The sequence below is a fragment of the Drosophila biarmipes genome, chromosome 3L (genome assembly GCF_025231255.1).
Source record: "Drosophila biarmipes strain raj3 chromosome 3L, RU_DBia_V1.1, whole genome shotgun sequence".
Lineage (NCBI taxonomy): Eukaryota > Metazoa > Arthropoda > Insecta > Diptera > Drosophilidae > Drosophila > Drosophila biarmipes.
The window spans coordinates 6,467,870-6,583,119 of NC_066613.1; the positions used below are offsets into that span (position 1 = coordinate 6,467,870).

Sequence of the window (115,250 nt, forward strand, 5' to 3'; positions counted from 1 at the left end):
CCTACACACAAAAAAATTGAACTAGTTTTTCATTGGCGTACTGAATTTATTGAAGTTCAGGGAAGATATTTCGAGTATTTTCTTTGTTGGAAAACTAATTAAATGATTTTTTCGGTGTACTTTCAGACCCAGCTGCCACTTGGCTCAATTCGAATATCTATTGACGGCAAATGTCAAATGAATAACCAAACAGCTTTACAAATAAATTCCAGGAACTGCAAATAGGGAAACAAATAAACAAACAAACTGAAGGCGAAAGGAAAACACGTAAAATAGGAAAATGCCTTGGACAACGAAAACGCTGAGCTGCAAGCTGAAAGGCAAATAAAAACAGAACGCTGAAATCAGAAAGTGAAAAGTTGTAAACAAAATGCGTTGTATTAACGGCAGTCCCGCCCCATCCCAAAAATCGAAAGGACGAAATTCGAGGAGCACACACTCCCCAGAATTTATGTGCAATCAGTCCGACACGTATGTGCTACGTGTGTGTGTGTCGAGGGGCGGGGCACACACCACCACCCACCGCCCACCGCCCACCACCCACCATGTCCTGTTCGACATTGACACCCGCAAGGAACGGCCGACAGCGAATGCCACTAAAACCAAAAACCCAAAAATGCCAAGAGCAAAAACAACAAGCCTGACCTTTGCACTAAGATGGTGGGCGTGGAGGGGCGTGTGTCGGTGTGACCTGGGCGAGTGTGTGTGCGGAGTGGAATTGTTAGGCATACAACGAGCCATTCCATTTGTCATGTGTTTGTGTTTATTTTGGCAAACGCACATTACACTGGCCAGCAGGGCACTCGCAATTTGACAGCTCTGAATTTCAAATTTTCGAAAGATTAGATTTTAAACCTATCCTAAACCAACTAAAGTCCATCCACCATTGCACTTGCAAGGCTTTTTGGCTTTGATCATAATACGACTTAAAAGATTAGTTCTGTCTGAATAAAAGCCACAATTCTGTTGTATTTACCATTACCCTATCTCAAATACCTTAGTAATTAAATAAAAAAAATAATTCCCTTGCTAGGGGATTCCCTGTAAATAATTCCAATGTGCTGTAGCCCAGTGCCCAAGACGATTCAGTTGGCGCCCCTTTTCTACGGCCATTAATACGATTTTTATGCGCTGTTGTTGCGGGTACTTTGCCCAAAGTTGTTTGCTAATGTGCTCGGAATTTTGTGGATATGACAGTCCCCCAAAAAACGCGTCCTTTCCCCGCCCGCCGCCCATTTCGTTTATTACTTTCTCCATTTCGCCGTGCAATTAGCGATGTTTAAGGCCTCGAAAGCATTACCCATACGCACCGTGGCCGGCCGACAGGCCGAATGCCAATTACACAACCGCGAGCAGGCGCACACCCACACTTCGGCCTCCATTTACAGTCAATTATGCAAAATAAGCAACCAATACACACCCGCACACACGGCGCTCACCTGAACCACTGGGCCGAACCCGTTCCCCCGCCGATAACCCGAGTCCGTGAAATTGGATGGTCCGTAATGCAATTGAAAAGCCAACTTTATAGGGCCTCGGGGGGCGGCAATCGGGCCTGATCTTTGAATTAACGCCCATAATTAACGCGGCTGCTGGGGCCAGATATGAAAATCGATTAGAGCTTTCAAAGTCCGCGGTCTTAGCGACTTAAGATTAAATACTCAACGACAGCACTTTAAGGGGGTACAAAGCCTAAGGTTGTAATAGTAAACGATGCAAGAGATTTATTTTAAGGTTCATAGCCTTTAACAACAATAAAAAGTCTAATTTGTTAGTATACTAGTTAGTATAATCCATGGGGTATTTTCAAAGCATTGTAAAGCACTTATCACACAAGAATAATATTTCTATTCATATAGTTCTTGCATCAGCCTTGTCCTTCACTTTACCTGATATTTGGTTCTGCATTTTATTTAATTAAAATATTCCCTGCACTGTTTCTTGGGCACAATGCCTCTTTCAACGCCTCCTCTCCAAGGACTAGCCGCCTGTCTCCTGAGCGCTCATTTATTCATTTATGGATAGAGAGCCCCATCACTTCACCCCCATCCCGGTGTTTCATGGTCCTGCATTTCAGTTGGGGTTCTGCAGAGCACCAGGGGAATGCAAGTTATGTCCGGCAAACAATGCGAACAATGGGACCCACCTTTGCATAAATAAAAGGCGAATGCTGAGTACCATCTGCCATTATGGAAGGGAATCTCGCTAAGGGGCGGGAGGCGTCGGCATTCAGGACATTTTCCACCATGCGTGTACGTGGGTAAACATTTCACTATTTGAAAATTAAATGGATTTCTATTTGGACTCACTGTCAGGACGAGGCAACTACTTGATGTCTGCCTCTCTGGGCAAACACTCAACCACTTCCCAGGCACTTCCAGCACATCCACTGGCAAGTGTATGGAAGTGCGCTGTGCCACTGTGGCTATCCCCTATTTTTTGGAGTGTCTCCCACCCAGAAATCCCCCAGCAATCCCCACACCAGTGTCAAAAACAGAGCTGTGCCTGGAACGTCCTGGGGGCGGGTTCTTAAGTGTTCGTAATGATTGTGGCGAGCTAAACTAAACTAAACCCGACTCGACTAGAAGCCAGTTGTCAGTGTCATCGTCGGCTGAACTCCGGGCCCCGCCGCCCCAGCTTAACCCACCGAAACCCCCGTCGGCGTCGTCATTTTGAAGCACCGCCTAGGGAAAATAGTGTTAATGATGCTGATCTCGGAGCACACGCGCCGCATCCTCGAGTGCTTTAATGGCATCACCAGCGCCTCTCCACTCCACTCCGTGCTCATTTTCCGTGGACTCTTTGTGTCGTTTTAAATTTTTATGGCCATGTTACGCACTTCAACTGGCAATTGTGTCCTCGCAGTCGCCGCCAAGCGAAAGTTTTGTGGTCACATGAAACTCAATGGTCTTCATCAGACTGCGGCTAGCGGGAATGGCTTTCGTGCGAAAGGGTTGGCCAATTGGCCAGTTGAATTCTAAATCTCTGGCGTGAAGTTACCCGTATAAATCTTGGTTGCATACTTATTTAGAATGACTGAAAAGTACGTACGTAAAATAATTGTTATCGATATCAACACATTTTACATTCTTACAGCTCAAAAATAATGATCAAAGTAAAACCAATAAAGTAAAAACTCTTGTTAAGTAAAATCATAATATTTTATTTTTTAAAAATCAAATCAGGGCAAGCAAAATATTCCAATTTAATTTTCTTTATATTATTGTAGGGTATTAATCAGTGAACCATTAATCTTGCTGTACTGCGATTAAATGTGTACACCGTACAGGGTTTATTCGAACCGTATGTTTGCTTGGCCAACAACCTTTTCCATCGATTACACGGCCCTGTTCGCTCACCAAGGTATTGTAATAAATTGCTTTTGTGGAACTTAATTGATTAGCCTTGATCAGCTGCGCCCCAGGACACCGGACCGGGGGAGGATAGCAGGAGAACTTGGCAAACACCTCGAAAGAGGCACTGGCCTCGGGTTGGTCAGCCGCCAGCGCCTCGAACCCATTTATTCATCCCGTGTTTATTTCTTCGCCGTTCCGGGCCGTTGACTGATGGTTTATTACTCCCAATATACTATACACAGCACGACGTGTGGGCCTTGCGAGCCAAGGTGAGAAAACTAAAAGGATCGGCTCACTTCACTAATAGTAAAAGTAATCACATAAGCGGAACTAGTCGGCAAGGAGGAGGCTCTCAGGGGGTGTGATTAAGGAAATTGGTTGGGAATATATGTTATGTTTGCCTAAACACAATTTATTTCGCAATCTCTGTTTGCTGATTTTAGCTTCTAACCGATTTCACTTTCAGTCAGTTTTAATTAAACCAATAACCCTTCATTTAATAAAATAAGAGAAACATTCTTTTTAAATTTGACTAATATCTTATTTATTTTTATCTACGACTGTATTCTTTTATTGATCAAAAGAGTCCAACACAGATTAAATTCATTTCGCTTACCACCCTTTGAATCACATATCGGATCGTTTTTACTGTCACCTCACCACGTCCACTCAGTTTACTCAATGAAATCCAAAAACTTATTAAGTTCAGCGAAAATAGGTTTCCGTTGCTTTAATTGCAAACTACTTAATCATTTATCCAATCGCAGTCCTCGGTCCCAACAATTGTTGCTATGGAAGCGGAAGATCCCAGTGGCGACCTCATTCAATTAAAGTAGTTTCTACTGATGCTGCGACTTTCCCCAACGCCTTAATGCAATTGAGCTACGTCAGAGCGGAGTCTGTATATTTGTGCACAAAAGAAAATCATAAGCCTCGTCTCTTACGCTCAGATATTATTATAGCAATTGTAAACACTTTAATTTACTGGATTAAGAAGTTAAAGAACAACGGAAAGTCATATGACTCTTAAGCAGTTTTCAGTTTTAAGCTTAGTTTTCATTTTTTTGACCAAAACTTAAAATAAAAAAAAATGTTGATCATAATATGTAAATTCAAATAAAATTTAACTTTAACGTGTACGTAATTTTTTCTCAGCGTACTTGTATCTCTGACCAAGTCCATCGGCCTCGGCAAGGGAATAAACTGCAGTGATCTAAGAAAAACAACCCTCAGATACATAAATATATATTTTAAAATAAAATATTCTAAACACTTTTTGTTGACATTTAGTACTTGTAAGGCGGCCATTATAACATGCTACCTTTAATGGCCACTCGAATAAAACATATAAAACCTGATGTGCTTGTAAGTTTCCGACATACTTTTTTCCAGTGCACCCGTATCTCTGGCCATGTCCATCGACCTCGGCAGGGGAGCATTTGACAAGCGTGTCGTGTTACCAGCGCCTTATGCCTGTCTCTGTGTGCTGCATTAGCCTGGCTTTATCCGAGCCACTCACACTGAGGCACATGTGCCGATGGGGCGGTGGGAGTGGGGGAGAAAGTCGGGAAAGTCGGGGGCCTCTGCCAGCCTTGTCACTTATGCAAAATCCCCTAATGGAGGCATGCCGAGGTGTAAGAAAAACAACAAAAAACGGACAACTCGAGCATGGCAATGCAGCCTGGATGCTGTGCTCTCCCGCTTTCCTTTCGCCCGCTTTCTTGCCATTACATACAAATGCTCTTTAAGCGGATTTCGTAGCGTTTTACTTGTTTGCCATTGTTAAACTGAGTGCTCAGCATAAGGCTGCGCCTCCCAGACGACCGCCGGACCAGCAGGACCCTCGTTTAAGCTGAGCCGGTCCTCCTGGGTTTTCCGATGGTTTCGGCTCCTTGGGGATGTGTGCTCGAAGGTAGGCGTCGAAACATTGTATTTTTAGGGACTGCAGAATAGGTTGCAGGATATGTCAGAATTTTATGCTGTTATTTTTGTAAATACGAGGGATTTGTTTCATCATCAAGGTACTTGTTATGTAAGATAATTTAACGCATTTTTTACTCAAGCTTTCATTTCCTTTTATCATCTAGATTTCATAGACTTATAATGTCCTTTTTTAAATAACAACATTTAGGCGTACAACCCATGGTTTTGTTATTTTTAGACATTTCATTGGTTTACAGGTAATGTCCTTGGTCGACCACGATGTAAACTTTATTGCTAATTTGATACAAAAAATCAAAACTCGACCGAAAGTGCTTAGGCATATTTTTCTTAACGTTTTCTTTGGGGTTTGTGGACCGAAAAAAAAACAGCGGGAACAGTTGGCAAACCCTTTTAATTATGCCAGAACAGGCGCAAATATTTTCCTTATGGCCGCTTCACTCTTCGCTGCTTAACATTAATTAATTCTCGGCTTACGGAACACTCAAGTGTGTGTGGATGCTTGGCCGCTGACTTGGGACCGGAAAAGTCAACGTCGGCTGCCCGATTTTTAATTAAATTATACAAAAGTATATTTGCCTAACTTGATAAGAAATCCCTTTGGCAAAAAATTGTGGGAATGTATTCAGGGCTTAAAAGGCGTAGAGCACTGAATGATCCATAAATTCCTGAAGTCAAATGTTATTATTCTGGTTGCTCGCGAACTCTAGTGGTACTACATATGCTAGGAGCTGGGGACTTTCGCAGCAAAGCCCATGAATTATTCCCCAATTGATCCCTGTGCTCGACCACCAGTAAGTGGCGCAAATCAGGCGTCAGCTCCAGCATTGAAATCAATCAAGTATAAGGCGCAGACGTTTGCGATTTACGAGGCGAAGGGCATCAAAAACAACGGCAAACAGTAAGAAAGAAATGTCATAAAACTTATTTACTTAGCACCAGCGAAATGGCCCGCACAGAAGGCAGGTCTGCTTAAACAAAGGCCAAAGAAAGCCGAATAAAAAGAAGCAAGAGCTCCGAAGAAGGCGGAAAGCAAAGCCAAGTCAAAGAAAATGGGCTGTCAATAATCATAAAATTCCTGGGGGCAAAAGTGGGGGAAATTCCGTGCCGGGGAAAAGGAGGCGAATGAGAAATGAGATCCCGGGCGATGAGCTCCTACTTGAATTTGTTAAATTGCCTGTGAATGACAAATATTGTGTTATAATTTCTATTACGAAAATTAAGCAGCGGCACATTGCGTATGCGCATTATTTAATTTGTCTAAGTGTTGTCGCCGTAAGCAGTCGTGAAGCGCACTCCGTTTTGGGATTTAAAAGATACTGCGAAAGTGGGCTCGGAGGGCGTCTAATGGACAGTGACACAAGACACGGCCTGACAGCGGGCCCAGACAGCTTTCAGGCAATCCCTCTAACGTGTTTGGACGTGGCCAAGAAGCGTAGACAATGGCCGACCAAGCGGCTTCAAGTGGGTGGCAACATAGGAGCGGTTTCTTTAATTTTGTAGCCCAAGACTTTCCCCTCCGCAAGAGCTTTATGAATTTTCTATGCACCCGAAGAGTGTGCTACATGAAACTCAAGTTGTTTTTAAGGGCGAAATCAAAATGGCAAAGTTCGGTTTCAAGCGAATTTTGTTGCCGACCCTCAGGCTTGAGCTTCGAAAGATATCGATGCGGCATCCGATAAATACCTAAGTGATGATAGATGCTGAATGCTGAGTTCATTTAATTTGAAATCCTCTGGGTTAAGAAGACAAGGATAAGTCTGTTAAAGCGCTTTAATCGCTTTGTCGTTTTCAGTTCATCAGCTAACAATGGCTTGCAATTTAGTCTTCAATGGTTTCACTCTATGTTTTGCTATTAAAAGATAAAATATTATTGAGAAAAACATCTAGAATCATTTTTCTGGAGCACTTCAATTAAAACTTTCCACTCACCACATGCGGAAAAAAGGATTAATATGAAATCAAGAGTCGCACGAAGAGTGGTTCATTCGCTGAGGTTCGTTTGCTGGTCGTCTGTACAACTCATCAAAATGAGCAGCGGATACTTAATCTGATTTACTTGCCTCAGCCAAGTCAGAGCCAACAGGATAGCAGCCGAGCTCTGGCAAACCGAGCAAACAAGCGTCTTCATAAAAAGCGACATCTCGACCGGGCCAAGAGTGGCTTTCCGGGGGCTGAATGGCAGGGTGGCGGCGGAGGGTGAAATGGCGGCCCAGGACTTGGCTGCCATGGCGGCTCATGGCTGGCGTTCTGCGGCGTTGTGTACATCATAAAAGAGCGATAAGATAAACCAACCCAGCGACGACGACCGTGGCACTTCACTGCTCCAAGCCCCGCTGCCCGACATCCTCTTGCCGTTCTGCGACAGCCTTTTGATACCCTCTCTGTACTAGCTTTGGCTTACAGGATTACTTTTACGGGATTTACATTTCTTTAAGGTTAAACATAGGAATATTACTTATAAGCAGCTGTTCTTTTATGTTAGGTATTAAAACTTACATTAAAATTAAAAATGTTACGATGGTCTATAAATGTGCTGAAATGGTAGAATACTTTAGGAAAATAAAATACAAAAATGAAAAAATAGATATTGAAGATATTTAATACAGATCATATCCGGACTCTAAAAAACTTGAAAATATAAAAACAACCAGAAATTTGGTTGAACATTTACAACAACAAATCCAAAATGGTTTCCTACAGTAGGGTTTCAAATCCCGTCTTTCAAGGGGTATCCGCGGCTTAGTGAACATTTCTCTCCCAGTGCTATATTTGATTTTCATTGCCCGGTGGCCTTGGTCCATCTCCCAAACAACCACCTCCCGCCCCTTTTCCTCCTCCCACTTCGCTTTGAGCTGGCAGCATCTTTAGTGTGATTTATTTGGGCAGAGCACGATGTACTTTCGTTTCAAATAAATCATAAATTTCAACGCACTGCCTTGCAGTACACAATGGTTGTTGATGCTGCCCCAGCTCCTGACTCTACCACTCCCAGTAATAATTTTTGCCCATCCTCTGGGTTTTCCCCACGTCTTTTCCAGTATTTCCAAGCCCGAGTTGCCACGTCTCCTGGCCTATGGCCGCGTTGCGACAGCAATTGAGTTATCCAAAAGGCTATCTAAACAGAACGGAGATATATTATATTTATTGTATTTTTATGGCACTTGGGCATTTGGCCCAAGTCGGCCGGCGTTTGTTTGTCCTCTTGAAAAATGTAAAACGGATCTCGACCCTCTCCAAGGGTCCGCAGGGAGAATTATGAGCTAAACGCGACACGCATGGCTAAAGGGGGTTGGGTTCCTCCAGAGGGGTGGTTCCCTAGGGTGCGGTTTCCCCATGAAGGTGGTTCCTCCAGTCGAGAACAAGTTGGCAGGGAAAAACATGATTTGTGAAGCACTTTGTTAAGCCAACTAGTCGAGTAAGATTTGGTTTGCCCGTATGCTTGTTCTACAGGCAGTACTTCATTTCGTTATTTCCATATAAATTTAACTACATTTTCTTTATTAAATTTATCACAATATGTTTCTACTTTCTACTAAAGCTCCATCATCCTCAAAATTTTCAAATGCGAGTTATTTCCCTTTCCTTATTGACCTCGTCGACTTGAACCTGAATGGGCGTTCGATACGCGCTCTGCACCATCATGGACACCAGAACCATTTCCACCAGGATAAGGATGTTAATGATGGCTGAAATGGGTCAAGAAATAGTAAGAGGAAATTCGTCAAGTGGATTTTAAAATAAATACAACCTTTTAAAAATCATTCCATATTAATAGTATTTAAGATCTGCTAATACTCCCAATAAAACCACAATGTGAATACTCACTTTGCTTGTAGATGGTGTGATTGATGGGATACTCCCCGCCCATTTTGATGCCGTCCAGCTGATCGTAAAGAATCAGGTACTGCAGCTTGCACAACATGACCACCAATTGGAGGCAGAACATCTTCTTCCGCAGCTGATAGTCGCCCCGCAGCTTGGTGATCGCCCGCACCGTGATTTGCAGGGACCAAACGCTGTTTTTGAACACGAACTCAATTTAGAACGCTTTTAAATAAAACAAATCAAATTAATTACCCCAGGACAATGGAGCAGACGATGAAGGGGATGAAGAAGTACATGACCTGGCGGTACAGCTGAATGTCCTTGTAGTACAGGATGTTCATCACCAGCATGATGGACCCCTGCCAGAAGGGCATTTGCCAGACCTAAAACATTGTGTTAGGTAAAGTAACGTTTACTTATAATCCTAATTTCGTCATACCATGTATCTGGAGATGCAGAGCTTCGCCTTGGTGGGAATTACCAGCGGCAGGCAGAGGCACCAGCAGCAGCACGGAGGAGTATTAAGTTGCACCGCCTCGCCGCCAGTCTCCTTCACGTAGTTCTGCTCCGAGCTTACGTAACGGAAGAGCAGGGTGCGGAACACCGGCCCGCCGACCATGAACATCACGTGCATCACCGTGTGGCAGATGAACCAGGAGTAGGGCACCAGAATGGTAACCAGGGCAGCCACCGAGATAATCGGATACAGGCCGACCATCATAATCGAGGGCCTCAGGAGCGGCTTGTTCAGGTGACGCCGCAGCCGTGAGACCGTCGTGGAGAAGATGCAGATGTTCAGGATGGTCAGCAGACTGGCTATGAAGATTGCGAGGCTGAGAAAGGCAGTCATGTCTGAAAGTGAGTTGGCGAAAATCCAATTAGTCGGGAGCAGAGAATGGGTTCTTAGGATGGAACACAAACTATTTCTATTAGTCTACAAGTAAGTAAAGGTTGTAAAGGTAATGCTATTGTTTCAATATACTTCTTTGGCTTAAATCGAAGCACTGAAGTTCTTTGAAAATGTATTATTAAACTATGATCAACATTTAAAATATCTTTAATCCTATATAAAAAGTAACCCTTTAAAATATGATTTTTTTGCAAATCTCAGAAATGCCTGTTTGGCTAACAGATGCAATGTTTGTTAGGTAAATAAGTATTTGTTTACCTAGTTAATCAAATTGACAAGCCAGGAACTATTTCAGTAAGGCAGGGAAAGTTAGAGTAGAAAACACTGCTGTTTCCATTAGTGCTTACAATTATATTTATTTACATTTATTTACACATCTTGTACTCACTTCCATAATACTCTTCCACAGTAGGGTGTGTTCGTTGGCTGTGTGTGTCATTTTGCTGCAGATCTAAGGTCTGCGATATCTGTTCCGTGGGGTCCATCAATATGTAGTCCTTGGTGGCATTCATCGTGCGGCTTTTGTAATTTAAGTGATAAATTCAAACAGGGGCAAGCTGGTGCAATACTTCCTGGTTTCCTTCGCTTACGCTACGACACTTCACATCTCTATCATTATTCACACTGTGCCAGTTAGCAGACCTTACACTTTATTAGCACTCATAAATGTATCTCAAAGTTTGCGTTTGCTTTTGTAGGTGGGTGCTGTCCAGAAAAACACAAAGAGGGGGTTATTAACCGAGTCAGGAGAAAGTGCGAGAAGTGTGCATTTTATTCGGTTAGTAACTAATTAGTTCGGAAAGGAGGCAACGCACTTGACTATATTCCATTTGACACGTCTTGTTTGCAGAAATGAATATTATATTATATTTAATACACGCTAAACAAAAGTCTAGACGAAGTGTTAATACCCTCAAGCACGATCCTCTGAGGAAAATCAACTAATTAGTGGTGAAATGAAGCACTGATGACACATCTTCCTAAGGGCTGCCTTCTCATCTGCAGTTCCCTGAATCCTTACCCAAGACCATTCCAAACCTTGGGATGTTCAAAGACAACTGAGAAGGGTAACGCGTTTCGCCTCAATTTTATATGAGTATCCAAACCCTCACGTGACAGCGAACCCAATCAAACCAATAAAAACTCACAATGATCTGTACATAATTCGTAGTTTGCAGACGGTATTCAAATTATATATACAGATTTGTGGGATATAAATAATTCATTGGCAACAAGCGAAGACCGGAGATAAGAAACCCATTTTGCTTATTACATTATCAAATGCTCTTTTGAAATAAACAAGCCCTTACCTCTTAGATATAACCAAAAATATAAAATTGTTTGGTTAAAATATTAATATCACCCATTTTATACATATTAGTGCCAAACTTTGGCTCAGCAATATTTTACAAATCACAATGTTCCATATAAATTTGAACAACTTGCACTGCTGGCACTCATTACCTCGAAAGGCACAGTTCCGTGCAACGATAACAAGCCTAATTAAAAATTTCAAAATATGTGGGGCTTGAGTTAACACGTTGAAAGAGCATCTAAGCATCGTAAAGTCGTTAGTCAAAATTAAAGCCCCAAACAGCCCAGATGTTTATAACGAGTCCGAGGAGACGAGCACGTGACTGAAGCCTTAGGCGGCTGAAAAGAGTCCATCCAGTTTTTGGAATAAAAGAGACCACGATGGGCCTCCATTTAGTAAACTGGTTTTCGAAAGCATAGGCAGGTAGCAGACCGGCCATACTAAAACAAATTTTACGAGTAGCTTGCGCCATTGCACAGCGCGTTATGTAAGCTCTTTGTTATTGTCCATTCCCAAACTGGTTTTGTATTTTTGCACAGTAATAGCGCATACAACACCGTGTTGAAAGTACCTGTAAACGCACTAAAACATGATTCAACATCTCGCAGCCCCAACGACGACCTTCAGCTCTGCTCCGAAAACGTGTCAAAGTCCCCGCGATCTGACCTCTATTAAGTCTCAGACTTCAGCGTAGTCCGGAGATGGGAAGTGAAGCAGAATGTCTTATCGCCGGCAGCCAGAGATCACAACCCATCTGAAGATCCAATTTCGTCAGTTGGCGAAAAAGAGCACATCCATAATTAATTTACAAAGCGCCATAAATCTTTTTTCCAGTAATTAGCACCAAATTCGCGGATTCGTTTTTTGTTTAGCACATTCTAAGGTGCGTAAAACAAACCGCGAAAATAAGCGTCATAAATATTATACACAGCTATCAGCATAAAGTATATGCATTGGATGGATTGTTACCAGTTCGCGAATGGATTCGGCACGCCATAATCAGCAAATAAAAATCCAAGTTTTAGAAAATATTTTTAGCTCTATGGTCAAATGGCAGAACCCTCTTTAAAAGGTGATACACTAAAAAATGCGGTCACTAATGTTATTAAAGACATTGGCACCTGAGTAAACACAATTCTTGTTTTTGAATACGAGCAGAAAACGTTCACTAACGGTGAGCATACCTCAATCTTCAAGGGCTACCCGAAAGATAGTTTTAAAAACATAACTGGATTTTTTCGGATAAATAATTTTTTTAAAGACAAGAAATTTTTGTGTGCCTAAAACCGTTTCGCAAAAATAATAATAAAGTGGCTTAAATCTCCCGAAAATTGCCCAGAGAAGTGCCGAAATGAAATGTAAACATTCCCCAGAAATGAATAACGTTTTGCATTGTAAATGTTGGCACATTTTTTGTGGTTTATGAGGGATTTCTCTTCATTTTTCTTTCATATTTTTTAGCCCACTGTCATCTTTTGGCCGTCCCTGACTCTTAGCCAAGACATTTCCGAGCTTTTGCGGCTAACATAATTCAAATATCTTGGCGAGACAAACGCTGCAATCCGAATGGCAAAACGCGACCTTACGCAATGCAAACAAATTGAGCCAAGCGGAAGATGCCTGCAAAACCAAAATAAAACAGAACCTTAACCGAAAATCAAAGGCAAATGCAGATGCAATGCCTGGGCAGAATCAAAATCAGAACTCAGACCGCAAAATGTAATTTGTTTTCTGGTCGACAGAGCAAGTCATTTCCCTGCTGAAATTCGCAGAGGAATTTTCGCAAAGGGAGTTGTGAGTGCGAGCATCTTCCCGTCTGCAGTCACTAAAGATAGCGATTCATTAGACAGCGTGTCAAGACATTTGGGAACGCCAGCTATCTAGATAAAAGTTTAATTATTTTGCTGGTACGACAATGTGCTTCAGCTCCCAATTATTACCCGCTTTGGGGTGGGAAGCCAAAACAATATTGTAAATTCCCAGAATCGCTGGTGTAAAGTACAGACCCGTGAAAAATCCACTTCGGCTGGGCTAATGTCTTTGTTTCTGTTAATAAGCTTGTCGGATGGCTGCAGATAAGTTCAATATTTTCATTCACTTTGTCAGCCGTCAACAAAGTTGCTTGACAAATTGCTATAGAATTGGTTTTAGAACCAATGATATACGGTCTAGGTTCCTCGATTGTAGCCTTGACCGCCGCAGCACTTCACCCAGCAGCCTCGGCACTGCTCTTCATTGAATAGTTTTCAGCATTTCAATTAAAGTCATATGCACTTCGGCTTTTCTTTCATTCATTTTGATTGCCTCGGCATCAACAAACGCAGAGTAACTATTCATTGCACGTTCTCACGGCTGTGCAGTTGATCATGCTCCGGGGGTTGTGTAATGTTAAGGGTCGATCACGAGTTAAACACATTAGGGGGAATCAATAAACAATGAAAATACATTGCACTGCAATTGGTTGATTTATTTTTGTTTAACTTGTGCACTTTTCTGTTTTATTCGTCGCTTACACTTCTCTCCGCTATTTGTGCACTTTTAGCCGCGAGTGTCTTGTTCGCTCGCGCTCTGTTCAGCAACTGAAAATGAAACTCAAATATAGCAGGGCCCATGCCGATCACGAACGTGAATGCGCCCATCTCGGACCGCGGCACTACGGCTATATGGCTACATGGCTGTATGAATGGGCTGGTGTTGGTCTCGGCCAAAACAGAAAACCGCGGTAGCAATAACCACAATACATGCGCGCCTGCTGACGCGATGTGCTAATCGTCAGTTGTCGATTTCAAACGCCGCTGGGAAAAGTTTTCTTAACACTCGCCCGTTGCGGAAGTTGGTTATTTGCCGATCAAAAAGCGTTTGCTATGGCCAGCTGGAGTGGCACCATAAGAGGCTTGTCCTGCTAACACGTTCGCAAAAGAGTTGGTAAATAAAAATATAAGCTCTCCAATTGAAAGCGAATATGTGGCCACCAATGGACCATTTCTGGAAATCACACAAAACTACGTTGCCACTTAGCTTTTTTAAGATGTATCTTCGGGGGAAAACAGTTTCGATTTTGAACTAATGAGTTACCTCTATAATTATTTAGTTTTAAATATAATACCATTTATTCAACTATTTTAACTTGTTATCATATTCTATATAACAAGACAATATTAAGACCTTAATCGGACTATACTTATATACATATTTTATCACGCTGTTGCCCATAAAATTGATTTATTAAATTTATTTCATTTGTGCAATCGAGGGCAGTTTTAGGGCTCCGTGAACCACTGTGCAATTGAGAAAATTGCAACCCTGTCTTCCGGTCTGACCAACCCGATTTTCATCGCCATCGCCGAGCACTTAGGCTAAAAGCTAATTTGTATTGAGAACTGCCATCAGCTTATTGGTGCGTCCAGAACTTATGAGTTCCATTCCGAGAGAAACCAATTAAGATGTCCAAACAGGGGATAATAATTTCTCCCAGTGTTCGATAGCGTCCCCGGGGACCATAAGTCACTGGATACCGAGGCATACAATGAAGTTTCTAATGGCGCATCAATCAACTCATAATTTGCACGCCCCCGAGTGAAAAACTTTGTGCGATTATATTAATCGAAGCTGCCGCTAAACACGAAAATTCCCCATTCAATTTGATATTTAAATTAAGGTCATTAGAAGTGCCATTAAGCCGAGTGGACTTCGAGTCCAAAACCCAGCCCGAGGGAGGGTGTATCAAAAACCAAATCTAAGGCACATCCGCTCACTAATTTAATGAGCGGTCCAACGAACCTTTTGCTATCTCTTCGCTCGCACTTTTTGTACCCAATCTAAAATTAAATGCTAATTATTCAACCCAAAAATTATGCAATAAATTGTGTCTCGAGTGCGAACGCCAAGTGGCCACGTTTTTATGGCAGAAGCTGCGGCGGAGGCTCATAAAAAGAAATTATGAGGGCAGCCGCCTGCAATTTCACTTATAAATTGCAAATAAATCTAATTGCGTAAAGAGGGTCAGGAGTGATAAGGCCAATTAGAGGAGCAGCAAAAAAGGCAGCGAGAACAGAAGCAAAGTTTTCAAACTGATTTAATGGAACAGTTTGAAAGTTATGGCTGTAAACAAAGATAAGCATTTTTTGTAAGCAAGGAATTAGGGCTTCACTAAGTTTGTTTGGTACACCAAAAGAAAATATTTGTAGTTTCGAAGGATTCAGTGGCAAGTATTTTCTTGGAAAAGCCTATTCGGTTCCTCTTATACCTCAAAACACTGACTGCCTGAAACGTAATTCCAAGAATTTCACAGAAAGAGCCTATAAAAAGAGTCTGTTTGTAGGAAAACATAAAAATATCCTAGAGAACCTCATTTATACACCAGATTCCTGGGAAGCCTGCGTTTCAATAAATATAAATCTATACATTTGTCTGTCTGCTTTTGTGGAAAAGTATTGTATATGCAAGACAAGTCCCGCCGCAGTCTCATCAGATTCTTGGAAAACACTATGGAAACCCGCTCAGAGTTCCTTATTTGCTGTCAGCGATGATTGCTCGCCACCATTTCTACCTGGAACCCACTGCAACCTCCGCATAGCAGCTCCTTTGAATCCAATCTGCCTTGAATCTAAGCGCCTTTTGAGAAGGGGGCCAGCGGGCAAGCCAAGTCCCCCACTTTTTAAAGAAAAGATATAATTTTCGGGGCCCCGGGCGACGCCTTTGAAGGCGACGTCGCGGATTCAGCGCCTCGCCAGCTTTTCCTTGTCGGTTTTCATTTTCCCGCCATTGTTTATTTGCCGCCTTCGGGTTTTCATGTTTTCTTATTCCGCTCATTTTTTCGCGCTTGCTTTTTCGCAAATAAGCAACAATGCAGCCGCCATTTGAATAACACAAAACCGTCGACGGCGAGATGGGATGACGAGGACCCTGGCCAGGGGCTGACTTAGCGCTCATTTCTCGGGTCTTTATGCCCGCCTGATTCATTCAACTGTCGCCGTTGTTTCAATTTCAGTCCGCACTGTCAGCCCCGAATTTCGCCTCCGCCCGTGTTGTTTGCTGTTTAACGAAGCAAATCAACAAATTGTAATGATGCCGAAGTCCTTTTCTGCGTTGCTTGCACTTTTGCCGCCACCCCTGTTTTGTTTTATTCTTTGTCCCAAATGGCAGACCCGAAACCCATTCAGATCGAGAAATTACTCCCACTACTACCGAGTCGAATTAGGGATACTCATTAGGTTAGATTAATATTTGAAATTTGGATGTTATGAACAGCGAGCACTGGTCTTCTAGGTCAAACTATACCCACAAACCAAATATTAGGGACTTTAAAAAATCAATTATAAATAGCTTATTGCAAGAAAAAATAAAAATATCATATTAGCAAAGGGTCCAAAGCAGAATGTGTCGCTTCTCTCTGAACTTTAAACGTTTTCATAAATAGAATAACATTTTGTTAGCTGAAAATGTTTTCCATGTATGCGGTATTTACATTGTTTATCCTAAAACTGAACTGCGAATCCTTTCATCTGTAATCCAAAATGGTGCTGATTTAACATAATTCAACTCTTCCCTTCTTAGCATCTGGTTCTGATATTGAGAACATTATTGTTTGTACTGGCACGGTTTTCAAGAACGAATGTTCTCCACTCAAAAACAACGTGCCGGTGTCTTTAAACTAAAGCCACATCAAAAATATTAAAGGCTTGGCTATGTATGCACTGTGATCTACTTATAAATCGCGTTAAAATATTTATCTTTAATGATTCCGACTGATAGTACCTCCTTCCGCATTGCTCAATTATTTTAAACAAACATTTTAGTGTTTTCTTCATCGCCACCTGATCGATACCCCCAAGCCTGTTGTGGTACAGGGTATCCAACCCAGGGCCCGAGACCCGCATCGGCAGCCCTTTTTTGCATGGTGCGCTCCACTTGAGGCGCAGTGTGGCGTAAAATGAATTGAGACATTCGGGCTCGCATAGAAAAAGCCGGGCCTCGGCCCAAAACCGCAGAGGTCGGTCCTTCAACAGAGCAACAACTTCTGGTGAATCCAGAAGTGGCAAAAGTTTGCACCACTTGCCCCTCTTCGGTGTGCATTCAGGTGCGAAGTTTTTGGTCGGCGAACAAAAGTATGCTACAAATAATTAAATCATGCAAGGGCCGTGGCGAGGTGTGTCTGTGTGGGCGGAAGGAGAGCGAAAGAGAGGGAGCTGGCCGGAAACAGGCGCCTTTCTCCCTCTCGGCTAGACAAGTTCAATGCCGCCTTAAGGTCCTTGTCAGCCTGTCAGCTAGTTTGATGTTAACTAATCGATATTTATATTCCCCATTCCCCGGCTGCCTCTCCTGACCCCTCCGTTTTTCTCGGCTCTTCTGCTTTGCATGAATTGGAATTTGCATATGACACAGGGCACAGGACACGGCGGGCCCACAAAAACAAGAAGGAAGCCAGTAAGAACATTGGACCGAGGTCGAAACGAAATCGCCAAAGGCAAAACACTGGCCTCTTCCATCATGCTGCTTTACTTTTTGCCCTGCGATGGCCGGCATTTCCGTTTCCGCTCGAAACGCACACTGAAACTCGGTGGCAGAGCCACGGAAAGCGAGTAACTTTAATAATTTGTTTTTTAAGTGAGCTGTACGCTTTCCGGTGTTTTATGAATGTAAATCAATTGGATCGTTCCTTTGGCAGCAATTTGTATAGCTGGAACTCTATGGAAACGTAAACAAACAATGGCCAGAGCATTAACAATTGTTCATATAAATGAAAGGCCAATAATAGGTATTATGGGAAACGCTGGTAATGCATCATTATTGTTATTTGATTTATTTTAGAGAGACAAATAATAATAATAATAATCCTTCCTCAATTTGAAATGCTAAGCATAGGTCTTATGAGAATCATTATCATCATTACTTTTATTTAAATAACCTAAAAATAATTAAAATGACAAATACGACGAAAATATTTGTATGATCCTACAAAATTAAGCAAAGAAACAGGGAGGTTTAGCATTAGATTTTGAATCGCTGGTCAAACGTTGGACCGAAAGTAACGATTCGGAACCGGAAAAACCAAAACTCCCGTCGAGATAAATCGAAGTTTATTTGCTCGACTGCTCGTGGCCACTGCACTTTTTCCAGCTCTTCTCCTCCGCTTTTTGGCAGACACTGTTTGCTCTTCGCACCTGCATAATTTATAAGCTAGAAATGATTTGCATGCACTTTTTCCTGCACTTTGTTTGCTCCACTTCTCCCCAGGAAGCATGGAACACAAACTGCCAAGAATGTGAAATGTTTGTGTTTGACTTTGCTCCGATATGTTGCACTTAGAACAATTGACGGCAAACAGAGGGCGAAGAATCCCGTGATTTGGTCAAAACCCCGCAAATTGGTCAAAACGGTTCTCTTTCGCTCGCACTCCCGTGCTCTCGCGAAGAAAAGCTCCTCGGAAAAGCTCCGCTCGGGGTTTCCTTATAAACGGAGCGCACTGATAAAAACGCGAACAGTTACCGTTTCGAACGCGTACCGAAAGCAGCAGAGTCCTACGGCTGAAACCGTGGCTAAAACCCAACGGAAAACAACAATCCGAACTCAAAAACATCCCGGAAAATAGACGAAATTCTCACCGCCAATTGCCGGTAGAAAGTGCGAATAAACAAATAGGATAAACAATTATTTGTGAGCGGGGAAGCCTGGAAAAACTGTGAGCAAACAGAAAGTGCTCCCTAGTGCAAAGTGTGGAACTCAAACTTTTTAATTGGTGAATTATTAAATTGGAGCTCGACCAAGGAGGTAAGTCTAGGAGGAGTTAAGCACTCTAATTTAAGCCGACTGTTGCGCATAAAGGAAACATCTGAAAAGGCAGAAGAAAAGGTCTAATTACGAAAGGCTTCAATTAACGAGGCAGAAAAAGTTTGAATGCACATTGAGATAAAATTTAACAGTTGGTATACAGAGTAGAGGTATCAAAAAGGAAGCCAATTGCTAAGAGATTTTTTATCAAGAAATTAACAATCCACTTTAGTAATTCCCGTAAGCCAATAGATACAATGAAGTACGGCTTAAATAGGTTGTAAAGTCAGCGCCAGCAACTGTTATCGATGCCAAAATCACTCTCATTTTTTTCTTTATTACATCAAAATCCTTTCCATTAAAAATCCCATACTGCCTTCATGGAATCCAACCCTTGGTTCTCCTTCAAAATTCTGCGAAGCGCACCGGAATCACATACAGAAATCACTCAAAAAATGCTGTATTTCGTCGGCCAGCGATTCACAAAAAGCCTGAAATTCCCAGGGGAAGTGGCAATTTACCGGCAGTTTGTACCCAGACAACCTTTAAAGCCCCGTTCAGACCGCCGTTTACCCACTCCGAGATCGGTCTTCCGAATTTTCCAGCCACTGGCTGGGTGGAACGTCTGGGCTTAGGTTAAGCACACAGGAGCAGCGCCGGGTTAAAAAATAAATTCGGCGGAGGAAAGTAAAGCGGTGCTCAAGTGGCACGGCGCTTACACAAATTAGACGCACTTAATTACAGCGCAAACAGTCACAAGGAGCGGTCGTAAAATATGCACAAAAAATATAATAAGAACCACAACCGCGCCAACCTCAGGCAAAAAATATTTTAGCAGTTCGCCAGGGAGAACGGCTAAGAGCGGCTGTGGCTGGGAGGGGCTTTCAATTTCGGGCATTCAGAAGTTGCGGCTTAAAAGTCAATTAAACGAATTGGCAAAAATTTAATTACAATTTCAGCTTCGCTTTCGTTTTAAAGGAGATCGCCAGGGCCCCAAGGACTGTAACAGGGCGGAGAAAGGCCGGATGAGTAGAAGGGGGGCAGGCATGGGAGTGGGCAAGTTGTTTGGCCAGCTGTTGGCAGAGATAGTAAAAACTAATAGTAATTTAAACTGAAAACAATTAACTGCATTCACGACGGGCACACCAAATGCAAAAGTAAACCGCAAATTAAAAATTCATGGGATAGAGAACTATTTGAAATGTGGTGCGGAGGGCACTCTCTTAGTGAAATGAGTTTTCCGAAATATGAAAAGATAAATATGCCTGGGGAAATTGTTAGGAATATTGTAAAAAATGGTTGGTTTATTGAATAAACATCTTAAGTTTATTGCATAAATAATAAGTGTATAGAAAACGAACTTTAAGGAAACCAAAAACCCGTTTTGGATCATTAGATAAAATAAATTAATTTAGAGGTTGATAAGACATCATCAATATGAAAAGAACAAGATTATAAAAAGTAGTACACGTAGAGAGTAGAGTCTTTAAGAGGTAAATGAGTGAATAAAAATTCAAAATGCATATTACAAGACCTGAAGCTTATTAGAACAAATAACACCACAGTTTGTGTTTCCTAACTTCATACACCCAATTCAAACGCACCAACTTCTTAACCATCCCGCGCAATTGGCCACCCAAAGTTTTCCAGCCCCAGGCTCAACCCTTCTGCTAATGCCAACAACTTCGGCACCAACAACAGCTACTTCCTGTTCCTCTGGGACCGAGATAGCCACGTTTTATCTGCCAAACAATAGGCTCATTAGTGGAACAGCCCACGCCAACACCCAGCGAACCAAGAGAATGCCATGGAGCGCCACGCCTCTTGGGCAAACTTTTCTTAATATCAACGACGGCTTCCGAAAAAATACATAAAATAATATTTTCGTTCCCTGCAAGTTCTAGCGGCAATTAATTCGGCTGGGGAAAACTTTAATGGCCGGGAAAATCCCCAGAAAAGCTGCGCCGCTTGCCATAATTGGAAATGAAAATATTTATTGAATTATTCAGGGCGAAATGTAATGCCAGATATTACCAGTTCCGCAATGAACTCTTACTAAGAAATTAATTGAAGCAAATCTAAAGCCTGGAAACTATTACGGAAGACTTCAGGGATGGGGCCCTTGGACCGAAAAGTTTTCCTTCAGCCCGAGAGTGGGCCGTCAATCGCAATTTTCAAGTGGCGACAAAGTAGCGCAGAATGAATATGCAAAATACTCTTTGGAATAGACTCGACAGCCAACTCTTGGAAGTCCTTGCCCCGCCTTTCAGCTGCCCTGAAACAAGTAATTCCACTTTATTTAAGTTTTTTCTTAGCAATAAACCGCTTTCGACCAGAAACGGATGCCAATGCGTTTAAGTTGAGTTCACTTCGGCTGGGAAAAAATAAGTGCGGCAAAACTGCACAAAAATGGAAATCAAGAAAAATGCTCTGCGCACTTTCAACTTTACTTTCCCTCTTTGGGGCTCCAATAAAAATGGCTTTCGAAAGTTTCGACTTCTGCACTTCTTTGCACTAAAGTGCAAATCTCTTTCGGAGGGCTTACGGAGTCCTTAGACAATGAAAGGGGTCGAATATCCTTGGCAGGAAATCGGAAATGAATCATTGTGCTCAAACAGTAAATGCATTTAATTGCAATACATGCAACGTACCCAATTAAAATGTAATGTTATAAACTAAGAACATATATTGCATGAAAAACAGTTTTCATAAGAATAATGCGACTTTCCACATCTCAGTACTCAAGCTCTCACTTCACATTCGCAACACTTGAGGACTTAAAAAAACTATAAAGAAGGCGGCAACAAAATAACGAGCGAAAGTGTCGGGTCTTAACTTTTGACAGCACTTCGCACACTTTACTTTCCCGAACTCACGCGGTGCGAAGAACGTTGAGCATACGCCGCGTATGGCCAGCTCGGAGCGGACTTTGGCTGGCAAAAACAGCAATAAATAATGAAATAAAAAGCTAGCCAACAAGGCAAAGGAATGAGGCGGGGAAACCCCGAAACGAGTCCTCCAAAATTAAGGAAATTAAATATTTACGTATGAAAGCAGTCGAGGAAATTACGCATAGTAAATTATAAGGAGAAAAGAAATGCTGCCCAAAGGGGAAGTGTGTCGGTCCTGGCTTATTACAACGCCCCCTAAGGCGAGCCATTACTTTGTCCTTGCCCCACACACTCACTCACAGTCACACACACGCCACGGCCATTAATTTATTTTTATGCCAGGCATAATCTTTTCTGCTTGCGGTATTTTGTTTGTATTCATTTGCATCTTCCACCCGACTCCAGGCCGGAAAAACTGCGTATCATACCACCGCCCCATCGATAGTGTGCCAAATTTCTTGCGTGGCGACAAACCGGAGAAACAGAGGCCAAATAAAGAGAAAAGGCCAAAGGGTACACTAAAAGAAATATTGTTGCCGATTTAAGTTTCACTTTGAAATTAACATTGGAGAAGGCAGTTATTTTGAATTGGCAATCCAACAGTTTTTAAGTTAATAAAACAAAATGATCCCCATATTCATATTTCTAATAGCTACCTTATGGGAAGTTAGAGAATACCAGCCACTCTTCGGGATACAATAACATAGTATGTTTCTTATCAATCTTTTTGGTATCAGTCTGACGTTAGATAAGTAACCATGATAGGGATCTCAACTGGCCCGAATAAATCTCATAACTGATAAAACGATAAACGAAACACCGCAATAAAAAGATTACCATGTTATTAAGGGGCTAGTACGCACATAATACTTGTTAATTAAGTATTAAGAATATAGAATGAGGTGTGTTATTTTTACAAGTGTACTACAGAGCGAACGGTGATGAGAGGAGGAATCGGCGTCCTTAATGATTGCCTTTACCCACAAAGAAGCTGGGGCGAGGGCGTGGGAATACGGGAGTCCGGAGGTGCGGATCTGGAAAAAACCAAAAATCTCCCTCTTGGGCATCCAGCCGAAGCAACCCCTCCACCCCACCCAGCCTATCCCATACCATCCGCATCCCCTTCGACTTTCAATATCTCTGTGTACATTTCGGCTTGTGAGCCATTTGAATACGTATGCATACTTAATTTGCCACGGCTTTGGCTCTGGTCCGTGCTCAAAGGGCAGGGCGGCGGGAGCGCGGCGAAAGCCGTATACGGCGGATGGCATACTACATTATTGATTGGATATTTGTGCGGGAATTTAATAAAATATGCAAATTCTCCTTTTTTGGTACTCCGCACTCAATCGGAAGGCGAGACGAGGCTCAGTCAACGATTGAGTGGCTCTTCAACTGGACAGCATTCAGAGGGTCTTAAATGTGGAAGGATGTGCCAGTTTCAGAGTTTTGGGATTAATTAAGAATCACTGCGGATTGATGGAGAGGTCAAAAGTTGGAGGGGCAGTTTATGTGGCAACCCGATAATCGCATTTATACCAAATCAACATTTTATCTTTTATTTACCCATACTTATATAATATGTCTTCTATGTAACTCAGAACTATGTAGTAAAACTTAAGATATACATTTGTTTTTATCAAGAAAAGGTTTTTATTCCAAACCCTTATCAAACTGAAATTGAAACACAACTAACCCAGGCCAAGCAACTTAATCCTCGGTACTGAGCAACTATCTTCGCAAGTTTGTGATGGATCGATTATATGGGTTTTCGCTGAAACTCCTAAAAGTAAAGCTCATTACGTATGCGGAAATAATTCAATTTTGTTGCCGAAATTTCAGGAGCCGATGGAAAGCATTTCCATTCCAAATCTAGGCAGACTCTTACCCCGTCCGATTTTCTGCGTGCCCGCTTATAAAACAAACCCATTTCTCCATAAGGTCATCAAAGCAGACGGCGGTCCCGAAACAAACAAGTAAAAATACGCCACAATTGTTTCACGGCAACATCAAAAGAAGACGTCAAATACACCGAAACGTCTTTAGCAGCCGAAACAGCAGTCTGGCCGAAAGCAAATAAAAATAAGGCTTACTTTCTTGTCCGAAGGGTCTAATGCCCTTTTGCGTCTAATGAAATATATTTAAGTGTTAAAATTAGGAAAACCTTTTAGACCCCATACGTTGAATATATTATATTTTGTAAAATACAGTAGTGGTTTTTTGAGGGGCTACACAAATTGTCGTTAAAATGTTATATGTAGGTGTCTAAAAAATAATTCACTGCATACTTTTAAACACCTTAAAAGAAATTTCACTATTTTCATTTTGATTTCATTAACATTTGCTTAGTTCCATATTCCAAAAAATAGGACAAACTCAAGCATTCATAAATCAAAAATGTTGAAAAACATTGAGATAAGTCTTTCACTCTGCGAAGCATTGTTTTTCGTTTCAAAAGATAATTGCTTATCCTCTAATTAGAAACCATTCTCTCGCAGTTTCCTCACGAAACCGATTTCAGAACCAAAGTTGCACAAAATAAGCTCAAAGTCGTTTTTAGTTCTGTGCCAAAAAACAGCAGGGTATTGGGGGTATCAAAACATCAAGAAAAGTAACAATAAAAGCAACGACGCTCAAACAGCCAAGTGAACAACACGTGGCCTACATAAAACCAACAGAACTTTTGGAAGAAAACTGAGCAAAGTTTCGGGTAGACGACGATTGCCTGCAGCTGCAGTGTCGGGAATACATATATCTAAAAGTAAGTTGGATCGTAAAGCTGGGAAATCAAATACTCACCCACTTGACTCGGCTGCGTCGCACTTAATCAGTCAAATTTTGCGCCGCGGAGGGAGCAGCTGGCGACAGGCAACTTTAATTGCCTTCAGCTCTCAGTTGTTCAGGACGCATAAATTAGGGCATAATCCGAATTTATGCAGCTTCGCCGGCGGAGATGGGGTCCTCCCATTTTTTGGTTTCATGCTTTTGCAATTAGTCTAAGTGGACTTTAATATGTCAGTTGTGTGCGGGCCTGGGAAAAAGTGCTCCAAGTCATTTTGCGGTTACCGAAAAGTTCCACAGAACCCAACTGAACTGACTGAGCTCAACTTTGCATTTGGCCCCAAAAGTTGAATGAAGCAGGGGATGGGCTGCAGGGGATGGGCTGCAGGGGATGGGGCCTCAGTTGACAGTTTCATGAGGCGGTGGCCTTGTCATTCTCTAGTTTTGTGGCAAATTATTTGGGCTCTGCTTAGGCTCGGGCCCAGGACTCTCTGGTAAACTTTTCATGTTGTCTTAAAGTTTTTAGTTTTTCTTTTCCTTATCCTGCTTGGCTCAAGTACATAAATTTGTGGCTGGGTTGAGGCTAAATTTGATTCGAAGGGGGGCAGGTGATTTTTTTGCTTGCCCAAAACAAGCAGAAGAAATTTAATTAGATTGCAAAGGGTTTTTGCTGAAGGGTTTCTGGGTTTCTCCGGGGCTTAAGAGGGTACTTTTAAAGGGATTCATTTGAATAAAATGTAATATGTTTACTGCTAAGTTATCCTCAAGGAACAAGGGCCGAATTAAAGAAAGAGCAGCCCATTCCCTGGCCATCAAATTATTATCCCTACCTGTTGCTCCTGCCAATTTCACTCCGGAGTGTGCCCACTCCCGTTCGGCTCAATTTGTCAGCAATACCCTCTTACCTTTTCTCGAGCCCTCCAAACACACGGAACACAAAAAATCCGACGCAACTGCGGCTTATGTGCCGTATGCGCAATTTACCAACTCAGACAGGCTGGCTGGTCCAAATGATAGCAATGTGCTCGGCTCGCCGGCAAATTATGCAAATGCTGCAGGAACGCCGTGGCATATGAGCAAGGCATATTACGCATACGCCGAGTGTGCCATTAAACGCCCACGTGGGCGGGTGAGAGGCCGGGCCCAGAAGGCGGGCCTAATCGCAGGAGCTCTAAGAAAGTCAACACAAGACACGTTTACCCACACACAATTTGTGTGATTGGGGAAATTGATCCTCCGAGCAATCAACTTGGTTTTAATTAAATTCTGTTAAATAAGAATAAGTTTATGACAGCTGTAGGCCGTTAATTTAAAAAATGTGAATTTAACGAAAATGTGGGACTTACAAAAAATGATTCCAAAGGTTAATACATACAAGCAATGTACAATGTTTTCGCTTGCCACTTCACAAACTGGTTGTATAAAACGTGGAATTGCTATTTAAATTAAATAATTATGTGTATTTGAAATGTACCTAAGGTGAATTAGTAGTATAATAAGTATAAAGGGAAAGCCGTTTAAACGATAGCTTTGTAAAACAACCTTCGGTTACCCAAATGTAGCTTTAATTGCAAGTCACTTTAATTAGGTGGTAAATAAATTGGGATCAAGAGCGGAAATTAAAATGGTTTTATCAATTTAGGTAGGCCTTTTGGCTCAACTTTTCACTTAACACAGCATACATTATATTTACTTATTTTTTAGCAACAAAACGTTCCTTCATCCTGCGTCTGAGATTTCTTTTAGGGATAGGATACAAGTTCCCTGCTGTTTGTTTGGCTGTTTGCGAAAAATTCAAAAATTGCCGGATTTCCTGTTACCACCTACACCGCTCGGCCCGAACCCCCGCCACACCTCCTAATCGAGTGTGCGTGCGACGGCGAATCGCAAAATGGCAAATGGCAGCGGCAACCGGCAATGGAGAGCCGCGTCAGCAATGGCGCCTGTCGACATTGCCAAGTGGTTTCGTTGCGCGTTGTTGGCTTCATTTTGTTAACTTTCACTCGTTCGCCGTGTTTACAAATTTAAAAATTTGTTTGTGTTTACTTGCCCTTGCAGGCCCTTTTTCCAGGGGGAGGGCTGGCTCCTGTGGGGTCTGTGGCCTCTGTCTGGGAGCTTTCGCCATCATAACTCAGGACTCGGGCGTTCGGGGGACTTTTAAAGAAATTGTTTTTACCGCCCCTCGTATGGCAACATTAACCTCTTGCACGACTGGTCCTAGAGAGGTGTCATGACATTGTCTTTACCTCGCCTAATAAATGGTTTCATTTAATCAAAGGACCTTTATGGAGCACGCATTCTGGGATTTATGCCTGTTTATCTAAGATGGCGGCAGGCAAACTGGCTGCCAACCGCAGGGCAACTTCCATGACTGTTGATGATCCGAGGTTTTCGCTGGATAAACTTTTGGCCCTTTTTCGGGATTTCGGCCGTGTGTCTGCGGTTGACATAAATCAGCATTAAAGCTGGTGAAAAGTATTTTTGATTCATGTGTATAATAGGTTAAAGCTAAGACTTTACTTTTAATGGGTCTTAAGCTTTCATGATAATTTTTTTTTCAATTATGTGCGTATGACACACAAAGAAGTTTCGCTTTTATTTAAATTAAATTGAATTTTTCTAATAGAATATCATTTTAGACGTCTTAAAGTATACAGTAAACAAGAAATTGGACTCACAAAACAATAAATTTCAACTTTTAGTTTAAAATAAATTCAAAAAAATGTTGCATACTTTCAGGCAACTAAAAATAACATTTAAACATATAAAAACCTATAACTTATGTATAAATATTGTTTTACATGTTGTATTACAGTGTGTTTCATTTTCTTTATGTATTCCCAACATCTATATAAAACGCCTAATTAAATCAGGACTTATATTCGTAAAGAGCTTCGTTGCATTACCATAAAATCTCGAAATCTCCCCGATCTCATTTAATTTGTACTCAAATTTTAAGAAAACTTTGTCGTATGTTCGTATCAAAATGAAGCTAATAACATCAGAAGGAAATAATCAAGGCCATCAGCAACTTTCCCTGGCATTTGGCCAATGTTTGTCCAACTATCTGCGGCTATTTCGGATTTGGCTTTGGGGTATGGGCTTTGGGCCGTCGGACTAGATGTTGACTATTTGGGTTTGGTGTTGTGTATTTGAGATTTTTGTTTCCCATTTTAAGGCTGAGCTCTAAATGAGATTTTTCTCACATTTGCTTCTCCCATCATTGCCATTCTTTCTTGTTGCCATCCGCCGCTGGCATTTTAATAGTAATTTTTATCTAGGACGGAGGAGAATGAGGGGGAAAAGAGGGTCTAAGCCAGTTTTTCAGTGCGTCCAGTGATTACAGTCCAGTGTCTGAGAGTCTATAAGTAATAATCAACTTTTGCGGAGGGCAGCGGAAAAGGTTTCTTATGACAGTTCCTTGTGGGGAGCTCTGGCGCAAGGAAAACAAACAGAAAACTTCAATTACAGGGCACGAAAATGGATGGAAAATTGAAAGCCGGATAGAAGGGGAAAGTGAAGCCATCTCTTTGAATGAGAACTTTCATTTCAGGCCGACGAAGGAATGATCTTGTACACAGACAGAAATATACGTGTCTCAAATTACAACATAAATTTGTTAGGCGAGAATGCTTAAATATAATTTCCTATAAACGGACAAGGGCTTTAAAATGGCTTTTTAGTGGTTCCTAAAGTATGCTAAAACAACAAGCTCCAACTAAGATGAGTGTCTGTTTTTACTTCATACTTTTTGACACTTAAATTGAGCTTTAAGGAAGTTTTCAAAGTGGCACCCCACATCGTTTGTTTATTTGTGACAAATTTCTAAAACTCTTATTTTTACTCTTTTTCTGAGTGTATCGCAGTAATTGGTCGTTAGTTGAATAAATATTGCTCCCAAGGTTCTTACACAAGAGGGCTTAAAATGACTTCAATTCCATTCCTCCATACAAATCCTTTGCAATGGGATTACTAACCCAAAGGATTTCCAATCTGTTTCTGTAGCCCTCCCCCTCATTCCTTAGCCCGCCAGAAAACCTTTGACATGGCCAGCATGTCTAAATGCTGAAACATTAACTTAACTAAAGAACTTCATTATGGACCCTGGTGCTAATAAATCTTTTGAGTCGTTTTACCTTTCGACTCCTGCAGCAACAATGAATCATAATGAGTGCTCGTCGCTGGCCAAACGCCCGGGAACACAAAGAGGCCCTTGGAAATCAGCAATCAGGCAATCCCGCAGTTCAAGCCCAAGAAGCCAAGCCAACAAAGTTCGGGTCAAGAAAGCTAAGCTGCGGCCAAGTCGTTACATTATGGCGTGACGGCAAAGTAAGCAATAAGGCGTAGCATAAATTAGCCGAATAAACAGAAGTGAAACAAAGGGCGGAAACAACTTTAATGTTTGTTAAGCAAATATTATCCCCGGGCGGTGGGTGGAAGGGTCCTATTAGAAGTTGCCCCTCCGGCTATGTTGCACACGTATTGCCGCTGTTCCCGAACCCCAAACAACAATGAAACGTCTTTATGTGACGATTATCTGAACATAACCCGGGCCAAAGTGCAATTAACTGTGACATCCCACGTCGGCCTCTGCTCCCGAATATGACTGAAATATATGACCACAGATTTGGGCCAAGATCGCACATGGAACGCAGTCCTCCCTTCTGGGTTCATTTCGAACGGAGTTTGTCCATGTGGGAGGCGGTAAATAAAATTTGAGGAGGTTCTAGGATGAAACGGTCTGAAACAATTCCCCCAGGCTTTCTGTGACATGCAATACTTTACTTTATGTATATGTTATCGCCATGTTTATATTTTGTATTTAACAAATTGCATTTTTATTTATTTAGGCTTACAAAGTATGTTTACTTATTTCCACAAAAATACATAGACAAATACAAATGTATATGAAAAGCAAGCAAATACAAAACATTATGTACGATGCAATCTGCAATATGCACAAAAAACATATTAATCAGAGATATGTTTATGTTTCAAACGTGGCACCTAATCGATAAATGCGCTTGGAGACTTCCTGTCAAATATCACTCAGTCGTATTACGTTGACCAGTGAATCGAAAACACATCGAACACTGAAGGCAGCACACAATAAAATCGAAAAAGCAAACCAATTTAACGTCACACAATCCCTCAATTATTCCTAATTTATTGCCGTTTTATGAACAGCATACGCACGAATGCAATACATCTTTGCCAGCCCCAAACCCGGGTCCAAGCCCCCCATGGAACCCGTCCCACCGCCCCCACAGATGGAGATGGTAATGCGCTTAGAGAGCCAACAACCGGCAGAGTCATTTCCATGCACATAGGGCCCCCAGAGGCTTATGCCCAGCCCCTTCCTTCCGATCCCCAAAAATATCGGGCATTTCCCCTTTCAATGGGGCAAAAAGGTAAATATGATGTGAGGCGCTTATTGAATCGAATTTGCTGACTGGCGCTTTGTAGAGCGCTCGCCCCGCCGCAAAAGCCTTCAAATCTGTCACAGCTGCTGTCACCCACTGCAATTCGAAATTTTATTTTCCCCGGTGGTTACGTGTAGTTATGCAACATTTTTCGTGCCCAGAAGGCCGTTGCGTGTCCCGAAATCAATCATACGCCGATATCGACACAAACAATTGGGCAAACAGAAAACAAAAACCACGCCGAAACAAAGCCCAAAGTAATGCGATATTTTTTATTGATTTTCATTGTGCCGCTCTTGTGGGAAGGGAGCCGCAGGACTCGCCCGGGGCGCCGATATGAAAAGTACTTGATGTTGGCAATATGCGGGCCCACTTGACTCCGAGCCAGTGCCTTTCGAATGCAAATGAAAAGCTTTTATACTGCACGCCCTGCACCCGGATCCATAGCAAAAAGGCTCTAAAAGGATCATAACTGGGTGGCGGGATAATCTTAAGGGAGTGCATTTTAATGCACCCATGAAAAATATATTAGGATGATCAATCTGTTTAAATTCAATTTAATTTAAGACAAGTGATTGCCTGTATGAAACAAGTATTGGAAGTGTTTTTCATAAAAAAGTACTTTGTTTTTAATATTACAAAATTAATTTCAAAGAAATATAAAGTAATCAATCAAACCTAAAATAAGAACTTTAGTACTGAACCAATAATACTGGTAACGACATTTTTGAAACGTCGTACTATTATTTTAAAATTTTATTGTTTATTTTATAACAATTATTAGGACCTTTTAAGAAATATGTTTTTATTACGCCCATAGGCAGTTCGAATTTAATCTGTTTTTAACATACCAAAGTCACAATGTACAATGGGCGCGTTTTCCTGCATTGTTCTGGTATTGTTATTTGGCCAACAATTTTTCTGCTGGCCTATTTTCTTAGCCTTTGACTTTCATGGGTGCCCATGCCTGTGTGCCACTGGTTTCACATTTGTTACTGATATTTTACGACACTGTAAACATTTTACAATGCCAGTTCCGTTTCCAAGGGATGAGTCCTAGTTGGTGCTCTTCTGGCAGGGCGGTGTGTGTTATCCATTCAATATGCTCAGCAGAGCATTACATGTTCTATGGCGCTGTGTCCTTGCGAGTCCTTGCCCCAGCCGCCCCTCGGAATGTGTGAATATGAGTGTGTTTACACGCGGTGAAGTGCGGGCCAAAGCAAATGCTCTCGTATTTTTTGAGGTCAACTAAAATGGGTTGGATTTGCAGACTTTACGCCGCACTATCAATCATGTTTTCTGCCCTTGCGTCTGCTGCCCTGTAATTAGTTAAGCAGTTGCTAATTGAAAACATCCTAGAGATTTGTTGGCGGTGATTAAGTAAGTTTCGGACAGCCCATCAAGTGATATTTGTCAAAAACCGACACTTCCGAGGCGCGTATTCCTTTTCCCACCATTAATTACCCAACGCCCACCGAATCACTCGAGTTTCCCCTGTTCGGGCTGTCAGTTGATTGGACAAGTGAGGGCGAATAGCTCGCGAGTCTGGCGAACACGAAAACATTTGCTCGAAATGCTGAAAAACTTTTCCAGATAGAGCTGCCGAAACTTAAGTGCTGTTTTACTGGGATTGGGGGGAAAATGCATGAAAATCGATAGTCAGATGATGGAGAGATTGCTCAAAGTGGTCATATTATCTGGCCTGGAACCAGACGGAAGGCTGGGGCAAGCCCGCCAACAAACGGCTTAAAGATATTCGGTTTGTGGTGCTCTACAGTGAATTTTTATCAAACTGATGTCACTAATTGACCATATTATCTGCCATTTGTGTTTGCGCCTGTAATTTTTAGCTGACAAATTTATGCTTTTACGCTTCAGTATTCAACAAATTGCTTTTCAATTCATGCGTTTTTCAGTTCCATTTTGGCCATATCTTGCGAAAAACAACGCTTTTTGCATGCAGCATTTTTTGGCCAGAACCGAGCACAAAGTCCGTTGTGTGCAATCATGAGATATTTACACTGCCACACACATTCAAGTCGAACAAATTGTCGCAATAAAATGCAAAAATAAAATAAATGCTCAATATTGAATGGCGTATGGAAAATGTTTAACTATTGATTGGTTTGCGGAAAAGAGAGCAAATGGCTCCGCCGCATACCAAAACAGCACTCAAACACTCAATTTATGCGAATGACTTTTAAGGCCTTCCATTTATCTCGTATATTTTCAGGCGCACTATTTTTTAATGGAAGCCCCGGAACGAGGATAATAACCAACCCGAGGGAACCAGCCTCATCGGCGACATGATCCCCGCGATGTCCGCGTAATGAAAACGAAACCCAGAAAGTTGTCCTGCCGTCGCTGAGCGGAAAAGCAGCCCGGAAAAGCCAGAAATATTTCAAATAGGCTACTGAAAATGAAGTCCGTCATTTTGTATCCGTACGGACCGCTGACCGGAGGCACACGTTGCTGTCGCATGTTGCATGCCAAAAATTTGGCCATAACAAGTGCAATTTACACAATAGTAAGTGTTTGTGGGCCGGGCTGCCACAGGGGGCGTGTACGCAATGTGGACAAGTGTGTAATTTGGTTCTCGTTAGCCGCAAAAGCCAGGTTGAAAGGAAGAGTCCGCGAACGAATACAGGAGCACGAAATCAGTAGTTGCAGCTGGTACTATATTCGCCTGTTAATTGCGGCATAATTAATAGACAAGTGACGGCGACGAGAGTTTTTCAGCAGCCATTCTGAATGTGCCGTGGCATACCTCAACGTCATTATTGCGCTGAAGGGCTGGGGACAAGCCGCGAAAGTCCCATAGCCAGCGAGGGGTGCTTTGTGGGTTTGTGTTTCTAGGATAACTGATATGGAGCTCTAGAGCACGGCATTACGAACATAAATTAGGTTTCAATTAAGCAAATAAACCTTACAAAGATACTATACTTTTTATAACTTAACCAAATTAAATTAATTTTGATCAAAATACATTTTGAATATACTCTTTATAAATACATCCATTGACATAACATATCTAATTCTTAGCTTCGTTTGAATCGTAGGTACTATAATTTAAATAAGACTTACTGATAGTTTTCTCGCCTTCCGTCTTAGCCTGCCCTCTGGTTGGAATATTAAAAATATCCTTGCCCCCGAGAACTTTGCCAAATGGATAGACAAAACGGGGGCAACCAGCACTCCTTCCTCTCAGCTCTCGACTTGTGGCATGTATAAATTACAATTACATGATGCTCGTTATGGCTTTTAATTTATGTTAATGGGCAAATCGTGCTCGGGGCCCTCCACATTATTTTGTACACTTCTTGTAAGGACAATGCAGAGCTGGAGACAATTACAAGAAATACGAGTATAATGCAATGCAACTTGGCGGCAAACAATAGACATATTATACCCTGCAATGCCAGTTACCAACTCGTGGCGAGTAAATTAGTTTTTGTTTAAGGAGGCAACTTAAGTGTCTGGCTTCTGCAATTAGTGCTGCATTTTATGGCAGTTACGAGCACAACCTCGGACGTAACAAGAGAGATTTCCCCCAAGCCCCACTTCCTGGCCAAGTAAGCGTTACGTGTTTAGCATAAGTCGGGGTTAAGGGCTCGGAGAGGGCTTCCTGGGGGGAAAGTTACTGCGGGGGTGCAGTCACGACACATAATGGATGTATCCTAAAAGCACGCCATTTCGCATTTGTGTTTCATAGCAGTTGCTTATTTACTGAAGCTCCTACCTTGCCCCAGGGATTATCGGTTCTGGAAATTAAGTTTCCAATATTTAAGTACTTTTATACAATCGTTATGTAGAAGGAACTGTGAAAATAAAGTTAAATTTAATTTAAATTCTATAAACTTTTTATATTTCTCAATTGAAGTTCACATTTTTGGTAGTGTCCTTTGAAAAAAATCGTAAAGGCTTATTATATTTTCTAGCAAACTGGTTCTTATGCAGATATTAGTTACTATCACATGTTTAATAAAGCTTGTAAAATATTCTTTAAGAAATTTTATTAACTTTCTTATATCTTTACTGATTGAACACAGTTAACGTGTAGAGATTTATTATTCATTTGCAACAACCTTTAATATCTGCCCTTAAATTTAAAAGGTTGGTGTTGTAGAATGCCGTATTAAATGGGAATCAAATTTCAGGAACTTATTACCTTGTTCCCTTGCAGTCGAGAGACAACCGACACGGAAACATTTTCACGGATTAATTAGCAGAAAACCCGAGCCAACACCTCAGACCCTAAAATCAAATTGGGTTCAGACCCGTTTAAAAGTAAAAACGTGTTGGGCAAAAACAGCGAAAATAAGTTGGGGTAAGAAGGGGGAAAGCGGGAAAAGTCGGAAAAGTGGGGGAGGAGGAACACGGGGAGCCTTTGATGACCCATGAACCATTTTATATGCGGGTGCTCACTGCATATGCGTGCCCTGTTCGCCGAGATACTTCTCCGGTGACTCATTCCTTGTTTGTCTTTCAGAATATATCGCTCCTAATCGTACTGATATACTCGTGGCGCATTAACGTCAACATGCACAAGTCGGCCGATCTGCAGGATGTCTACTACGGTGAGTTCAGAGTTCAGGCAGGTCTGCCTGGTAATTAAGCGCACAGAGCCTGTTCGAGCTAAACCCCAAAGCGGCTATAAACCCGAAAACTGAAACGGCAAGCAGCCACACAATAAATAATGCCACTTTAATAAATAAATTAAATGTAGATGAGAACGCAGGCACGTCACCCACCGAGGAATACGATTTGGTGGTATATTGCAATTTGAGTGCAATTTATATTACCCGCATATGAAATATGAGTGCGACAGAGTTGAACACTTAATTTTTGATTAATGGATCAAACTTTAAATGGTGATATTTTATTCTTGTGCTCGCAAAGCGTTAAATTGTTAATGGCTACTTGATTAATTTCTCTCGATTTCATTAAATAATAGCGAATTTGTGAATTTATTTATAGGTTGCTAATAAATAAATTTACAAAATCATTTATTTTCCAACTTTAACTATTGAACTGCGTTTTAATGTTGGCCTATTTTTGCATTGCAGGTGTTCAAATAGCATACTTCGCCATAATCGGCACACAAATGTCCATGGTATTGCTGAGCATTGTGTTGATATTTGGAATATGTCGGGTGAGTTCTCCTGTTTGATTAAAAGCTTTGAGTATTTTACAGTGTTAAGCGCATTGTTGGCCCTCCACGCCCACGAATCGAACGACCCAAAGTCAAATATCCGCAAATTATGCGCATTGTGCCTGGCCTGTGCGCCGGGAAATGTTTACCAAACAGAGCAAACAAAGCACATTCAAATGTAAATTACGCAAAGCGCTCATGCCGCGTGGCTGCCTCCTCAGAATTCTAATATGATTTTTCGGAGTGCGAAATGTTGCACGTGGGGCGCCCAAAAGTACACTACAAATAATTGGAACGGAAGTAGGGTGATAACTTGATAAGGAGTTGGTTTTCGTCTATTGGGAAACAGCACCTAACAAACAAGTGGGCCCCTTTCCCAATTTGGTAATTGACTTCCAACTTAAGCGTAAATTCTAGTAAGATCTTAAAAAATTTAATGTAAATTTTTTTTTTTATTTTTAAAGAGTATGTGTTACATAAACATAGTATTTTTTTTTCAAACAGAACCAAATATTTAAACCCCTGTGCATCTGCCAACATATGGAAAACCCCGCCCTGCTATTGACAGCGGCATGAAAATGTGGACAATTTGTCACACAATTGGTGCAGGGCGGACTCAGTGGAACCGAGCTGCCAGGACCATGACGGAGCTTGCACAGCCCGAATTCGGCTCGCGTTTTGCTGCTGAGCCATTGCCAGCTACATCTGCGGAATTTTTTAATTTTCATTCGGACAGCCAAAAAAGAGCGCGATTCTGGCGCAAAGTGAATGCCATCGCATCTATCCCCCGGCGAATGTAAACGAAATGTTTCCAAGTCCGTTTAATGGTCAAATTAATTGCACTTCGCTAATAGGCGTCCATTCTTAGTCACACAAGCTGAGAGCCCGCAGCTGATGGCCATTCAATAATGCAGGGAGCATTGGCTCTTAATTAGGCTAAACGAGTATTTGGACAACAAATGCGAGGGGAAGCAGCAAAAGTTGCGGCCGAAATTGAGGTTGATGGCTTATATAATAGGTAAACATTTCATTGTTCTCCTTGCAAGCTCTTGTGGCGTGGGCTCAGTCACACACATTAAAGCCTGCACTCGAGCTCTCCAAATAATAGGCATTTAAATTGTGTAATGAAATGCGAATGGATGCCATTATTTGAAAGGAATTCGATAGTTCTATGAGTTGAAATGTAAAGTAACTGAGGATGATTTTGATAAACTTAGGTAAACTAGGCCAAATAAATTTTACCATTATTACTTTTAAATTATTATCCCATACTAAGACGAAGCAAAGAAGGCCAAACTTAAATCACTGTCTAAATATACTTTGAGTTGACGTTACAATCTTATAGTTCTGAGTGCAGCTGAACAATTATATCCATCTGAGTGAGCCCCATAAGCCAAACCAGATCACTGAATAACCTTGTCCATTGCATTTGCTGAATTTGTAGTAATTCGATATACTCATTTCCCCTGGATGCGTAAAATAAAATGTGCAAACTAAATGTTCATCATGGGATTACACATATTTTCATAAATTGGGCAAGCATCGCCGTGCACATTAAAATGTAATCCGCTGACAAAATACATTTTCTATGGCCCACAAAACTGCGATGCAAAACGTTGTGGCCAAAAACTGTCAGCTGCACATCAGAATTCCCCACGTGCTCGGCAAAAATTTGAAGCACACGAAAAAGCCCCAAAAAATCCAATCAGGGGTTTAGCACCGTGGCGAGATAAATTACACCGCACTCGCGCTCTTAACACCCACATCCGAGCCATATTTTATAGTACAGCCATGAAATCAATAGCTTCAGTTCTATGCAGGTACTGGTTTTTGTGGCCCCCACTTTATTTTCTAATGGCGGTGTACTGAAGGTGGTTCTTGTTTTTCCCGTTTCCCTAGGAAAACCCCGGACTAATCGTACCCTGGATAATTGGCTATATAACATTTATGGCCCTGGAAGCTGTCGCCATGGTATACTCCAACGTTCTGCGCGATCATGTAAATAAGGTGAGTGTTCCGTCGGATCCCCGTGGCGGGACGAGATGCTTCCAATGCACATTGAGGGTGATTTCCTTCCGACCCGCTGGGGGAACCATTTGTCTAATGAAAAACATCTCGCACAAAGGACTCGGCCCCACCGGGGGTCCTGGTCCTCGTTGCATAAGCAGACCATCAATTGCGCCGCCGCTCGGCGCCTGGCATAAATCAATGGGCATCAACGGCAAGGCAAACAAATAAATTACAAAAAGCCTTCGGCGACAACAAATCAAACCGAATCCGTTACATATGTAAAAAGTTGGTGGCTTCCTTTATGCTAAAATGCTGGAATAAAACAAAGGCGAAGACCTACTGGCTGTGGCTTATGGTCGGAAGTTGGCGACAGTTGAATGCATTGCCGGGGAGAGCGTTGAAGCTGGCAAGCTAGTGTAAACACACTCCCTTGTGCAACAGGCCCTGAATTGAAAAGGGGCGAGGGGAAACCGGAAACGGAAGAGGACACGGGCGGAGATGGACAGACAGCAAGCCACAGACGTTCGATTTGGGGCAATAGAAACAACAATTGTTGATTAAAAGTTGGATCACTCTGGGATTGCCTCATAGTCTGAGAATAATAAAAAATGTATTTTTAATAAAAACATGTATGTTCAAGCATAATTATATGGGTATAATGTTTCGAGCTCAGCTTTGATTTAATTTAGAATTAATATTTTTTATTTAACTTATTTATTTCTTAAGTTTACTAGACTTCACTAAAATTTGTCAGATTGTTCTCTTTTTAATATATTTTTAGTGTAATAGGTTTTTACCAGTATACTATCAAAACGTTTTGACTATTTTTACTTAACCTTTTTAAATCACAACCTTTAAAATTAATTTTAAAATAAATATTTTTTATTTCACCTCAACTCTTCTCACTTTCCCCATTGACTAACTCGTTTTTAACGCAGTCCTGCCGAAGTGCCTTTCTCAAACAAATGAAGCGCACACAACCCGTCTGAAAAATAGAAAAACAGGGGACAAACCCCCCACATAAAAATTCAGAGTCAAACAGACGAACAAGAGCCCACTACACACCAGCACTTAAAACAAGCGACAAAGTCAAAGCGCCACAAAGGGCGGTGGAAGGGGCCGGACGGGAAAACAGGGGGAGGGGTGGGAAAACTCAAAGAACAGCGGCCCCCACACAGATACAAACGTATCTAGGTCTATACAGCCACGAGGATCTATGCCATCTGCACATATGCAATGAGTTGGGCATTTTTCTGCACCATTTTCCTTTAGTATTTTACATTTGTCTGCGTCGCACGGCATTTGTTTTGCTGCTCGGCTTTTCTATTACGAACGTGTTCTGCTTTCCTACGGCCCTCGCTTCGTTTGTTTTTCGCCTAGCCGGGGGACACGGAAAGCTTTTTCTCCCGGAAAATTGTCACCTCATGCATAATTTATTGCAATCCAGAAGGTAAAAACTCATTTTTCTCTGTTTTGGCAAAACAAAGTTTTGCGTTATGGTTGGGGTTTTTACTAATTTGTTGTTTGAAGTTTTTTTGCGGAATTTCCAAATCATTTGCCACGCCTTTTATGTTTTTTGCTTGCGATTATGGCGTATGCGCTAGACACATAATTCACTAATTATTTTCAGCTTTCCCTATAACTCGGTTATTTTCAAACAATTAAAAGTACCTCGAAGTGGTTTACCACTTAAGGCTTCCTCTGAAATTTGAGATTTAATTTATGGCGCCAGCTAAACCGCTTGAATTAATTTAATTCGCTGCTGTTCTAAGTCAAACTTTCCTTTTCACGCTAGAAACTTTGCCCTCGCCCTTGCAAATTGCTTTCCAAAGCAGAAGGCTGCTCACGGTTTTCGCAACTATATTTTCAGTTGTTGTTTGGCTTTTGCGGGCCAACTATCGTGAAAAAATTCGCAACAATTCATAATTAATTTAAATAAACCCTTTACTTTCAGCAATTTGATGCCATGTGCAAGGCCGAGGTGGCGTTCTTTATTGCTCGAGCCCTTATAAACGTAAGTTAAATAAATATTACTAAATACCTAAGCTATCGGAGGGACTGCATAGTATAATTAAACGGGAACACTACTCAGGTTATCCCATTGGATTAAAATATTAAATATTTCAGTAGAGGGTCTATCAATCGCGAGCAGAGCATCAGCTTCTCCAGAGAATCCTGTTTAAGGGCTATAGTAAACGCCCTGCTGCACTGATAAACAAGCCATAGGGACAGCACATAGACGGTCAGATAGATTGTGGTCCGAATTCGGTTACCTTTCATGCTGCCCAAAAGGGATTTCATAAACGACGCCACCAGACGCCAAGCGAATATCACCGATTGGACCCACAGCCATGGCATCATGTGACGTGGTGAAACCTAGAAAATGTAAAAATTAGTTAGAACTTATTAACGATAACCACTTAAGTGTCTAAAAGTACATTAAGTGCTGCATACTTTTAGACAGTTATAAAGGGGTTTCTGGCCCCTCTTATCATCTTGCGGGTTTGAAAAACCTTAATATATGCACTTACAAACAGAACAGCATAAAACAAAGTCGCCCAGATGTTGGTTAGTATAAAGGCGGTTAAGACGCCGAATCTTCTGACCATTTTTGGAGGAAACACGTGGAATCGATTGTTGTGCCACAAGGCATTCCTAATCACCTCCTTGGTGAAGAGCAGCCTTGAGAATCTAAAGAGACTCTGCATCTAAGGGGAAAGTTCAATAGGTAAACTCAAATTGTAATTGCGATTTTCCATAACCCACCAGTCCATAAAAACTAAATATTAGGACGAACCAATAGTATATGTGGTAGGTGCTTATGTCGCACTCGAGGAAATTCGCCACGTTGCGCCTGAAACTTCGCCATGGCCTAGAGTCCACAAAGCTAAAGAACTTTGTTTTATCCCTGCAGGCGTCTGCTATGACATCGTAAGAACTGCCCAGGGCACACAGCTGATATTTAAATGGTACAAACTTGAACATCGAATAAAGCGAGTGAAAAACAGTTCGTTAAAATAGTACTACCAACCAAACTGCTCCTTACACTAAATTTAGGCAATATTTTAAGTTGACTCTAGTTGAATATAGAAACAAAGCGGGGGTGACATCAAAATTGGCACTCATATATTTTCTCGAATGGCGCGCGCATCTGTCGACAACAATAGAGGCTAATTGGTTGTGCGCACATCCCGCCCAAGGCTTAATCAATACGTGTAATAAATAATTTAATTACTAGCTAAGTCCATTAGTCCATTTACGCAGCACAAAAATGTTATCTCATGGATTTTCCGAAAAAAGGTCGAGTGGGCACGAATGTATCTGCTGGGTGGGATTTTATCTAATGGATATTTATGATACTCATTTTTTGCTTTCCTATCTGAACAGGTGCTGGCCATGTGGGGAGTGCTGCGCTTCTACAACTTGGTGCGCTCTGGAATTACTTGGCGGGGACCTGAGGTAGGTCAATAATCAACGCCTAGGGGTCCACGGGGTGCTATTAAGATTTATGATTTATTTAGTCTATGCTGGACGAGGAATTAAAATGTCTTTTATAACTCTGATTGAAATCTGAAAGACAAATAATTGTATTTAGTATTTTGGTGAAAATATAGCCCCTGATGAACAAAGTCTCATTCCATTTGATGTACAAAATATTAAGGTTTTTTAAAGATTTGATTTCAAAAATTCAGTGTGTATCAACTATGGCGCTAATTACAGCAGCTACAGCTCTTAACGCTTTCGTTTTATTCCCTGCCTTAAACCAGAAAAGTGCCTTAAATCAAGGTGTTTCATATGGTTGAGATTTTAATATTTATTGAGTTTAACAAGAAATGTATGCCATTTTTTGCCTTTTTTTTTGCACTCACTCAAATGTACAAGTTATTTCTGCGTGTGTGTCCTGCACTTAATTATTTCAGGGCTTAAGTGCCATAGGCCTATTCTCCGTCTCAAAGAATTCGATTGCCATTACTGACAATTAATGATACTTTTTCTGGTAATTAACTTATATTACTAATTATATTGGTATTAATCACATTAATCAAGCTTACTAAATCCCGGCCCTAACCATCTGATATCCTTTCACTTCCTTAGGCCAAGACCGCAATTTTCACACCGATGTACAAGAGTGTCAGTACGAACAAGCCGCACACATACACGTACAGCAAGCGGTCAAGGCGTCGCCACAGCATGGAGGCGACTTCCGGCGGATGCTGCGCCATCTTCGATTTCGACTTTGAGTACGACGACGACAACGACGACGACGATGACGAGGCCTATGGCGATGGCCTGGACACGGAGGATGAGGTGGGCTACGACTACGACGACTACTACGACTACTACGACGATGACGAGCTGGCGGAGCAGCAGCAGCTGGGACTGCAGCAGGAGGACGCGGACTGCAGTATGTTGGGGGCAGCCAAGGCAGGCAGATCGCGCTCCAAGCCTCGATCCGCTGTGGTAAAGGTCAAGGGTCAGAGGAGTGGAAGTCGCCGCACCAACAACAACATCCGCAGCGTGCTGATCAACAAGCGGCACAACAAGTACAAAATCGCGCGACCCCAAACGCAACTGGAGGTCATCAACGAGTCGGAGAAGAGTGCGGGGAGCGGCAGCGATGAGAACGACTCGCTTTTGGTGGCCTATGACAGCAGTTCGTCGATGGCGTCGGTTTGACATTGGCCGCCATGCAAATCGGGAACCGGAAATGGAAATGCAGCCACTGGAGCAGCGGGAGGCGATAGATCCAGTGGCACAAGTGACCGGGGAAAGTGCCATAATAACAGCGACTGCAACTGCGACTGCGACTGCGATAGCAACTGCGACTGCAGTGGGGACAACAGAGCCGGAAGCGGAAGCGAGGCCGACGACGACGGCGATCCTGACGAGGGCCAGCATCTGGAACCTGGGTGGCCGAAGGGCGTCCGCCTCGCTGGTCAGTGTTGCGGTCAGCGTCACCGCCGACGTCCACTGCGACGCGTCTACTGCGCTGTAAATCTGTCCATAATGGGCCTCCTGGTGGCCGTGGAGATATATGCCCAGATCGCCATATTCCTGTAGATCAGAACCGCCACGCCCATCTCGAAATGTTTCTTCCAACTCCAGATAAAAAATGGTTCCAAAGATAAATAGATAAATATGAAAAAGAACCCTTTAATTGCCAGCTTCCAGCTTTAAATGTAAATAAAATAGAAGAATATAATATTGAAATAAAACAACATTAGCTAATGCTTTAACAACGCCGAATTAAAATAGTTCATATCGCAACATAAATACTTTTATGAAATGATGGGTTGCAGTAAAATAAAACTAGTTTAGGATTGATTTGAATACCTTACATCTACATAACTGTTTACTTTTGTTCTAAACCTCCAAACATAATTTCATCAATATATTTTGTTGAAATATGTAAAGAACCCAAATGATAATCTCTTAAATACTATTTTTACCATAATTTCATAATAAGTTTTAAAGGTTAGAGCGATTGATTTAAATAATTTTGTTACAACTCCCTTTAAAAAAAACATTTTCATAGTCATAAATAGAAACCTTCATGTAAATACGTCAACAAAAAGGTCAAAGTTAGCAAAAAGTCAGTAATAATAAGAACAATAATAGCAGTAACTCTAAATGTGTAAAAATATTAAAAGCCGTTTCCATATCCAAAAGATAAGAAACCCATAGCATGTTGAAGAGCTCTCCAAGAGATAAAGAAACAATTTTCTGTTAATAAGGATCAAATACTCTCCAGTATTAAGTTAACAGATAAAAGCCACTCCTTGCAAAGCCCAGAGAAAAGCTTTAAAATACTTTACTTTAAACGAAGTAAGTCGCATGCCTATCAAACAAAACACAAATAAAAACGCGGAGCAAAAACAACAGAAACATTTAAAATAAGATTAGATGAAGATGTTAAACGATTAAAATGTTTATGAAGTGCTTAGGAAATTACTCTGTAAATACTTCCAGCTATCTCAAGTTGAAGTCGGTGACGTACAAAAAAAGGGCAAAAAACCATATCTATAAATGTTGTATATATACGAAGTGATATTAAGTACAGTTGCGCCAAAAACACTATAAGCCAGTTTGAAACTAACCAATAAATGTGAGTTGATGTATACCTTACGATAAACCAATAATAAACACTTGATATTTGTGAAAAACGACGAACATCCATTACTGGGCAATAACCAAACGTGCAGGGCACGTGAAAGGGGTTGAAGCTCCATCCGGATCACAAGTATTTAATTTGGCCCCCACTCTGGGGAATCAGTCTAATCACGGGGGCCAAAACTAATTAAATGATAATGTCAGCGGTGGGAATGAAGCAGCCGAATCTGGGGACACGTGAAGCAATCAAAGCATCGACAAGTGCCGATACCAACCCGCAACACGGCCGCAATCAGGGGAATCTAATCAATCATCGGCCGGCTAGTTGGCTTAAAAGCGCAGGCCTTCCCTGAGACCGCATCAGTTGCGAATCATGAAGGGTCTAGTGTTGATTGCCTTGAGTGGCCTCCTCTTAGCCAGTGGCCAGGCTAGGATCCTGCCGCAGGAGGATCTCCCGTGGGAGTTGCCTGCGGTTCCGGAAGTGGTGAACGAGATTGAGCCCAGGGAAGGTGAGCCAGAAAGGAACTGAGAACTGTTTCTACTTTTTGATTCAGCTGTTTAATCAATATTAAATTAACCAAGTTTAGGAGGTAGAACTTTTTTCATTTATAGACCTACAAAGTGGTATCAGCTTTGTTTCTTTTTAAAAATGTTCAATTTATGTGTTTTTTAATACTCTCTATAAATATTGATTAAAATATTTTGTAATGTTAAATTATTACTATTTTTTTAAATATTAAAAAAAATGTATTTTCTTTGGACTTGAGGTCATAGTGTGTTATATTTCCATGGCACTTTGATATATCATTTCAACATTTATGTAATATTAACATTTTTCCTATTCAATTTAAACTAAGTTCTATACCAACCTTATAATTTTTATTAAAAACCCCTGCCCATTTCAGCTGGTTGTTCCATTAAGATCCGAAGCTCCGAGCTGAAGGATCCCCAGCCTCTGCTGATCAAGTCGGGAACCTCCGAAATAGTTGGCTTCTCGGACAGTGGCTATGTGGATGTGGCTAAGGACAAGACCATTGAGTTCCACTGCACCAGCAGCCTGGCCTCTCCTCTGTCTGGAAAGTCGGTGACCGCAAAGTGCGTGGGTGGCACCACCTTCAAGATCAACGATAAGGAGCACGACCTGTCCGCCATCAAGTGCACATCCTGGCCAGCTTTTGTGGGCAAGAAGTCGGGTTCCAGCTGCAATGGGGGCACCACCCTGATCAAGGTGGGCTTTGAACTGTCCGGCTCCCGGTTCGCCACGCAGTACGAGGTGTGCTTCAACGAGGACGAGGAGGTGACCAGGTATGTCTACCATCGGTTGGAGCCTGGAAACAACTACTATGCCACCGGAGTGGATCGAATTAACTTCGGTGCTGGCGGCTACTTTGCGGGCAAGAACGTGGACAAGCTGTACTCGCAGGCGGTGCAAAAGGAGACCATCGACAAGGAGTTGGACATGGACTCGGCCCACTACTTCGATTCGGCGAAGAACATCTTCCTGGCCCGCGGACACATGGGTGCCAAGGCCGATTTCGTGTTTGCCCCGGAGCAAAGGGCCACCTTCCTGTTCATCAACGCGGCCCCCCAGTGGCAGACCTTCAATGCCGGCAACTGGGCCCGTGTGGAGGATGGAGTTCGTGCCTGGGTGGCCAAGGAAAAGAAGCACGTGGAGTGCTGGACGGGGGTCTGGGGAGTGACCACTTTGGCCAACAAAAAGGGAGAGCAGAGGCAGCTGTACCTGGCCCACGATAGCAATGGCAACGGCCTGATCCCAGTGCCCAAGCTCTACTTCCGAGTGGTTATCGAACCCTCGTCGAGGAAGGGCATCGTTCTGATCGGCGTGAACAACCCCCATTTGAGCCTGGAGGAGATCAAGCGAGACTACATCCTCTGCTCGGATGTCAGCGACAGGATCGACTGGATCAGCTGGAAGAAGAAGGACATCACTGCTGGGTACTCCTACGCCTGCGAGGTTTCCGAGTTCCGCAAGAAGGTGGATCACCTCCCCGAATTCTCAGTCAGTGGCTTGTTGGTCTAACATAACAAAGGTCTAACATATAATAAAAATAATGATATTATAATGGATAATTTTTAGTTTGAAATTGTATTGTATTTGGGGTAAAGTATGTAAAAGGTAGAAGGAAGCGCCTCTGACCCCATTTATTCTTGATCAGCATCACTAGCCGTAAAACGAACTGGCCTTTTGTATTGTATTAAACTGTTTTCTAAAAGTTTTCCTAACAGATGAAAATAACACCATGGATTGGCAACGAATGGACTATAAAGCCTGAAGGTTCTCCTTAATCAGTGTTTGCCAGTGCTAGCTGTCAACATATTCAAAATTTCTCTAATGGTACTAGTGAAATACAATACATCCAGAAAATTTTGCAGTTTCCTACTGTTCCTTATGCTGCTCCTGCCGTCCTATGAAGCCGGAAGTCCGATCGGGAGTCACTTCATCCGACGGCGGGCGAAACGCCTATCGAGTCCCTATTTCGACGAGGAGAAAACGCTGGTTCTGGCGAAATACGTGGTCTCCATTCGGTCTCGAACGCCCCGAAAGTTCTTTGGGGACAATCACTTTTGCGGTGGGGTCATAATTTCGAGAACCTACATCATGACTTCCGCCCACTGCGCAATGGAGTAGGTATAGAAAAGGCATTATACTCGTTTGTATCCTCCTAAATTTGCAACCCGTGCAACAGCAAGCGCAAGATCGTACATCGGAGTCGGGTTTTGCTCATTGTGGCTGGAACCGCGAATCGCCTGAAGTACCGGGATGGTCTCACAGTCCACACTCCAGTGCAGAAGATCTTTGTACCGGAGCAATTCACGGTGTTCAACACGAACAACCTTGCGCTGATGATGCTGGCCAAGAAACTGCCCTTGGACAATCCACGCGTGGGTGTGATCAGTCTGCCCACGGCTGACCCCGAACCGGGTGTCAACTACACGGTTCTGGGCTGGGGACGGGTCTTTAAAGTGAGTTGCACTGCTGAAGTATCACGAGACCCATCTCAAATGTTTCTAGGGCGGTCCCATGGCCTCCAACATCCTGCACATTGACGTGGAGCTGTTGCCCCGGGAGATCTGTGAGCAGAAGCTTCACACCTTCAAGGAGGAGATGATGTGCGCGGGGAACCTGAACAACAGCCTGGACGAGAACCCCTGTGCCGGAGACACCGGGAGTCCCCTCATCCTCAATAGAACGGTTTTCGGGGTCGTGACCTATCGAATAGGATGCGGTTCCAAGACCTTGCCCTCGGTTTACACCAACGTCTATGTCCATTTGAACTGGATCAATGATATTATGGGAAAGAACGCAGGGAGTCGCGTGGAATACACTCTCTATTGTCTACTAACCACCATTGGCGTACTCGTAGGAAATAAAATTCTGAAAAGTTGTGGATTTTATTGATCATCATTAAACGAGGAGACCTCCCTTGGCGGTCAAGGCCGGCAGGTGCTTAACGGTCTTTAGGAAATCGGCGACTTCGCAGGCGTAGGACCAACCGGCCTTGATGTCCGTGGTCTTCCAGTTGATGTAGGTCACCTGGTCGCTGACGTCCGTGCAGATGACGTAGTCGCGCTTGATCTGCTCCTCGGTGAGGTGGGGGTTGTTGACGCCCACGAAGACTATACCCTTGTGGGAGGATGGGTCGATGACCACTCGGAAGTACAGCATGGGCACCGGGATCAGGCCGTTGTTGTTGCCATCCTTGGCCAGATACAGAGGGGTCTCCACGCCCTGCTTGTTGGGCAGAGTCGTCACTCCGTAGACTCCAGTATAGCAGTTCACGTTGAGCTTGTTCTTGGACACCCAGGCCCTCAGACCATCCTCCACGCGCGCCCAGTTTCCGGCGTTGAAGGTCTGCCACTGGGGAGCGGCGTTGATGAACAGGAAGGTGGCCCTCTGCTCGGGAGCGTAGTCGAAGTCAGCCTTGGCGCCCAGGTGACCACGGGCCAGGTAGACGTTGGTGGCACTGTCGAAGTACTGGGCCGCATCGCCGCCCAGGTCATTGTTGATCGTCTCCAGCTGGGTGGCCTGGGTGTACAGCTTCTCCACGTTCTTGCCATCGAAGAAGCCGGCCGTCTGGAAGGTTATCCTGGCCACTCCGGTCTCGTAGTAGTTGCTGCCGGGCTCCAGCTTGTGGCGAGTGTAACGGGTGACCTCCTCCTCCTCGTTGAAGCAAATCTGCATCTGCTCGGCGAACCTAGAGGAGGTGATCTCGAAGCCCACGCGGATTACAATGCCGCCGTTGCAGGTGGCCCCCGACTTGACGGCCTTGAATCCCGGCCAGGACTTGCAGTACAGGTCCTTGAACTCGAAGTGGGACCCGTCTACGCTGAAGGTGGTTCCACTCACACAGCTGGCGGTGAGCAGATTCTGGGAGTGAGTGTTGAACCCGGAGGGACACCACAGCTCGAGGGAGCCGCCGGACTCGAACTCCATCACTCCGACGTCGGAGAAGGGGTAGAAGTCCTCGGAGTCGGTTTTCAGGTAGATGGGCTGCGGGCTGGGCAGGCCTCCGCGAATGGTCACACTGCAGGCTATAAAAAACGATTCATTTATGTATTATCTTCTCACTGTATACGTTTTCCCTACAATCGTTTTGGTAAAAATATCCTTTGTTATTTTTTTAAACTGTCCTTAGTCTCATGGTACATATTACTTGAAAACTTATTTATTATAAATTTTCTTGTAATTTAGATTTTAGTGATTTTTGAAAAGTCGTTTAGTTGCTTATTGGTATTATTTAATTTCTAAAACAAACATTTGTAAATATTACAATTAAACCTTCTTGACTGAATAACACTTATCGTCTTTAGACAACCTACCTCCTGCACGACCCACGGGCTGGGGAGGCGCCACAGCCACCCGTTCGAAGATCCCGTCCTCCTGGACAAGCGGAGGAAGCTCCACCTCCGGGTAGGGAACTCGAGCCCAGGCAGTTGGAGCCGCCAGCAGGCCAATCACCAGCAGTGAGAATTGGACGCACTTCATTTCTCTTTTGACTACCTTAGGGTCACGAGTCTTCTTTAAATAGTCCCCGGCCATATCGCGCAATTAATGAAAAATAGTTAATACCTATAAAATCTCGCCATTTCGAGCCCTATCTCTTTCGGAACAGTATTATATTGGCCTTATCTACAAACGTGAAGTCGCGAAGTGTGCGGTTCTTTGCCGTCTTACGTAGACTCATTCATTCGATCTTAATTGGATCGAGGCTCTTGCGTAGATTACTTTGTGGACGAGTGGGGAACCTAAGGGAATTACCCAAACAATGCAGATAGCTTGTCTCTGCAAAAATAGAATCTGTTCTTAACACGTTTCACCCTCGGGTTTATCTTTGGCGCACTTCTAATATTACATTTCATGACCGTTGTTTTTCCAATAGTTATTTTTAGAACTTCCAAGATATTTCAGTTAACAGTTTATTAAAAAGTTTATGTTTAATTGTGATTGAAAAAGAACATGTCTAGGACAGGATAATTAAGTCTGTTGTACAGGTGGGAGATATTTGAACAGAATATACACAGGTCTTGAATGGATATTTCCAATTAGCCCAAGAGAACGAGAAATTAATAATTATTCTATTTGAGCAATAGAGTATATTTAACTCATTCATATCAAAACCATCTCCACAAATCATCGGTCAATTAGGCCTGCCCACCTAAGATAGTAGTTGATGAGCACCGGAGATGGCCTGCCTTCTAATTTAGTTATTTAATCAGCAGTCGGGCAACTGGTTCCCCCAGGTTCTCCTTTCACTTAGCAATAATTTATAATCAACAAGTAATTAGGGCTTATGGCCGCAGCAGGATTCAAATTTCTGGGGGCGATTGGAATCTCCTAGGCTTTCGAAGGATACCGTGGAATTGGGACGTATGAACTGTGCCGGGAGTTTGAGGGAGGCTCTCCCTACAGAGCCATAGAAAGTGCTCGTTAATCATCATGTGGCGCCATCTAGCGCCAGCCCTGGCCTCTGAGGTCATTTATCTATATCGAATCAATTAGCGAACACCTTGAAGCCTTCTTTGCTGAAAGCGGGGTAGGCATGGCAACACCTTCCTCCCTTTGTTCGGATTTCGGTTCGTCCTTGCTACGTGCCAATTTGGCTCGTTTTGTTCGCTCATTCGTAAATCTAAACAAATCATCAATTTTCACAAATTATACGCGATACCCATCTCCTCAGGCCGGGGCTCTGGCATTTCCTCCGGCTGTTCCTCCCTGTCCGCATCCGTCGAAGCTACCGTATCCGGCTGAGGTCCTTGTCCTTGGGACTCGGGCCTAATTGCCTGACTATCTCCGTTCGCTGCTTTTCCTGCTGTGCGCCGCTGTTCATTTTACATTCCATTAATTAATGTCAATGGCCGACGAACTTTGACATATTGAGCTCTATTTTATATCCCTCTCAATGTCTTCAACGGGAATTTTGCGGGCTAGCCTAATGGAGCATTAGGAGAAAGACAAGTAGTCGGTGGATTGAATCGGTCGCAGTTACATTCAAAATGTATCCATTTAATACCCATATTAAGCTTTTAATTGAAATGTGCATCTAGGCCCCTAAAGAAACAATACATAAGTTTTTTAAGTAACAAAGTTCAATACCATTTTAAGGAATACGAAAAGTGTTAAAAAAATGGTTGACAAGAAACAAAGACATCTATTAATTACAGTTTCATAGACTATTTAATTTATATGTTTTCAGTTATTTATTTCTTCCTTCCTTTTGCCATTTGGAAACTAAATCTAATTCCGAAAAACCTAAATCTTCTTTATTAAATTATTGAAAGCCGGGCTCTGAATCAAACGCATTCCGCATGAGCGAGCCTTAGAATTATCTTCATTTCCTCATGTCATAAATTATCGGGTCGAGTTTATGAGTTTCCAATCAATACTAATTGCCCGCGAGATACTTTACAGGCCATTTCATTAGCCACCTGACACCACGAGAAACCATTTAAGTTAAACCGCTTTCCCCGCACTCACGATCTCGTCGCACGACAAACAAGCACAAAAATACTGGAATAAAAAAGAAAAATCGAGGAAAAAGGAGGCACACAATTTAATCCGAATTTTACTTGATCTGGCACATCGCATTGAGGAGCTTCGCACCATTCAAGGGTCCCAGCCTTGATAAATGGCCCTTATTAATAACATACGTGTGGGCGTGTTCCGTATCTCCGTGGGTGTGTTCGAGTTTATACACTGAGATACCTTTGATTGATAAGGCTGCCTAAGCGTGTTTGCCCAACAGGGAAAGGGCGAAAGGTAAACGACGACGAGCTAACGAATGAATGAGCGATTTTGCACCTTTTCAACAGGTTTCTCGGGGCCCTTATGCTCAGGCAAATTGAAAACGGGGAGTCAATAAAGCTGTAGACAGTCAGACATGGCCAAGGGCTAGACCGGGACCCTTTGAATGAAAGTACGTCGTTAGGGTGAGCCAAGTTCTAGAGATTTTCCAAGGTTTTTGTATTTGCTTATTTAAGATGTTAAAGCACTAATCTTATAATACATTTTATACATTTTAATACTCAGTATATATAATGCAAATAACACAATTTTCAAAATATAAACTACTTCTTTTTTCAGAGCATCACAAAACTAATGGTTAGGAATATAAAACAAAGTCAACTGTTAATTTATATATTTTTATAGCTAATTCTCATATTTTTAGAAAGTAAGATCTCATGAAAGATATCAGAAAGGTAGTTTGGTCCACCCTAATGTAGATTCACATGTATGCCTCTGCAATGATGGATTAAATGTATTTCAAAGGCGTGAAAGCCAAGAGGTGGCACAAAGTAGCACATTGTGGTTGCATAATAAACACCGGGCATACTTCAATTTAGCTTAGCCTACGGCAACGCAAATACAACACAAAAATAATAGAGCCCAAAGGGTGCGGGCCCCCAACGAAGGTAGCAAAGGTTGCAAAGGTTCTATAAATACACACACTAATTGCCAAAGGCCTTTGGTCTCTTGTACCCTATGCAAATCGTCCACAACCGCCGCAATCTTGTGCAGCCAAGCGAAAGATCTCCGATAATTGCAATGTCTTCAAAGGATGAGCCCTTCGACATGGAACGCAATCTACACGGAAAATAGGTCACCAACCCACACAGATTTGCATTAATTTAAGCTCAATAAGCCCGAGAAACAGCCATTTTGAGAACCGGGTAAAGGGGAAACTCTCTCGATTCGCAGGGCAATCATAAACTCTTTCATCCCGTATGGATTACATAAGTGCCACACGGATGGGTGAAAAACAGTGAGGTATGAGCAAGTAAAAAATGAACTGACCAAGCGAACGGCCAGCGTAAAAATTATAAAAGTAGTGGAACATGACAGGCGCACGTCCAGGAGCATGAGCGAAATGATTAATGAACCGCCGCCATCTAACGTCGCCAATTTGCTCTCAGCACGGAATGGCTCTTGTGTTAAAGTTGAGGTGAAAAACTGCAGGAGTCGGTTATAAATAAAATAAATCGGTTGTAAAATCTTCAAGTTTAGCTAAAGATCTGTAAGTGTTTCTATGGCTATAAGGATTCTGGGTAGGCTGTTTCTTGACATAACTCGGATGTGTGCTTTAAGTTCCGCCTGAAATTGTATTTCAAAATTGATGTTTCGGAGCCCTCTCAAAAAATTATTTCTCACTTCACAATATGCGGCACTTACAAATTGCTAAATATTTACAACCACGGTATGCAATAAGCACTGTTCTGTCGCCCCGTTTCATGTCTAAGGCTGGCAATGCCAAATCTTCTGGGTCTGGATCTGGGGATAAGGACGGTTAGTCGGTTGTTGTATTTTTGTTGGGGTATTTTTAAGTTTACTTCCCAGCAGACGCAAAATGTAAGGAGGGCAAGGATGCACAGCCTTCTGATACAGCCGCCAAACCAGCTGAGGCAGCGAAGAAACCTACAGAGGCAGTAAAAAAAGGTAAGACATAGTAACACTTAAGCGAAATAGAAGGTAACTCCCTAAAGAAACAGCGCCAAAAGAGGCTAAGGAGTCCAAAACCACGCAGCCAAAGGACGAAACAGTGATAAGCGGCGGGACCAAATGCCAGCCAAAAATCAATCCTGCTGCTGAAATTAGTAAAAGTAAAAAGAAACCAAGAACCTGCGAAGAAATATTGCTGGGTAAAGGTAATCAGAAGAAGAGGAAGCCCGCTCTGACGGCCATTCAAGGAGGAGACTTGGGCTGCCCCGGCAGAATTGAAAAAAGACCACGTTGGTACTCTCATATTTCGCTCTATAAAAATTAACATTGATCTTCCAGCCATTGTTGCTAAGCACGCCAAGCGATGGCAGAAGATCTCGCTATTCGGAGTCCTGCCTTTGATAGCCGTCCTTAGTCTTTTGGTGTTCAGCACCCGGATGGAGGGCGATCGCCTGGAGTTCAAGAACTATACCCACATGTACAAGCGATCGAAGCCCTTCTGGTTTCGCGATGGAAATCGCACAGCCTTTCACAACAGCCACCTGAACGCCTTGCCCCCAGCAGGGTACGAGGACGAGGTCGACGAAAGCGCCATTGGCCAGGACCCAGAGTCCGAGCCGGATAAAAAGGCCCGGCTAAAAGAATTCGACAAGGTGGTCAAGAACTGGCGCAAGCATTCAGCCAAAAGAGACGCCCAGCTCAAGAAGGAGGCTGCCGCTGCAGAAAAGGAGGCTAGAAGACAGGAAGCGCAATAAAACATACTGGTTAAGGTCCTTTTGAGATCACCAAACAACTACGAAAACAACAAATTATTGTCCACCTCTAAATAAACTACCTGTCTTTCTATATCCGATGTCTTCTACCGTGAATACTTTGTATTATATAATATATATAACATTTATGTGTTTAAATTTAGACCATTATTAATTATTTACAGGTATAAATATATAAATTGTGAAATTTAAAATATGTATTATTTTCCTTATCCAATTTGGATGTTTTTTCCCGTGGGATCTAAAATTCTGTTACCTTCGCCTTAATTTGTTCCCTTTTTTAAAAACCCTAATTGATTGGCATTTTTTCGAAGTGGAAAATCTTTTCCTGTTTGCTTGTGCGGATGAATGATTACCTAAGCAGACGGCAGCTGTGTGAGCCGTGATTTGTCCTTGGCGTGTGTCTCCACTCGCCGAATCTGTGCGATAATCTGGTGTTGCAATCAGCGCTATCTGCCCTGCCACAAATCGCAGCCACTTTTGTAGGGCCCTCGCTTCCGGCCTTTCGCTTCCCTTTCCGCACTTCGGCCATTTGTTTTTCCTGCCGCTTTCCTCTAATGGTTTCCTTCTTGCTACGCTGCGCTCCAATAACTTTTATCACTTTTAATTGGATTTTTCTTTATAGTCAACGCATGTCTTAGAAGACTAACACATGTTCAGATTGTAATTGTGTTAATGTCGTCGGGAGTGGGTGTATGCGTGGACATGTCCTTTATCCCTGCGTTTTGTTTTTGTCCTGTGACATCCTGCTTGTACCAGTCCCCTCTATCTGGCGCATGTGTGCGTTTATATTCCTGATCAAATTTGCTTTTTTTAAAATTTTCCTAATTGCCTCTTAATGCCTGTGCCTTCGGGCCGAAACTTGGCTCTTTAACTGATTTTATTAGGCTTGTTTACACTTGGGTTTATAAGCTTTGAAGAAGATTTGGCATGCACAACTATGCTCGAAAAGAGACCTTTTTGAGTGCGGGGGAAACTAGTTGAGAAGTTTATGACTCTGTGAATAAGTATTTGGGAAAAATGTATCTTACGAAATTTTATTTTTATAGAGCTCAATTTTTGTGGTTATAATTAAAAAACAATGATAACAAAACACGGAAAAGCACCACGGTAATATAAAATGTTGTTTTGTAATTATTATTTCAAACCTAGTTTATTAGAGCCGATACTCACAAATTTTAATTGATTTACTTAATTTGTGTACAAAAAGCTTTATTAAATGTACTCTGATAAGTTGATTTTATTTATTTATTGGTTCATTTATTTATTGGCCATATCCTAGTACTACCAGTTATTACTCACTTTTAATAAACTATCACAAATTTCACAGGGGAGGGGATAATTACTTCGCAGATATATCAAGGTAACCCGCAATGAAAGTTTCCAATTCCGCTGGCCCAAGAACAGGCCAACTTATGTGCTCATCCGAAAGCCAGACCAAGTCCTGAAAGTCGAGGCAACTTTTCCGTTCCGGTCGTCGTTGACACGTAATTGACTTTGTCCGCACTTCCACGGGGACAATTTGTGCGCCACTTGCTCGGACCAATTAAACGCCATCGATGACCAATTGCAGTTGTCGCGAAATTGCTCGAGAAGATTGCCCCACGTAATGGCGGCCGAGGGTGGAGCGGACCAAAGGACCCAACGGATGTGCAGCGGAGTGTAATCAATGCATAATTTTAATGCAGTTCTTGAATGCAATTACTGGCGAATACCCGTTTGGCTATAAAAGCCTGGGACAGCGCACCAGTGACCGAAAAAGTTCGTCGGGGAAATGCATCAGCGAAAGGACAGCCACTCGTTAATATTCGGAGTGATGAAAGTTCAAGTTTTCCGCTGGCTCCCCCTGCTTTTTCTCCTGCTTGTCGGGACGGGGCCACGTGTCGCTGGCAGCTGGCGGAGCGAGAACTCCCGGGAGGATGCGGAGGAGGACTCGACAACACGTTGGGGCAATCAGTTGCCGGATATGCTAGTCGCTTACTACCGCCACCACGGCGTTCACAGTCTGATGCTGGTCGTTTGTCACACGGACATTGGTGAATTAACCCTCTGCATGCAATGTGCTCTCGGGCCAAATTTATGACCCGACAACACACAGACAGAAATCTCTGGGGGTTTCAGAAAGCTTTACAAACCTATGGAATTTACTGCTGGCCACCGAAAGGAAGCAATTAAAATCCAATTAAGTCGTTGCCTCACCCTATCATGATTAAAATCATATCGCAGCATAGTTTCAGGCGGTTTCAAAGGTTTGATACCTGTAAAGAATCTTTGAAAACGGTTTCTAATCTGTGTCAAGTTTTGGGTCCAACACTTTGATATTAATTATTTCAGATATAATAATTTCATATATTTCGTTATCGTTTTGGGTACCGTCTCTTTATTCTAGCTAACTATAACATTTTCTGACCCCAGACAAAAGAGACCTAAAAATATTATTACACCAGAATTTTATAAATCCATGTTTAAATCAGATATAATACTTCCAAGGCAACATGAACAATTTATGAACGAGCAGTTTTTGTGCTGCATTTCTCTGCTCTTTTCCCCCAGGGGACTCTCGCGTTTGGACGCTGTGGCAGCTCTTCAACCTCAACGATTTCTATGTGCAGGTCAGTACGGCGACCTCGCTAAGGGACCTGCGACATGTCGATGTCCTGGATGAGCAGAAGGACGCGCCGCCGCCGAAGAGTTTCCATGCCAACAACTCCACCCATTGGAACACGTCCTTCCTACTCCCCATGTTGCCCTACAAACTGGGCATCCTTTTCCTGGAGTTCAGCAGCGAGTGTGCACTCAATCTACTTCGCTGGTCTGCCGCTTCGGAACACAACTACTTCACCACCAATCGGTTCTGGTTGCTCCTTACCGAGGATCCAGCAGACATCGATTTGCTCGAGGATCCCGAAATATTCATCCCTCCGGACAGTGAGTTAAGGGTGCTTCACTATGAGAACGGAGGCAACTTCTCGTCTAGCCTGATCGACCTCTACAAAGTGGCTGCCTGGAAACCTTTAAAGAAAACCCTGGTGGGACATAATATTCGGAATCCGAGGCACATAGTTCACGCCCTGCAGCGCTTTGGATCGGCCATAACATATCGCCAAAATCTTGAAGGGATAGTCTTCAACTCGGCCATAGTTATTGCCTTTCCGGATCTGTTTACAACGATCGAAGATTTGTCGCTGAGGCACATTGATACCATATCGAAGGTTAACCATCGCCTGATGCTGGAACTGGCCAATCGCTTGAATATGAGGTATGACAAGAACTTTTCTGTATATACGAGTTTTATTAGTTTAAGTAAAAAATGGAAAGATCAATTTTTCTTTGTTTTGAGGATCTACTAAGGCAAATGTAAATGTAGTCTTGAAACTAGAATCTATATTACACCTTAAATTTGTCGAAGCCTTGCCTACAAAGAGTGCTTAGTGGTGTCGTTTTCAAAAGAACATTGTTTTGTAACAACGCCCAGCCTTATGCAATTATATTTATCATAATCCCCACCTAAATCAACAACACGCGAAAGCTTTTAGCTGGGTCCAGAACACCAGCTGATAGAACTCTGTTTTTCCACATAGGTGTTCCAATTCTGGGGCATTTCAGTTCCCAGCCCTGAGTTTTCACGTTTAGCTTCAATTTCTAATTCCGATTTCATTTCCGTTCAAGTTCATCAGTGAACTGCGCCATCAGATCGGTTTTAAAATGGGGAATCCCTCCAATATCTTGGATTTGCCTTTGGAGATATTGGATTTTATTTTTAACAAGCTAAGCTTCGAAAATAAGATTTGGCTTGGCCTAGCTGATAGTAGATTGGGAGCAGCATTTGCCTAACATACCCGAAATGAATATAAAAAAATTTCATCTTGGAAATTACCACTTGAGAATTGGTCTGACTTCTTGTCGACTTGTGGCTCAGTCGTTGATGAAGTGAACGTTGATGGTTTAGACGTGCAATATTTTAAACTGATAGAGCAACATTGCTGCAATCTTAAGACAATAAGACAACTCTACGTGAAAGATTACAAATGCTCTGCGACCAAAAGTTTGCTCCGCGGCGTTAGAAGTCTGACGTCTCTGGAAATAACGATAACTAATGATATTACAGCAGAAGTAGTTCATGCTTTGCAAAAACTTCCAAATTTAAAAATATTAAATATCCAATATATGGGAGAAAGTCAAGGTAAGTCTTATATGGAATAATGGATTCTTCTGATTATTGATGTCTTTTTGCAGAGGATCGTTCATCGGGAGATTTAAAGCACCCATCAAGCTTGGATCTAAGTGAGCTCTCTGCCGCAGACCTTTTGCCAGTATAATTGAAAATTTGAAATCTTCATTTTAGCTGAGATACACAAACTAATCAATTTAGAAGAATTGACAATTCGTTCGTTATTTGGCTATGCGGAACTTAACATTATGGATCTTCCATCTAAGTTAAAAATGCTTCGTTCCTTAACATTATGCAGTGTAACAATTAGCTCATCAATTGAAAAAGATGATTATACTGGTCCATCTTTAAAAGAGCTTTTTTTTAATAATACACAAATTGATTTGCAGTTGCCATATTGCCCAAAGCTTCGTTCCCTAAGGATATTAAGGTCAAAGTATTCTTTGAACAACCTCAAATGGCTATCAGAGCACCTAAAATCCCTGAAAACACTTGAAGCAGATGGGTGCATTTTTCAGAAGAACGTCTTATCCAGTATATTTGTATCAAATAACTTTAATACATGGGAGTTTCCAAATATACAAAACTTATCTATTCATAATTCCGAAATTAAGTTTCCATTGCCACTTTGTCCAAAATTAAAATCATTGGAGCTTAACTCCACTTCGTTTTTCTCAATGAACTTTTTCTTCAAATGGATTTCAAAACACGGAAAAACATTACAAAAGCTAAGAATAGGCTCTAAGTTATTCAAAGACAATTGTCGGTTGACCAAACTTTCAAAAATGCAGACTCAGCAATGGACATTACCTTCGTTGCAAGATCTCGAAATTAGCTTCCACCAAATCACGTACGATTTACCATATTGTCCAAACCTTTTGCATTTGAATCTAGAGTATGCTGAATGTCACTCAAATGATTACTTTTACATATGGATTTTAAAACATACGAATAATTTGCAAAGCATTAAATTGAATGAAGATCAGTTTGAAGAAATTGGATTTCTTAAATTTCTGTCAAATTGCCAACAAATAAAAAAATGCAGCATTTCAACCTTTAGCAAAACGATTTCGTGCGAATTTCTCAATTCATTTATAAAGATATTAAAGAAAATCGGAGTCTCTTCAAAAGATTCATTCGAACTCACGGTTTCTTCAAATAATTTTCAGGAAATAAAACGTATGGTAAGTTTTGGGACTTATATTTTATACTATTGATATTTAAAACAATTGACTTTCCAGATCGCTAAAATACCCAATTCCGAAATTTGTAAATGCTTAAAAATAGACCAGACTGCATGGTCTTCAAATTCTCAAATCCAAGTGGACCACTTTTTGTATGATGGGCCTTTGGGTGATATGATTAACCTTATCTTACATGATATTCAAATTTAAATTCAAATATAATTCATTTAAATTAACTCTTTTTTTGGACAATTTTATTCGGTAAGAGGCATGTCAAGAATAAAATATATTGGCTTCATTAAAAATATAATTAAATATGTACGTATTTTTTAAATAGTTTTTTATCATGCTACTTGTCAAATTTGACAGTCTGAAAATTATAACTATTTCAAAAGTTCCCAAGTGATGGACGATCATTTTTTTCATTTCAGCTATAACACTTATCAAACCGTCAACTATGGATGGAGACAGCCAAATGGCTCCTTCGATGGCCTCATGGGGCGTTTTCAGCGCTATGAACTGGACTTGGCGCAGCTTGCGATCTTCATGAGACTGGATCGCATTGCTTTAGTTGACTTTGTCGCTGAGACCTATAGAGTGAGAGCTGGGATCATGTTCAGACAACCGCCACTTTCGGCAGTGGCCAATATATTTGCCATGCCCTTCGAGAACGACGTGTGGGTTTCGATACTAATGCTCCTGATCATAACGACCGTGGTCTTGGTTCTAGAACTGCTATTTTCCCCACACACCCACGATATGGCGTACATGGATACCTTAAACTTTGTTTGGGGCGCAATGTGTCAGCAGGGCTTCTATGTGGAGGTGCGGAATCGATCGGCGAGAATTATTGTCTTTACCACTTTCGTGGCAGCTCTATTTTTGTTTACCTCGTTTTCGGCAAATATTGTTGCCCTGCTGCAAAGTCCCTCGGATGCCATCCGGTCACTTTCCGATCTTGGCCAATCTCCTCTAGAAATCGGTGTTCAGGATACCCAATATAATAAAATATACTTTACGGAATCCACTGACCCTGTGACCAAGAACCTTTACCACAAAAAGATCGCCTCCAAGGGAGATAATGTCTATATACGACCGATTTTAGGAATGGAAAAAATGCGAACGGGGCTGTTTGCATATCAGGTGGAACTTCAGGCGGGTTACCAAATCGTCAGCGACACCTTCAGTGAGCCAGAAAAGTGCGGATTAATGGAACTAGAGCCTTTCCAACTGCCCATGCTGGCTATTCCTACGAGGAAGAACTTCCCATATAAGGAGCTCATTCGAAGACAGTAAGAGTATTTCCCACCAAGGTGTCACAAAAAATCTCTGGCAACAAAATTTGTTTGGAATTGAAACGTAGAGGATATTAAACTTTTATCCGACTTTGATTGAATTTTTTATGTGGCACTTTGTTCAGTCACTATAGATACATTTTACAAATATATATTCAAAGGTTATAAAACACCTTCCCCTTGTTTAGAATCCCTTGAAAGAAAAAACAATCAGAAAACCCAAGTAAAATAATAAATTGTTTTATTTTTCCCCAACAGATTAAGGTGGCAGCGAGAGGTGAGCCTGGTAAACCGCGAGGAGCGAAAGTGGATTCCCCAGAAGCCCAAATGCGAGGGCGGTGTAGGAGGCTTCGTCTCCATAGGCATAACTGAGTGCCGATATGCTTTGGGAATCTTTGGATGCGGAGCGGCCGCCAGTTTTGGCCTGTTCCTTTTCGAGTTCATCTTTAAGCACTTCAAACAAGTTTATCGCATAATTAAAGGATATCAAGAGATGCAGCGCTAGGCTCCTCACATTTAATCAAAATAGACTTAACGCTTAGATGGGTATGGATAGCTCCCGCACAACGGCACGAAGTACCTCCGGAGTTTTGAACTGCCAATTCTGAATGTTCTTGCTGACTCGACACCAGGATTCGCCATGGGTGGGTTCTGCGGAAATGCAACGATCGAGGACCTCCTGTTGCTGTAACTCCGTGCCGTGTAGCAACTCGAACTTGTAGAAATACGCCCAGGCGTCACCCAAGTCAGGATCGATCTTGACCTGAAATAAATTAATGGTTGGATTAAGATATATTTACTTCTACTCCATTGCTATTCAGCAGTCATTAAATAAACTTACAGTTCGATTAAACCAATCTCTGCACTTGGAGAACTTGTGCTCCGACCAGAAAAGTTTCGAAACGGCCAACAGAACGTGTGGGTCATGTTCGCATTTCTTGAGGGCATCCACTGATTTGGTCTTTCGCTGAGGTTTAGTTTCCATGAAGATGGCCTCCGCCCATAGTTCGCCGGCATTTGGACATTCCTGCAGTGCTCTGGCCATCATGGTACTGGCAATCTCCTTTAGGCCCGCACGCAACTCCACTCTAATGGCCTCCAGCCAGAGAACGGCCACCTTAGGATTGCGCAAACGACCCCGTTCTAAAATGGAACGGGCCTTTGTCAGCACTCCTTTGCGCTCTTCCAGGTTGGCGGATAAAATCCACAGTGGGATGGATGTGGGACACTTTTTTAGGCCCTGAGTGTAGGTGACAGCTGCATCATTCGTTCGTCGTTGTTGTTCCTCTATCTGACCTTTCATCATCCAGAGCTTTGGGAAATCTGGAAACACTTCCACTGCTTCTTCTAGCAGCCGTAGTGCTTCGTCAAATTTTTCCAAAGCCCATTCCAGGCGAGCTGACTTCATCATCACCCTTGGCGTGGGAGCAGAACCTCTAGCCTTTGCCAACAAGCGTCTCGCACGTTCATATTCCGAGTTCTCAGATTCCAGCTTGACAGCTGCCAACCAAATGTCTTCCGAATTAGGATTGGCTTGGAAGGCCAGGGAGAGAATCCCTCTTGCCGCTGGAACGTCCCCAGCCATCCACTTGGATTTTGCTCCCATCAGCCAGAGAATCTCCGACTTAGGGCAATGGGCCACTGCCCGCTGCAACAAGGCCTCCAGGGATTCGCGGGTTCCATGATTTTTCTCAAAGTAGGCGGCTCGTAACCAGATGCTCTTCTTGGAGGGGAAAATCTGCAGGGCATGAGCATAGACAGCACGAGCACACTCAAAAGCATTTTCCTTGGCGCACTGAAAGGATAAAAAATATTTAAAAAAATAAATTTAATAACTTAAAATCATAAAGGCAAAAATGTTTTCTTTCAATACTTACAAAGTCCGCATCGTCAATCCAGGTCTGCTTACGATCCTCTTCCTCCACTCCTATTCCAATGACAGCCTTCACAATCGATTGGCAGCAGTTAACTGCTCCCGATTTCTCCGCTTCGATGGCCTCTTGGAACCAGTGATCCCGGTTGATCTCCACCCCGTTGACAGTCAGAGACGTCAACGATCGATCGATGATCTTTTCCACCATGTGAATGTTGCCATTGGCCTCCTCCAATTTGGCAGCCGTCGTCCAAATCTGGCGATCCGTGGGTATGTTCTCACGAGCCTTGTTCAGCACCTTTCGCGCATTCTCATAGGTTTCCAAACGGGCGAGGGCCAACCAAAGTTCAACGCTGGTGTTGCAACACTCTACAGCACGGGACAGAAGGATTCGAGCATCATCGGGATTCTCCAGCTCCACGGCCGCCTTCCATAGACGAACTGAGTTCGGGATGTGTTCTAGAGCTTTTCTGAAAACCCTTCGTTTGGCTTTCGTTTCCGATTCCAGGTCAGCTGCTTTGATCCAGATCCTAACTGAGGTCGGAATATGACGAGCGGCTTGCGCTATCACCGCTTTGGCTGTATCTGGCGGCTGAAGCCGTGCTGCCTCCAGCCAGAGATCCTCGGACTGGATATTCATCTCGCAGCCCCTCATGATCAGATTCCTAGCCATCTGAACCTTACCAGTGACTTCCTCCAAACGAGCAGAGGCAATCCAGGCGGGTGGATGATTGGGATTCGTTTCCCTGACACTTTTTAGCAGCAAGCGAGCCTTTTTGATGTCATTAATGTCACCGCCATATGTGGGAATCATGCTCTGCAGGTCGGTGAGGTAACCCTTAGGATCTACCACCGTTTGACCAGTCACGGAATCGGAAACCTGGGACAGCTTGACGTTCATGAGAGTGTTACGGGCCTGCCCGATCTTCCGCAGATCCAGATCTCCAGTGGGAGTTAACATGCCCGGGGTGGCGACACCAGGCACCATGGAGGCCAAGCCCGAGGAGGGATCCAACGTGGAGGATGACTCGCCGCCAAGGTTTCTCGATATTAAACTATCTGGCAAGGGGGTAAACTTTTCGGCCCTGGGGTTTCGTTGCTTTCTGTTGCGACTATCGCCCACTTCGGGAATTGTGGACCACTCCTCCGATGTGACGCTGGCCAGCGAACGTTTGAGGTCACTGAACTGCTGCTGGATCTTCGGGCGTTCCTGGCGATACCGCTCCAAATCCTCACGCAACCGCCGATCACGATACTCCTTGCGCTTTTCATCCATTCGCTTGTCTATAGAATCGTAGATGGCGTCCGCCTCCTCGTCGTCCTTGTCGTAAGGATCCTTTGAGAACAGGGAGCCACTGTAACCACTAAACTCGTCGTAGTTCGAGTCGTTCAAGTCTTCGTCCTCCTCCTCCTCTTCGTCCTTCTTTTTACGTTTGGTGGCCGGCGGCGCATGGCGATCGTCGGACACGTCGTTGGCATCACGGGCGGGACCAATATCGGACCGGGTGGTGAATCCCGTGGCTCTGAAATAACAAAGATACCATTAAAATTGAGTTTACGTGTGTAAGAAGTGCATTCGATGATAGTCACCCTCGACCAACGCCGGCCACATAGCCCAGAGGAGCAGGAACGCCCAGGAAATGTTTCTTGTTGCGGTTAGCTATAACAGCTGCCGTTATGTTGGACATGTTGAACTACTTATAAATCAATTTCTACTACTTTATTTTATTAATTTCACAAACCACTGAAAGCGTATTGTATTAATGCGTTCTTAGTGATGCAAACAACACTAGAAGTCCGTGAATCGATATCTTCCAAAGTATCGATATCGTCAAAACTATCTACAAAACGGTTCCTCCATACGTCAGTAGGGTGTATCCTCTTTTCATACAAGCCAAAAACCCGTAGATCTTTAGTAGTATAGTATAGTCCTGTCATCCCAACTTCGAATCGACTCTATCTAAACAAAAAGACGCACCCATCCTAAAATTGTCAAATTATTGCGTTCGAAATGGATATCGTCAAAAATCGTATACAAAAAAGTGTAAGCGTGCTATTAGAATGTATCGATAAGCTGAAAAAACGTGAATCGGCGTCAATCTCTAGCTTGTACCGGTTATCGGTGCAAACAGTTCTGAAATCGGAAAATTATTTTGCAAATAAACAATAACTTGGCAAAATTGGTTCACTTCTCTTGAATTTTGTTTGCAATTTACCGCAGGATGCCCGTACTGCCTATGCCTCCACTTATGCAGGTAAATGACACCCTAACCCTAGAAGAATCCAATCAGCAAAAATGGTGTATTTCTCGAACAAAAGAACGCCGTGGAGCCGATGCAGGTGGATGCGCCGAACGAGGACAACGAGAACAATGAGGAGCAGCAGATTGTGGTGGAGAATCCCAGCATCGATCTCGAGGTGTACGCCAACCAGTATGCCGGGATCGTGCGACTGCATCGCTTGATTTATGTGGCCGACGTCTGCCCGGTTTTGGCGGTGGAGGCACTGAAAATGGCCATCACCTACGTTCAGACCACCTACAACGTCAATCTCTACCAGGTGCTGCACAAGCGTTTGAGTGACCTGAATGCCGGGAACGCACCATCTCCGCCGGCAAATGCGGGCGGAGATCAGGGAGCAGTAGCAGGTCCTGCCGGCGCCCCAGCCGCGGCACCTCTTCCGGATATCGCTGCTCAACCTGCGGCCCAGGCTCAGGGGCAAGCTCAGCCTGCTGGAGAGAAGGATGCCTTCGCTTACGATGCCGGATGGGTAGACACCAAGATGAAGAAGGCGGCATTGAAGCTGGAGAAGCTGGACTCCGACCTTAAGAACTACAAGTCCAATTCCATCAAGGAGAGCATTCGTCGGGGTCACGATGACCTGGCTGACCATTACCTCAGCTGTGGGGATCTCACCAATGCCCTGAAGTGCTATTCTCGGGCCAGAGATTACTGCACCAGTGGCAAGCATGTGGTCAACATGTGCCTGAACGTAATCAAGGTTTCCATTTATCTGCAGAACTGGGCTCATGTCATGAGCTACATATCCAAGGCAGAAAGCACTCCGGACTTCGCCGAAGGCTCCAAGGAAGCCAACGCCCAGGTGCATACCCGGCTGGAATGCGCTGCTGGTCTGGCGGAGCTTCAACAGAAGAAGTACAAAGTGGCCGCCAAGCATTTTCTCAATGCCAACTTCGATCACTGCGATTTTCCCGAGATGATCTCCACCAGCAATGTGGCGGTTTATGGTGGCCTTTGCGCCCTGGCCACCTTTGATCGACAGGAACTAAAGCGCCTGGTCATCGCCTCCACATCTTTCAAACTCTTCTTGGAACTGGAGCCTCAACTGAGAGATATTATATTCAAGTTCTATGAAAGCAAGTACGCCTCCTGTTTGACCCTTTTGGACGAGATAAGGGACAATCTACTGGTGGACATGTACATAGCGCCCCATGTGACCACTTTGTACACTAAAATACGTAATCGCGCTCTTATCCAGTACTTTAGCCCCTACATGTCAGCAGATATGCACAAAATGGCAATGGCCTTTAACTCATCGGTGGGCGATTTGGAGAACGAGGTAATGCAGTTGATATTAGACGGACAGATCCAGGCGCGCATCGATTCCCACAACAAGATTCTGTACGCCAAGGAGGCCGATCAACGGAATAGCACCTTTGAGAGGGCCTTGATCATGGGCAAGCAGTACCAGCGCCATACCAGGATGCTCGTCCTCCGGGCCGCGATGCTCAAAAGCCACATCCACGTGAAGAGCGTTTCCAGAGAGGGCAGTAGCAACCACGGCGCCGAACTCTGCGTCTCCGCTGGATCCTCCACAACCGCTCAGCTAGCCAGGATTTAAGGCAGCGCTTAATAACCGAAGAACTATTTGAACTATGTATATCACAAACTGGCTAAATAAAGAAATAGCAAAGCTAAAAAATGAATAACGATATCTTGCCAAAAGATTCTTTTGTTTACTCAACTGTTTTGCAAAATTGATATTATAAAACGTTGTAGTTTAAGTTAAGCGCTTTAAAAATTTTAATGATAAAATGTTAAAAATGTATTGGTGCGATATTACAAAGATAATCTTATCGCCTGGAGTACTCCCTGCGCTCGTTTTCCCGCCTTCTGCCTTTGCTGACAGATCGCGACCGATTTCTCGATCGGGATCTAACCCTGCGATGTCTATTATCATCTCTTTGCCGTTGGTGGGTATGATCTGAGTCCTTAGACCTTTGATGACCGCTTCTTTTGTCTTCTTTATGATTACTTCTGTGATTGTCCTCGGAATCGCTGCTACTCGAGGAAGAAGATGAGTCCAAACTGTCGCTCACTGAAGATTTTCTTTCTTTTCTGCCAGATTTTTCTTTCTTGGATTTCTTTTTCTTGCTGTCCTTATCCTCTTTTTGCTTTTTAGATTTTTTCTTTGATTGTTTTTTGATACCTTCGCCCTTGCGCTTCATGCGTTCAATCTTCTCCAGCTTTTTGAGCAGCTTCAGCTTTTGTTTCTTGGACAGCGATTTAAGAAATACAAGCTCAGGGTTTTGCCTATTGGCGTTGGCCTCCTCTTCACCGTCGCTGGGCACAAGCTGGTGCTGCTGCTGGATTGTCTTGATACTCTGAAGCTCCAGTGCCGATCGCTTCATCATGAGGCCATCCTCCTTCATCTGCTCCTCCAGCACGTTCTTGGCCATGATGTCGCTGGCCTCGGTTTCCGCATGGAGTTTGCGAGCCTCGCTCATCGAAATGCTGTACATAGTGCACTCTTTATCTGTGTTGATGTGTCCCCATTTGTGGCACTTGAGGCAGCGCACATTGCGCACTTGGATGCCAAAGGGCTGGTCCCGGATCTCGGTGTCGCCCTTGCAGTAAGACTCCCTGGGAGCGTTGTACTTTCTCTGCCACTCAAACTTATACTCCGGCTCGTTGTCGTCCTTTTCACGCTCCTTTCGCACTCCCGGCGGTGGCTCGTACATGAAATTCACGCTTAACTTGTCCTTGCTGTCCTTGCTGAGCATCGCCTTGTTCTCGTGCAGATTCTGCTCCTTCTCGTACTGGTTGCGTAGCTCCTCCTGCTTCTTCTTGTACGCCTCCGCCTGCTGCTCCGCCATCCACACCTGCAAAAGCGTATTTTAAGTTTTAGGGCTCCCTTCTTGTGAAATAGGTGCAGTGGGTCCCAGCTTATTTGAACCATTGCTTAAATATTTTTGTAATAATATATAAATATGCATTTGTATCCTCTTATTCAATTATTTTGATGTTTGTGTCGTTTTAATTGGCTGTTAAAGTTTTTAGAAGATAATTGGTTCAAACAAGCTGTGACCCAGTGTATGCAAATATGCATTTTATCAGGACCCGGATCCACTTACCCTCTTAAGATTGTCCCTGGAGGCGGGGTGGAAGAATTTCTTGCACATGTAGTTATTGAAGCCTTTACCCATCTTGCTGTTTTGTGTTATTAGCTAATTATCAGTGTACAAATTGAGAAATTCGCTTTTTTTATAAATATTTTCAGTTGCGTTGTTTTTATGAGTACTAGCGATGGCAGCCAAAATTTATTTAGATGTATCGATGTTTGTCTGTTTATCGATGTTTTTAAAACATCGGTTTCAGAATTATGAAGTTTTTTCAGGCAATTCGTGTTTTAATATTGTAGGTAAATAATTAAAAATTTTCATTTAAAAAAAATTATTAAGACAAGTTGGATGAGTAAAAGCACTTCTAAAAATCTGATGAACTCAGGTGATGCACTGTTGCGAAATGGCTGCAACCAAGGATTAGCACACAGACCTGTGATGAAACGATACATCGTTGGTAGCCGAAGGGTCAATCAAAACATAATTTTAAATATTGCGTTCGAATATTATTAACAAATAGTTCAAACATTCTGACTTATCAGCATTTCCAAAATTTTAAATATAAAGTGTTATATTGGCCATGGTACAATGAACATTTTTTGTTTGTTCTTTCTACATTATAAAATATAACTTAAATACTTCTACAAAATTTATTTTGAAATTCTATAAATATATACATACGTCGTTTATAGTGGTCAAAGCATACCATTATTAGAAAAAAAGTGTATCGCATGTACTCTGTTTGCATAAAATTATAAAATATAATCCAACTAGACCTGTAAGTTAATAGAAACAAATTTATGTTAAAGAATACTAGTCACTTAAAAAAATCAGAAACTATCGGTTACCAAAAACTCCTTTACCTCGTTATAGTGCTGCCCAACACTCAAACAGTCGCGAAATCTGAAACCCAGATCTTCTCTTTTATTATTCTTCTTAGTATCAGCGAATTACTATAAAATGATGGAGAGCTACGACGAATCGCAAATGGTTTACTGCCCGTACAACAAGGAGCACAAAATGCTCCGCAAGAAACTCCAGCAGCACATCCTGAAGTGCCGTGTGATCTACAAAGACACGGTGGAACTGATGGTTTGTCCCTTCAACAAGGGGCACCTCATTCCGGAGCCTGAGTTTTTTGTGAGTCGAATTTGGAAATTTACTTTACTCTACCTAACTTCTGACCACCACATAGCAACACACCAAATCGTGTGAGGATCGGAAGATTATAGTGCACTACCAGACGAGTGCACCTGCTGTTCTGAACGAAGACACCAGACACGCCAAGATCGAGTGCGAAGAAAACTGGGACGACGATGATGTTCCCGACTACGATCCTGAGGTCTACTGTTCCACGGCCAATATAGTGAGGGAACCGAATGGGTTGTTTCCCTCTCAGCGAAAGGCTTTTATCAAGGAGGAGAATCGTCGTCAGTTTGGCGAAGACTACGAGGAGGAGAAACCCCCGACGGCTAAGAATCGTGCGGAGACTCGTCGCGCTCCCTATGAGGCTTTTAGGCCCTACTCAAGGCGTCAGTAGTTGGAATATACAAAGATTTCCAAAAATGCCACCGAACAAAACCAAAGTATTTTTAGGATCTTAAACTGGTCTCGCAGATTTAGAAAACCAAAGATTCACGTGTTAAATTGCCGATTTAGCTTGTGCTCTTAAATAAGTAAGGTTTAGATTTCAGTTGAGCAGTAATATACAGAAATATACGGAGATTAAATCAATTCTCAAAATCAAGAATTATCATTATCACCCAGAAGCTCAAATTTAACTTCATTCACATTAAAATTTAGTTAATTTTCTTTTATACCGTCAATATCAACTTCTTGATACTAATCAAAATAAAACGAGTGCCTTCTCTACAGAAAATAAAATTCAAATTTATTTTCCTTCTTTTGTTTCCCTTTCTATACACTTGATGGTTGCAACGCAGTGAAGGAGTCGTTTCCGACCCCATAAAGTATCACCAAGCCGAATTTTGTATACCCTTGCAGTTATAAGAAATAATCATCGTTAGTAACACCATGTGAAATATTTAAGCACTGTTGACAGTTTCAGGGATATTACAAAAAAATATTTTTCTGACAGTTGCTCTACATGTTAGTGTCGTCCGATTTGTAATAATTTTATTTTAAAATTCTTAGAAATATAAAAAAAAATGATATGAAACAAATTATAGCTTCGGTGTTTTTTGACATGGTATCTTATAATATTGGGAATATTATTGAAACAAATTATAGCTTCGGTGTTTTTTGACATGGTATCTTATAATAATATTCCCAATATTATTATATATTATTGAAACAAATTATAGCTTCGGTGTTTTTTGACATGGTATCTTATAATAATATTCCCAATATTATAAGATACCATGTCAAAAAACACCGAAGCTATAATTTGTTTCAATAATATTCCCAATATTATAAGATACCATGTCAAAAAACACCGAAGCTATAATTTGTTTCATATCATTTTTTTAATAATATTCCCAATATTATAAGATACCATGTCAAAAAACACCGAAGCTGTAATTTGTTTCATATCATTTTTCTACCAATCGTCCGATTTTGATAAAATTTAATTCAAAATTCAGAACTAATAAAAAAATGCTATTTCCAAGGAGGAGGTATATATTAAAAAGACCAAAGATATAATTTTTTCATATTATTTTGCCATCAATTTTCCGATCGTTAGTATGGCAGGTACATGATATAATCGTGCGATTTTGATCAAATTTAATTCGAAATTCAAAACTAATTAAAAATGCTATTTTCAAGTATCGGAAGTTATATGAAAAAAAAAACACCAAAGATAATAATATAACTTTGTACAATTTATAATAATAATTTCCGATTATTCCTATGGGAGCTATAAGATATAGTTGTCCGATCCGGCTGGTTCAGAATCCATGGGTTCGAACTTGGTTTTTTAAAAATCGGAGGGAAGTCATATATACTATTCAAAAACAAGAAAGAACTCTGTAGTCTGGTGCCTCGACTATCAGGTACCCGTTACTCAGCTTAAGGAAGCTAAAGGGGTATGGAAATATGTAAGCAATAAAGCGATACCGGCTATTTTGGTATATGTTATGGGCGACAGACAGATTTAAGCGTTTAAACCGTTTTTGGGCGTTAGTGGGGTGTGACTTATTTTTTTAGGTCAGTCGATAGGTATTGATGAGGGAAGCACAGGCTGCGCAGGAAGCCCAGGAATCCGCGTGCCAAGTTTGACTGTTCTAGCTCTTATAGTTTCTCAGCGTTCATACGGACATGACTAGATCGACTCGGCTGTGATCCGATCAAGAATATATATACTTTATGGGGTCGGAAACATTTCCGCCTGTCTGTTAAATACTTTCCGTCGAATCCCGTTAATCATAGTGTAAAAGGGTATAATTAGATGCGCATCAGGGTGTGTGCAAATCGCTCTCTATTCTCAGATGTCTAACATTGTGAGCACTAACAGGACAGTAATGAAATTGAAAAAGGATAATGTATTGCAAGTATCAGGTAACACTTTTTTTGTATACTACACATTTAACATTGTATTTTTTGAAACATCTTCAAGCTTAAAGCAATTAATCATTTACAGGGGCTATAATTTGTCAACATTTTCGAATCGTAGCGTAACCAAATGTCCTTAATAAGAACAAATTGCAAAATCCGAATAAATATATTTAAATATTTTGAATCAAATAAAAAATGCCTTGCACCACTACAACATATCACTAGATGCGCAGAACAAAAAAAATACAAATTGGGAACTCCGAAATCTTAAATGTTTAGAAAATAAATTGCAATAGCCTTGAGCAAAAAATAATCTAGGTCCAAAGGAAATTAGCAAAGTATAAAGGTAGATCTCGAATCCAACAAGTTAATAATGGTCCTGTACCAAACTACATGGCTTCCGTAAAAAGTAAGGCTTGTCAGATCCCTGGTGCATCCGAAACTTAATCCTTTAAGGAAAAGGCCAACATGGTCCATTTGCGAGAATCAACGTTTCTTTATTGTAAAGAATGGCGCCGCTTCCACACGCGATTTTTAAGATGTTTTGTTGTTTACACTAAGCGTTACGGTAAAAACAGTAAACAGCGACGTCCCAGGGTTCCAGCGAGGAGGCTCAGCCGGCGATTTACGCGGTCTCCATGGGCTGGGCGGCGGTCTCCTCGGTGTACTTGCCCTTGTCCTTGCCGAGAGCGGCCAGACGACCCTTGCCGCGGCGCTCCAGGATGGCCTTGCGGTCCTTGTCGAGCTTCAGCTTGACGATCAGCACCTTGCTGGGGTGGATGCCCACGTAGACGTTGGTGCCGTTGGCGTTCTCGCGCTGGATCTTCTCGATGTAGACGACGAACTTCTTGCGGTACGACTGCACCACCTTGCCCACCTGGTTGCCCTTGAAGTGGCCGCGGATCACCTGCACCTCATCGTCGCGGCGGATGGGCATGGAGCGCACGTTGTACTTCTGGCGCAGCTCCTTGGACAGGGGCGCGGACATGAGGCGCCGGCGGATGTGGGAGGGCGCCTGGAAGTGGCGCTTGCGGTTCTTCCTGCGCGACGACGACACGAAGGGGTTCTGCTTCATCTTGCTTGTGCGGGCTGTAAACAGGAAGTAAACACTGCGTAAGTGGGGGTTTATACGAGACTCACAGACGGGGCGCCACAGAAATCTCTTCGAGGGAATTTCTCTCGATTTTTGACCAAAGAGGATTCTGCGACGCCACAATAATTGCACAGCGGAGTTGCGCGACGCTTTCTCCGTTTGATTTCATAGTTTGCGGGGCATAAAATCTGTTGATGCCGGCAAAAAACTATATTTACGCGAAAAACGCACTCACCGTCGAAAAATCAACGAAAAGAAAGAATTTTGACAGATGGGCCGCCGTTAGGGGTGGTAAAAGAGCAGCGCTAGAGACGGCGATAGTTCTGCTCATATCGGATGGGTTTGTAATACCCTCTGCACACAGCCACTTGAAAATGCAATAGCGAAAAGGTTTGAATGCAAGTGCCAAGTTTTGCGGGCGAATAGTATTTAGTTTATGTGATGCCTTTGGAAAAGAGTAAGACAAGACAAGTTTTATTCCTTTTCGTACAACGCTTGTTGTTAACTGAAAGGCGGGAAACTGTTCTTATTGTTGAAATTGTATATAATTTTGCGATGCAATTTTAAAGCCCTCTCCCGTCGGTTACGGGTTACTTATGGGAACAATTATAATTGCAGAGGTTTTCAGCGATTTGTAGCGACTCTTCCCGTCTTTTGGAATGCTCAACGTATTGATGTAAAAGTCGTTTCAGCGAATCTCGTCGCTATTTCAGGAAAATCTGTAGTCTGAACGGCCTCTAACCTTTTGTTCAATTGTTTAGTATCGATTACAATGCCATCTCTACGTGATGAACTGTCAAACCTATGGCCATGCGTTTTACAACACTTTTGAGGAGTGTGACCCTGCTGAGAGTCAGAAATTAGAAAATTTGTCTGCCGGCCGCTGGTGTACCCTGTACGCGCTGCGGCAACTTCTTGGCCCCATTTGTTTTCCCCAATTTTAAGAAGTATTGTAAATTAACTGCAGACGAGCTAAAACATTTACAAATATTTCCTAATTTTTAATTACTACTTAATTTCTACCTAATCATTACGACCACACTTATATATAACTAACAATTAGGTAAAGTTGATAATAATCATTGTCCTTCATAAACGTCTAAAGCACGTGTAGTTATAATAGCGCTTAACCACCTAGCGCGCTGTGTTGAGTTTCGATTTGTGGGGAAAAGCTCTTTTCAAAATCTAGCTGCTCTGGCGATCGTGTCTGCTGCTGGAGAATGGGAATTCATTCGCGTGCGAGCAGCCAACTGTTGCTGGTGTGGTGTCTCTCGGGATCGAACCCCAAATAAAGTCCAGTTTGGCCTCTTGATTCAATTAATTTTCCACTACACGCAAGATGATGAACAGCCTGAAGAAACTGCCCGTGCGCATGGTGAGTTTGCCACGCCCCCCCAACCCCCACTTTGGCCGCAACTTATTGGACATTCTGCTTGTTTTCTAGCTGGCTAATGCCGCTGCACGTCAGCAAAGTGCCGCGATGTCCTCGGCAGCGGGTCTCCCCCCACCTCTCACTTTCCTCACCGACGATGAGAAAATGATGAAGGAGACTGGTGAGTTTCCGCCCAGTCTACACACTAGACCATCAGCTCGCAGGGTTTGTAAGACCCAGTGGCAGACCCACTTTGATAAGCGTGTTTTTTCCATGTCCATGTCGAGTCTTTAGATATTTCTGTGGTGTTTGGTTTGACTGCTGTTGCGTAACTCAGAGCATCGCATACTGGTGATGCTCTTGTTGATATTATGAACGTTTCCATTGGACTGCCTAGCTAAGGTCTTGCTGCACCATGGGCATGTTCATGTTTTTCCAGCTTTATTCCCTTTTTGCTGATAAAGTGTTTTGTGAGGGAAGAGAGGAGAACGTTTGCCAGATAAGCACATTTTTATTTTGATAGTGGAGGTAAAATGACACCTTATATCAGTGGGCCGGATTGGCCATTTTCTTTATGATGTTTGCTCAGAAATAAATATGGTCAAACATTTTTAATATTTCGTATTTTTACGATCAAGGGATTATATTCTTTTATTTGGACTAATATCCATTTTTCTGTCCTAGAGTTTCGTCGCAAATGTTATATAATATGTGATGCTGCAGATTTTATTTCTACAGTTTAAATTAAAATCCAACTTAATTTTTATATTATGGTTTATCAGCTAATGCCAGTACAAATTTTGATATTTTGATATCTTTTTTTTAAGCTTAAAATGTTCCATTCGCGACTCGTTTTAGGAAAGCTAAAATGTATTTTTTAAAAAGCTAAATAATTTGCAAAAGATATTCTGAACTTAAAGGCAACCACCTATTAGGAGTTGATCAGTTATAACATATTATTAAAACTTATTATTTACTAGGAGTGTAGTTATCCACAAGTCGAAATTTGTGTGCTTTTAAAATATATTTGGTGGAAAATTCCAGACAAGAATATAAAATTGATCGTTTTCCGCCTTTAAAACGTGCAAATACTCCCGGAAAGCTGCCAGCTTGGCAAGTTCAAGGTCTAGCCTTATCACAAGCTTTTTGAGGGTACAACTTTCCCCTCACCTGGGACTTTCTCTGGCAATAATGCATTTTATTAATAATAATAATAGGAATAAAAGCCTCGGTGGTAGTCCACCTCAAAGGCGGTAAAGGAAAGGGGGGGGGGGGGGGGGGGGTCGGCGCACGCACACAGGCGCACACAGGCGCACACCCGCTCCCCCTCACATACCGACGGTCTAAAAATAGCGCTCGGCTGCCGCCACCACTCAACTTCGAAATCGCCGCCGCTTTTTCTCGGCTGGCCGTGGTGCTCCACGTTGAGCGGCCGGCGAGTGAAGGAAAACATACACCAAAGCGCGAGTTCGAGTCTCGGACCGGACCGGACCGGACCGATCGATCGAGCCCGTCTTTTCCGTAGAGTTATATCTTATTATATCCCACCCACTAGCACACCATCCCGTCACAGGTCAGTCAGCTGTTTGGTTCTGGTTCTAAACGTCAGCCGAATAGCGTTACACTTGTGGTAGAGCATTAAATGCGGCTGTGCCACGCCCCCTGCCCACCTGTGGTCACTGTTCTAGGGACCGCGCCGGGCAAGCGGGGGCGTGGCACCTGGTCGGGCGCCCTTCCCTAGAGAGTTGAATCGGCCGAGTGGGATTCTCCCGCAGTCCAGCTGATTCCTAGTTGGGAAGGTTACATTTTTATTGTATTTTTTAACCAACGAATGTTTTCCTTGTTCTGCTTATCAACCACTAAATTGGTCGCAATCTATATGGTTTCCTATTCCTACACACAAGCGCACCAGTAATTCTAGGTGGTAGAGTGAGTGTCTATATGGTCCGACTGTTGCGTAACCCAAGCTGAATGCAAAGTGGCTAAGTGCATGAACTGAAACTGGTTTTTTATTTTATTCAATCTGTTTTTAGCCTAAGTAAAGGCACAGTTAACACATATACTTTAAGTTTAATTATCTAGAAATAAAAAGCCTAGAATATCCGTCAGTGTCTATTTGTAAAGTTTAATATTTGAGGTACTGAAACTTCATAAGTACAACATTTAATAAACTTTTTTTAAGAAACAGATAAATTTGCCCCCGTAAATAATATTTCAAGTCATACATTTTTACATTTAACTTAGTATCGATTCGAATTGCGAATTCATGTCTAACCGGTGACAAAATGACAAATATTTTGGATAAATTGTTTTTATTGTGATTTCTTATTAAGTAATTCAAGGAAAAAGCCACAAAAAATAGATCCAGCTTACCACCGAGTCCAGTGGGACGGGTCACATCTGTCAGAAAACTGACCCTGCCCATATGGTTGGAAAACTAAATGAATATGTAAAGTTAATCAATAATTTAAGCATTTCCCAAGAAAGAAAACATTTTCAAATGAATGCGAAATGGCAGGGGGAATCGAAGGTGTGGGAACTTTAGTGGGTGTGTACCGGTTGCTTGCTTTCCAAGCAGAAGAACAAGTCAAGAAAAATGCTTTAAAAAAGATCAATAATACATACGCGAAAAGAATATTAGAATTAGCGAAAAAGACAGCTGCGAGAGCCCCACGCGATCGGAGAGTCCGCTGATAAAAACTACACACGCACAACCCACACAAAGAATTTGTATCTGGCATACAAATGTATATAGATAAATACATACCTCAACCTATACAAACAGCAGACCCACAGCAAACATCGGGCCCCCCTTAGAGAAAAAAAGTTTTAAGAATAAAATGCAAAAAGCTTTTGACCAGGCTTTTTTTTTTTAAACGTGTATAAGACAAGTTTGATATAAAGCTTTTCTTCTGGTAGGTGGAGTGTTCCGTATGATATAAAAGTTTTTTTGTTTTATTTTTTCTGTGTAGGATTAAAAAATTAAATTTTTTAAATAAATATTTTTATAATTTCTTTGAAATAAGTATGTTTTTATATTTGAGCTATGGGAGTAAAGACAAATGATTTTAATCCCAGAGCATTCTCCCCCTCTCACTTTCAGTTGCCAAACTGGCCCAGGAGCAGATCCAGCCCCTGGTCAAGAAAATGGACTTCGAGCACAAATTCGATCCCTCCGTGGTCAAGGCAGTTTTCGAGAACGGTCTGATGGGCATTGAGATCGACACCGAGCTGGGAGGCAGTGGCTGCAACTTCATGACCAACATCATAGTGGTGGAGGAGCTCTCCAAGATTGACCCGGCCGTGGCCGCCTTTGTGGACATCCACAACACCCTGGTCAACTCGCTGATGATCAAGTTCGGCAACGCCGAGCAGAAGGCCAAGTACCTGCCCAAGTTGGCGCAGGAGTACGCCGGAAGCTTCGCCTTGACCGAACCCGGAGCAGGCTCGGACGCCTTCTCCCTGAAGACGGTGGCCAAGAAGGACGGCAACCACTACGTGATCAACGGCTCCAAGATGTGGATCTCCAACTCCGATGTGGCCGGAGTCTTCCTGATCTTCGCCAATGCCAAGCCAGAGGATGTAAGTAGAGGTTCAAGGCAGGCCATTATTTTCATATTTATTCGTCCATCTTAATGTAAGTGTTTTGAAATTACCGCACACAGGGTTTTTAAGTGTCCTATTTCACTAAGTAAAGCGATCCAGTAAATAAGTAAATTCTTTTAATTTTTGCTGTAGGCTTCCCTTACTTTTACTAGATTAGTTTTCACTTTTTTACAGGCCCCTAGTCGATCATAAAATATTTTTTACAGCTAATCTTTATGTTATTTTAAACGATTGCCACCTAATCTCCGTGAGTTTAAAGTTCAGTTGATTACAGATCATTGAATAATAAACCATTAGAACAACGTTTTAATGGGATATTTACATGTCTTGTATATATTGGCGTAATACATTAAAAAAGACTTTATACAATCTAAACGATAACTCAATCTTTGATGCTGATATAAATGATATGAATTATAATTGAGTAATATTATTATAATAATATTAATAATATTTTTTACAGGGCTACCGTGGCATCACCACCTTCATTGTGGACCGCGAGACCCCCGGACTGATCGTGAACAAGCCGGAGGACAAGCTGGGCATCCGTGCGTCCGGAACCTGCCAGCTGACCTTCGACAACGTGCGCGTGCCCGAGGAGAACATCCTGGGCACCTTCGGACATGGCTACAAGTACGCCGCCGGCTTCCTGAACGAGGGTCGCATCGGAATCGCAGCCCAGATGGTGGGCCTGGCCCAGGGCACCTTCGACGCCACCATTCCGTACCTGCTGGAGCGCAAGCAGTTCGGAGATGCCATCTTCAACTTCCAGTCGATGCAGCACCAGATCGCCACCGTGGCCACGGAAATCGAGGCCGCCCGCCTGATGACCTACAATGCGGCTCGTCTGCAGGAGCAGGGAGTGCCCTTCCTGAAGGAGGCCGCCATGGCCAAGTTCTACGCCTCGGAGGTGGCCCAGAGGGCGGCCATCAAGTGCGTCGACTGGATGGGAGGCGTCGGCTTCACCCGCGATTTCCCCCAGGAGAAGTACTACCGTGACGTGAAGATCGGAGCCATCTACGAGGGCACCACCAACATGCAGCTCAGCACCATTGCCAAGTGCATCAAGAAGGAGTACTCCGGCTAGGAACTCTAGTCCTCCCCCGCAAGTCCCCCACACAAGCTGAGATATCGTACGTCAGATACGTCAAGTGCATTTATGCGTGGGAACCGCCGGAATTATTCCGTCGGCCATCCGCCATCGGTTCTCTCCGTGTTACCTTAGCATTTACCACATAGTTTCCTCTGTTATATTGTATAAAATACAATTAAAATATTTACACCCATGAAGTACATAAGAATCGTATTTCAATGGCTGCCTCCATCGGTCGTGGTGAACGCCGCCAGCAGTATGTTGATCACCGTGATCATGAAAACTCCCATCACCAGCAGATCATTGGTTCTTTCGTAGCTCCGGTTCTTGAAGCGCTTCAGACGTCGCTGTGTGCGGTGCGTTTTAGTAAGATGTGTTGTTGAATGACCACTTACTAACTTTGAAGATCAGCATTATCCCAACTAAGAGCTGCAGCACCAGGGAGAGTATCACCATGATCATACTGTAGACGTAGGTGGAGGCCTTGTCATTGTAGGTGATGAGAAAGCGGAGCTGGTTAGCATTGGCCGAAAGCAAAGCTATATCCATGAGGCCTGGAACGTACATATTGTTACTACATATTGATATTTCATTGGATTAGGTTGGGTGTGATCTAGGTTCTTGCCTTCAGCCACATTTTTGTTTGTAGCATAGCTATTGCCTCCAGACAGATCGTCGAAACACTTCTTTGTACCCTTGGATTTCTGCAGTTCGCCGGGAGCTCTCAGTTGAAGCGGCTCATCTCCTTCATCCTTGCGATTCGCCTCCATGTCCACAACCAAATCCCTTCCTGAACCGCAACATGGCCCACTGGTTGTGCTGGCGAAACTTCCCCCGGAGCTGGGGGAATCCTCCAAAGGAATTCTCACCTCGCTGCTGTCCATTGTTCGAGTGTTCGTCGAGCAATAAGCATTTAAATATTCCTCTTTAAAGAATGCGAAAAGCTTTCCCTGTTTTCGAGCATGGAAACCACATTTGAACTGCGGTCTACCAAAAGATAAAAGGAATGACACTGACCCCAACTGCCCCAACAAACTGGGCCATCTGACGACTTGAAAATCGGATGGTTGGGGTGCTCACTAAGTGTGTTTGCCTTAAAGTATGCTAAACTAATTTAGAATGTATGTTAAGTGGGTGTGTGACGTTAATTTTTAAATATTTGTACATCAGACTGAGCAGTTTTTGTTTGAAAATCCCCGAAATAACCCTTTTGTTTTATGCTTCGTACGGGAAGTCATTAAAGAGCGGCGAAACCTGAATAAACATGACCCACAACTTTTGTTGCTTCTTTTCCACTGTTTATTTTAAGAACTCCTTAAAAAATGACACATAAATAAGGATAATATTTTACCAGTAATTATAGATTCTTCCCCAATAAACTTGTCAACTTAACGGACAGCTGTCGCAAGCATGCCAGTATCCCGTCGCAAAGTTGGAGGAGAGCTCGAAAAGTTCTGATTCAAGTGAGTATTAGTTATTAACGTAATTTAACGTGGAACAATCTCGAATATGATTTTAGTCATAAAATAAATAAATAAATAATGTCTTATTCAAATTAATGTTATAATAATTATGTTGTAATAATTATGTTCTTCCAAAAAAAAATGCTAATTTGGTAATCATATTTTTCGTAAGCCACATTTTTCCTGGGATACAAATCTATTTGGATAAAATTCGGGTGTTCATGATTAGAAGTTAGGTTGTAAAGGCTGTAGTAAAAATTTAAATTATTTAGGTAATTTATTAGATACAAAAATAGTTTTGACGGTGCACAAAAAAAATTAATTTTATTAATCATGTATTTATATCCCAGTCAAGTTTCTAAAAAAAACTGCAAATCTATGGTAAGAGGCATTATTACGGAAAAATTGTGAGGTGCGCTAAATATTTTACACAGCAAAAATGTAACTCTATATTTATTTTAAACATGTGATGTAAAATAGTTATACTAATTATTTGGTAATTTAGTATTTTTTTTTATTTAATCAATATCATAGTACAAATTTATAAATACTCCCTTTTTGTAGATATTTAACCATTTATTTTGGAACACCCCTCGAAAATCGTGTCGCATTGCAGGACGGAAAGGAACTAGTACGTCACTACACCCCCTCGGTGCTCCCGGTCGTAAAAGTACAACCGTTGTTCTGCGGCTCTTATCCTTTGCCCACCTTTTTCCCTCCCCCAAAAAGCCGCTGCCAAAAAGGACACACTCAATTGCTCTCTCCTTATAAGCGGCTTTCTCCCAGTTCTCCTGCCCTCCCCCGCGGGCCTTGTGTAGCGCAGCACGTGTAGTTTGCAGTTTGCTTGCCACTTCGTTCGCCGTTTGTTATGACTGGAGCTGGCGCTCTCTCCCAGACAGCGCTCTTTTCGTGGAGCCCTCTACACTCAGAGAAATGTGGTGAGTTGAACTGAGTTCAGAAAGTCTGGAATCACAAAATTTATATCCGAGTTTCGACACAAAATGTAAAAATTTGAAAACTAAATGAATTAAAAAAAAAGAATGAAATAAACCCATTATGTTATAGGTTAACAGAGTAAGGAATATCTAAAGACAACTCATTCGACTTTATCATTTCTTTTCTTTTTAACTTCTAAATGCAAATAAATGAGATTATGAGATGAGATTGTATATAAATGTAAAAAAAGAGAACGAATAAGTTGCAATTTCATTGTTAAATGTTAAAACTAAAGGTTTTTGTTTGTGTGCATTATACCCGTTCTAAAAATATTTAAAACACAAAATCACAATGAATTCTGAAAGAAGACCTTTCCTGTTAAACACTTCAACTTTTTTAAATATTTAAAATACTTTACAGTACATGGATTGTTAGCACTGAATCTCGTAAATTATGCTTTGGTTATTGGTAACATAGCGGCTAAAACAATGAGTAATGAAATGCCCCTACTTGCTACACTCTTTTTTGAGTGCCAGTGTAAGGCTTTCTCTCGTTACCCGTGTGTGGCTCTCTGTGTGGCTTCATTCATGCGATTGCAGGCCGGTGTTGTTTTCGTAGTTGTTGGTGTAGTTGCACGCATGCTCAAAGCTGAGACTCAAAGGCTGCCGGTCTTTGTGTTCAACGTTCTCAGTCGGAGGTTTCAGTTCTGTTTGGAACGTCGACCGGTTAGCAGTCAATTTTCAGTTTTCGGTTTTTCGGTGTTCCATGCTCGATTCTAAGACCTTCCCTCTCTCATTTCGCCCTACGCCTATATACGCCCCCAGCGACCCGGTAAAAATTACGATACGAGGAATCCGCGAGTGCCGAAACGTAAACTTTTCATTGATTTTCTCAAGCTAATGTGGATATTAGACCTGTGCCTAAGTTTTAATAAAAACCCGACAAATGTGTTTCATATACCAGTAGTCCGTACTCCTAGGTAAGTTTAGTGGCAAAGGAGTGAAAATCAATGACCGAAAATTGGATGTGCCCGCCTCGACCTTAGAAGGCTCCATTTTGTTTCCTTCCTCTTTGTGTCATCCTTGCCCTCTATTTCTGGCTCTTCCCATTGGGGCAAACCGGATTTGACCCGGCTACCAAGAAAACTGCCTATAAAATCAATAGAATGGCCTAAAAACACTTGTTTACATTGTGTTATATAAGCGCGTTCCTTTATTTTCCGACTTCCTTACCATGTTCCTTTAGAGTTCCAAGTTGTGTAACAGGGTAATGTCCTTTAACTAAATTTCAATTTTTGAAAATTGACCCAGAAAATATAAAAGTCTATAGCCCTTTTGGATTAAATAAAAATAAATTTGAAAAATGAAAAATTAATTTATACAATTTGGAACCAAAAAATCTTAACATATATGAAAATTTCAAGAACCGATATTTAAACTCCAAATGGAATGCATTTTTAAAAAACAAGAGGTTGTTTGCCTTAAAACTAAGAAATAAAAAGGTATATATTTCAAAAAAGCGACTAATGATCATTTCTAACGACTTATACGGTACAATTTTGGTCTGGAGACTACATTTTTAGAACTTTTGTTTGGCTTGTTCGTCTTGCATTGTGCAAAGGCGAATAATCTGCTTAGTGAGAGGGCCTCGACCAGATGTCTGGGTGCAAAGTTTCACTCCCGGACTGATAAAGGTTTCCCTGTTCTTGCTGTTTCTGCTGCCCCAAGTCTTATCAGCGGCCGAAGCTTTGGGATGCGCTGCACTGGCCGCCTGTTTATGTGGGTGAAGTGGGTCGGTCTGCTCAGTGGCTCTAAGGCGTTTGCCTCTGCACCAGTGCAGTCTACAAATTGCAGAAGTGGCAAGCCATGGGTTATAAACCAATAGTCTTGCTGATAATATTTCTTTGACTGCTCACGACTAACAAATACCCATCATGACAGTCAGTTTGTCAGTTTTCTTTTTGGACCAAACTGAAAATGGTTTACATATATTACAAGATTTTTTCCATTGTAAAAAATATTTACACAAGTCACCATCGCATGAGAAGGTATTTCAGGAGGAGTAAAGCCTTTCCTGACGTGTAAACCCGGTGCACTTGTTATTGTATAATAATTATTTATGCTATTTATATTCACATTAGAAACAGACACAAAACTTTTCTGTTAAAGTCACATGCATTCCAAAACCAGTTTAAGCTGCTCTCTCTCTCGAATTATAGGAATTTCCCATTAAACGTGTAATACGGTTCCATATTTTAGCCTTTGTAAGTGGGAAATACTCAAATTAAATATTCAATCATGGGAAACCTGTTCTGTTAGAATGCAGTCTTTGGCAAGTGTTTATGTTTAAGGTCAGGTAAAATTATAAATCAATGTCAGGAAATAAGCAAGAGGAAACTTTTTTTTATTTATTTATCAATTTATTCGCGATAAACTCAATAAAATTAAGCTGCAATTTTCTCTACAACATACCGAAGTAAGAATGGGCAACGTCCTAAGAAATAAACATCCGAAACCAGTTCATGAATAGAAAGTACTTATTTACAATTAAACTCAATTTTATACTTTTTTCAGCGAAAATCACTAAAGCTTAAATTAAAAATATGGATTTAAACTAATGATTTTAAAAAAGCAAGCAGTTTTGGTTGAAGTGATGCTTCAAAAGTGTTTAATATCAGAAAACATTGAAGGTTTATGGTTTACTATACCCGATACTCGTAGATTAGAAGAGTGTATCAGATCGGAAAGTATTTAACATGTAGAAGGATTGATCTATCCATGTTCGTCCCTCTGAGCTGATAACCTTTAGGGTATCTGATAGTCGATTGCATCGATAAAGCATTCTCTCTTGTATCACATTTTTTTAAACTATTTTTATTTCAGACTGATAACTTTTTTTTTTAAACATAGCAAATAAGATAAAGCAGCTCTGTCTAAGGGGTGCAAAAATATTTCGTAATTTTAAAAATGAAATCCACCTTAATTTTTTTCTAGAGATTGATCAATAGACCTAGGCTAATTTTTTTTAGACCCTTATTCTCATATCTGGTCAGCTCAGGCCACATAGAAATATGAAACTGCCGTAAGTCCAATTTAAATAATCATCCCGAATTGAACGCATTTTAATTGCTGTCACTTGACTTGTCAAGGGGCCAGTGGCAATTATCTATCTATGAAAAGAAATATAGGTGGATGTGTGCATATAGATTACCCCCTAATTAGGCGGAAAATATTTGGTATCCGCATGTTGCGGTTTTGCCCTCTGGTTCAGCTTGATTGCACTCCGTGTACATGGGAACTTAGAATGCTTATTATTATTAAACGTATTTTTCCAAGTGCAATGTTTTCCAAAAAACTAACAATTATAAAACCTATATGGAAAAACATTTAACAGATGTGTTCACTTTTATTGATTATTTCTCAGGCTATCTTTTGCGGGCAATCATTAAGCTAAACACGTAACATTCACTCAGGTAGCAAAGAACAGCAACAAACTAAAACGAACTACAACTACAACGCCAATAAAAACAATAATTCGAGTATAAGTTAAGAGAGAACAAAAGCGATGACGCCGGAGAAATCAGTTATGGCCTACGTCAATCATTTGATAGTCAGCAACTTTTCATATTTCTGTAAGTATTTTTTACAAGGTTTATTACAGTGCAGTTAAAAAAATATATATTGAAGCTCCAATGTACAACATATAATGACTAACATAAATAATTTACTTTGTTTTCCATTTGTTTAATTCATATTTAACATAAAAGACCTTAATGTATAAGCTTAATTGTAAGTAATTAAATAAATAAATTCATAATATTTTTTTAAATCCTAAGTAAACATGATCGAAACTTAAAAATAAATCTTTTTAAAATGTTTTTAATGTTTGAAAAAATGTTTTTATTAATATTTATTTGCAGTGAGAAAACAATACTATATGTCAGTAATTTTATTTAAAAAAAATTAATTAATGATGTGTTTAAAATTACAAAATTATAAGAGGTTTACACTACGTTTCTTTGAAGTAATACTACTAGTACTACTTTAACTTTAAATTGGTCAATATTATTTAAAAATAAAAATTAATTTTCAAACTACATTTTACATATTTATCACTTAAAAGGGCATTTATGGCACTGTTAAAATAAAAAGAAGTATCCTTGAAGTTTTTCTAAAAAAAACATTTTAAAGATTAAAGATCTTTTAGTTGCATAAGTAGATAATATCTAATTGTCTCACTTTGATTACCCTTCGCAGGGGACGAGATTGATGGCTACCTGTACTATCTGGGCGGAACCTTGGGTACCTTAACTCTGGGAAGCCTGGCCGCTACTGTCGCCTACTATTTTGCTACGAGACCCGTGCCGGAACGACCGTTAGTGCCTTTGGAAAACCAGTCCCCGATGCTTGAGGTATGTTATTTCGCAATTGGGAAACTTCGATCACATCATTACATCACTGACTGTTCAATTGGAATCTGATTGCCTTGAGTTTTCTGTTTTATTTCGCTGCTCGGTTCTTTTCTGATTTTCCCTTCTTTGGTTCTATTTGAGGGAGAACAGGCGAATCCCAGTGGCATATGGGCCAAAAGGCTTTGATGTGCACATGTCCACAATCACGTTGAGTGCGATCACGATTCGGATTCCCAAAAACTGATTCTGCTTCGTTGTTGTCGTCACATGATTTTCACACATTTTCCCCATTTCGATTTTCAGTTGCGCCTTTGTTCTTCGACTTTTAGCTATGACGTCTTTGCCACAGTGGCGCAAAAGTTAATAAAAATAAAACGGCTGCACCACCTCACGCTCTAATTGAGCGGCGAGCTGAAAAGGAAAATTTGCACATTTCTCTTGCCAAGAGTGCAACATTCTCGCTGATAAATTATCGAATGACAGCGGCACGACAATAATAAATCTTGTCATGGCTCAATTGGCATTTTCCCCTAATTAGTCGCCTTTTTCTCTAAATTTCGATCTATGCTAAAATTTTCCCCAGCCACCGCCGCCCGGTTGTCAGAAGTCTTTCCTACAACTGACACTGGCATTTTTCTCGGGCGTTTTCCTCTGGTTGGTGTAACAGACCTTTCCTTTTGTGTTGATGTCATGTAAATAAACAAATATTGACACAATACCATATTTCGCGATATTTGGCATTGCCAAAATGGCAAACAACCATTTTTGGGGATAAGGTTGGTGACACAGTGGAACTCGTCGAACTAATTGGAAATTAGGAAAAAGTAATAGTAATAACTCATTTTATAAAATATTTAATTAATAAGTAATAATAGTAATTATTATTTATAAAGTGTATTGTATTATAGACTAATGCTAGTACCCAAATTTAACGTGTTAGAAGTTAAAAAACATTTCAATAATGCGCATCATACCATAGAATTTACAACGAGTAGTAGGCTCATTATTATTATTATTAAATTATTATATTATCATAATTCAATTTAAACAGCTTCTTCTTGACATCATGTCGCGCAGACTAAAATTTAAAAAAATATCGAAAACCAAGGCAAACAATGAAAGAACAACACAATAATAAGGAAATGTCACACATTTGACAAGGCAGGGCCAACCTGTCCACATATGAGCAGCTACATTTGCGTATGCCGTTGTAAAACAAGTACTATATGTAATTATGCATTTCTGAATGTTAGTCGTTTAGTGTGTTTGCTTAGTCTGGTCTGGCGAGCAAAGGCTAATGCACCAACAAGTATCTGGCACACTCTTTCTAGCCTATAGAGTGTTTTCCAATATATGAACACTAAAACTGCTAATGAGCGCAAATTGAGGTGCAAACGAAACGATAAATATGCGCGAGGTGTTCTAGCTATGAGCTGATGCTTAGAGGATTGAGTAAGCAAAGTGAATCAATTAATCATTTATTCAAAATTGGGTAGTGTAGATTAAATAAGCCATTTTGTACATTTATACCAATTGTGAATATTCAAAGAGCTTAAAAGGTTTTATAATTGTCGAAGCGGCCGGCTTTGCAAATAATTGTTTGTAACTTTATATTTATAAAATAAGTATAACTAGATTAAAATAAAATATTGACAAAATGTGACTAATATTTTACCATACATCATTTACAAATTTTAATCATAAAATTAAAATTAATTTAATCATCTTCCATGACAGTATCTATTTAAAGATTTGATACTAAAAGTAAACAAATGTATGCTATTTTTATGGGGCCAAAAAGGGGGCGTGGTGCTCTCTTATGGACCATAAATCATTTTGGTTATAAAAGAGCTGAATAATTGTTATCACCACCAGAACAAAGTCGCCCTACCATTTATTTCCTAACACCACTCCATTAAGATGTATCGTCCAAAGACATTTCCAACGCATGCATTGTAATAAACGGAGAATTCAGACAGTTCGGGCGGACAAGTTAATCAGGCCAAAAAAATTAGAACAAAACTATCTGGCAAAGAGAAAAAGAAAAACCGTTTAATATCAAAATAAGAACATTTAAACGAATAAAATTCCTAGCCAAACGCTGCATTCTTCTTCGTGGGACCCCGAGATCCTTCTGTAGCCCCGAAACGCTCCTCTCAATTGTGCTTATTCTCTTAAAAGAAAAGAAGATGCCTCGGGCCGGCCAAAATCATTTTTAGCCACGACCAATATTTTACTTCTGCCATTCAGTTCGAAACTCAACATCGTGTCGCGCTGATCGTGGCGGGCTGAAACCCCTAGAATATAATTCAAATTAGAGACAAAAAACAAGCAACAACAACATCTACATAATGTACATATCGCAGATATATATCTATGAAACAAACGTATTTTTTATAAATAATAGCTCGTGTATACTAAACAAAACGAAAATGAAAAGCGAAAAAAACGCACGACAATTTGCAACAAATTGACAAAAATACAAGCGTTTAATCTCATTACGTAAAGCGCAAGAACCAAAACAAATTGTACAACAAATTTTAAAGAAATCTACGAAGAAAAATTAAAGATTTTCCAATGGAAATCGATTTGCCAAAGTGTCAAAGTGCCGACAACGAGCCACGTGAACTCAGCCCCTCAAGTTCAAGTTCACACAGTTTCTATACTTAAAACATCTGAGGAGGAGACACCATCCGCGGAAATACCTATATACTTAATTTTATACGATTTTGATACTAATTTGGTCTAATGGATGCTAGCGGTCTTATTGGTTTTTTGGTTTGGGTTTTCCATTGTAAACACCCTAACTTGAGTAGATCTTCACGATGTTTTACCAAATCACCATAAAACTTTATAATTGTTTAACTCTTAGGAAGAAGATATATTTTTGGGCCATGTGCAGATACAATTTTAAAAGTAGATGCTTTTGTCCAAACATTTATATTTATGACACATACTAACTCTTGAATTGAAATGGAATTTTAAGAAACACAATTCAAAATTAAACAAGACTTTTGAATATTTGGTATGAACGAAAAATTGAAAGCAATACCTTTTGAAAGTTCTAAAAAATATTATTAAGAATACTAATATACACAAAACTTTTGTTACATTTAAGTCATCAGAATTTTCCTTCTCTCTAACATGCCAGAAATCTATCTTAATCAATCAAGCTTAGTGTCACGAACAAAATTAGAGTTGTTTAGATATTGTTTTTAGTCGTACAGTTTACCCAGCTAAAATATTTTTCGGTAGTCACTTTTTAAGGAGTTTAAAAATATTTTTCCTTATTAAAAGAATGGTAAACACATTTCAGCGAATTATTTCATACAACAGATGTAAGAGTTCTAAATACTGACATAAGAAAAACTGTGAGCAACGTGAGAGTTCAATGTTTTTTAATATGTACTAGATAATATACCATTTCAAATGTGCCGGCCACCTGGAACAGAAATTGAAAACTCATCCCAAACGACCTTGAAATTCCCGCACATTTTCCCTGGGCTTCGCTTATTTTTGAAAAAATATGCTGCCAACTATTGATATGTTGCAGATTCCTCCCGGCCCGCTGGTTCATTCATTTCTTTCCCGCTCTCGCCCTTCCCGAGCCAATAGTTTATGGCCGATTTTATGACCACCACAATTAACATAACTCAAGATGAATTGCTCATTGAGGAAAATGTTTGCTCTCTGCCAATTGCTTCAAAACATCCCAATGAGGCCCGAAACGCGTTCCCCATGAGTCAGTTCTCGATCGTCTTAAAGAAATTTGAAATTTTTCTTTTCGTTCTTGTTTGCTTTGCAAAAAGTATTCATTGTACCCTGTGTGAGTGAAATTATGTTTTTGTTCTTTTGGTTTTTATATTTTTTTTAAGTGACCACACACACGGGGCTCATAGATAAGAGCAGAGTGGGACGTTTTTACACCCAAACGAACTATTTATAAATTAATTTGGGGCAGGCCAAGCGAAATCCGCAGACGACGCCTTGTCGATATTGTTGGCCATTCTCTCTTTCTGTCTTGGCTTGCTTGCACCTCTCTCTGCAGTGTTGTGGCCCCTTCTGGGGCCGCCCTGCAGCTGCCAATATTGAAAAATTATAAACAAAATTGACTGGGGCTGCACTTGCCAAAAATATGTAAACGGACAGCCAGGCGTCATAATTATGCTTTGGTTTTTGACTTTTCGCTTGGCCTTTAATGCGATGCAAATTGGCGCAATTCAAAGAATTTTGTAAAGGATTTATAAGAATTTTCCCGGGTATCTGGGGGATACATAAACTACGCGCCGGTTAAATATTAGTTACAGTTAAATATTAAAATACAATAAATATTACGGTGATTGGTAGTTACTTTGAATTTAATTCACGGGCTCTTAAATAAACAAACCTTAGACTTCTGCATGGTTTTCTTTATGGAACAAAAATAAGAGCAAATTTATACATAATAAACAATTATAAAAGATTATTCGTTGTAATCTAAACATCGATTTCGGAAATATCAGAAGTCTATTTTTACGATCGTTAATTAGCATTAAACGCTTTTTTGTGGTTATGAAATGTGCTCAATGTGAAAATGGAAAACGAGAACATTGTTTGGGCAAATTGAGGTTCACATGGCAATAAAACAGCAGATTTAATATACGCAAATTGGCCAATGAATTGTGGTAAAATTCGTGAATGTGTTTTACAGTTTCGTGGAAAATGTGCATATTAAATGCCAGATGAAATCTGAACGACCAACAAGGAACGCCACAAGTCAAAAGAGTGTTAAAACCCGAAAAATAAAGTAACTTAAATTGATAATAAATAAGGATAAAACCATGTCCTGTTGCGGCCAAATTACCAGTATACGAGTGCCCATCGAGCTAAGCAACCAGAGCGATGTGCTCAAGGTAACACCAAACAAGGACGAACTTCCTTGACAGCAAAGAATATGTACCCCTAACACCTGATTAACTAAGCAGTAACTAATACGAACTTTATTTTGCTTCTTTTTTTTGCTTACCTTCTCTTACATCTCGTGGGCTAGATCATATATGATCATCGTCTAGATATTCACCACAGGGTAGGCCGCATGTGCCCCTCGGGGTATGCTCTTAAAGTCACATTTTCCCCTTCGACTTGCGTCATTAATGGGATATAAACAAAAATTCATTTGGAAAGCACTTTAATCTGTGGAATACAATTACTTTTGAAAATAATTTGCATTTTGCTCATTAAAATCAGCCAGCAAAAACAAACAAACTAACTTTCGGGATCCACGTCCCCGAACCCCCTAAAATATTCCCCCCATCGTAGCGTATTTCGATATTCGTTCTCGTACATCAACACTTGCGTCCATTGCGGTAATTTCTTTCGCAGCTGTTTACCATTAGGGAAGTGCTCTATGGCACTACCACTCTACTCTCAGGCCCAAATGAAATCCTGTCGAGTGATGGGTTTACGTCTCTAGCCCCAAAATAAACGATACATCATGGCGATCGGCAGCGCATATAAATTTAAATGGTTATTGATTTTAATCTAACAATCGACTGTGATGTGTTGTGCCAAAAATAAACCAACACGAGCGAAATGGACTGCTCGAAAGAAAGCTCAGAAGGGGTCATCAGAGTGCATACACAAAAGCAGTGTACCCAAAGCTTATCGAAATTTAATAATCCTTTCTGAAAAGTGAATAGTTCCCTAGGAAATATTCACTAAACCTAAAGCTCAGCAATTGAGGATTATCCCTTCGACTTAAAACAAACTTACACGCATATTTTAATAGTACCCCATCCCAAGCTGAACCACTTACTCCATTGACCTCTTGTATATATACTGTTGCATTGAACTGTACCTCAATATCTCTGTCGACGTCTCTCACTCATCGCATGTCCTCGATTTCTCTGTTTCTTTTGGGGTCACTTCACTCGCATTGCAGGGTCCAGAACAAATACACGTCTCCAAGTTCTACAAGGAGTCGAAGAACGGAAAGTTTGTGTCCTACATCACAGAGAACGTCCGCACCCTGTACCAGACGTTCCGCGAGGGCGCCTACGCCTCCAACAATGGACCATGTCTCGGTTGGCGGGAGACCCTGACATCCCCGTACCAGGTGAGATAAGGCTCTAAAATGTTTACGAATATTATATATTTTCTCAAATCTAGTCCGTCACTCTTAATTAGAATCTTAAAAACATGAACAAGATAAGTCAATTTATAAAAACGTAACTCTTGACGCATTTAAAGCGAAATTTACTTTCACATTTCCGTAAAAAATGAAAAGAAACTTTATTAAATTTCGTTTATATATTTTTAAATGGATAAATAATATGTACAATGTATTTTTATCTTATATTTCTTAATAACTCCCAACAACTGTAAAAAGAAATCATTGGTTTAAAGTTTTAAAATGTAGCAGGTTAAAGTACACTTCACATAGTAGGTATACGTAGTCCCAAAACTAAGAGTATATAGACTAATATTATTATATTATTATTTAGTGTGAATACATTTTAATATAGAATGTGTCCAATTTTCTATAGTGGATTAACTATGACGAGGCCCTGTTGCGCGCCAAGAACTTCGGGGCCGGAATGCTGGCACTGGGAGCCCGGCCTAAACAGCTGATTGGAATCTACTCGCAGAACCGCCCGGAGTGGATCCTGTACGAACAGGGCTGCTACTCGTTCTCCTTGGTGGTGGTCCCACTGTACGACACCCTGGGTCCCGATGCCTGTGCCTTCATCATTCGCCAGACGGACATGTCCATCGTGGTGGTGGAGGACGACGGCAAGGCGGCCATGTTGCTGGAGAAGGCGCCGCGCAGTCTGAAGATCATAGTGGCCATCAAGCCCATCCGCCAGACGACCCTGGAGCGAGCCCGCAGTCGGGGCATTCAGATATTTTCCTTCATCGACGTGGAGAAACTGGGCGCCAAGGGCAACCACCCTGAGGTCGCTCCGACGGCGGAGGATCTGTGCACGGTGTGCTACACGTCCGGGACGACGGGCAATCCCAAGGGGGTGATGCTCACGCACGGCAACGTGGTGGCCGGCGTTTGCTCTGTGATCCTTCAGATGGGCGACCATCGCATTCGGGCCGGCGACGTGATGGTGTCCTTCCTGCCCCTGGCCCACATGTTCGAGCGGTGCTGCGAGAACGGAATGTACTATGTGGGCGGCTGCGTGGGCTTCTATTCCGGGGACATCAAGGAACTGACGAACGATCTGAAGATGCTGAAACCGACCGTGATGCCAGCAGTGCCTCGCCTCCTGAACCGAGTATACGATAAGATCCAAAATGATATAGCCGCCTCCGGATTGAAGAGAGGCCTCTTCAACATGGCCATGCGTGCCAAGGAGAAGGAGATCGCTAGGGGCGTGCTGCGGAGGAACGGCTGCTGGGACAAGCTGGTCTTCAAGAAGGTGCATCAGGCATTCGGCGGAAATCTGCGCCTGATGGTCGTCGGCTCGGCTCCACTGGCCGGCAATGTGCTGACCTTCATGCGCTGCGCCTTGGGCTGCTTGGTGCTCGAGGGATATGGCCAGACGGAGTGCACGGGGGCCATAACCCTCACCGTTCAGGGTGATCATGTGCCTAACCATGTGGGACCACCCGTGTCCTGCAACGCTGTGAAACTGGTGGACGTGCCAGAGATGGAGTACTTTGCCAATCAAAACACGGGGGAGGTGTGTGTGCGAGGATCCAATGTGTTCCATGGGTAAGGATACTAAGTGCCGCTGTAATACTGCAATTTAACAAATCTTATTTATTTAGTTACTATAAGGATCCGGAGAAGACGGCGGAGGCCATTGACTCGGAGGGCTGGCATCACACCGGCGACGTGGGCATGTGGCTTCCAAACGGAACCCTGAGGATCATCGATCGCCGCAAGCACATCTTCAAGCTCAGTCAGGGCGAGTACATAGTGCCCGAGAAGATCGAGAATATCTACACGCTGAGTCAATACGTAAATCAAGTCTATGTCTATGGAGAGAGCTTAAAGGTGCGTTCATAATTAATAATTCAAAAAGTAAAAATTTGTAAGGCTAAATAGTATCAGTAGTAGTATAAGAATGTGAATCTAAAAAGCCTGTATAGCGCGCTACGGTTTTGTAAAAATTTGTATATCGGAAATATCAAATTATTTGAACATAATTTATATTCATACTAATTAAATATTTTGAACAAATATAATTTTCCCTTACTCCTTCAGAGCTGCATTATCGCTGTTGTCGTACCTGATACTGATGTACTGAAGCAATGGGCCACGGAGAACAATGTACGCGGCACACTCTCCGTCCTGTGCAACAATAAGAATGTCAAGGAACTGATCATGAACGACATGCTCAATTGGGGCAAGCAGAGTGGACTCAAGTCATTCGAACAGGTGGGTCGCTAGTAATGCATGTACTTGAGCAATTCATTATATTATGGAAAAATAATTTCAGGTCAAAGATGTCTATTTGCACCCGGATCCCTTCTCGGTGCAAAACGGACTGCTGACGCCCACATTCAAAGCAAAGAGACCGCAATTAAAGAGCTACTTCAAGCCGCAGCTGGAGGATATGTATAAACACCTGGATTAAAGCAATAACTTTTTAGAAAGCAACATCAATCGAACTCAAGAAACTGGAAAGCATTCATTCATATGACTACGCCATTTTAAACTGATGATAACAAAGACTACAGATACAGATACGAAAGCGAACTGTCTAATTTTGTAGTTTCGTCAATTCTTAGCCAGTAAGAGGAGCGCAAGATACACCAGATACAGATACAATACACATGAAATATACACAACTTTCAAACTGACAAGGAAAATCCTTTTGACAGCCGCATTTTTTATATAATTTAATCGAGAAGCGACCCCTAATCAATATGTTAACTATATATTCCCTTAAACACTTATGACTCTAGTTCAAAGTGAATAGAAACCAGTTGCGTAGTCTGAACCAAAACATATAAAACTAACATATTGAGCAAATTGAATAAAACTAAAGCTTTAATTAACTATCGTATACTACACTCAGCGTTAGATCTAAAACTGAAGTGGAGAGTAAACTTTTTAAACTATATATTAGACGCTCTAAACTAAATAAATGGAAATACAAAGTTCAACGCAGGTCCTGAGGAAATATATATAAAATACAAATGAACGTCAACCGAGAAGCAGATCAAACTAAATGATAAATATAAAAAAGATCCACTTTTATGGACTGCACTGTCTGCCTTACAAAATACCAAATGAAATTTTATTAATACATTGCTAAAATAATATACTATTTCAGACTAAGAGCTAAACAATAAAGTAGAGCAGCATAATATTAAAATTATTAAATAATTTCTGTATGTAGATACCAACGCCAGAGAATTCAAAAAATAATTTGAAATATTTAAAGAAATAAAGAATATATATACAATTTTTGCTATTTCTATTTCAAATTTGGCGTTGCCACCTTATATGGGGAGACGCAAAGCTTTTTCTGAATGAAGATGCCTGACCAACCCAAATAAAAGGTAAAATACGTTGAGTTTAATTACTATTTACTCCAACTTTTAATACATTTGAAAAACTTTTCAACTTAAGGACGCCTTCTTTGTGTATATAGTATAATGACATTCAACTTCAGCTTAATTTAATTAGTGGCCATAGCTCTTGGAATGCAAGACAAGAAAATCTTTTGAAATCGAGTTTAAAGAACTTTTCAGACTTTAGTGAGCTGTTTTTCTTTTTACGTTATAAATCGCATTATATTCTAATTAAAATGTACAAATATGTTTAGTCGCAATGTCGGGGATGGGTCTTAGCTAAGTAATCAAGTGTGTATCAATCGATATCTGACTTAAATTCACTAAACAAGTTGATTTATCTACGCGTTGATCACAGCTCGCCGTGTTTAGGTTCATGAGAAGGCGTCACAGTGGTGACCTCCACCGAATCGTCAACTGAATCATCAACCGCCGAGTCCCTGCCATGCGAGTTCTCGTGATCCTCGACCCGAGACAACAGGCTCTTCAGCTCTGCATCGTAGTCCTTCCACTCCGGCACAATCCTCTGGGCGGCCGTCAATTTGGCCTCCTTGGTCTGCGGGTTGTTGCACAAATCGATCACCTTGGCACTCTTGAAGTTGCTGTCGCTGCACCACGTCTGACACCAAAGCCAGTCATCGGGAAGAGATTTAATAGCCACCTGGTGAATCATGTTGTTGGGCAAGTCCTGATCCAGGTTGGATAAGCTGTTCGGATCCTGGCTAAGGGCTTGGTATTGGCCTCTCAGCCGATCACCCGCTGCAATCTTGCGGAATCTTTTTAGATCCACGACATACAAGGCGGAAATGTGGTAGCGCCTGCCCATCAGATGGCTTCGCCAGTATCCTTGTTTCCAGAAGCGGAAGCCCTCCATCTCTTTACGGGAATCGCAGAACGGCGTGTAAGCATAGGGCGCTCCTCCGAGGTCCAAGTCATACAGTTCCTTGATGTCAGTTCTCACTATGGCATCAGCATCCACGAAAATGATTTTTCTCACATTGAGCGGGAAGAGCACATCCAGAAACAGGATCTTGTATCCCCAAATGGTCCTCTGTTTCTCGGTTTGCTGATGAAGCCAACGTGGCCACTTGTACTGTACCAACTCATATTGGAAGTTGTACTCACTGGCCATGTGAGGAAGGAAGTCGGTGAACTGCGGGGAGAGGTAGTTCTTTAAGAACCAGAACTTCACGGGCGATTTTGTGTGCTTCAGCAGCGAAACCATCATGATCCTCAGCAGGCGTTCGTAGAGATGTCCCGATGCCACCGAGAAAATGTTAATGGTTTCCGCATCCTCATCAGCGGCTGGCTGGTTTGCATTGCTGCCGCCAAAACTGCTGGCGATGCTGTTCCAAATTCCAGACTGCGCCGCCTGCTCGTTATCATCTGCCAGGAGTTCCGCATTCTGCATACCCGGTTTCTTGGACACCCTCAATTTAACGACATGGGATCGCAGAGAGGTTATCAGAACCTGTACTTCAAATGAACCAGCGGTGTGATGGGTATTAGGGCCTTCAATGTGGCTGATTGCGTAAATATCCGCGGATTTGCCATCACGCAGCCGTAGTGACCAAGCTCCAGGATTGGCCTTCAGTTGGAAGTAACCCAAATTAGCCATAACAATTGTGTCTACAAGAGTGGGCTGACTCTGGGTACCCAGTACCAACTGCAATCCTCTGGGCGGAGCTCCACTAGCAGCATCGAAACAGTGACCTTCCAAGAGCAGATACTCCAAATCGAATTCGCTGTGCACGGGTCCACCAATATCGGTCAACTTAATGTTATCCAAATCGTAAACTGCTCGAACGGCTTCCACCAACCAGTTTTCGGGAACCTGCAGCTGCTGGGTCAGCAAAGGGTTGGCAGGTAATCCACTGAATTTAGCCAAGGGACCGTCGGATCTGCCGCCACTGACTTCGAATTGTACCTCTGGTTCCACAACATATCTGTAGAAATTCTTTACAGGCATGTCGCTGTGCTGGGGCACGGGAATCAGATATAGATTTAGTTGGCAGTTCAACACTTGACGGAGCAAAATCAGTATAGGCGTCAGTTTTTGTGCTGCGCGAGAGGCGGGATCCAAAACGGCGGCAATGTCAAAATGAGGGAGTTTCTCCTGTTTGGGCGGCAGTTTCACAACAGAGTGATCGGTTTTCAAGTCGGTAGGCAGCTTAAAACGAGTTTTAGTTTGCCTGGGAAGTAAGCTTGCATACAGCTTCAGCAACGTATCGCTTGTGAATTCCTCACTGACATCTTGAGCAGATTCCTTTAAGACCTGTCGAACCTTATCGCCATACTGCAGGGAACTAAACCTGGCCAGCAAAGCAAAGTCAGCGCTATCGAAGGTTTCATCCGAGGACAAAGGACCATAAAGCCGTCCATTACCGATGACCAAGCGCTGAGATTTATTCAGGCCCAGCACACGCTGGGAATATACTCTCAACATCTTCAAGTGCAGTTCAGTTGAACCAATGATGTCCTCCAACTGAGTGGGTATCTCAATCTTCGCTTTTGGTTTCTTCAGCCACTTGAGAACCTGCTCCGTGGCTTGAGTTGGTGGAAGACTTTGCATGGCAGCCCAAACCAGGCGATTTAGGTTCTTTCTGTCAGATCCGGAAGAGCTTTCGGTGTTCGGAATGAAAGCAAGACGCACACTCTCGCCGCTCTGGACATATTCCAAAGCATGGGTTAGCAAAGCTCGTCCCTGTTCAGTCTCCAAATCGGCAAACACCCAAATAGTAAGGAACTGCAGCGATGAGCGGCCAATAAATTCCGTAGACTTCTTGCCACCAAAGTATTTAAGATTATCCATCAACGTGGCGGTCATATCGCGGTTCGACAAACGATTCAACACTCCGACATTACCCAGATTCTTGTAGGGTACGCCATTTATATCCAGGTATTTCACATCCTCCTGGCTGAGAATTCTCTGATTCAATCTGGGCATCACATGAGGTTGGTTCATTAGGTAGTCAATGGCCACATCGCTATCCGTCATTTCGCCCTTGTACACAGCCTTTTGCAGGTTGGTTGTATGGGTCATGATCTCGGTAAAAATGGCTTCCTCAAAGTCACTATCTGCGGTTACAACATTACTGGGCATGGGAACACCGTTCAGCAGAGCCTGCGGCTGACCCTTGTCTCCGAAACCCAGCCGCTGAATGAACTCCGCTGCCAGCTCCCTGCCATAGTCGTAAGTCGAATCCTCCTCCAGGAACTCCTCCGCTTTGCCAACGCTAAGGGTACTGAACTCCTTCGCGAGTTGCTTTACAATATCCTTTTTGGTAACCACCTTGGTCTCACCCACAGCCGCATAGATATCAGTAAGGAAACTCAAGGCTGCTCGGGCGTCTTTCTTCTGACTCACATAGTTAAAGGCGCAAGTTATGGCTATGTAGTCCGCAAGGTTATCAGCACTGGCATCCCTTGCGTCGAACACCAAGCCCAGGCGAATTGGGGCTTGATGAATGACAAATGATTCAGACAGTTTAATGACACTCCTGGCTGTGGGTTGCAGTGCATCTACCACCAAGACCAGATTGAACACATTCTTTCGGATATTTCTCAGCATGCCCGGAAACGTTGGGCGCAACAGATCCATCACAGACGAGGGCCATCTCCTGTACTGGGCATCGTTTTCAATATCGTTCACCCACTGCACAGCAGTGTCCCGGATATCGATGGCAAATTCCTTCTTGCTAGAGGCTGTAAGATCCAGGGCGAGCAACGAGCTGGCAAGGGTTCCCCTTACATTATTGCTGTGCAGGCTCTCGAGAACACGCATCTCCGAACGCAAAGTCTCGATCAGGGAATACAGATCCATGGTGTCGGCATCGAAGAACAGGCCGTTGATAAAGAGGGCACCATCTGGAGGTGCTACATTCAAGCTTCGTCCAAATGCTTCCGTGTTGTGCTTAATCTCCGCCCTCAGGCCATCGGTGACTTTATGAGCCAACAGAGTTCTGGCTAGCATAGGGAAATTTTGGGCAGTGTACTGAAGAATTTGCAGAGTCTCATCCCCCTGAATTTCGGCGACTGCAGCGGCGGCCTGGAGACCCAAGTCCTGGAACTCCCAGGCCTTCAGTTGGGCGATCTCATCGTTTCCCTGAAGAAGCCTCTGACGCAGTTGATCCAGAGCTCGTTTAAGTGAAGGATGCTTCTGCTTGAGGACTTTAAAGTCGAAGCCGTGGACATCCGATTCGTTAGCCAGATCCTCATCGGTAGTAGAGCCGGCTTCAGGTTTGGGTGCATCATCCTGGCTCTTGTATTCCGTGGACTTCAGATGGAGTTCCACCCCATAGCCCGAAAGACGAACCGGTCGCTTGTCCTTCTTGGCTAACTGATGTCGCAGGATGTATCGAATCCTGCCGGCATTGGCTTCCTTTTCCAGTAGCTTATGGTAGGTGCGGAACTGGGAGCTGCCCAAATCGCCGTACAAAACCACAGTGCGGGTATTGTTTTCACTACCCGGAAAAATGTGATCAAAGCTGTAGGTGACAACAGGAGCATCCAGACTGTCCTTGGCCAGCGGCAGTTCCAGTTTCTTCTGCAGCTCGTTGAAACTGCACGCCAGTTCGGAACCCACCTGGGCAAAAGTGTAGGCTTGACACGAGCCACTGCTCCTGAGTTCCTCGGCCAACTGGAAGTGGGTCTGAATCCTGGGCGTCAAGCTGTGCATGGAGACCACCAACTTGAGCAGCGGCAGCTGGGGCGAGCTCACATGGCTCTTTACCAGTTCCATGGCGGCATTGTACTGCTGCGACTCGGTATCTGAAAGGGGAAAGAGCAATCAATAAATATGTCTCTTTTTGGGGCGAAAATCGTATCATAGGGCTTTTTGTTATGTATATTCTATATATATATTTTTTCAGGAAAGTAGTGTTGATCGTTTTAAGCTATAATCGTTAAGTGATTCATTTATGATTTCTTTTATTTAAAATATTTCCAGTATTTAAATACTTTTTTTTATAGGAAAGTCGAAATGTTCACTTTCTTCAAACTTTTATGTTAATCTAGAACTTCAGTGAATTAATGTTTTACGTGCATTCCCTTACAGGAGAGGCCTTAAAGTGCGGCTAGCCCATCCTTTCTTTAAACAAACCATATTCATTCAGGGCCGTGTCCAACTTGGCCACCCCCGAAACGTAGTCCCAGAACAGGCCCGCCTGCTCGTCGGACAGATACTCGGCTATCTCCAGGTACAGGGGAGTCTGCGTCCACTTGGCATTGATCAGCGTGGTAATGGGATAGCTCTGACTGGATTCCCCAGAAGTCGGCGTACAAAGTGCTAGGAGCACCACAGACACACACAAAGCCGCGGCCCGTAGCATGGTTTCCACTCGATTTTACGGTGTTTCCACCACGCGCATTACGGACGAGGAAGAAAAAGAATAACCCTGGGCTTTTCCTTCCAGGTAAATATACTTTTCACCAGTTCTCAGCTGGCTCTAGCCCAATTTTTTTTAATTAAATTTAGAACTGATGTGGCGTTATTATTCGACCGGTAGAGGTGGACAAACGGCGATGCCAGCCTCCAGTTCATCGATGTTTTCGAAGCGCCGGTAATATCGATGTTTGCCAGGGCATCGTCGATGGTTTTTTTTTATTATTTTAATATTTTTTTATGCTATGCAGGGGTTGAAAATGAAAGTCATAAGCTTTATGAGCATATATAGGCGGTTTTTTCTAAAACATACCTCTGTTTAGATCAGATTACAAGTTATAAATCGCCGAGAATAGGAAATAATACACGAAATATACCAAAATATACCAAAGGCTTTACCTTTGCCCACACTCTAGTTTCCTATGCAAGATCATATAAAATAGGTTAGCCCCATAGAAAACCTGGTGTAAAAAATGGCATTCGATTGGTAACTGGGTAAAAATAAAATATAAATAATTATTTCTTTAAATGTATAAAATAAAACAGTATTTTCTTAGTATTTTTCAAAGCCGTGTTTTAAGAAAACGCCACACTAATTTGTTTGTTTACAAATTTCAGCGCGAAATTCTTTACTGGGCTCAGCGCAAATATTGCCAATGAAATACACTTTAGAGGGCAGCAATGCAAGGGGTATGTTTCAGGACCGCACACAAGGAAAGCACCAATTTAATCACGATTTTAGTTATTGCCAAAGCCGTACAATCCCTGTCCAAGGTGGGCAAGGAAATGTTCATCGAGATTGACCAGCAGTCGCTGCAAATGCGGGCCATAAACGCCACTCAGTCCGCCGTGGGCAGTATCACCTTTAAAAGGAGTGTGTTCGAGGTGTTTGACGCGCCGCTCTCGGATTTCTACTGCAAGATATCCATGAAGGGATGTTTGGCGGTATTCCGCAACATGAACGAGGTATGGCAAGGGCTTACTGGATGAGGATTGGTTATCATTAGCATGCCTTCCAGGTGGAGTACTGTGAGCTCAATATACTGGACAATCAGACCAACCTGCAGGTGAATCTTCGCTGCAAACTGGAGACCACTAAGGAGGCCACCATATCCATCATAGATGACCAAAATATCAACACGAACATCAACACCGATCAGATGCCAAATTTGTAGGTTTAAATTCGAATTTCCTATGGATGCCAATTATAAGTTTTTTAAAAATGACCCACTTTCTCACCTCAGGATCCGCGGTGACCACAAACTGTTTACGGACATCTCCAACAACTTTAATTCCTCAGAGGAGGAGCTAACCCTAGAGGCCAACTCGGGCAGTGTGGTGGCCAAGAACTACATAGAAGGGGCCCGAGTGAATGATAAGTTCATGCGCACGCAGCTCAAGCTCAAGCCCAGTGAGTTCGACCAGTACCAGGTGACCAAGGAAACCATCATCACCTTTTGCATCAAGGAATTTCGAGCCTTTCTTCTTTTCGCCGAGTGCCTAAATGCTTCTTTGACCTTGGAGTTCGACGAAGCGGGCATGCCCTTTCTGCTGAAAATTAAGAAGCATGCCGAAATCGAGTGCCTGCTGATCATGTCCACACTTTCGCCCGATGATGTGAGCTTTTCGGAAGATTATTGTCAAAGGGATTTGACAGTGCAGGATGCAGATGTACGAGAGACGGTATCCAAGCAAAAGAGCAGCGCACCGGGTCCAAAAGCGACCAGCAAGCGCAAGAGCAGCTCTTCAGACACGGCTGCAGTGCAGTCAAAACGGAGGTTGGAGGATAGCCAGTTAGAAACGAGCCTGGAAACCCCTCTGTTCCAGTTCCGACACTCGGAGGCGCCTTCGGTCCAACAGCCTCGCATCCTAGCCGAGGTGGACACTGTGGTTCTGATTGAAGACGAGGCGGAACAGGAGGCCCTCATGCTGGCAGCTGCGGATGCTGCTTTGGAGCCTAGCATGGCACCTGCTCCAGCGCCGCCCAACAGCACGGAGGTCTGCTTCTTCAACACGGACAGTTCAAAGGAAGAAAGGCCGCCAGAAACGTCTTCCGACGACGATGAAACCATACCCCAGTCCCCTGAACGGCCGAACAGGATGAGAACCATTTTTTCGCGGTGCTTTCAGAGCACCTACGTTCCGCGGGAGCCGTCGCCAAATACGCAGATATATGCTCCCAATTCCGATACGGAGGATTAGCCTAGATTTGATCGTTTATCAGCAAATACAGAATAAGTATAACTCAGCTAGCTTTCTGGATGTTTATGTGCGGCAGGAAGCTGCTGGTCATCACGCTAGCTACTCGGGATTGCAGTTCCTGAGCGTTCTTCTGTGCCTGCTGGAGAGATGTGTGGGCGGACTGCAGGTTGACCTGGGATTTGATGAGCATTTGGTCGGTGGTGACGAGCTGCTTGGAGGCACTCAGCACGAAGCTGCGGGTGAAAGCGATGAGAGATCTCCAAATGGCAATGTTGTTTTCAACTGGAATGGGGGTATGTTTTTAGGAAGATTAGGGATAGAGATCACACTAAGAATACTTACTAAGTTTCCTCTGGAGCAGATTATTCCGGTAGATCGAGGCTGTGTTGTTATACTGGCTGCTAGTTCGTTGTTCGTAAATGTCTTCATCATCTTCTTCGGAGGCCTCCCCCTGCACTTCAGCTGCGAAAATCTGTAATAAACCTGTGTTATTGCAGAGAATTTTTTTTGTTATGAAGCTCCCAGTCACCTTGTGCTTGTCCTGCAGTTCCTCATCCGATTCGGATGCTTCTCCGCTCACTAAATCAGACATTACTGCGGAATGAATTACTATAAACAAAGTGTAAATAATTCTTATTTGCAGAGTGGCAGCCCTGTTACGGTGCTGCCAGATCTATGGCACTATCAAACAGTTGTTTACATGGGCGCTGTTAAGAGGGCTTATACCCACTACTAGTGGAGTATAGATAAAAGGAAGATCTTCCGATAAATATACACTTGATCATGATAACTAGCCCATTTGAACTAGCCATGACTCATCCCACAATAAACGTCGACATGAAAGGAACAGCACTTAATATCTTGCCTCAAAATCAAGAACTCAAATGATATATTAAAAATTCAAATGCTTAAAAGCAGACATTATTTAAAAGAATTTATTTAAGACTTTGAACATTAACTAGAGAAGCGTGCTCCAACTTTTGTAAATGAATAAGGACTTCAAAGAGCTTAGGGCATTGCACGATAGAAATTTTACTGGAAATATTTCTGCAGAGCGCCCGTTTCGAACATTCGTTTGATGTCCGTGCCGCCGCCGATGAATTTGCCATCAATAAAGACGCGGGGAACCTGAGAAGAAAAAAAGGAACTTATAATGCAATTGTTTTTAGCAGTGATTGGAATACCCACCGTTCGGGCGCCTGTGATTTCGCCCAGAACCGCCTGAATCTCGTCACCATCGGGATTTCCATCGAGCTCTATTATGGTGGCTTCCACGTTGAGCTTTTTGAAGGGCTGCAAAGGACAGATTTAGTCTCGTTTGTGGTCAGCTTGAAGGTCTCAAACTTACTTCTTTCGCCATTCTGCAGTAGGGACAGTAGGTCTTGCTAAATATCACCACCTTATTGCTGGCAATCGTGTTTTCAACGAATTTCGCTTGCTTGGTACTCATATCGACTATTGGGGATCTCAGAGCGGATCCAACTGCGCCCATAAGCTCGAAGTCCAGGAAAGGGTACGGAAACTTGGGGGGCAACGCGGGGCGCAATAGAAGCGGCGACAGGTGTAGGCTGCGGGAATTATCTCTTAGTTTTATTACTTTTTAATCACTGAATTGCAATCAGCTGTGCTGGGCGACAGAGTTGCCACGCTGTGCAATTACCATCGCGTAATCATAAGCATGTTCGTCTTTTTTGCTATGATTTATATCATATAAAATACAAGGCATCGGTAGGTACTTGGGCGTGTACAATCGAAATACAATTAATATAATAAAACAACGCTCGTATGAAATGCTGTCAAAAGACCGGTGGCGTTGCCACATCAACTAATTTTGTAAATTGTAAATATTTGGGGGATTCTTGAAGATTTGATTTCGCAGATACTTCAAATTGTTTTTGGCTAAAGTAATAACAGTATCTTTCAAGTTATAATTAACAAACTTTGGCACTGACAGTTAAACTTTGTAGCTTAAAAGTTCTGTTTTTAAGATACATTACGACTTGTCAGTTATCAAAAACAGTAATAATTTGGTTTTAGCGAACGAGGCTTACTTCTGGAATCCCCATAGAATATTTCAACAATTTACACTGCTTATTGCACTGAAAGGCACGAAATTGAGTCTTTTCCGAGGTGTAAGTAAATTATCCATTCAAAAATTGCTCCAGCGCATCCTTTGTCTCCACTTCGTTTGCCTCAAGGACCACTTCCTCCAAGGCCAACTTGTTGCTGGTGGTTTGAATTTCTAAAAGGGAGAGGTGTTATTTCGGATGGTAATTGGATTTTATTTTCAATTTACTGGTCAACTGGCCGTGCTGTTTGTACTCCTCCATATCACCGCGGAAGGCATCGTCAAAGACAGCTTGGCGCTCCCTCTGCAGTTGCAAAAGCTTCTGCTCCTGATCCTTGATTTTGGCTTGGTGTTTGGAGGCTACCTGCTGGCGATACTGCTCCAGTTCGTTGAGCTTCTTCTGCTTGTGTCGCGACAGCTGGAACTGCTGCTCGAGGATGAACTCCTGGAGCTCGCACTCCTCGCACAGATCCTCCAGTTTCTCCAGCTCAACCTCCAGCTGCTGGCCCATTTGTTCCAGGGAGGTGAGGACCTTTGAGCTGGCTTGCAGTTGGGCGATCAGCGTGGGAATTCCAGCCAGGCTGCTGTTCAGCTCACTGATGATCCTGCGCTGGCTGCAGGCCTTGTTCTGGACTCCGGAGATTTGGGAGGCAATCTGCGCGGCCTTCTCCGCATTCTCCTCGTTGGCCCCATGGATCTGTTGCCAATCGTCCTCGTACTTGGCCAACAAACTGCAGCCCGCTGCCACGTTCAGATGGCTGGGTACACCGTCGGTCAGCTGGAAGGGAGCACTCAGGGAGAGGTTACTGCTCCTGCTGGAGGACAGACTCTCGTTGAGCCCCAGTGGCGTTGTGGGAGTCGCAATCCCACTGGTTTGGGTGCTCCCCGAGTTTCCGGAACTAACACGCTGGCGATATTGCTGCTGCAGATTCTCCGATATCACCAGACCCTCCTGAATCGCACTGCTCAGCTTCTTTTTCAGGTTCCCAAACATGTTGCGACCACTGATCGGTATTTATTTAAAAAAGCGATTTCCAATTGTCTCCTTGCTGGCGTTTTCCATCGACAATTAATTGGTAAATAAAGAATCAGCTGTTTTGGCAGGTGGCGAGAGAGTGGGAGAAATCGGGTGGAGAGAGCAACAGTTTGATCCCCTACACTTGGGGCATATCGCCTTAGTATGTATTCAGGCTGATAAGTCCCATGTTTTTGTTGGTTACAAAATAACCGATGCTATTTAAAAAATATAGTTTGTTTAATTATATCACTGTTAATGTGAGGATAGTTTTAAAAAATAATCGTAATAAAAACGGAATTTGATCATTTTTTAGAGTGGTGATAGAAGATTTTAGAAAATTAAAATTCTAAAAATATTTATTTTTAACACAACTTTATAAAACATTTAACTTTGTTTAACATTTGTATGCTATTAACGATGCAAACTATTTTGGCTGCTTTATTTATTCAATAAAAAGTAAAGTCAATTATTTCAAGAATACCAGGTGCATTTTGTCCAATCTGATGTTAGGCTCCAGGCTTAAATTGTAATATTAAATTTTCTCACAACTTCATAAAACTATTGTATCGTATGTAGGAAAGACTATTTGGAACTACCAAAACACTTCCAAAATAAGAAAAACCTCTTTGTGTATTAAAATTTTCTTTGTTTCTTTGTTCAGCAACAGATTGTTCTAGGTTTATAAATTCTCTGTGATATAGGTCAAAGACGAATTAACATTAAAACTTTAAACTTTAGCTTAATTAATCTTCAGTCAGGTCCACGGTGGCGAGGTCGGCACTTTCGTCCGCCTGTTGCTTTTCGTTTTCGTTTTCCGATTCAGGTTCAGGTTGAGGCGCAGGTTCAGGTGCTTTTCTCGGCTCTTCTTGGCACTCAATTATTTCTATATCACTTTTGTTATCAGATTCCGATGCTTCTAGGTTTATGCAGCTGCCAGCGCTGTGTTTGGAATCGGAGTCGGTATCCGAGCTTGAGGACTCGGAATTCGAGTTTACTGTGATGGTAAGAACATGTTCCTCTCCGTCGCTGGACGAAATGGACAGCGTATCGGGCTTCTCGGTCCTGTCAGGTTCTTCGTCGGACATCAGTTCCCGGACTATATCGATATCACATTTAGGAGAAGATGGTTCTTCCTTGGAGTCTTTGGCTTTGAGTTGTCCATTCGCATTCAATAAGTGACTGTAGGCCATGGCCACGGCCAAAGCCATATTCTTCGAGTGATTGAAAAACGCTTCCGAAGGTTGGGCCCTGGGCAAAGAATCGCTGGGCGGCATTTCCCGATCCCAAGTGCTGCTGCGACTTCTTGGGCGAGTTCGCTTGGACTTTTTGTGCTTCTTGGCCTTCTTTTTGTGCTTCCTCCTCCGATGCGATCGACTGCGACTGCGGCTGGAACTTCTGCTGCTCCTGCTTCTCTTTCTGCTGCGCCGCTTTTTGGCCTTTTTGGTGCGACTCCTGAGGCGACTCCTGCTGCGGCTCCTGCTGGAACTTCTGCTTCTGCTCCTTTCCACACTCCGGTTTCGGCTTGTATCACGAGTGTAGAAGTAATTGGACTGCCTCCTTTCATAGACGTCATCCAGGTCCTGGAGTTTCTGCCGGCAATTGGCCTGAGTGCGCTCGTTCGTTCTTTTATTATGCTGGATCACCGTATTTATTGTGGTTTTTAAAAAGCGCTTATTCGGTTTTCCCAATGGATTCACTTTGCGCTCGCTTTGTTTGTGGATGCTTAAACCGGAATTCTGCCCTTCGATCTCGCGCATCAACTCGGCAATGGCCTGGCTATGGGGAAACAATATTTAATTTAACTAAGAAATGGTTTTAACTATAAATATTTACTTTGTAAGTTCAGAATCCATTTCCATGTCTTTTTGTTTTCTTTTGCAATAAACCATAAAGGTGGAAGGTGGAAGAACATCGATGGATACATCGATACATCGATGATTTTTTTTGTAAAACTTTGATGTTTCTCGGCGACTATCGATGTTTTTTGTCACATTGTCACATTAGTGTTAAAAAAGCTACTGTGCGAAAGTTGGTCATGATCCAATATTAATATTAATTAGATAAAATTTTTATTAATATTTTAAATTTGGAAGAAAATATTTAACCTTATCGTTATCTCTTTTGTCTACAAAAAATATTGGATTAGGGGAATTCTTCAAAATTGTTTGTAGGTAACGGTATTTTATTGGTCCTTACTGATCTTTTTATGGGATTCCAGAGTACCATATACGTCCCTGCTAAATACCAGATCTTTTAAAATACCGTATGTTGTGGTATTTCTAAATGGCGTCCGGCGCTTAAAATGGCGCAGATTACTAAAGTAAACTTTTATTGACAAAATCACATAATAAAGTACGACTAATATCACAGGTGAATCACATTCATTTGTCTGCAGATTCCTGGCCAACTATTTCCTGCCTCCTATCACCTTCTGCATCCAAGACACGTATTTACTGACGCGCGTATAGATTCCGGGCAATCCAGGACGAGCGCAGCCTATTCCGGTGGACACTACGCCCACCAGTTGATGCTCCTTGGACATCAGTGGGCCGCCGGAGTCCGCCTGTGAAGGAAAGTAAACCCAGAGCATAACATTTGTGCTGTATCGGCCAAGTGAATACTCACCCAACACGAATCAATTTGACCGTTTTCATAGCCCGCGCACAATTGAGTCTCCCCAATAGTGTTACTCTTTCCCAGGGATCTGTAGGACCTCTCGCAAGCCTCGTTGTTCCAGATCTTAACGGTGGCTTTGCGCAGGACGTCCGACCGGTCGTTCTCCGCTTGGTTCTCGTGCGTCCAGCCCCAGCCGGAAACAGTCCCGTACTCCTGCTCCAAGCTTCTGTGTCCTTCGTCGGATCCCACGCAGCTGGGTTGGATGTGGGCGGAGAACCGGATGGGCTGCACCATCTCCAGCAGGGCTGTAAAAAAACAGATTTATACAAACTTGCAAATCCGTAAGAGTGGAAAGATCACATTGATGTGCAAGAAAAGCCGGTAATCTTGGACTTGAATACGGTACATTTAAGATAGGAAAATATTATTTTATTTAGACCAATATTGACCTTAAAAAGGATGTAATGTTTTCTAAAAAAATGACTAATATGTTTGGTAAAGATACAGAAGCTTTCCGAAAGTAAAGGATTAAACTTGATGATATATAATATCTTATATACAACTTTGTTGGAATATTTGTGTACATTATTTGTATTTAACAAAGCAGAAGCTTTTCCATTTGTAGGTACTGTTCTAAGAACCAGAAAATCCGCCTAAGCTTATCGAATTTGAAACTATTTTAGTTTGCTTACTTTTAACTTGTTATTATACCCTTGCAGAGGGTATAATGATTTCAGTCAGAAGTTTGCAACGCAGTAAAGGAGACGTTTCCGACCCCATAAAGTATATATATTTTTGATCAGCGTCACTAGACTAATCGATCTAAATGTATACCAAATAAATTTTATAAAATATTGCAAGTCTCACATTCGTCAACATAAATGATTCCGTAGTAAAATCATACAGTTTAAAAATGGAACAGCTTAAGTTTTGTAATGTTGAAAAATCATTTTTAAAAATTATGCCCAAATCACATACCTATATCATGCTTTACATCATTGCAGTCGTACTGCGGATGAGGAACAATGTTCTTGAAGTCCACCCTCAGTGCATCCGGGCCGTTGCCAATCCCGTTGAGGTACTCTCTGATGCTGTGCAGGCCCACAACCCCTTGGATTTGAGCGGGCTTCATGAACTGCTGCAGGCCATTGCAGATGCAGTGTCCCGCCGTGAGGATCCATCGCTCGGAGATGATTGTGCCGCCGCAGAAGTGGCCACCGCGACGCATTAAACTAACCATAAAGGGCATTTCGTTGCGCTCCGCCTCGCTGCCACCCACTATTTTGGGATTCCGAACCGAGCACGGCTGGCTGGTAACTGTCATGGGAGTCAGTGGAATATTGATTCGGGTAAGCTCTAGTATTTTTTTTTATATTGGTTTGTTTTTGTTAATGACGGCATGGCTCTTTGTAATTGGAATTTTATGTGATCAACTTAGTAAAAGGCTTTTTAGATACAATATTTTTAAAATATTCTCGGAGAGCTATGCAAATCAAAAAAACGGAAAATTTCACAAATCTATCATTAGGGTCCTTCTCAAGCGGTACTGCTCGGACTCTACTTTTTAGATCACCAATCGATTAACAATTTTGTACCATGAGATATACTTTGCAGCATTCTGTGAACTCACAAGCGATTTGGGACTGTCCACATTTCACTAGCGACAGAATCGCGACTACGAATACGATTTTTGACATTTTCTGTGAACACAACCAGAGTTCTGAGCACCAAAAACTCGTTAAGCACGGTTCGAGCTTAAACGCAACTGCCACAAAAATTCTGTGCGCCAATTAATTTATATATAGGTGTCTAGCGGCGTCTCTGTTCCACTGGCTTATTTTATTTTCGTCCGGAGTTCTATGCGGATTAACCGGAAAGCTCTTCGGGCCCTCTCTGCGTCGCTCTCTTGGCCTGATAACAAACGGAAGTCGGGCATTTAGCACCTGTTGCCTGAAGCTCCGAGCTTTTTTCCACGCTGCACTACCTGTCCCATCGTTTTGTGTGGGTGTCATGTGCACACGTTTTGGCATTTCAGTTGGCTCGGCGGGGAATTAAGGAGCTGCCAAAGTGGAAACAAAACCGAAAGGTAAACAATAGCCGAAAATAAAGTTGTGTGTGTTTTGCGTTTTATGACCCAACGAAGTTCATGACATTGAATAGTGTACGACAAAAGGTGTGACAATATTAATGCTTGATTTTCGTTGCCACCTCCATAGGGCGGAGGCGCTCAGTTTATTGCCCCACCATCCTTATTTCAGTATTTTATTTATGCGACCAACACGTACTTTAGGTGTTATTGAGATGGTTGCAGTGCGGAGAAAATATTGATGCGGCCAATTTAATCGTTAAATCACTTGTTAATCATGTGACATGACATTGCTCCACTTCGATTATACTTATTACGTTGTAAAATATTTAGGACGATAAATGCCTTGAAAACCTAGAAAATTAATCTTTGTTTGATAATGTATTTTCCTGGATATGATTTAAAAACCAAAAATTTCCTAGACCTTCGTTAATCGTTACAGTTTTGTCATTGCCTACATTTGGCATAATTAAGCTCTCACATTGTAGATAACCTTAGACGTCATATTTCCATCAGCTCGGACTTGGTAATCATCGGGCCTATTATGCAAATGAGGATGTCTGCGTTGCATATGAATACCGCGATGGGGCCAAAAATTAATTGAAATTCAATGTCGGTACAATCAATGTAATATTAGCCGCTTTGACATTAACATTGCCCTTAAAATGAACGCAATCGTGGCCCACACTCAATGCAACTGGCGTGATGCCTAGGTCGATTGAAACAGCTTATTCTTCTTAGCATGAAATGCAGGTGGAAGTGCAGTTCTATGAGACAATAACAAAGTCGGGTAAATCAGGAATTGAATTAAGCAATCAGGAATTGAAACTGAAAGTTAAGACGAAAAAAAAAAGTACACAAAGCCATAAATAATTCATTATCTAGATCTCCATTCTCAGTCAGAGCAGACAAATCAGTTCAGTAGATCACGCAAATACGCTTGAATACTAATTGATTTCTTGACTTTGGTTCCTCGCCCGAAAACCAGCTACCATCCCATCCGAGTTCATTGATCGCGGCAGTTTGCGGCTATTCAGTTTCGCACTAAATGCTAATTCACAAAACAAATCGGCCAAAAAAACACTATCCATTGTCTGCCGCTGACAGGCCATACCAAATATAAATAATAATAACAAACACGAGTGCCGGGCTCCACAGAAACGAGTTTCAAGTGCATTGACACCCGCTTTTGGGCGAAACTTAGGCGCATTCAATGTGAAGGTCGCTTCGATTCGTGGAGCTCTGTTTGACAATTGTTTTGCTACACTTTTGTTTTCGTTTCGATGGAGTTCAGCGACGCCCTCTTCGGTGACTAATTGCCAGGGGGAAGTCTTTGGCAGTCGCTAATGCGGGCTAGTTTGGAGCCATAGGAAATGTTTTGGGGCGCAGTGAACCCATTAAAGTGCAAGATTACAAGACCAATTTTGGATGAATAACGTCTTGTTAGTTGTATATTATTTAGTTTATTGCGCTCTATTTTGGAAAGTCTTTAAACGGTCGAAATAGTTGTTTCTTTAATTTATAATAAATCAGATACCCGTCTTACTATTAAGAAATCTTCTTCCTCACAAACATTTTATATTTAAACAGACCAATATTTATTGGAAAATAACTTTTAACGTTAAAAATGTTTAACAACTTAGTTTAGGTTAGTATTATAATTCATTTCCGGAACTGCGTTTCGGTATTTTGGTATTTATCAATTTGTTATGAGTACGTTCATATTATAAGTACGTTACAAATACGTTCTAAGCAAAATTATCATCATTCGTTAAAAATAAATAAATATTAATAAATAATATGATTCTAATAATAAAATTACGTTAATAATAGAATTACTTTCTAAAATTATTAACCATCTCTTGGTAAAGTTAAATTGAATAATTGAAAAATAACAATTCTAAAAGCCTTGAGCAAAACTTTCCGTTATTAAATAATAATTTATCCTTAATAATAAGTAATAAAATAATATATTGTATGACCTATATGACCTATAGCATTGCATTAATATATTCAGTTCGTAAAAGAAAAGGCACAATATTTAGAAAATGTAATATTTTTCTCTGTAGTTCTACCTTACATAACAAATGAAAGTGCACTTACCAACTCGAGACGCGATGGCATAACAAACGTTGTCAGGATCACTTATTTGGTTTCAATTATTGCTCGAAAGCCAACTGTTAAATAATAAGGGCTTTCTGAGCAACAATCAAAATTATATAAGTGTCCGCTGAGGAGCTCTTATATAAGCCGAAACTTAGCCAAAAGGGTAACACAATTTGGGAGGCACAATGCACAAGTTGGTTGGTCTATTGCAGGCAGAGCAACACGTCTGCACGGTGTGGGAGCCGCACCGGAACTGCAATACGGTTGTCCAGGCGCTGACGTTGTATCCTTGTGATCCTAGCGCAAGTGGCCAGGCGACACGAACGACATGGCGTTGGGCCTTCGCGAGCCGAGCGGAAGCCAACAAGGAAGCAACATCCCTCGTCGCCGGCGGCTTTTATCCTTTGGCTTTTGGGCCTATGCGGCGTATGCGTGTTATGCTAACGACAGCAGCTCGGCTTTCGCTCGGCTTCCTGTTTTCAGGCGACCAATGAGCGTCCTGACTCTGGCTTTTGTTGTCGTACAACATCACTATTCCCTGTTGCGCAGGCGTAAATTATATTTAATTTTGAATTTTTGCTTTGTAGTTTACTGTATTTTTTAGTTGCACCGCCCCTAAAGGTGGTTTTAATTTATGCCCAGTTAATTTTAGCAGTTTTTAATTGTTCTGATGGGTTTCATTTGGTCCATTTGACTGCAGAGTGACCGATATATGCGGAAGTTTGGGACGGGAGAAGTATTATGACAGTTGCTAGAGCTTAGAATAAATTGTGAACTTGATTGTTCGGCTAGTAGGAATGGATATCGAACAAAACTTCATCCTATTGAAGTTAGGAAATACAGATTTGACTTTTGCACACATTGCAAAGGATTAAGAAGGTAAAATTGGTAATATTGAAGATTACTTTTAAATGTTGTGTTCATTCGGTTGAATTTGATTTATAGTAAATTTTTTATTTGTATTATATGTTAATTAGTATTAGGAACAATTACGTTAAAGTTGTTGAATGAAATAAAAATATAAACATGATTGAGTCATAAAATTAAAATGCAATTGGAAGTGTAAAATTGTGCATGATTGACTGGATTTAAGTATGGTTTACTATTATGTATATCTCAGGATTTCAGGAAGGAAAACATTTTATATGGCAAAACATTAAGACGGCCAGGATAAACGCCGTTTTTTTTATTTCTTTGTTCTGTGAGAATTATAAAAATACATGCAAGCTCTTTCCCAGAGAATTTAAACATTGAGATGACAGACCCTGAGAGAATATCCCCCGTCAATATACTCAGCCCCACCGCTCTTCAATTATTGAAAACAGCCGCAACTAAAACACAATCAGCACATTCGCACACTAAATTTCCATGGGCTGACACTTACATTTTATTTGGCAAATTGTGATTGACAAGCTGTTGACACGCTTTTAAGAGGCCGAGGGCCGAGATAGCCGAGGGATAGTCATAGGCACAGCCCCACTTGCCCCTCGCGGCCTGGGGATTTTTGCAATTAAATATTGAAGCCAGCACACTTTGCAACATTGCAAAGAACTGGCAAGCGCAACGGTTGCACCGAATGCATCAAATATGCCGACTAAATTATTTACGGAGTTGTTCTGGTTCCGGAGGAGAGGCTTTGCAACATTTCAATATGCTAATTACTTTCTGACTTCGCCGGGGGATGTGGCAAGCAAATGCAAGTGGGCGCCACTGCCACCAAGCGGAAAGGTGGAGCAAGTGCTAATCATTGCAAGATGCCTGCCACGATTTCCCAGGTGAGTGCAAGTTCTGTAACAAATGCCAAAATCCATCGAAGGCGACACTTCAGCCGAAAGAAACAGCGAAACACGAGCTGGGAGTGGATTGGAATGGAAAATGTGTCTACAATTTGGAGAAGGAAACTTCACAGACCTGACATCATCGTCTCCGGGCATGCCCAAAACCCTTATCCATCTATTCCGCGGCATTGTTTTTGCGTGACAATTGGGCCAATTTATTATTCATTAGGTTAAAAAGTCACAGCACAGAACAACACAACACGAGCCGAACCCAAACTGACATCCAGCCAGGTCTCAGCCATTTGTAATGCCACGCCAAGTGGTGTCTTCCACGGATTTCGCCGGGCGGAGAGGACTCCTTGATGGATCCCGGCAAGCACCAGCATTTCAACATTTAACCCGCAACTTTTCGGGGAAATTTTCTAATTGATTTCCGGGAAAAATCTTGTTTACCTTTTGCTTGCTTAACTTTCGGTTCAAGTTTAATTCCGACAGGTGCAGTTCGCGATTTTTGCTCGCTAATTAGATTGGAAGCAGGTAAACAATGAGAAGCCAAAGTTAGGACATGAGGCAGGACTAGACTTTTGTTTAAGATGTGTTAAAGGTTAGTTTTAAACAGTCACTAAATTGCAAAAAAAAACATGAGTCAAGTGGGCAATTAAACGGATAAATTAATTTCACAGGTAGAAATATTAGTTTGTTTTGGTTAAGAAAAATTAATGAATAACTTTTGTCCAAGACTATAGACACACTTTGAATAAAGTGTTATGTGGGTCAGGTGTGGTTTTCAATGGGACGGTTTATTTGATCAGAGGTAGAAGATAGGGATTCTCTTGGAATACTTTAGTTCATGTCAAGTATGGTAGTAATTTTTTGTGTTGAAGGCAGGCTATGATTTATTGCTCCATCAGTGCTATCCAGAAATTTTAAGGATGTGGCATTGGCGCACACTTAAGAATTGATATCTTTTTATGTCATTGGTTGGGGTACGTTTTTATTCTAATCACAACCTATCAACCAAAAATAATTAATACACGGAAAAGAGGTCGTTAATAACAGCCGACTTAAATGTTTTAGCCCCTGAAATCTGAAGATTACAAATCGGTTGTAGATGGTTTCATATAAACAGCCTACTTAGTTATTTTTGGTCATTTTATGTTGATTTTGCAAGGCATTTTATATAAATAATGTATTGCATTTTAATTTTTTTTTTAATGTCTGAAAATTAGTCTCTAGTTCAAGGCTCTGCTCAAAAAGTGTTTTTGCATTGAGTGTCGAATGTGAAACTAATTAAAATTACGTAAGGATTTGCAACACTGATCATAACATTCAAGATATGCAAGAATTTTAGTGGAATATAAATATTTTAATTATTTTGATTGTAAATATTTCTTATTCATCATACTTGAATGAGCTCACCAATATAGCCCATTATTATGTGTTAACAGAGGATTGGACAGCTATAACATGCTCCATCCAGTGGAATTATTAAATGCATTCCCCGTCACCGCATTCGGAATCAGGCTTTTATATTAATTAAGTCAGCCGTAATTTAACTCATATTGAAACCATCAATCCTCTTGGTCAACTGCAGGCCCATAATTTATTTTTTCCGCCCAGGAAGGCCGTACCTGGCCCTAATGGACATAAATGGAAATTCTATTAGGGTTATTTCTTGGCCCGCCGCCTCCGTCGCACTTGACACATCCTCCGAGCACTCGTCAATTAAATCAGGAGAGCGAACGGAAAAAAGAGGGAAAATCCATCCAAATGCGGAATTGCGGCTTTTTGCCGGCTGCCTTCGACTTTCAACCTTTTCGGGATTGTTACGTAAGGGATATGGAGATGTGCTGAGTGTGTGCGGCAAGTCAGTTGTCACTTTGCAGGG

At 42.0% G+C, this 115,250-nt stretch overlaps 23 protein-coding genes across 34 annotated transcripts; 10 read left to right on the forward strand and 13 right to left on the reverse strand.

Moving 5' to 3' along the window:
• Positions 1 to 8,777: 8,777 nt before the first annotated feature.
• On the reverse strand, positions 8,778 to 13,971 carry LOC108035973 (organic solute transporter alpha-like protein). Of its 2 annotated transcripts, none has more exons than XM_017111792.3 (6): positions 13,864 to 13,971; positions 10,424 to 10,740; positions 9,565 to 9,977; positions 9,378 to 9,508; positions 9,126 to 9,316; positions 8,778 to 8,986 (listed from the first exon to the last, which is right to left on the reverse strand). In XM_017111792.3, exons 2-6 carry the CDS (start codon positions 10,545 to 10,547, stop codon positions 8,859 to 8,861), a joined length of 987 nt encoding a protein of 328 aa, XP_016967281.1. In that variant the 5' UTR covers positions 10,548 to 10,740; positions 13,864 to 13,971; the 3' UTR covers positions 8,778 to 8,858. The 2 variants fall into 2 exon arrangements, with proteins under 2 accessions (XP_016967281.1, XP_016967283.1); XM_017111794.3 differs by lacking the exon at positions 13,864 to 13,971 and adding an exon at positions 13,357 to 13,848.
• Positions 13,972 to 18,852: 4,881 nt separating this feature from the next.
• On the forward strand, positions 18,853 to 43,541 carry LOC108035948 (uncharacterized). 2 transcript variants are annotated; one of them, XM_017111750.3, is made up of 8 exons: positions 18,853 to 19,120; positions 32,449 to 32,742; positions 34,705 to 34,792; positions 35,282 to 35,367; positions 37,267 to 37,374; positions 39,332 to 39,391; positions 40,765 to 40,836; positions 41,473 to 43,541. In XM_017111750.3, exons 2-8 carry the CDS (start codon positions 32,635 to 32,637, stop codon positions 42,052 to 42,054), a joined length of 1,104 nt encoding a protein of 367 aa, XP_016967239.1. In that variant the 5' UTR covers positions 18,853 to 19,120; positions 32,449 to 32,634; the 3' UTR covers positions 42,055 to 43,541. The 2 variants fall into 2 exon arrangements, with proteins under 2 accessions (XP_016967239.1, XP_050742574.1); XM_050886617.1 differs by lacking the exons at positions 18,853 to 19,120; positions 32,449 to 32,742; positions 34,705 to 34,792; positions 35,282 to 35,367 and adding an exon at positions 37,008 to 37,187.
• Positions 39,321 to 40,473, reverse strand: LOC108035949 (uncharacterized). Its single transcript, XM_017111752.3, has 3 exons — positions 40,144 to 40,473; positions 39,909 to 40,085; positions 39,321 to 39,753 (listed from the first exon to the last, which is right to left on the reverse strand). Exons 1-3 carry the CDS (start codon positions 40,360 to 40,362, stop codon positions 39,484 to 39,486), a joined length of 666 nt encoding a protein of 221 aa, XP_016967241.1. The 5' UTR covers positions 40,363 to 40,473; the 3' UTR covers positions 39,321 to 39,483.
• A 320-nt stretch (positions 43,542 to 43,861) lies between the features above and the next one.
• LOC108035879 (uncharacterized) lies at positions 43,862 to 45,579 on the forward strand. Its single transcript, XM_017111629.3, has 2 exons — positions 43,862 to 43,997; positions 44,394 to 45,579. Exons 1-2 carry the CDS (start codon positions 43,862 to 43,864, stop codon positions 45,527 to 45,529), a joined length of 1,272 nt encoding a protein of 423 aa, XP_016967118.1. The 3' UTR covers positions 45,530 to 45,579.
• A 207-nt stretch (positions 45,580 to 45,786) lies between these two features.
• LOC108035874 (trypsin-2) lies at positions 45,787 to 46,924 on the forward strand. Of its 2 annotated transcripts, XM_017111622.3 has the most exons (3): positions 45,787 to 46,134; positions 46,197 to 46,473; positions 46,523 to 46,924. In XM_017111622.3, the coding sequence occupies exons 1-3, from the start codon at positions 45,842 to 45,844 to the stop codon at positions 46,907 to 46,909; spliced, it is 957 nt and encodes a 318-aa protein (XP_016967111.1). In that variant the 5' UTR covers positions 45,787 to 45,841; the 3' UTR covers positions 46,910 to 46,924. The 2 variants fall into 2 exon arrangements, with proteins under 2 accessions (XP_016967111.1, XP_016967112.1); XM_017111623.2 differs by lacking the exon at positions 46,523 to 46,924 and having other exon boundaries at positions 45,788 to 46,138; positions 46,197 to 46,344.
• Positions 46,879 to 48,496, reverse strand: LOC108035873 (uncharacterized). The gene is made up of 2 exons (XM_017111621.3): positions 48,331 to 48,496; positions 46,879 to 48,042 (listed from the first exon to the last, which is right to left on the reverse strand). Exons 1-2 carry the CDS (start codon positions 48,494 to 48,496, stop codon positions 46,916 to 46,918), a joined length of 1,293 nt encoding a protein of 430 aa, XP_016967110.1. The 3' UTR covers positions 46,879 to 46,915.
• Positions 48,497 to 52,065: 3,569 nt separating this feature from the next.
• Positions 52,066 to 53,292, forward strand: LOC108035880 (uncharacterized). Of its 4 annotated transcripts, none has more exons than XM_017111630.3 (4): positions 52,066 to 52,291; positions 52,343 to 52,441; positions 52,489 to 52,734; positions 52,784 to 53,292. In XM_017111630.3, the coding sequence occupies exons 1-4, from the start codon at positions 52,165 to 52,167 to the stop codon at positions 53,197 to 53,199; spliced, it is 888 nt and encodes a 295-aa protein (XP_016967119.1). In that variant the 5' UTR covers positions 52,066 to 52,164; the 3' UTR covers positions 53,200 to 53,292. The 4 variants fall into 4 exon arrangements, with proteins under 4 accessions (XP_016967119.1, XP_016967121.1, XP_016967120.1 ...); XM_017111632.3 differs by having other exon boundaries at positions 52,067 to 52,291; positions 52,495 to 52,734; XM_017111631.3 differs by having other exon boundaries at positions 52,067 to 52,291; positions 52,346 to 52,441.
• Positions 53,293 to 55,033: 1,741 nt separating this feature from the next.
• Positions 55,034 to 60,372, forward strand: LOC108035942 (uncharacterized). The gene is made up of 4 exons (XM_017111738.3): positions 55,034 to 55,253; positions 55,771 to 56,476; positions 59,004 to 59,864; positions 60,126 to 60,372. The coding sequence occupies exons 1-4, from the start codon at positions 55,034 to 55,036 to the stop codon at positions 60,370 to 60,372; spliced, it is 2,034 nt and encodes a 677-aa protein (XP_016967227.1).
• On the reverse strand, positions 60,092 to 63,518 carry LOC108035941 (pre-mRNA-processing factor 6). 2 transcript variants are annotated; one of them, XM_050886611.1, is made up of 5 exons: positions 63,331 to 63,518; positions 61,745 to 63,263; positions 60,709 to 61,662; positions 60,382 to 60,630; positions 60,092 to 60,320 (listed from the first exon to the last, which is right to left on the reverse strand). In XM_050886611.1, the coding sequence occupies exons 1-4, from the start codon at positions 63,426 to 63,428 to the stop codon at positions 60,406 to 60,408; spliced, it is 2,796 nt and encodes a 931-aa protein (XP_050742568.1). In that variant the 5' UTR covers positions 63,429 to 63,518; the 3' UTR covers positions 60,092 to 60,320; positions 60,382 to 60,405. The 2 variants fall into 2 exon arrangements, with proteins under 2 accessions (XP_050742568.1, XP_016967226.1); XM_017111737.2 differs by having other exon boundaries at positions 60,092 to 60,630.
• A 243-nt stretch (positions 63,519 to 63,761) lies between these two features.
• On the forward strand, positions 63,762 to 65,689 carry LOC108035943 (COP9 signalosome complex subunit 1b). Its single transcript, XM_017111739.3, has 2 exons — positions 63,762 to 63,995; positions 64,060 to 65,689. The coding sequence occupies exons 1-2, from the start codon at positions 63,963 to 63,965 to the stop codon at positions 65,599 to 65,601; spliced, it is 1,575 nt and encodes a 524-aa protein (XP_016967228.1). The 5' UTR covers positions 63,762 to 63,962; the 3' UTR covers positions 65,602 to 65,689.
• LOC108035944 (corepressor interacting with RBPJ 1) lies at positions 65,678 to 67,295 on the reverse strand. The gene is made up of 2 exons (XM_017111740.2): positions 67,115 to 67,295; positions 65,678 to 66,862 (listed from the first exon to the last, which is right to left on the reverse strand). The coding sequence occupies exons 1-2, from the start codon at positions 67,184 to 67,186 to the stop codon at positions 65,834 to 65,836; spliced, it is 1,101 nt and encodes a 366-aa protein (XP_016967229.1). The 5' UTR covers positions 67,187 to 67,295; the 3' UTR covers positions 65,678 to 65,833.
• Positions 67,296 to 67,981: 686 nt separating this feature from the next.
• On the forward strand, positions 67,982 to 69,285 carry LOC108035878 (gametocyte-specific factor 1 homolog). The gene is made up of 2 exons (XM_017111628.3): positions 67,982 to 68,242; positions 68,298 to 69,285. Exons 1-2 carry the CDS (start codon positions 68,063 to 68,065, stop codon positions 68,640 to 68,642), a joined length of 525 nt encoding a protein of 174 aa, XP_016967117.1. The 5' UTR covers positions 67,982 to 68,062; the 3' UTR covers positions 68,643 to 69,285.
• Positions 69,286 to 71,090: 1,805 nt separating this feature from the next.
• LOC108035968 (60S ribosomal protein L26) lies at positions 71,091 to 72,073 on the reverse strand. Its single transcript, XM_017111785.2, has 2 exons — positions 71,947 to 72,073; positions 71,091 to 71,707 (listed from the first exon to the last, which is right to left on the reverse strand). Exon 2 carries the CDS (start codon positions 71,691 to 71,693, stop codon positions 71,244 to 71,246), a length of 450 nt encoding a protein of 149 aa, XP_016967274.1. The 5' UTR covers positions 71,694 to 71,707; positions 71,947 to 72,073; the 3' UTR covers positions 71,091 to 71,243.
• Positions 72,074 to 72,943: 870 nt separating this feature from the next.
• On the forward strand, positions 72,944 to 77,979 carry LOC108035950 (short/branched chain specific acyl-CoA dehydrogenase, mitochondrial). The gene is made up of 4 exons (XM_017111753.3): positions 72,944 to 73,086; positions 73,156 to 73,264; positions 76,187 to 76,665; positions 77,153 to 77,979. The coding sequence occupies exons 1-4, from the start codon at positions 73,051 to 73,053 to the stop codon at positions 77,774 to 77,776; spliced, it is 1,248 nt and encodes a 415-aa protein (XP_016967242.1). The 5' UTR covers positions 72,944 to 73,050; the 3' UTR covers positions 77,777 to 77,979.
• A 4-nt stretch (positions 77,980 to 77,983) lies between these two features.
• On the reverse strand, positions 77,984 to 78,666 carry LOC108035951 (ninjurin-B). Its single transcript, XM_017111754.3, has 3 exons — positions 78,408 to 78,666; positions 78,182 to 78,336; positions 77,984 to 78,129 (listed from the first exon to the last, which is right to left on the reverse strand). Exons 1-3 carry the CDS (start codon positions 78,664 to 78,666, stop codon positions 77,998 to 78,000), a joined length of 546 nt encoding a protein of 181 aa, XP_016967243.1. The 3' UTR covers positions 77,984 to 77,997.
• Positions 78,667 to 80,870: 2,204 nt separating this feature from the next.
• On the forward strand, positions 80,871 to 93,996 carry LOC108035912 (long-chain-fatty-acid--CoA ligase 5). 3 transcript variants are annotated; one of them, XM_017111683.3, is made up of 8 exons: positions 80,871 to 81,160; positions 83,605 to 83,812; positions 84,438 to 84,592; positions 90,513 to 90,686; positions 91,117 to 92,294; positions 92,351 to 92,579; positions 92,790 to 92,963; positions 93,025 to 93,996. In XM_017111683.3, the coding sequence occupies exons 2-8, from the start codon at positions 83,746 to 83,748 to the stop codon at positions 93,160 to 93,162; spliced, it is 2,115 nt and encodes a 704-aa protein (XP_016967172.1). In that variant the 5' UTR covers positions 80,871 to 81,160; positions 83,605 to 83,745; the 3' UTR covers positions 93,163 to 93,996. The 3 variants fall into 3 exon arrangements, with proteins under 3 accessions (XP_016967172.1, XP_016967173.1, XP_016967174.1); XM_017111684.2 differs by lacking the exons at positions 80,871 to 81,160; positions 83,605 to 83,812; positions 84,438 to 84,592 and adding exons at positions 86,831 to 86,945; positions 89,283 to 89,484; positions 89,622 to 89,657; XM_017111685.2 differs by lacking the exons at positions 80,871 to 81,160; positions 83,605 to 83,812; positions 84,438 to 84,592 and adding exons at positions 86,832 to 86,945; positions 89,283 to 89,484.
• A 112-nt stretch (positions 93,997 to 94,108) lies between these two features.
• On the reverse strand, positions 94,109 to 99,639 carry LOC108035911 (UDP-glucose:glycoprotein glucosyltransferase). Its single transcript, XM_017111682.3, has 2 exons — positions 99,207 to 99,639; positions 94,109 to 98,875 (listed from the first exon to the last, which is right to left on the reverse strand). The coding sequence occupies exons 1-2, from the start codon at positions 99,433 to 99,435 to the stop codon at positions 94,458 to 94,460; spliced, it is 4,647 nt and encodes a 1,548-aa protein (XP_016967171.1). The 5' UTR covers positions 99,436 to 99,639; the 3' UTR covers positions 94,109 to 94,457.
• Positions 99,640 to 100,106: 467 nt separating this feature from the next.
• LOC108035913 (cell cycle checkpoint control protein RAD9A) lies at positions 100,107 to 101,740 on the forward strand. Of its 2 annotated transcripts, none has more exons than XM_017111687.3 (4): positions 100,107 to 100,178; positions 100,231 to 100,454; positions 100,508 to 100,659; positions 100,733 to 101,740. In XM_017111687.3, the coding sequence occupies exons 1-4, from the start codon at positions 100,145 to 100,147 to the stop codon at positions 101,688 to 101,690; spliced, it is 1,368 nt and encodes a 455-aa protein (XP_016967176.1). In that variant the 5' UTR covers positions 100,107 to 100,144; the 3' UTR covers positions 101,691 to 101,740. The 2 variants fall into 2 exon arrangements, with proteins under 2 accessions (XP_016967176.1, XP_016967177.1); XM_017111688.3 differs by having other exon boundaries at positions 100,109 to 100,178; positions 100,243 to 100,454.
• LOC108035915 (biogenesis of lysosome-related organelles complex 1 subunit 3) lies at positions 101,687 to 102,362 on the reverse strand. Its single transcript, XM_017111689.3, has 3 exons — positions 102,220 to 102,362; positions 102,033 to 102,162; positions 101,687 to 101,972 (listed from the first exon to the last, which is right to left on the reverse strand). Exons 1-3 carry the CDS (start codon positions 102,280 to 102,282, stop codon positions 101,734 to 101,736), a joined length of 432 nt encoding a protein of 143 aa, XP_016967178.1. The 5' UTR covers positions 102,283 to 102,362; the 3' UTR covers positions 101,687 to 101,733.
• A 236-nt stretch (positions 102,363 to 102,598) lies between these two features.
• LOC108035965 (uncharacterized) lies at positions 102,599 to 103,316 on the reverse strand. The gene is made up of 3 exons (XM_017111782.3): positions 103,039 to 103,316; positions 102,879 to 102,983; positions 102,599 to 102,818 (listed from the first exon to the last, which is right to left on the reverse strand). The coding sequence occupies exons 1-3, from the start codon at positions 103,180 to 103,182 to the stop codon at positions 102,723 to 102,725; spliced, it is 345 nt and encodes a 114-aa protein (XP_016967271.1). The 5' UTR covers positions 103,183 to 103,316; the 3' UTR covers positions 102,599 to 102,722.
• A 59-nt stretch (positions 103,317 to 103,375) lies between these two features.
• LOC108035964 (dysbindin protein homolog) lies at positions 103,376 to 104,856 on the reverse strand. Its single transcript, XM_017111781.3, has 2 exons — positions 103,987 to 104,856; positions 103,376 to 103,932 (listed from the first exon to the last, which is right to left on the reverse strand). The coding sequence occupies exons 1-2, from the start codon at positions 104,750 to 104,752 to the stop codon at positions 103,832 to 103,834; spliced, it is 867 nt and encodes a 288-aa protein (XP_016967270.1). The 5' UTR covers positions 104,753 to 104,856; the 3' UTR covers positions 103,376 to 103,831.
• Positions 104,857 to 105,114: 258 nt separating this feature from the next.
• On the reverse strand, positions 105,115 to 106,681 carry LOC108035969 (serine/arginine-rich splicing factor 11). 2 transcript variants are annotated; one of them, XM_050886397.1, is made up of 2 exons: positions 106,610 to 106,681; positions 105,115 to 106,548 (listed from the first exon to the last, which is right to left on the reverse strand). In XM_050886397.1, the coding sequence occupies exon 2, from the start codon at positions 106,531 to 106,533 to the stop codon at positions 105,520 to 105,522; it is 1,014 nt and encodes a 337-aa protein (XP_050742354.1). In that variant the 5' UTR covers positions 106,534 to 106,548; positions 106,610 to 106,681; the 3' UTR covers positions 105,115 to 105,519. The 2 variants fall into 2 exon arrangements, with proteins under 2 accessions (XP_050742354.1, XP_016967276.1); XM_017111787.3 differs by having other exon boundaries at positions 105,115 to 106,552; positions 106,610 to 106,676.
• A 464-nt stretch (positions 106,682 to 107,145) lies between these two features.
• On the reverse strand, positions 107,146 to 109,101 carry LOC108035970 (trypsin 3A1). Its single transcript, XM_017111789.3, has 4 exons — positions 109,023 to 109,101; positions 108,371 to 108,709; positions 107,402 to 107,697; positions 107,146 to 107,339 (listed from the first exon to the last, which is right to left on the reverse strand). Exons 1-4 carry the CDS (start codon positions 109,087 to 109,089, stop codon positions 107,184 to 107,186), a joined length of 858 nt encoding a protein of 285 aa, XP_016967278.1. The 5' UTR covers positions 109,090 to 109,101; the 3' UTR covers positions 107,146 to 107,183.
• Positions 109,102 to 115,250: the final 6,149 nt, after the last annotated feature.

What these genes read in the sequence shown, in the direction of transcription:
- LOC108035973 (XM_017111792.3), bottom strand. Translation starts at nt 10,547, where the DNA reads ATGAATGCCACCAAGGACTACATATTGATGGACCCCACGGAACAGATA. An exon ending in TCTGCATCTCCAGATACATG is followed by an intron (nt 9,509 to 9,564) that starts GTATGACGAAAT and finishes ACAATGTTTTAG; the next exon opens with GTCTGGCAAATGCCCTTCTG. An exon ending in GTCTGCTCCATTGTCCTGGG is followed by an intron (nt 9,317 to 9,377) that starts GTAATTAATTTG and finishes GTTCAAAAACAG; the next exon opens with CGTTTGGTCCCTGCAAATCA.
- LOC108035948 (XM_017111750.3), top strand. Translation starts at nt 32,635, where the DNA reads ATGAAGTCCGTCATTTTGTATCCGTACGGACCGCTGACCGGAGGCACA. An exon ending in CAAGTGCAATTTACACAATA is followed by an intron (nt 32,743 to 34,704) that starts GTAAGTGTTTGT and finishes TTTGTCTTTCAG; the next exon opens with AATATATCGCTCCTAATCGT. An exon ending in TCTGCAGGATGTCTACTACG is followed by an intron (nt 34,793 to 35,281) that starts GTGAGTTCAGAG and finishes TTTGCATTGCAG; the next exon opens with GTGTTCAAATAGCATACTTC.
- LOC108035949 (XM_017111752.3), bottom strand. Translation starts at nt 40,362, where the DNA reads ATGTTCAAGTTTGTACCATTTAAATATCAGCTGTGTGCCCTGGGCAGT. An exon ending in TATTTAGTTTTTATGGACTG is followed by an intron (nt 40,086 to 40,143) that starts GTGGGTTATGGA and finishes CTTTCCCCTTAG; the next exon opens with ATGCAGAGTCTCTTTAGATT. An exon ending in TGTTTTATGCTGTTCTGTTT is followed by an intron (nt 39,754 to 39,908) that starts GTAAGTGCATAT and finishes TACATTTTCTAG; the next exon opens with GTTTCACCACGTCACATGAT.
- LOC108035879 (XM_017111629.3), top strand. Translation starts at nt 43,862, where the DNA reads ATGAAGGGTCTAGTGTTGATTGCCTTGAGTGGCCTCCTCTTAGCCAGT. An exon ending in CGAGATTGAGCCCAGGGAAG is followed by an intron (nt 43,998 to 44,393) that starts GTGAGCCAGAAA and finishes TGCCCATTTCAG; the next exon opens with CTGGTTGTTCCATTAAGATC.
- LOC108035874 (XM_017111622.3), top strand. Translation starts at nt 45,842, where the DNA reads ATGGTACTAGTGAAATACAATACATCCAGAAAATTTTGCAGTTTCCTA. An exon ending in TCCGCCCACTGCGCAATGGA is followed by an intron (nt 46,135 to 46,196) that starts GTAGGTATAGAA and finishes CCCGTGCAACAG; the next exon opens with CAAGCGCAAGATCGTACATC. An exon ending in GCTGGGGACGGGTCTTTAAA is followed by an intron (nt 46,474 to 46,522) that starts GTGAGTTGCACT and finishes AAATGTTTCTAG; the next exon opens with GGCGGTCCCATGGCCTCCAA.
- LOC108035873 (XM_017111621.3), bottom strand. Translation starts at nt 48,496, where the DNA reads ATGAAGTGCGTCCAATTCTCACTGCTGGTGATTGGCCTGCTGGCGGCT. An exon ending in GCCCGTGGGTCGTGCAGGAG is followed by an intron (nt 48,043 to 48,330) that starts GTAGGTTGTCTA and finishes CGTTTTTTATAG; the next exon opens with CCTGCAGTGTGACCATTCGC.
- LOC108035880 (XM_017111630.3), top strand. Translation starts at nt 52,165, where the DNA reads ATGCGGCACTTACAAATTGCTAAATATTTACAACCACGGTATGCAATA. An exon ending in TGGATCTGGGGATAAGGACG is followed by an intron (nt 52,292 to 52,342) that starts GTTAGTCGGTTG and finishes TTTACTTCCCAG; the next exon opens with CAGACGCAAAATGTAAGGAG. An exon ending in CAGAATTGAAAAAAGACCAC is followed by an intron (nt 52,735 to 52,783) that starts GTTGGTACTCTC and finishes TTGATCTTCCAG; the next exon opens with CCATTGTTGCTAAGCACGCC.
- LOC108035942 (XM_017111738.3), top strand. Translation starts at nt 55,034, where the DNA reads ATGAAAGTTCAAGTTTTCCGCTGGCTCCCCCTGCTTTTTCTCCTGCTT. An exon ending in GCCAATCGCTTGAATATGAG is followed by an intron (nt 56,477 to 59,003) that starts GTATGACAAGAA and finishes TTTTCATTTCAG; the next exon opens with CTATAACACTTATCAAACCG. An exon ending in AAGGAGCTCATTCGAAGACA is followed by an intron (nt 59,865 to 60,125) that starts GTAAGAGTATTT and finishes TTTCCCCAACAG; the next exon opens with ATTAAGGTGGCAGCGAGAGG.
- LOC108035941 (XM_050886611.1), bottom strand. Translation starts at nt 63,428, where the DNA reads ATGTCCAACATAACGGCAGCTGTTATAGCTAACCGCAACAAGAAACAT. An exon ending in GGATTGACGATGCGGACTTT is followed by an intron (nt 61,663 to 61,744) that starts GTAAGTATTGAA and finishes TTATCCTTTCAG; the next exon opens with TGCGCCAAGGAAAATGCTTT. An exon ending in GAGATTGGTTTAATCGAACT is followed by an intron (nt 60,631 to 60,708) that starts GTAAGTTTATTT and finishes AATTTATTTCAG; the next exon opens with GTCAAGATCGATCCTGACTT.
- LOC108035943 (XM_017111739.3), top strand. Translation starts at nt 63,963, where the DNA reads ATGCCCGTACTGCCTATGCCTCCACTTATGCAG. An exon ending in CTATGCCTCCACTTATGCAG is followed by an intron (nt 63,996 to 64,059) that starts GTAAATGACACC and finishes CTCGAACAAAAG; the next exon opens with AACGCCGTGGAGCCGATGCA.
- LOC108035944 (XM_017111740.2), bottom strand. Translation starts at nt 67,186, where the DNA reads ATGGGTAAAGGCTTCAATAACTACATGTGCAAGAAATTCTTCCACCCC. An exon ending in CCAGGGACAATCTTAAGAGG is followed by an intron (nt 66,863 to 67,114) that starts GTAAGTGGATCC and finishes ACGCTTTTGCAG; the next exon opens with GTGTGGATGGCGGAGCAGCA.
- LOC108035878 (XM_017111628.3), top strand. Translation starts at nt 68,063, where the DNA reads ATGATGGAGAGCTACGACGAATCGCAAATGGTTTACTGCCCGTACAAC. An exon ending in TTCCGGAGCCTGAGTTTTTT is followed by an intron (nt 68,243 to 68,297) that starts GTGAGTCGAATT and finishes ACCACCACATAG; the next exon opens with CAACACACCAAATCGTGTGA.
- LOC108035968 (XM_017111785.2), bottom strand. Translation starts at nt 71,693, where the DNA reads ATGAAGCAGAACCCCTTCGTGTCGTCGTCGCGCAGGAAGAACCGCAAG.
- LOC108035950 (XM_017111753.3), top strand. Translation starts at nt 73,051, where the DNA reads ATGATGAACAGCCTGAAGAAACTGCCCGTGCGCATG. An exon ending in GAAAATGATGAAGGAGACTG is followed by an intron (nt 73,265 to 76,186) that starts GTGAGTTTCCGC and finishes TCTCACTTTCAG; the next exon opens with TTGCCAAACTGGCCCAGGAG. An exon ending in CCAATGCCAAGCCAGAGGAT is followed by an intron (nt 76,666 to 77,152) that starts GTAAGTAGAGGT and finishes TATTTTTTACAG; the next exon opens with GGCTACCGTGGCATCACCAC.
- LOC108035951 (XM_017111754.3), bottom strand. Translation starts at nt 78,666, where the DNA reads ATGGACAGCAGCGAGGTGAGAATTCCTTTGGAGGATTCCCCCAGCTCC. An exon ending in AAACAAAAATGTGGCTGAAG is followed by an intron (nt 78,337 to 78,407) that starts GCAAGAACCTAG and finishes TGTACGTTCCAG; the next exon opens with GCCTCATGGATATAGCTTTG. An exon ending in GGATAATGCTGATCTTCAAA is followed by an intron (nt 78,130 to 78,181) that starts GTTAGTAAGTGG and finishes CACCGCACACAG; the next exon opens with CGACGTCTGAAGCGCTTCAA.
- LOC108035912 (XM_017111683.3), top strand. Translation starts at nt 83,746, where the DNA reads ATGACGCCGGAGAAATCAGTTATGGCCTACGTCAATCATTTGATAGTC. An exon ending in CAGCAACTTTTCATATTTCT is followed by an intron (nt 83,813 to 84,437) that starts GTAAGTATTTTT and finishes TACCCTTCGCAG; the next exon opens with GGGACGAGATTGATGGCTAC. An exon ending in GGATCCAATGTGTTCCATGG is followed by an intron (nt 92,295 to 92,350) that starts GTAAGGATACTA and finishes TTATTTATTTAG; the next exon opens with TTACTATAAGGATCCGGAGA.
- LOC108035911 (XM_017111682.3), bottom strand. Translation starts at nt 99,435, where the DNA reads ATGCTACGGGCCGCGGCTTTGTGTGTGTCTGTGGTGCTCCTAGCACTT. An exon ending in CACGGCCCTGAATGAATATG is followed by an intron (nt 98,876 to 99,206) that starts GTTTGTTTAAAG and finishes TTCCCCTTTCAG; the next exon opens with ATACCGAGTCGCAGCAGTAC.
- LOC108035913 (XM_017111687.3), top strand. Translation starts at nt 100,145, where the DNA reads ATGAAATACACTTTAGAGGGCAGCAATGCAAGGG. An exon ending in AGAGGGCAGCAATGCAAGGG is followed by an intron (nt 100,179 to 100,230) that starts GTATGTTTCAGG and finishes TCACGATTTTAG; the next exon opens with TTATTGCCAAAGCCGTACAA. An exon ending in TATTCCGCAACATGAACGAG is followed by an intron (nt 100,455 to 100,507) that starts GTATGGCAAGGG and finishes CATGCCTTCCAG; the next exon opens with GTGGAGTACTGTGAGCTCAA.
- LOC108035915 (XM_017111689.3), bottom strand. Translation starts at nt 102,282, where the DNA reads ATGTCTGATTTAGTGAGCGGAGAAGCATCCGAATCGGATGAGGAACTG. An exon ending in AACTGCAGGACAAGCACAAG is followed by an intron (nt 102,163 to 102,219) that starts GTGACTGGGAGC and finishes GGTTTATTACAG; the next exon opens with ATTTTCGCAGCTGAAGTGCA. An exon ending in TCTGCTCCAGAGGAAACTTA is followed by an intron (nt 101,973 to 102,032) that starts GTAAGTATTCTT and finishes CCCCCATTCCAG; the next exon opens with TTGAAAACAACATTGCCATT.
- LOC108035965 (XM_017111782.3), bottom strand. Translation starts at nt 103,182, where the DNA reads ATGGGCGCAGTTGGATCCGCTCTGAGATCCCCAATAGTCGATATGAGT. An exon ending in ACTGCAGAATGGCGAAAGAA is followed by an intron (nt 102,984 to 103,038) that starts GTAAGTTTGAGA and finishes TGTCCTTTGCAG; the next exon opens with CCCTTCAAAAAGCTCAACGT. An exon ending in AAATCACAGGCGCCCGAACG is followed by an intron (nt 102,819 to 102,878) that starts GTGGGTATTCCA and finishes TTTTCTTCTCAG; the next exon opens with GTTCCCCGCGTCTTTATTGA.
- LOC108035964 (XM_017111781.3), bottom strand. Translation starts at nt 104,752, where the DNA reads ATGTTTGGGAACCTGAAAAAGAAGCTGAGCAGTGCGATTCAGGAGGGT. An exon ending in ACAGCACGGCCAGTTGACCA is followed by an intron (nt 103,933 to 103,986) that starts GTAAATTGAAAA and finishes TCTCCCTTTTAG; the next exon opens with AAATTCAAACCACCAGCAAC.
- LOC108035969 (XM_017111787.3), bottom strand. Translation starts at nt 106,665, where the DNA reads ATGGTTTATTGCAAAAGAAAACAAAAAGACATGGAAATGGATTCTGAA. An exon ending in ATGGATTCTGAACTTACAAA is followed by an intron (nt 106,553 to 106,609) that starts GTAAATATTTAT and finishes GTTTCCCCATAG; the next exon opens with CCAGGCCATTGCCGAGTTGA.
- LOC108035970 (XM_017111789.3), bottom strand. Translation starts at nt 109,089, where the DNA reads ATGTCAAAAATCGTATTCGTAGTCGCGATTCTGTCGCTAGTGAAATGT. An exon ending in TGGACAGTCCCAAATCGCTT is followed by an intron (nt 108,710 to 109,022) that starts GTGAGTTCACAG and finishes CTCCCATGACAG; the next exon opens with TTACCAGCCAGCCGTGCTCG. An exon ending in GTCAAATTGATTCGTGTTGG is followed by an intron (nt 107,340 to 107,401) that starts GTGAGTATTCAC and finishes TTTCCTTCACAG; the next exon opens with GCGGACTCCGGCGGCCCACT.